Raw genomic sequence first — 125909 nt, forward strand, 5'->3', positions numbered from 1 at the left:
AAAGGAAGTGTGTCAGTTCATCTAAAGTCTGATCACAGGAAATCTCAAAGTGCTCTGAAACTATTTTTAGTCATAGAAAATATCAAGTTGAACAGTTGACAAAGTTACTGCTGACTTGTAAAGTTCTGAACACAGTATTCAGCTCATGCACTGCAGTTGAAAAATCTGTTGTAAGATAAAGAAGGTTTCAAATATATGAATAAGGTTTCAAAAATCAATTATCTTGACTGCATTTAATCTATAATACACTACAACAATAAAACTGTGAAAAATTATCATTTTAAATTTATTTTTGAATATTTCATATATATTTTAAATAATATTTTAAAATCAAATTAATTTCTGTGGTGGCAAAGCTGAATGTTCAGCAGCCATTACTAATATGCTGATTTGGTGATCGAGAAAAAATGTGTGAAAAGTTCAAAAGAACAGCAATTATTTGAAATGTGAATCTTTTGTAACATTATAAATATATTTCCTGTCAATTATGGTCAGTTTATAATAAGTATTGGATAACTGTTAATTCCTTTAAAAAAAAAAAAATTATCCCAAACAATTGAAAGGTATTTTTGTTATAGTAATAGTTTTTGTTCATACAACGACTTTCAAAGAATACAGAAGAAACAAGATTATACTACTTTCCTCCTTCTACATTTGATCTTGTGTGTCGTTGCAGAACACCTCCATGAGAAGCTGGACGAGTATGTGAAGTCACTGAAGATCGTGAAGGTAGTGCGTCAGCCGGAGAGGAAGGGCCTCATCACCGCAAGGCTTCTTGGAGCCAGCAAAGCACAGGGAGAAATCCTAACCTTCCTAGATGCCCACTGTACGTATGTCAGCACATGAATAGCCCTGCACACTTCCATTAACTCACACAGCATACCAGTTTCTGTTAGCATGTCATTAACGTCCATCAGTCTCATTATTTGTGACTGGATGGAAAGTAGTTTTTCAGAAACCTGCTCTTCAGGTCCATAGGCATGCTCTTTAAGTGGTTACTCCCATGGCTATATTTTATTTTTTTCTGGCACTTATGTCATTTGCAAAGTTATGCAGCATGACAAAGGTCTAGTATGTGATGCTTATCTTGTTCGCTTTGGGCCATTGTAGGCGGGATTGAACCCTAGCAACTGACACCTGTGTATTGTTATCCTATATTTTACCTTGTATACGATGAAAGTTTTGAAAAACGTGACGTGCCATTTTAGCATATATGCTTGAGTAGCATATATACAAACCCTCTTTTCTCTTTTGTCATGTTTTTGTTGTTACAGGTGAGTGTTTCCATGGCTGGCTCGAGCCTCTCCTTGCTCGCATTGTTGAGGAGCCCACTGCTGTGGTGAGCCCTGAAATTTCAACCATTGATTTAGACACTTTCCAGTTCTACAAGCCAGTGGCTTCGAACCGTGCCCAGAACAGAGGCAACTTTGACTGGAGTCTCACATTTGGCTGGGAGGCCATTCCAGATTACGAGAATGCTAAACGCAAAGATGACACGTACCCAGTAAAGTAAGTCACACGTTTTATTTAAGCCTTGCTCTTAATAAGCTTCGATGTGTTTCGCAGAATAAAAACAAATTTACGAATTAATTTTGTTGTGATTGATGCATTACCTTAACCAAGACGGGTGTATTTGCTTTTTCATCAATTAAAGAGATTGTTTACCCAAAAAAAGAAATTTGTGACTTGTGCTGGCAAAACGAGTCGGAATACGCGCAGGATAAATTTTGAGCTACAGGCAAAAAAAATATATTTTTGCTAAGGTTTTGACAAAAGCTAGTTCATTAAGCCCTCGTCTAGCGATCCCAATGCTCCAATAATAATTTTAGATGTTTAATTACCTTTATTTGTACATTTTCTGAAAGGATTTCCTATTTCCACTTGTTTCTCGTGCTGACTGTCATCCGAAATGCACACATAAACACACTTCCAACAGTACAATTCCAATAAATATACACACATACACAGAATTACAGTAGTAGCCTATTAACATAATCTGTTATGTCTTTGGTTAACATTTAGGAGACTGTCGGGGCAAACATCTGATTTGTAACATTAGATCCGTTCATCACAGTCGGATTTACAGTTTTTTTGAATTTCTAAAACACATTTCTTGAAACAACACTTAAACACAAATCCAAATACTCAAACTAAATTCACGAAACCTCTGACTTTACCATCAAAATCAAACAATCACTGCAAAACCATTTCTCCTGCACTTAAAATCAAACAGTGCTCTCAGATCACACACATACACACACATGGATATAATACAAAAATACAGCAGTCCAACTGCAAAGGCCAAAAAGGTCAAATAAAACTCATGAATAGCATGTTACAGTACACTCAAATACTGCAAGTTGTGCAAATGTAAAATCAGGTTCAATGAGCGATTAATTCTGTCTCGGCATCATGTCTTTATGCTTGAGTCTGGCTCGAGGACTTTGTCCACATCACAAGTAATGTTGTCTTTTTTGCTAGACCAAGAAAACCCCCTGTGGTCTGATAGATTCAGCCTTGATAACACTCTAAACCTTACTCTTTCTCTCCTCATCCTCTTCCTCCTCATCCTTCATTTGTTACATGTAGCTATTTTTCCTCCTCTCCTTCTCAGATGGTTTCTGTCTATTATTCGTATCATCATTCAGTCATCTGTTAAGGCTGTGCAATTAATTGAAAAAACGGTTCGATTTCGATTTTGGCCTCCAACGATCATGAAAATACAATAATCGAGATAAGACGATTATTGCGCCCCATTCCGCACCCTTTTTGCAGCGCTGCGCTTTCGTTCCTCCATAAAAGCCCAATTTTCCGTGCAAATCAGTAAAATCATGTTACATGACATTTGAATAATGGGACATGCTTTATTTATTTATTAAGTATATTTTTTCATGTTTTTAAAAGCGTGGAAGAGAACTTTCACTGGTCCTCAGGAAGAGATATGGGCTTAGAGACGGGACATGTAAAGTCATCTTTTAGCTCAAGGTGCATGCCTAAACGCTCAAATACATGCAAAAATGCACTTAGTGCTTATTCATGTATACTTTCGTTGGTCATGTAATAAATTAACGTAAAGAGTTGAGAATGAAAATACGTGTGTATCAGTACATTAATTTGGATTCATGTGGCTCTTCAAAGTATCAGCGGGCTATTTTCCTGCTGCGACTCTGTGCTTATTAATCAAACAACAAAAGACAAATCTATAATCACACACTGCTCTTGACTGAAAGACTTTTATAGCTTTAAGAAACAAAAAAAGTTTAAATCTTACAGTGAAGACTGCTGTTTTACTTTACATTTCATTATTTCTGTAGTACTGTAGGCTGTAAAGTGCTTGAGACTTGCATAAAATAAACATTAAAGTACAGTTTGTTTCATTTGTATCTTTTTACTCTTTTACACAATTATTTTTAATAATTGTCAATAATGTTTTTGACTTTTTGTTTGTTTGTTTGTTTAAAATTCCGCTAGTCTCTACGATGTAGATGTCATAGCAACCTTATTTACAGAAAATACACATTCGATATGTATCACTTTCTTTAAATATATCACTCATATAAAGTTTTGGCCATATGACCCCCTCATTATCGTGTTAAATAATCGTGATTGACTGAAATAATCGTTATTATGATTTTTGTCATAATCGAGCAGCCCTATCATCTGTGCACTATGAACTGGCTCATATTTTGTACAGTTGGCTTGAAAACATCATTAGAAACAACTGTGAACAATTTTGAATTTTGCAGTACAAATGCATCACAGTGTGATACTGTAAGTGTTAAAGTAAAAGAGAAGTGCCTGAGATTCGCAAATAGAGCCTAACTTCCTGAACCCGTTTAAGGTTTAGCAGAAAGAGTGCTTTATTCAACAAATTGGTTTAAGCTAGTGATAATTTGGTTCAGAGATTGGGGTTTAGTGTTTTATCAATTCAGAAAAACTGTAATATGGGCCGCCTCAATTAATTTTTATCTATCAATAAAAGAAAAGAGGGAATCACTTGCTGCTATTGATTGACCTGCCTTTATAGTTTTAATAATCAATTTATTGTTATTGACAGACTAAATGCATTTTTACATTTGGTTGTTTTGTTTTCTTTTTAGATGTAAAATGAAAAAGGTTATACATTATTTGTTTCTTATATTTATTTTACTGTGTTTAATAGGATCTGACCCCAGCTCTCTGGCTGGAAATCCTACTAGTTGTATTTGTTCTTATCTTTCTTTCAGAACCCCAACATTTGCTGGTGGTTTGTTCTCTATATCTAAGGCCTATTTTGAGAAAATTGGGACCTACGATGACAAAATGGAAATATGGGGTGGAGAAAATGTTGAGATGTCTTTCAGGGTCAGTTCTTGCTCTTCAGAAATCCCCTACAGCTATGAAAATGAGATGTTAAAACTTGTGTATGTGTTTTGTGCTGTCAGGTGTGGCAGTGTGGCGGACAGCTGGAGATAATCCCCTGCTCCGTCGTGGGTCATGTGTTCCGCACCAAGAGTCCTCACACCTTTCCCAAAGGTACAGAGGTCATTACACGTAACCAGGTGCGCTTGGCTGAGGTGTGGATGGACGACTACAAGCAGATTTACTATCGACGCAGCCAAAGTGCAGCTAAAATGGCCCAAGATGTAAGAGCTGCTTTTGCTTTCAGAGGATTAAAATATTAACCTTGTGTTTGTGGTTATACAATATACCTACTGTAAGTGTAAGCAAGAGCATATGACTAACTGCATGACTTTGGTTTCCTGTATGGTTGTGTAGAAGGCCTACGGTGACATATCTGACCGTTTGAAACTCAGAGAAACCTTACAGTGCAAGAACTTTTCTTGGTACCTAACCAATGTCTACCCAGAAGCCTTTATCCCTGATCTTACCCCTGTCAAGTTTGGAGCTGTAAGTCATTTTTAAAACACGACATTCATGACGATTAGCCATTTTAACCCAGTCTGGGACCAAATGTTTATTTATTATTTTGTGTGTGTGTGTGTGTGTGTGTGTAGCTCAAGAATAGGGGATCACAGCAATGTCTGGATGTTGGAGAAAGTAACGAAGGGGGAAAGCCTGTGATTATGTATGTATGTCACAACATGGGCGGCAATCAGGTATAGTACCATTGCTGTGTCATTCACATTGACATTATGATTAGAGGTGCTCTTAAAACATGTTGTGTCATGTTGAAATAAGTATAAAATGACATTTTGACCATGGTTTTCTTCTTGATCCAACGAGAACAGCTGTTCATCATCATGTGTTTGTTTTCAGTACTTTGAATATTCGTCACATAATGAGCTTAGACATAACATAGGGAAACAGCTCTGCCTGCATGCATCTCCTTACCCAGAGCCAGTGAAGATTGAGCTCTGTACGCTGAAGGGCAAAGGCAGCAGTTTGTCTCCTGAACAAGAATGGGTGTTCACAGAAGTAAGTGTCATCTCTAAACGGAAATGAATTGCTCAAATGGTCTTGCTTCACTTTCACTCTCTATTTATCAGATCCTACTACCTTCCCCTTTTACTTAATGTCTGTTGCAGTACTTTTTAGCAGGTGAACAACTTGATCAAACACTACTGATGTCACCAAAAAAATAAGCTATACTTGATGTTGTACACTGCCGTTCAAAAGTGAATTATCCGGATGATTTTATTTAAATTAGACTTTTTTTTCCCCCTCACAGTAAGGATGCATTAAATTGATCAAAAAGACATTTATAATGTAGCCAAATATTTCTGTTTTGAATAAATGCTGTTCTTTTGAACTTTTCTGTTCATTAAAGAATCATGAACAGTATGAAATATGTTTTTTTTTTTTTTAAAAAAGCTGTACAGCTGTACAGGACGTTTCTTGTGCACCAAATCTCCATATTAGAATGATTTCTGGAGGATTATTTGACACTGACACTGACTGAGTAATGGCTACTGAAAATATATATTTTTAAATTATTAGAATATTAAGTTACATTTTCATGTCCAAGTTTTCACCCTAAGATATCATAATTAAAATTGCTGTGATTTGATTCAGTTTCAAGGCATGTTTATAAATGTTCTTGATGTTATGCTAATTTTAGGAGCAACTACTGAAGAATCCGTCCTCTGGAAAGTGTCTCCATAAGAAAGGAGACAAGATATTAATGAGCCCCTGCAATCCAGAAGACCATCACCAGCATTGGTCTTTGAGTTGACCTCACACTCCAGTCGAGGAGCAAGGACAATTCACTCCCATGAGACCCACGAGGGAGGGCCAGCTGACACACTCACTGTAGGCCTGAGCGGATGCACTAGGACAGGGTAACCGACCCTGCTCCTGATGATCGACTGTCCTGCAAAGTTTAACTCCAACCCTAATCAAACACAGGATTGGAGCTGAACTTTGCTGGACAGTCGATCGCCAGGAGCATAGTGTGTTACCCCTGCACTAGTTCATATCCATAAGCTCCCAAAGACATTGATCATAGATCAGACTGGGGTCAGGTACTCAGGGAAGACAGAGTGGAGCTCATCAGCCTACTGGAGCATCACAGAGTGAACAATCCAGCAGCAAGATTGTTTACTTGATGCATTTTATTGCCTTATTGATGATGTTTACTGCTGCTTTTAAAAGGGTATAGGTTTTATTTATTTTTTAAGAAATGGAAAATTTCATATTTTTGGAACATTGTTAGTGTTAAGGCCAATGAATGGCCGGCCTTGCCAACGTTACGTGTAATGTTTGTATGATCCCAATCATTTGCACATGCTGCAAGGGATGAGGGTTTTCTTCAGCTCTAGTAAACAGTCACAAGGCAGCATTGGTTTTAGATCCTTCTCTTGTATTTTTGAAGCCATCAGGATGTATAAAACAGCATGTGACTTGAATTGCTTGATTGTTTCAGTGTGCTGAGGACTTTTGGGGGAAATCATGCTCTAATAACGTATACATGTAATTATCGGTTCTGTCCTCTTCACCTCTACATTATTATGGTTTATACATTTGGACTACACAGATTTATTCCTCAATGATAGATTTCAAATATTTGATTATTTGAAAATATTTGATGTATAAAAAATACACACTCCCAGATCATTTGCTGGTGTTGTTTTTCAAAACGCATTTATCGTTATTTATATGCAGACATATCTATCTATATTTCTCTCTCTCTCTCTCTCTCTCTCTCTCTCTCTATATATATATATATATATAGGGATAGATATAGTTTTCATCAAAACTACTCTGCTGTCCTGCAGTATTTAGCTCCAACACTGTTCCCACAAAACTCATACAGCAGCAGAATTAAACAATTAGTAGCCTCCTGCTGTTTATTATCACAGTGCAATTGTGATAACTTGATATTGATCACTATTGTGATCAGCGAGAGAAATAAAGCAACGAAAGTCTTGTGGCGTTCCTGTATTCTTTTTCTTAGTGATTTTACAATGGTAGTGTATCAAGCTGTTATGGTATTTTTAGTGAAATTATGGAAGTTGAGATATTTTTTTGGCCTGTTTGCGTATATATTAAAGGGGCCATTTTGAATAAAATAATTTATAAGGCGGTGTCATGGTAGCTTTATGGCCAACGGTTGTAAGGACAAATCTGTAATTTCTCTCGTTCACCGATAGGTGGCAGCCGACGTCATAATTCTGTCTTGGAGGATTGTGAAAATGACCATGGTGTTGGTGTGTTTGATTGGCCAGCAAACTCTCCAGACCTGAACCCCATAGAGAATCTTTTGTTTTGTTAAGAGGATAATGAGAGACCAAACAATGCAGATGAGCTGAAGGCCACTGTCAAAGAAACCTGGGCTTCCATACCACCTCAGCAGTGCCACAAACTGATCTCCTCCATGCCACACCGAACTGAGGCAGTAATTAAAGCAAAAGGAGTATTGAGTACATGTACAGTAAATTTACATACTTTCCAGAAGGCCAACAATTCACTAGAAATGATCTAAAATGTGAGCCAAAATCGTCCCAATTAAAAGAACCAAAGACTTAAATTCAGTCTGTGTGCATTGAATTTATTTAATACACAAGTTCCAAAACTTGAGTTGAATTACTGAAATGAACTTTTTCATGACATTCTAATCTGAGATGCACCTGTATATAGTCTTTGGTTTGTATGATATATCCAGAATTATCATTGCATGAACGATTCTTTTGTGACCAACCATCGTCAGTAATGTGATAACGTGCATGGTTCAGCTAAACTGCTGGAGTTTAAAATATTATGCAAAAAAGCTATTATTTTGAAAAAAAAAAAAAAAAAAAAAACTTTGTTCCAACTAAATGTTAAAATAAATTAAAGATACTTTCATAAAAGAAATACACAAATTAAAAATGTTTTAAAAAATATAAAATTATTGTTAGATTTTTTTCATTAAACTTTAGAAAAAGTGTGCTGTTTTTTGAGTAATTTATAGTGATGTCATGTTTGTGGTGCTCATTTATCTATGTGTGTGTTTCTATGTGAAAGATGAAAATTGTCAGGATATTTAACACAGGCTGTTACACAAGTAGGTTTTTGGAATCCCTTCTTAAGGGAAAAATATGATATGAGAAATGCAAGCTGTAGTTTTGCTGCTGTGATCAGTTGTAAAAAAAAAAAAAAAAAAAAAAAAAAGGATCCGGTCTGTGCAGATGTTTTGGTCTCCTGGCTCTGTGGTTGTGTGAGAGAAGTTTATGGAAGATTATGGAAGATTCTGAAGTGTGGCGCAGCTGTGAATGCATGTGAAGCTGATGTTTCTGTGGACACATTTAAGTCTTATCTGGTTGTACCAGTCCTGCCAGAAAAAGCCACAAATGTTAAAAAGATGTGGAATGTACTTCAGTCCCGAGCTACTGCTTAAAATGTAATCAGTAATACTGGAGCACAGATACAATTTCGACATAGATCAAAGCTAGATTTTCATCCTACTTCTCCACCAGGATGAGGGGGAGAAGACACCCTCTATCCCTTATACTTAAGATGGGTTATTATCAATTAACCAGGATTACTGGGCTTGAATCTCATCACAAGTTTATTATGAAAGCTTGTAGTAGTTGATCAGTGTATAATCTGCTGTTGACAGACAGTGATGTTACAGTCAATCTTCCTTCCCCATAAACCTCTCTTTCTTTGATTGGCCACCAGAAGCAGGCGGTTTGGTGTGAAGAGGGGGATTGTGTAACTTGCAAACTAGCTATCTATTAGATTGTTAAAATCTTAGATAAGATGAAATGTAATTCATTAATAAAAAAAAACACTTTATTTAAAAGGAACTACATTACAGAGGATCTTAAATGCAGTTTTTTTTTTGTCTTTAAGTGTGGGTGCTTTCTGATTCACATTATACTCAACCGTTATGTTCATTTTACATAATCATGTGAAATTTTCAAAACTGGTACAACTGTTTAACAATAGTCTCTCTTTCTCTCTCTCTCTCTCTATATATATATTATCAGAAATAATTTGGTTCATAAAATACATATTTTTTATTTAAATCACAAATTGATAAAACTGATGTATTTAAATATTTTGTTTTAATTTAGTGTGTGTAGTACATTTGATAAATAAATACGACTTTTCAAGCATATCAAGGTGAGACCACTTTTGTATACATTCATGATACTTTATTTGGAAAAACACAAATCTATGAATTCATGATTTTGACATCCTGTCTATGCACATTCCAGTTGACTGGAATGAGTCCACTCCCTTAAAAACTATTTGTGACGACCCTCCCATGTACAAGCCCTAGACAGACAAACCAGCGCCCACATTAATGTGCAAAACCTCAATTAAATAAACGTGACCCACCAGTTAACATTATCTGTCAGATTGCACTAAAATGTTGCATATTTTTTTGCGCTGCAAAAAAGCTATACAATCAGTGAAATGAACAATATTATGATAGATCTAAAACCGATCCATCACCCGCATATGTTATATCTCGATTCTCAATATTTCCACGAAAATATAGGATGGGCTGGCTTAAATTTCTTGCTAACAAATGTGAAATGAGCTCAAATGACATCTCTGCTCCACTGTATGTCTTACAACCCATCAAACATTTCATTTGCATAATATTTGATCTGCTTTATAATGAAGTCCTCATGAAGAATGCAATAAAGAGGTCATCTGTTTGGTTGATCATATCTGTTTTGTTAGCTAGGTTTCATGGTTTTGTTGAATCCTCGATGCCCCTGGCAAAGAGACGCACCAGCTGGCCATGAACTCTGTAGAAAGACAAAGTCATATCAGGAAACATTCAAATGAGAAGATGCAAAGTTTTTGGCTTCAAACTCGTCATATATAAAATTTCATATGATTTGCTTACTTCAATAAAATAAATAGGTAAACTGATGCTCAAACATCTGGGGTTGAAATATGTTTTACTGTTTTTTTTAAAGAGTTTCTCATACTAATAAAAGCCTGCATTTATTTGATATAATAAAAACAATAATATTATGAAATATTACTAAAACTTACAGTTACCCTTTTCTTTTTAAATAGATTTGATATGATGGCAAAGCTATTATTTCAATCTTCGGTGTCACATGATCCTTCAGAGATCATTCTAATGTTCTGATTTGTCTCTAAACAAACATTTCCTATTATCAATGTTGAAAATCGTTTCAGTCCGTCGTGTTGCTGAATATTTTTGTTATAACCAGGATTTTTTTTCAGGATTCTATGAAGAATATACATTTCAAAAGAACAGCATTTATTGTCTTTATTGTCACTTCGATCAATTTGATGCATCCTTGCCGAATAAAATGTATTTCTTAAAAAAAAAGTCCAATTAAAGAGCTCCGACTTGCTCAGCAGACTGATCTCAGTACCTGCATGAGATCTCGGTGTGAGGTAGAATTTCTCCATCGCAGTTCCACACTGATACCGAGCGAGGTTTAGTGCAGTAAGGCCCACACACGAAGCCTTGTCTCTTTACTCTACTCATTGACACATTTTCTCTCTCCATTCTCTCTGTGAGATGCTGCTGCGAGTGACCTGCAATGTTACTACAGCACAGTTTCTCAGGATCTTCCAGCATACTCTCAGTGGAGGCCTGAATGTCTCGAGCTGCCGCCTCATACTCCTCCTCTTCTTCTTCTTCTTCTTCTTCTTCTTCTCCAGGGGGTAGAGAAAACCGAACAGCCTTGACACGATGAACTTCAACAAAGGGCAGGTCAAACTGAAATGATAGAAGTTTTGTTTTACTGACTGATTCAACTTTTAGTTTATGTACTTGAATGTCATGTGGTTTTACCTGATCCTGTGTGTTTGTGTGCCTGTGAAGGTATGTGAGGAAACCCAGAGGGTTCGTTTCTCGCACCAGGATGAGGTCAGCTGTCCCATCGGCCAGGTGGGCGGACGGTGAAAGACCTTTTGGGCTCCGGGGACATGAGCTTGACATACAGGTGAGAGAGATGCACTTGAACCTGCCTTCAACAGTCACCCATTCACCTGAGATGAGAACAATTGTAAAAGGTTCAAGATCCTAATATCATTTAATCATCTTACCAATTTTGTTTTTCTTAATAGTCTACATCACAAGTGCTTTGTACTGTAGGTCCACCGAAGCACACTTTGGTAGTTAGATGAAAACGGTCAAATACAGATGTACAACATATGAACCACATAGAGAGACAAAGCACAGTGTGATCCCAGTAACAGGTCTCTAAAGAGATGACGCAGACGGTCTTTATACAAACATGCAGCAGATGGTCTTACCCTCTAACTCACTGCTGCACTGGCTCACATGAGTGCTGTAGAGGGAACTGGAGCTGTCAAAGTGGGGGAACAGCCTCTCTTTACTCTCTGAACACACTCGGCACCTACAAATACACACAAAACATGCTTTTAAAACAATGAGCTGTACAAGCCAAGACTAGCTGGTCAGAGTTATCCGTGAGGACTGGCATTCTCAAAAGCTGTTATTTGGCTGATGAAAGCCCCCCCCCTGCTACTTTTGCTAATGAGCATGAAATTCCACAAACATGTTTAAAAACAAATAGAAAAAAAAATAAAATAAGTTAATTAGTATAATATAAAAATTATATTATATTTAATTTATAAATATAAATTAATAAAAAAAAATCTAAATAACAAACATAATATTTTTCATAATTTTATTTAAATTTTTTTAAATGTATTATTTAATAACTATTTGTAAATTAATATTTATTTCTATTAATATTGCTACTAATATTCATTTAATAAACATAAAACATAATTTCATAATTATTTATATCCAATTTTACTGACATTAGGTTTTTGTGAGTGTTAAAAAACACTAATAAAATCAGTCTATAAAAGTATTTGATTGATCAAAATATAAATATTTTTTTATAATTATATATATATATATATATATATATATATATATATATATATAGTATAATTAATTTATACAATTCATATTATATATATATGTTTTTCATAAATTCTTAATTTATTAAAATCCATTCATAAATTTTTTATTGTTATCTTTATTAATAATAATAATAATAATTATTATTATTACTCAGTAAAGCCAGTTTAACTCCCATTAGGGGCTTTGCTAGTGTTGATTTTGAATGTTATGTCAGTGGTAATTTAAAGAATAACTCATAATGCATAACATTAGGTTGAATATTCAGCAGTCTTTTCTTTTCCTTTGAAACTAGCATTTCACCAGCTATTCTTCTTCTATTAGAGATCAAATTGCTTGAGCGTTCATGGTTACTTAAGAAAAACACTGAGGAATTCCAGCCACTTGAGTTATGTTGATGTGGTAACTGCCAAGAACACTTCACGCTAAGCACCCAACCAAATCCATTCAACATATCCATTCCATACATATGAATTCTACCACTAGTCTACCCATAACGGTCATGGGGGATTTTTTAATGTTCATACACAGTTCTGAGTTTGTCGTATCATTCCAGTTCCTGGGATTTTGCACTGTTGCCTGGGTTTTGGCAAGCTGTTCCCAAGGTCAAAAACAGAGCAAGAAATACTGACCATACAACCTACTTAAAATGCTCTTTATTAAAGTCTGTGTGTATACAGAGATGGGCACAAATATATCAAAAAGTATTTTGTTACAAATTACAAATACTTAATCATCAAATACTTACTCATCAAATTAATTTAATAAAAAAAAGTGATCTGTCCTGTAGTAAACCAATAAAACTTTAATGTAAACCTACACTCTAAAATTTATTTTCAAATTTGTATGTTTTACAAGAAAATAGTTTTCAAGTCTTTCTACTTTCAGTCTTTAAGTCAATATATTAATTGCAGTTTCTCTGAAATTTACTAGCAATTTCTGAGTGAAAGTTATTTCTACACCATTTTTTTGGTCAGTGTATATATTTATATGCAAGTAAAATATTTAAGGACGAATGCAGCTCTTTACCCTGAGAGGCAGCGAGTGTTGTCCCGTGGGCTGGATATATGGGAATCAGCGGGGAGGTACTGCACTAGTCCTGGATAGTTCCTGTTACACAAGTACACCATACAACCTACAAGCAGAGCAAACAGACATGGAAATATGAGCCGAGATGGAACTGAGGACTCTTTCTCCTCTCACAATTATGATTATAAGTATTAAGGTAAGCAATAAGTCTTGACCTATCAGTATTCAGTCTAAACTATCATTTCAAGTGATTTATTGATTCCTTCTGTTGATACCTGAATAATCATATCTGAGAGGGCCCATCCAGCGGTGCCTCTCGCTCTCTGCCAAAACATCTCCATAGAAACCGTAGCCCACCATAGAGACAAAATAACGCACCAGTGTTGACTGATAATGGACAGAACACACGTCCAGAGGCTGAGAGTCTCCTGGTGAGTGAAAAAGGTCCAAGATCCCATTATGTAGTCTATTCATCATTACTCATATTTATATTTAATAAAATGTGTGGGTCATTCGGCATGGTTTAATTGCACTTACAACAGCACTGGAAATGTTATGAACTTTGATCAACTTTCATAAGGTTTATTTTTTTTCTTGAAAAAATGGAAATGTTGCAGAGACCCATTGAAGATGATGTGCAGATTACCAATGATGATGTGCAGGGTCGATGTCACAGGGTCATTAATGCCCATGGTGGTGAAACACACACAATCTGTAGAGCCTGTGGAGAAGAGTAAACACAGGGAGGTTAACTAACACTCCTCTCACTATCTAAACCATGCATCTGACTGACAACACACTGCAATGGCCACCCTCTTTCACACGTCAGTCACGGAGCTATGCAAACATTGACCTGCTGGAATAATGCCAATGTGGAGGTCACACGGCTGCAGCATTACGGTTGGGTCATGTTCGGAAACTCCCGCCTCCTGCTGGGTTCGTCCAATCACACCCTGCAGCAGCTCGCTGAACATGCCGTCTCCACCCACGCATATGACTCTGAAGGGAAAAAAGGTTTGAATGAATATCCTTCTTAAAACCTAAATATAGAGTATTATCAGCAGACTTGATCAAAATACATTTCTATGATTGCCCTTTTGGTATTTAGGCAACACTTCACAAAATATGATGGATGGGCTCATGTGACATGAATTATTACAATGATACCATTCTTAGAAAACTTCCTTGAATCTTTTTTCAAGAGGAATGACCACAGAAAGATAACTTACCCATCAAAACCTGTTAAGTCCTTCTTCAGAATGTAGTCTCTGGCTTGATTTGCTCGTTCAGTCACTAGAAACAAGAAACATCCCCCTGTTTTAATTCAAAGGGGTCATATAATGTGAAACCTAGTTGTCCTCGATCTTTTAAAATTAGAGTTTGCTCCATGTATGAATATTCAGTACACAAAATCAGTCCAAAAATGTAATTAATTTAACTTACATCAAATGACCCCTACGGTTATTGAATTATTGACAAATTAACAAAAGCAGGTTTACTCATTTCATAATTAAACTAACAATCATACTTACTTTTTATTATGATTAATAATTAAACATGGTGGGAAAAATATTACAAACATACAGTACATATTTATATATAATGTTTATATCACAAACACTACACCATTCAAAATACAGAAAAATATGATTTTTAAACATTCTTTTATTATTTCAAAAGCTTATGTTCACCAAGGCTGCATTTATCTGATCAAAAATACAGTAAAAACTGAACACCAAATAGAAATATTTCATAGGAAATCTTTATTTAATAATAGAAAATAAATTGAAATCTTTTGCAACTTTTTAAAAGTCTTTAATTTTTTACTTTTTTACCAATTTAATATGTCCTTGGTGAAAGATTTAAGTGTTTTAAATTAAAATAATTAAAAAAATAATCTTACTGACCTCAGATATTTGAATGACAGTGTGCATGTACTGTATGTAATGTAGTATATATATTATACTTTTTTTTAAGATCTATGATATGACCCCTTTAAAATGCATATTTAGTTATAAAATAAAAATAGACTATAAAAATAAATAATGTAAACTAATAATAGGGACATGCAATTTTCTCTCACAATTTAATACATTTGATAACTTTGCTACTTAATTGAGCCCTCTTACCAAGTCTCGATAAAGATCTACGGATGTTACTTGAGAATCGTACAACCTGACGTGCACGGGGTATCACAGACCAAGCAGGGGGACACTTGATAACTGCTCAGTTATTGAACGGTACAGATAGAGTCTCAGTATCTCACCCACAACATGAGAGCTGATGCCAGCCAGCTCAAACAGAGGGGCCACTAGAGAGTGAAAGATCTGTTTCCCCCTCTTCTTTCCACCAAAAGGATTAATGAACACCAACAACCTGTGAGGACGCGAGGGGCCTGAGAAGGGAGTAGATGATGAAGGGAGAGATGTTAATGAGTCATTAGAAAATAATGAGTCTGGATGAATGATTAAGGGTGTTATTTTCAGCTTTGCATACCGTGGGTTTTGAGTGCGGTTTGGAGTTGAGTGATCCATTGATCCCGGACACCCCGACTAGGACAGCAGAACTGGGTCCTGCCCAGACTCCACTGTGCTCTAACGCTGTTTCCTTTGCTGTTGCGCTTCACATAAAATACTTATGTGATTAGAAATAGATAAAAACAAGTTTAGTCTAACATTACTGTGTTTGATCCCTATGCAAGAATTCACTTTCAGAAACGTACATGTAAAATCAAGATCAGTGTCCTCTACTCTCTTCTGGGGTTGGATCTCCACTCGACCCTCCTTCACCCCAATCACCTCTGACACCGGCACTGAAACTAAGAACAACAGACAGACACTTTACGCTCTTGCATAAGTGATATACCAGTTTTTCATATTCTCAAGAAGACATTCCACCATTCCTACTCTGGCCTTTTTTTATGCAGACGTCTTTTATGTTCAAGGTGTACCGTGTTTTTTTTTAAGCCTGGATGGTGCTGTTCAACTCGTTTTGAGGTCATAAGAATGCAGTCAAAGACAAACTGCCCGGAGGGACTTTCAAACATTATTTTCATTCATCAGCTGAGCGTTGAGCAATACACTCATATGTTTTTGGATTATTCTATTGAATCCAGTCCAACTCCGTCTCTGGATCCTGTTCCAGCATTTATATTGTATTGCAAATAAAAGAAACTCAAACAAAACTATGGGTATAGCGAAAAAAGTATGACTAATCATTTTCTGTATTTCTTGTCAATAATTAAATAAATAATGGTGCACTCAACATCAAATCATATGGCGGTTAGGCATCTACATGTTTTATGGCTCTTCTTCATCGAAATTAACCAATTATTATCAAGTAATTAATCAGTTATTATTTTTTATGTTTTTTTTTTTTTTTTTTACTTATTAACAATAAATGCTGTTGACCTGGTCTCACATATTATTGTTTTCTTAATATCAGTATCTTGGTGCATTACATACAAAGGTGGTATTTTTCTTTAAAAGACAGCAATTATCATCTCATATGAGTAAATAATTTTTACATTTCTCTAAATTGCTATTTATTTCTTTGCACAAAATGTTTATACTAAGTAGAAAATGACTGTCATTCATAAAACATAATGATACATTATGCATTTAAGTTATTATATTATATTATTTATCTTCCAAAATAAGAGTGACTTTAAGCGAATGATGTGTTAAAGGTAAACTCATTACGTTTTTGTTTCTATTGCTCTTTATTCAATACCAATAATTATTGGCTTATTATTTTAATTTTAAGAGTTTTTGTTGTTGTTGTTCTGGTTACTTAATAAAAATAGATGCTGTTGACTTGGCCTTTTATTATTTAATATTATTTTTAATAATATTAGTAACTCAGTACAGTACATTAGGCGCACAGCTGGTCATGTGATGTCAACATGGCAGCCCCGATGAGGGGGCGACCTGCTGCCTGTAGATATATATATATATATATATATATATATATATATATATATATATATATATATATATATATATATATATATATATATATATATATATATATATATATAAACATAATCTCTCAGAAGTGCTATTCATTAGCCTACTTTTATAATTAGGCTTTAAAAAATGACAGAGGGCACCTTTAATCGATTTGAATGCCTTTAAAGAATTTTGCGACTACTCCTCTACAAATAATAGTGATTCAAACAAATAACATTAACTGAAAACAATTACTACCTCAGTATAGGACCTTTATATCTCATGTAATTTTGTCATACACCCTGAGCTAACCCACAATATGATCTTTGAGTAGCCTATTAGCTTTTAAACCGTCTGATTTAAATAGCAAACAGCTGGCTTAAAACTTGGTCTGTCAGTCTACAGCACCTAGACCGCATTATCAGGCCTCAGGTGAGTTTTAAAAGATAATGAATATCGTAGGCCTACTTGTTTTCTTCTCCCGGTTCCTCTCGTCGATCTCAGTCCAGCTGAAGTACCATCCGCTCAGGAAAGCCCTGTAGCGTTTATCACCGATCCACAGACTCGACTCTCACCGAATCTATCTCCATCGCCTATACAGTAGGCTTCTTTCATTTATCTTAGTATTTTATCCATGCAAGAATTTTTGAAGTTGTTCAAGACGTTTAACATTTGAATCGAACAAATATACGTTTTAGTCTGTTTAGACTTTGGTTAAAAAGAGCCTCCGCGTGACACAAGTTTATGTAAGGTAAGTTCCGATTCATTAACCCGGCTGCGTTCTCTGCTGCTGTCATAAGCATAGTTGACTGTTCATGCACCTGTCCTGGAAATTTGCATACGCAACTCTCATTGGATAAACATCATATGAATATGCAGATTGTGACCGTCATTCATTATTGTAACAGATCAGGCAAACGGGTTACTTTCAAAAGCTTTATTTTATGAAGTTAATTTCAACTTAACGAAATAAAACTGTTAATTCACGGTGTCTCGTGTTATTAATAAGTTAGGTTTTATAGATTTTAATGTTGAAATAAGTTCTGAGCTAGTGAAATACAGACTACATATAAATATTCTCAAATTATGTATGGATAAATAAAATCACCGTAAAACCTGCTGGGAATAGCAATAAAAGATAGGATATTAATGTAAGATTGTCCCTTTTCTGTGACCTTTGTTTTTGCTGTCAATATACAGTTGGTGACTGACTGGTACGACCAGATGACATGACAGTTGAAATGTTATAAAGTGTCATTCTTTTCTTCTTCTTTTTCTTGGTGCAGGATGCAATAACTGAGATTAGTCTGAACACATACAATATGGACATCAGATGTCACAAACACAACTGACAGTCTTGCTCGACTGCATCTTTGGTCTGTTTTTGTGTTTCTTCTCTTCCCTCATAAACCAGGAAAGTTGACTTTCCTGAAAAGCTGCTTAACTCGCCTGACTGCTAAAGATTATATCCACTCAGAAATTGAAGTAATCAAATCGTAAAAGTTTATTATTATTATTGTCTTCACATGCTAAAATATTAGGATAAAAACGTTGCATGCATTCTTTGTCGCTAATAATTCTTTTATTTTCATATAGTATAACATGCCATCATTTATATTGATTTATAGACCTTAATTAAAGTGGGAATGACACAAAAAGACGTATGCCCTCCCAAAAGAAATCATTTTCAGTCTTTTCCAGTTTAGTTTGTAATGTACTGTAGGCATGTACCCTGATTTCAGATCAGTTACTCGTAACTTCCAGCAGGTGGAGACAACAGTTCAGATATTCATATACACTGCTCGTAATGAAATACAACTGTCATTGTTTTTTCATAAATTTAATGAGATACCTGTCATAATCAATAAGATTATTCTATATAAACATTTTTCATCTACATTTTCAGTTTTTAGATTATTTTCCGATATTCATGTGTTCCTTTCAGGCGTAATTTTCCCTCTCAAGCTATCATTTTGGCAATTTGGATGTGAGGGTTCAAAGAAACTTAATCCAAAATCAATGTAGCGTGAGTTATTTAATTACAGTCAACTACCGTACATCCTCAAATGTAACAATCTGACATAATCCATTTAGTGTCACAAGCAAGGTGCATCTGCATTTCCACAGATACAGTGATGCATCTTGGCTGCTTTCACAATAATCATTCTCTACAGTTTTGTTTTGGAGTTGCAAGAGGAAATCCAGCTGGGCAGATGAAGTCTAAATTGAAAACAGCTGCTCTACAAACTCATGGCAAGACAGAGGCATATTTTGTCGCTGTTATGGATATGACTGGGCATGTAAACAGATCCTGTGCAGATGTCCTTGTGATATTGTTTGGAGAACATTCTGATGGCTGAGCTGAAAGCGATGACAGAAGTGATGAGGGGAGTGTTGATTTTCTGTGGGAAACTGATTTTTTTGATTGAGTTAGTGGATTAACTGGAACCATTGACATATGTTTTTTAGTTTTATATGTGGTCATAAAACTACAGGTGCTGGTCATATAATTAGAATATCATCAAAAAGTTGATTCATTTCACTAATTCCATTATTATATTCATTCATTACACACAGACTAATATATTTCAAATGTTTAAATTTAATTTTGATGATTATAACTGACAACTAAGGAAAATCCCAAATTCAGTATCTCAGAAAATTTGAATATAACTTAAGACCAATACAAAAGAAAGGATTTTTAGAAATCTTGGCCAACTAAAAAAGTATTAAAATGAAAAGTATGAGTGTTAGGAGAGCCCAGGTTGCTCTGATAGTGGCCTCAGCTCTTCTGCATTGTTGGGTCTCACATGTCGCATCTTACTCTTCACAACACCCCATAGATTTTCTATGGAGTTAAGATCAGCCGAGTTTGTTGGCCAATTAAGAACAGGGATACCATGGTCCTTAAACCAGGTAGGCCTACTGGTAGCTTTGGCACTGTTTGCAGGTGCCAAGTCCTGTTGGAAAATGAAATCTGCATTTCCATAAAGTTGGTCAGCAGCAGGAAACATGAATTGCTCAAAAACGTTCTGGTATATGACCTTGAACCTCAGAAAACACAGTGGACCAACACCAGCAGATGACATGGCACCCCAAACCATCCCTGACGGTGGAAACTTTACACTGGACCTCAAGCAACGTGGATTGTGTGTCTCTCCTCTCTTCCTCCAGACTCTGGGACCCTGATTTCCAAAGCAAATGCAAAATTTACTTTCATCAGAGAACATAACTTTGGACCAGTCAGCAACAGTCCAGTCCTTTTTAGAAGTGAGACCATCACTGGTGGCTTCAAAGTTTTATATATGTATAATTTACACTTTATTTCAGGGTAGGGAGGCCAATATCATTTTATGATGTAAAGAGAAATGTGAATAATATGTGAAGAAATATCCAGCTGTAATCAACATTGACATCTTCAGCAGAGAGTTTTAAGAGCGTCACAAGTTTTGCGTCATTAGGTGGTGCTACTGCCACAGTGATTTAAACCAGAGCACATTTCTTTGGAGACTGCAGTGCTTAACAGCAACCAATAAACTTTAAGTTCAGGAACAGGCATCGTAATCAAAAGTGATATAACTTTGGAATAATTTTGAATTTACAAAACAACCATACTTTCAGAAAACTTATAATAAAATTAATAACTAAAATATTGTAAAAGTCACAAAAAATTAATACAAATTTAATTGTAATAATTTTATATAAACTTTATAATAATTATTATTATTTGCATCTTCTCAAAATCAAGCTGAAGTGACATTTTACTTATCAAATACTCATGATTTATAGGCCTAGATGTAGAGCTGCATATTCAGGTTTTGCTTTAATATTTAAAAGTCAGATGATTTCTGAATATTTGTCATTGGTGCTGTTTTAATATATGATGTCAAATAACACCATACAATTTTAAATAGCTAAGAAGTTATTATTATTATTATTGTTATTATTATAAAAAGATATACAACTGGCATTGGCATATTGAACACATTTGTAAATTAGCTTATTTATTTTTTTAAACACCTGTTAAAGTTACAGTAAGCTTATTAGCATTTTCAAACACCTTGCAAAGATACAGTGCAAAGCATGTGTAAAGATTTTCTTCTTAGCAGAGTCATAGTCCAGCTGTAAGATCCCGCTCCCGGAATTCCATTCCGCCTTTTTTCCGCCAGGCGCTGGAAGGCTGTCTCAAATCCTAGTGAGCTCCCTATCTAGACAACATATTTGGACGTCGTTCTTCTGGGCATCTTATACGTTTCGAGTGGCTTTCAGCGTCTCAGACCCATACATGCTGTCTACCTATGCAACTCCCTAGGATTTGAGCGGCAGCCGTCGTTTCAGCAGTTCAACATCATCGCACTGACGTGATCTGCTAAGGCAGTGCATGCTGAACTTTCTGCTGCCCAAGAGAACAAAACGGATATTGATAAGTCAACCATCAGTTTCACTTCGTGTAACTCACAAGGACTCAACAGCAGACGGATTTCTTTCCTTTTTGGTAAATGAAGTCCCACCAAGTGTGGAACGGAGAAGCGACGTCGGCCTTGCTGTAAAAGAAACGCTTCAAACTTTTGAGAATAAATCTAATTCTCAGTGGCTTCAAGTGTCGGACTTTGATTTCCCCAGCAGCGTGTTTGGAGTCGTGCTGGTTTGGCAGAAATGGGGACGCGGATACGTTCCCATAAACTCACTCTTTTTATCATCCCTTTGATATTTACATCGCATTTGTTTAATGTAAGTGATGCAACCTGCATTTTATACACTTTTAATTTACACCGCCCTGCCCCTTTTGTAACAGGTAACTATGTAAACCATTGATTTGCATTCAGTTCTTTTTGCAGCATTTAGTAAATCGCGAACTACATCATGTGAACTTTAAATTGCACCGATCTCTGAGCAGATATGAAAGTTAATGTGAAGAACAAATACCTATTGCTCATCTTTCTTGGTACCTGGTAGATACATTTGAACTTTGTTGCTTATGTAGGTGAAGAGTTAGTGACTGGAACTGATCTGTTGCAATACCATGTGAAATTACTTTTACACCACATAGTGGAAAGGAAAACCCTTTTTTTAAATACTTCACTATTTTGCATAAAGTTGAAGTTGCTTATAGTAAACTGAACATAAAGTGACTATTGCTGATCTGTTCCATGTAAAGCATATAAAATTCAGCTTTTTTTGTGGGGAGAGTTTCTTAGAAGGCTGTACATTCAGTTACTCCTCCTGTACCTTTTGCAGTTAGTTTAACTAGTTAGCTCAAATTAGTGATGCCTTGGAAAGCCTTTGATGTTGAATCCTCTAAAAATCCTCTGGGTCACATGCTAACAGAAAGTCTTGTCATGTATGACTTGGGATTCTTTAAATCGGCTTGTGTTCATCCTGCATGCATACCATGTGTAATCCCTCCCTTATCATTCAAACACTAGTGAACATGAGCCTCTCTGAGTTTACTGATGTGTGACAGGGACCCATCACCTTTGGTAATTTTAAGATCTTTGCTGCTTTGTCTTAAGAACTACTATGTCAGTTGCAATATAATTGAATTAAATGGATGCAGTGAAATGTTTTTTTTTTTCCCATTACAAGCCTGCCTACGTTTTTACAAAGAGTTCATTTCATTCAGTTTAACAATTAGGGCTTTAGTTGCCACCGGCATTCCTGGTTTCCTTCTGGAATTCCAGGGTGGTATCAATCAGCACTGACGAAACCCCAATAAAAGCACTTTATTACCTTTTAGTTTACTGACACAATCAAGTGCTCCCTCCCTGCTGTTAACTATCAATGGCTTGGTAATTGAGAGACGGTTCTTTTCTATTTTCTATTTTTTGACGCATGTAATTTTTAGGTTAAACTGGCTACTTGTGAGGTCGTTGAAGTTTTGTGTGATGATAAAGAAGGGTTGCAATGGGTTCATGCCCAGTGTTTCTCCTTTTGCTTTTAGCTGGTTTGACAATTTTTTGAGATGCAGAAAAATGTAGGAAGCTCCTTTAAGAACCGAAGACCTGCAGTTACTGAAAGTTTCAGTTCACCTAAGCAAATCCAGTTTATGTTGGTTGACAGCGGATGTGTTTTAAGTTCTACTTAATAACAAAGCCATTATTTAAAGGGTTGGTTCATGTTCATAATTTACGTAATATAAATGTCTGTCCTAACATGCATGATGTTTTTCTTCTGAGGAACAAAAATGAAGATTTTTTTTGAAAAATGTTTCAGTGTTTTGTGTCTATTCAATGGGGTGTAGTGTAGTCATTTTCTTTTTCATCTTTTTCTTTTTAAGTTTTTTAAAATCAAATGATGACAGATTTTTCATTTTTCTCAGAACCCTCCCTTTAAAAGTAGGTAGTTATATAATTAGCTCTGTTTTTAACTCTGCAAAGCCTTTTAAGTGTTGGACGTTTGTCCCATGATGTCCAGCGTTACTCCATCTTATTTTATTTTGAGATGTCTCTCTGGTTCTAGAGTCACAAGTATACCCTGACTTCATCAGGGGAGGATTTTAAGGACTTTTAAGGACTTTTAAGACTAGTTACAAACAGATTTCTGTTGTGTCTTTTACCGTCTTGGCCTCCCTAGTATGCCCACATTTACTGTATCTTATGCAATATCTAGATATACTCCAGCCAACCTGGTCAGTTTAACACCCACATGGTCTTCCAAGTAAGCACAGAGGAATCTAGCGCACAGTGTTGGGATAACTGGGCCCATGTTCAATGGGATTTTAAGGGCAGGAGATTATTAATTGTCTCAGTGTGCACTTCTTTATATCTTGTTTGTGAGCTTCATGTTAACCTAATATGGTATTACATTCAGCAAGTGCTAGGTACTTTGATTTATTGCAGTAGAATCAGACATTTTGAAATGGCATTTATAGCAGTTTAGAAAAAAATTATGCTACACTGCAAAATAAAGTTTCTAAAAGTGAGTTTTCAGAGCAGTGCCAGAGAAGAACCATTTAGTTCATTAAGTTATTTAGTTCAGTTGTTACTGCAGTTGTGGCCTAATGTTTAGAGAGTCGGACTTGTAACCCAAAGGTAGTGGGATTGAATCTCAGTACAGACAGGGATTGTATGTGGGGGGAGTGAATGACCAGAGCTCTCTTCCACACTCTCAATAACCACGACTTAGGTGAGACCCTTGAGCAATGCACAAAACCCCCAACTGCTTCCTGGGTGTCAGCAAAATTGACTGGCCATTTTTGCATACCACTGCTAATGGGTGTGTGTTCACGGTGTGTACAGTATGTGTGTTTTTTTATTCACTACTGACTGCTGTGTGTGCACTTGGATGGGTGAAATGCAATGCAGAAATTTAGAGTATGGGACACCATATTTGGCCACACTTCACTTCATCACTTCGGGTTTTGTGAATGTTAAAAGATCTTCATAGAACCATTGATGCCAATAAATAAACATTTTTTTTAAGAATGTAGTTTTATCTGACACCTCGCATATTTAAATTTGAGCATTTGGCAAAGTCATTTGACTTACATTCGATTTATGTATTTTAACAGTGCATGTGTTTGGGGAATCGTACCCATAACAATGTGGTCACTCATTCCAATTATTTACTTTTTGAGATTTAAAGTCAGCATGCAAATTCTGTGCTGACATCTCAAAATTAATTCAACTACTGATGGACAAAACAAAGTCTGCGCACTTTTTTTTTTTTGCTTCTTCTGTGGTCTGTTACTCTCCGATGTACACTGGCACAATATGAAAAAATCTTTCTGCACCTTAATATCATTTCAAGTTAATTTTCAGCATTTTAGTTTGGTTTAGGTCTGATTTTAGCATTAGTTATAAATAGCGTGGCTTATTTATTGATGTGGCTGCATGTAAACCTATCAGCAGAACAGCAAGTGCTGCTCTTATTTGTTATTTCTGTGACTGTGGTTTGGATTGAGGTCACTGTGATTAAGATTATTATTATTATAATTTTATTATAAATACATGCTTCTTTTTAAAAAGTACACACAAAATGTTGGCCTTTTGAAAACAATTTGCAGAGGGTTGTTCCCACCAATATTTGTGATTGTACACTCATCACTTCGTCCCTCCGTTCCGCTTCACCTGCAGGTTACCTGCGGTACATCACTGTGGGAATTTTCATCTTTTATTTGCCAGCTGTCTGTGATAGAGCGGCAGGCAGACTCCAAACACAGCTGCAGCTCAGCTGGTATTGTAACCCCTGCAAGTGCATGAGTGCTCATACTTATACCCAACATGAGTGCTCATACTTATTATGTGGCTAGATGCGCCCTTTTATTCTGAGCACCCAGATCCATAAATACAAAAGTAAGGTTTTAGCTTGATCAATTATGTCAAACATCGCTTTTGGAGAACAGTTCAGACAGTTGCATCAAAGGAACAGCTTGATGTATTGCTGCCATTTCAGTGCATGGATGCCTTGTAGATGACTTGGTGGTTGGTAAGCTGTCAGCATCAAAAACGTTTCTGTAGCTCAAGTGGTAGAGCATAGCACCAAAATAAGGGTCTATTCCCAGAGAATATGCATATTGATCAATTGTAAAGCATAAGTGTTCTGCAAATGAATATATGTAAACATTAAAGCCAAATGCACATTACATAATATCTTGTGTAAGGAAGTTTTTGTTTCTATGATGAAGTGCTAAATAGTGTCTCCGACCCATGAAGTTTTTTTAGTATTGAATGGGATCAACCGGTCTCTTTTATTACCTAGAGCATGATTCATGTATCGTCATGCATAATTTGCTGTACTTAAATATCTGTATGTTTTGGCTAAAACTAGAAAAAGATGTTCTGCACAACATAACAATTTATGGAGTTTTGTTTATTTGGGGTTTGTTTAGGCTGTGCAATATATTGGCATCCTATGTGTTAACATATGTGCTACATTATTTTTTAAGGTTTGCTATCTAGCTCATTTTTTACAACTCAAATCATTCAAAACTAAAATTGTTTTGTTTAATTTGATTGTAATTTTTGGCAGATCTTTCTCCTTTTTTCCCAGCTGTTAGCCATTACATTAATGATCAACTTACTGCATCTAGAATTGTAATATTGGTATAGCCTCAGTTTTTCCTTTTTCATTATTTATTTATATACAGTATGGAGTAAGTACTATCAATAATCCCTTTTAATGTCACACTGTTTTTCATCAGAATCATTAGAATAGCATCTCCATGCATGATATCAACATTTCCATATAACTCAATACATGTCATCGTAGGTGTTTTTTAAATTTTTTATATTTATGGCAAGGTGAGATTGTGTCTCACTCGATCTTGTAAAAACCGCGTGTGAATGGAGTTCTCAGCAGATACCTTGCATTAATCTATGACAAGCCTCGGCTTGCCCCAGAAAGAAAGGCGCTACTTTTTCCAAGCCTCCTGCAAACCGCCATAGGATGCAAGGGCTGTTATTACACCCCTGAGATCATGCAGAGAAAGAAAAAAGAATTTCAGTGCCCCCAGGTCAAAGTATATGTCAAAGCGAAAGGAATAAAAAATGAGAAGATAGACATGTAACAATGTTCGTTGTGTAGGAAGGAAGACGGCAGGGTCTGCTTTTGCTACTGACTGCTTTATTTAATTCAAAAACAAAAAGTATGCAAAACAGGCACACAATATAAAAAAATCAACATAAACTCAGGATGAGTGGTTGCCAGGGTCTGTCACAGTTTGCTGTGTTGCGGTCAGCCCATTTGAGCATTCGGGCCACTACCACCTTCTCTACCCGACTCCGCCTGCTGGGTTCAACCGAAGATGCCACAGATAAAACTAGGTGAGCCACCCAGGAGGCTGATGTACATTAGCATGTCAACAGCTCCTCGACAGGGGCCAGGCACTTCTGGCTCTTGGCCATCATAAGCAGTGCTTCTCTTTGTCATTCAGATGAGAGAGTCGAGATGTGAGGTTATTCTTGTGTTGGCTTATGGGTGAGGGTGTGGCTAAAGAAAGATTAGATCTCACTTGACCAAACTCTTGGTTGTGTTTGTTTTTCTTTTGGCAGATTGGCAGTTAACATCTGTGAAGGACTTTACAGTCGCTGGTTCCTTTCAATGAGTGCTTTATGATAAGAGAGGAAACCTGCACTCTTCAAGTAGAGGATATCTGCACAGCCAAAAGTGACAGTACATTGATTTTAGGGTCAATCTCTATTAACAGGTTGCTGATTCATTATCCTGCCCAGGATATTAAATTCAGAATTATCTATGAGAGGCAAAAGCCCCTTCCCAATAACAAAGTTTACTCAGGCTTTCCTGTCAGTCTTTCCTGTACCATAGATAAACATAGAAACATTAATTTCCCCCTCATATTCCGCTTTATGTTTACCTACCTACCTACCTTAATTTATATTTTACAAATTAACACTTGTTAAAATTATAACTATAAGTAAGTGAAACTTAAAATAAGTAAGAAATATTTGGTTTCTGTAGTGCTCTACTGTGGGATCTGTACTACTCTGTGACTATGTAATATATATTTTTGCTTTAATTGAAGCACAGAAATATTTTTGGATCATTCTTGAATCATAATGGATATCTTCCTTTTCTAACTCTTTGTTTTTCATTTTGAATTGAGAAATGTTCATTAAAATCTTTTTAAAATACATATTTTCAGGCAAATATTTCCAGTAAAACTAATGGTTTCACTAGTGACCCAACTGTATGTTTGTGTTTCTTTGGATTTTCGCTTTTTTTTATGTTTTCTCCCAATTAGTTTAGTTATTCCCCATCAACATCATATATACTGCTTTTATAAAGCGTTTCAATCCAAAAGAAGGTAGATGAAGATGTATCCATATAATGTCAGTTGCAAATGCAAGTGTGAGGCAGTTGGGTCAAGCGGTCCTTACATTTGTAGCCACACACTCAGATCAGTACCAAGTATACGTGGTGCCAATCTATAAGAGCAAACATGTTCAAACTGGAAATGAGGAAACTACTAGGGTTCCACCTGCTCTTGATGGTGCCAAAACCACATCCCACACTGCACATTTATATTTTCATAACCATACGTTTTAGTGCTTTGCTGCTGGGTTTTCCATATAGGAACTTTGCCACTGATGGTTCCAGGCCACATATTTCATGCCAAAGTCCTTTAATGGAAAAAGTACAATCTCACTCTGAAACCTGTTATTGCAGACCACTGTGTTTTGTAAGGCACATTATGATTGGTGCAGATACAACAGGCTTTCAATTGTGTGCTTTTAACCAGTGGCAAGGGAGTAGCTGATAGCGTGCTTTTGCTCTCTGTATTCAAACCTCAAAGTGTTCTGATATATCTATGCTGCCTTATATCCATTACAACCTCTTTGGGCTCCTGTATGATCTAGGTTTACAGTGTTTTTGACTTACGCATGTGTGATGAATGCTTGCATGAACAGTGGGAAAGAAACCTGAGCTATTGTCTGATATGAGCAATGTGAATCATGTGTGTTTAAGTGCTGTGCCAGATTTAAATCACCACAACGTATCAGTTTGACATCTGTCATCATGACCATTAAATGCTTACTAGATCTTATTTTAGAAGTACACTCAAACCTATTCCACTATTTTCTTTGGGGGGGGACCTGCAGTGTGGAGACTTAACAGAAGAGTAACGTTAGGTTCTTATGTAATGGGGTACGGTCTTAATAACTAGCCATTGTTATGTTTTTTTTATTTATTTTTTATACGCGATGATACCGAATGAGATTTGCTATATTTACTCATTATTTAATTTGGAGAGGGAAAGAACAGAAAGTGCCCAGAAATGTGACTTTAGTCAATACAAAATCCAAGATTAAATGATTCATAGGTGAACATTAATCCAAATAAGCCTTTATAATCTTTATGACTAGAAAACATGCCTCTGCGTTGGAATCATTGAAGATTCATTAAAGTGTATTGTGATCAGATTATGAATCTTCATGATACTGATTGATCATGCCACTAAGAACTGTTCAGTGGCATTTTTACATTGCTAGATCAATCCCCTGAAAGTAAAAACTTTGTGGGATTTCACGTAGGGCTAAGTTATCTGTAACCGGGCCTCAATGAGTGTTTTCATAAAATCTGTTGGTAGCCTTTTCTCATGATTTGGAAGCAAATTAAATGCTTCTCATCTGTTTGCAGTGAATGGCCAGGTAAGGCCCCTGGCTTTCCTTGATATTGAGATAACTCCCCTGGCACACAGATGTTCAGCTGGAGGTTTGGCTTTTTCTTTGAAAGTACTTCTTTAAATTGAAGGTCAGAAGTCTTTCAGTAGCTTCTGGTTTGCATGTTCGACCTTTTTCCTTTTACCTAGAGATTCCTGGCTCAATGTACAATAAATATGCTGCTATTAACCTTGTAAGTCTCCTCCTAGCTGTCTGTATGTTTTACTCAAAGGACTGGTTTTGTGCTTTTGTTATTGTTTCTAGCTTCATTATTAAGTGATTGTTTATTCTGGACTGTTTCGGGAAGGAAGGCTGAAGGAGTCGTTTAATTTTAGTGTGCAAGTTTTATCAGGCTTTTTCATTGCATCAGATCAAACAGGTGTGGTGCAGTCTGGGGGAATTCCTTCTGCTAACAGCCATCCTTGACAATGGAGTTGTTACCCAGTGTAGACATGGTGGTGTCAGTGCATTTACCACCTAAACACTTAAATGAGGCTCTGGCCATTTAAAATCAACGTAAAAACACCCCATATTTCAGTTAGTTCAATTTAGACGAATTGTGAAACTGGGTTTATCTCCACCCTTGCAGCTTTTTACAGATTTTCTTTTAAGATCAAAATACTTTCCAACACATATCCATTGTCTTCACTTTATACTGCTTAGGATCTGTCTGCGGTATCTGAGAATGGATGTATTCGTTGATGTGACATGCTTTTTATGTGTCCATGGCTCATACAAGAAAGAGTAAATGGTCTTAAAGTACGTTTATTCTGTCAGTCATAATAAATTGAATATGAAGTACATGCATAACAAAGCTGTACCTGCTATTAAATGGGAAACATATGGTGTGATGCAATCTAGTCGGGTTTAAAGAGACAATTGTTTGGACGCTTTTGTGGTAAAGCGGCCTTAACTCAACCTTGAACAATAAATGACTCCCTGAAGGAGCAAAAAGTCAGTAGGTAGGTTTTGTCTTGTAGCTTATGCAAATCTTTTTGAAGTTTTATTGTTTTTTATTGGTTGTCAAAGGTTCATCAGAGGCTGGAGTTTTGCTACTCTATAGTTTGGTTTGTCCCAATTAACTTTCATTCATTTAAGCTGATATATATATATATATATATATATATATATATATATATATATATATATATATATATATATATATATATATATATATATATATATATATATATATATATAAATATATATACATATATATATATATGTGTAAAATTGTTTATGTTTTTATCAATAAATCTGTATGTGTATTAAATTTTTGACCAACTATTTTATCATACTTTAAAATCCTCTACTCTTTTACAGTAAATCAGAATTTAAAGCTATTAAAGCCGACAGCTTTTAAAGCTCAGTGAAACAAGACATCTGTCTTTTTGCCACAATTGAAATGGAATCCTTCTCTTACTGTTGTTGTTGATTCTTGTGATGTCTTATTTTGCATGATTCTCAGATAATAAAAGTTCTGACAGTTTGTATCAGGCTTTGAGTTGCATTCTCATTGTGGTCTCGGACCCCTTTGAAAGCATACAGTAGATTCAGTAGATTCTCCATTAGTTTCTTCTCACTTTCAGTGGAAATGTTTCTAGGGCCTCAAGATCCTCCAGAGTTCTGACCCAGCCAGTGTAAAGATAATCCTGCAGATTCTGACCAGCTGACTCCTTGTTCCTTCGTCCTTAGTGGGTGACAAGGGGAGGCTAAACCCAAGGATTTAAAATGGAGAATAGAGCTAGAATAAGCCAATCAGAGGCCAAGCATTTCAAGCAGACAAAGTGGGGACCTTATCCCATCTCACAAACACAAGCGAAATAGTTGGCTGCAGTAATGTTCATATACAGGAGCCTTCAAAAGTTTGGGTCAGTATATCTTTTTTTTTTTTTTTTTTTCTAAATAATTTTCTTTTGAACTTTCTTTCGACTTTCTTCAGAAGAAAGAAACTCATTCAGGTTTAAGACAACTTGAGAGTGAGCAAATGATGAGAGAATTTTCATTTTTGGGTGAACCATTAATGTTAATAAAGCAACAAAACGTTATTTTTTTTAATAACGATAATTAAATTATGACAAAGATTTTTATCGTCACACTTTGGCCTAATACTTGTACTTGCCATTCTTTTTTTTATTTTTTATATTTTGTTAGCTTTTAAGGCTTTGTTTTCTAAACTATGGAAACTAGTTTGGCTGTACTGCTCAGGCATCTTGCAAAAAACATAAAAAAAAGATTAAAATAGTGAATCGTTATTTTCCTGATGAAAATCGGGATATGATATTTTTGCCATATTGCCTGCCACTAATCAACATGATCCAGAAGTTATAAAAAAGTAAATAAATGGACTTGGAACTTGTACATTGAATTGATGTTCTATCAAACTTTGAAAGGAAACAAACAGGTTATGAAGCTATATGTTATATGAAATATGTAAGGATGGTTTCAATGGGGCTCTTAAAACAGTGACTCACATTGACCTGAATCTCGCCCTTAGAGTTTATGTTGATGCGGTGGTCTGAACCACCGAGCAATGACGCTGTTCCCAGAACACCTTCACCACAGAAATGTTAGTAAAGCCACTCTTTTCGAACTTGTTTACTGATGTGTGGCCAGAAATAACCCCAACTGCAGTGCAGTGCTGTGAGCTAAATGTACAGTATTGAGCCGGGATGTCAGGAATCCTTCAATCATGATTCTGAGGCTTTAGGCATGAGGTCTAACAAAAGAGGCTTTCAGTACATATGCAGTCATGGCTTCCACTTGAACCACAAGCGTCCGCTCTCAAAAATAAAATATCCATCATTGTATGTGAAACACATAAAGTACAGTGAGAAATGATCATGCCTTTGCTGGGTGTAAATTGAAGCATGTAGACCAAATACGCTCGCTCTCTCTCTCTCTCTCTCTCTCTCTCTCACTCTCACTCTCTCTCACTCTCGCTCTCGCTCTCTGTCTGATTTCTTGACTGATGATTTGATTCTTCAAGTGGATTGTTCATAGCAAACCAAAAACATGCAGTGGAACCAAAGTAGTGTGATTCGTGAATGACTGATTCTGAGTCCATCTGTTTAGTAAATAAAAACTCGAACTGTGAGAATAAATCACTATAGTTACTGGTTGTGTAAATGAAAACATGTATTTGAAGATGCGCAATATGAGTTTTGTCAGTAGTATTTTATAAAAAAAAATTAATAATTACAGATTTAAATTTGGCCATATTTTGTTTTAGTGTTGTCGATTTTTATGTAGTTGAAACCAATTATTGTCAAAACCACTGACTGCAAGACCTTAATAGAGACGTATTTTTCCGACTGCTTATATTTGCATAAGATTGAATGCACAAATTTACTAAATTTAAAATAATTTCCTTTGTCATCGTGCTTTCTAACCACAAGCATTTTCTTTAAATCTGCTGGAAAATTGAGGGTCAGTCATTTCTATATTGACTGCTGAACCTAATCAATGGTTAACTGATAATGGATGACTTTCTGTTTAAAACCACAGGTGTTGTGCATTAAACACAAGTGTAGTAGCTTCATAGTTGGCTTGTCCCAATACTCCTTAATCCTGCTCACAGCTGTCTTGACAAGGTGTTTGATAGTAGGATGAAATATCACCTGCAGCTACTTGGCTTGAGTGGTATTTTGACCTCTGTCCGCCCACACACACCCTTCAGTCCGGGTGTGAAAGGGGTCAGTGGAGTTGTAGCATCATCTGGTCCCTGTGTGTTACCTCCTGCCAGACAAATTTCATTCATACTCAATCAGGCTACTTCACTGGGGCTTTATATTCCAAGTTGGTCCAAAGCACAGGTCTTTGAAGCCTGCAGCAGCTTGCTGTGACACCACCAGTGTCCCCTTTGATCAGATGAACTTCCTCTCTGATTCTCTTGAATGTGTTATTAAGACCATTCCTATCATGCACAAATTCCATTTAGGGAACTTTTGATCAGACTTGTAATTATAACTCATTTCTCTCCAAACTCAAAAACAAAATTTCAAAAGCACACACCCTCTGATTTTTAAGAGATATTAACTAGCCAGACTCTGTCAAGGCAGCTGATCTTTGTCATCTCACATTATTATGATTCTTAGAGGGCTAATTCATCCAAAATGTATTATACAATTACAATTATTTAAAAGGTAAGTTATGTATTATTTACTTTTAAAGCATCACAATACTTTTTATAATATAAATATAAATGTGAATAATATTATTAATCTTTTTGGGGAGCTTTACAGCCTGTCAAGCTGTGACGTATCAATGTTTTTAATGTAGCCTAATATATTTTTATTTGGTGTTCTATATTTTATATTTTATAGTGTATTTTTTATATATGCATTTTAAAGTTATCTTTTATTTAGTTTAATTTTAAATAATTTTCTAGCAAAATAGTTTGAAACAACACGTTAGTGAATAATGACGTTTTTATTTTGGGTTGATTTATTCATTTAATAACAGAGGCTTGGAGTGTTCATTATTTAAGACAACATCTGTTGTTTGTTTCGAGGGATACTAGATTTCTGCTGCCATTTTATTTGTCATACTCATGTAATTATGAGTGAAGGAAAACAGCTGGTTGATATTTTTCAGTAGCCAGGCTGATCTGGAACAAACAAATGTTCAGTGACCCCTCAATGTGTGTTGAGGATCATCTAGATTTCCTTAACAAATATCCTTTCAAAAAGACAACTACACTTAAAGAGCCAAAAGTTACTCACTGTTTATTAATTTCTCCAAAAAAGGCCTTCTTATAATGACACTATTAGGAAACTGAGTCACCATATAAGGTTTCTAAACGGCATTTTCCATAGTCCATGTGATCAAATGCCTGAACTGTTGTCCTTGCTGACCATTCCAAAGCCTTCACAAAGTCTTGCGGCCAAATCCGAGTTAATTATGACATAGCTGTATTGAATAGAACCGGGACTTATGAACTTGAGAACATAATGCAAAAGGTTATCCAGCTTTAAACCTCTCTTGGCTGGCTGGCATGATATCCAAAGCAATCACTGAAGAATGTTGTTTTGTTTCGGCCAGATTTTCACAATAATTTTCATTATTGTGTTCCGAATATACCGTATCAGACATGGTTATCTCACAATTGGAGATATTTGGAAGGTGCCAGCATTGTTCTGAACTCTACTAACTTCAGTTGTGTGGACAAAAACAGCTGAAACATTCTTCAGAATCTCTTCTTTCTGTGTTCCACAGAAGAAAGTCATGCAAAAAAGGTTTGGGATGATATGAGAGTGAGTAAATAATGGCATAATGTTCCTTTTTGGGTGAAGTATCCCTTGAAAAACCACAACGAATGACTATATGTTATAATGTTATATATGTTAGAATGACTTCTATATTTTGTGATATATGTCAGCGTACGGTATTTAATAAGGCAGCACTTATTAAATTAGCACTTATTAAATTGTCTTTGAAAACAAGTTGGGGTCCAAAGCCAAGACAACAGGTGGTGCCAGATCAGATCTGACAGCCATGAGAATAAGGAGCGGAAGTTTGATGCTTTGTGGGAAACCAGAGCTCCATGAGAGTCGTCAATAATTTGTCACTTGCTTCAGATTATTTGCCCTATAATGCGAGCAAGGCTTGGATTTTCATATTCTACATATGAATTCAATTGTTCTGCTGTTTCTTGAACACATTTGAGAGCACTTATTTAGAAATTGAAACTTTTTTTTATTGTAAAATGATTTAAATACTCTTTTATCATGGTTTAGATTGAAAATTCACCCCATATTTCATTTATTTCATCATTTACTCATGTTATTCCAAAACTGTGTGACTTTATATTTTCTGAAAAGGACAGAAGAATATTGGATCTCCCAATATCGAGAGTTGGTGTAGAGCTTTCTGTTTGTCCGGGCAATAGCTGACAGGGAGAGTTTTCAGGAAATAGTGCAACTTGTCATGCACTCTACCGCTTTAAACTTTATCTGTCCAAAGCGTTGTGCAACATTCTCCAGAACTGGCTTACTGCCATTTTCTTGCTGTCAAACGTCATAAATCTTTGCGCTCTCATCTTGACATATCCTTGACAGGTCGACTGCTATGATAAACATTATTCTGTTTGATTGTCAATCCCAGAGAACTGATACATAGAATAGGATATAGGATTCTTCAACGTATGTTCAGTGACTTTTCCAAGGTTTCTTTAGAAAGAGGACAGCATCACCAAAACAAGAAAGCAAGTCCTTCTTAAATGACAGCTAGCTGCAATACAGAAGCCCTTCCTGTTATACATAAACAGCTTTTCCCCTGCACACTGCCACTGGCCTCAACACCTCCACACTCAGCTGTCATCTGGGTGAACTAGAGCTGCACTTGGTCTTCAAAGGGCAGGTCACCATAAAGATCTTCTTACCGGAAACACTGCTGTATTTTTAGACTCTTAAATTGCTCTGCCATTTTTATGTTTATTTGTTGTCAACAAAAAATAGGCCATGAAGGTTAGATTCCTACTGTATTACTACTGCTTATGTTGACCAAGTTTAAGGAATTAAGTTGGCTGCATTTTACCTTATTTATTCTGTATGTATGGGATCAATTTTCCGACAAAAGTATTGCAGTCATGGATAAAAAAGAAAAAAAAAGTGTGAAACCAAAATATTAAAATGCAAGTAAAAATATATTGCACAATTTAAAAATGAGTTTTCATCATGGCAAACAATGATCATGGATCGAAAAATAATAAGTATAAATAAAAATGTGATAATGCATAAAAAATTATAAGCATGGCTCGAAGCTTTAAACACATTTACAATTATATTGCACAAAACCGAAATTTTAATGCAAAATTATTCAACTTGCGCACAAATTCATGTTTTCCTTGGTTTTATTTACCTGTCTTTTTGTGATCTCAAATGTTTTCTGTTCATATATATAAATAATGCTTTTTTCACTTTGCTTTTGTTTCTATGTTCTGCACTTGCTTTTCCAAAGGTTGAGGTTAGATTTTGATGTAAATCAGGGTGTTGTCATAGGTCCATTAAAACAGTGGAGGGATCTCCTCTGGGTTGTTTTGAGGGTGTAAATTGGAGTGTGGTGACAGTGTGGTTTGAGGCAATATTGAAAACTGTCATACATAGATGGTCTAGAAGTGCAGGAGCTCTATTGGTTCCCCTGCTGGGGTGATAATTGAGGGCAGAGTTCTCCTATAGATCTCTTCTGGGCCCCCACAAGTAGGGAAAGCTGCTTGCTCTGGAATACGCTCACACATTCGGCACACCCACAAACATCATTAGGACAACTGAGATGGTATCAGTTCACTTGATTAAAACTGAGTTAGTGGATGCAATCAGACTGCCTTGAGCACAATGTCAAGGCAGACTGCACCCACTCCCTTAATTTTCGGTCTGAGACATGCAGTCAAGCCCAGACACCTCCTATGATGTTGCCATTATTAGTGTTGGATATGGTCTGCCTTCTGGCTTCAGATCTAGTTTGAAGCTTGGAGTGAATATCATTTTTATTTTTAAATGGGGGTTATTGGTTATTGTAGAAATGAATACTTCTATTTAGCAAGGATGCTTTAAATTGACAAAGACATTTATAATGTTACAAAATATTTATATTTCAGATAAATGCTGATCTTCTGAACTTCCTGTTCATCAAAGGAACCATGAAAAAAATTATATTCAGCTGTTTTCAACATAATACTACTACTACTAATAATAATAAATGAATACATTTTGGAGCAGCAAATCTGTATATTAGAATGATTTCTGAAGGATCATGTGACTGGAGTAATGATGCTAAAAATTCAGTCCTTAAATCACAGGAATAAATTATATTTTAAAATATATTCAAATAAATAAAAAAAATGTTCTTTTAATTAGTATTTAAATTTGACTGTTTTTGCTGTACATTGGATCAAATACATGCGGGTTTGATGAGCAGAAGTTACTTCTTTAAAAACAATGTTACTGTGCAAAAATGTTTGACTGGTAGTGTATATAAAACATCTAATCACTTACCTTTATTTTGTTTCTTATCCATATTTACTTACGAAAGGAGATGTTAGGCAGAATGATCTGTCATTCAGTTAATTTTAATATAGTAATTAAATGGTATATAAGAAGGTTTCTCTGTCGTCTCATTCTGTGTGTCAAATATATTTATTTGTATAAATTAATTGTATAATAATTGTAATTGCATAATATTGTAAGTAATATTGTAAATAATAAGTAATTAGACTCTTTTATTTATTTGTTTTGTATAACAGTATTTGAACTAATTGCAAGAGCTGAATAATCAATCAAATTCTATTGATTAATCAGTGAAATAGACGATTAGTCGATTAATCGTTCTAAATAATAGTTAGATTAATCGATTATCAAAATAATCGTTTATTGCAGCCCTAGTCCGAACCGCACCATTTCTGCACTTAAAATGCATTATAGTTGATGTCAAAGAAATGGACACAAAAGGAACATATGGTCTCTTAGGACTAGGAGGTTTTCCTTCATTGCATAGAAACATACTTTCCATAACTGTGAATCAGATGTTGTTTAACCAAACTCATCTTGCATTGCACTTTCCAGTGAGGTTTGCTTAAGGAATGAGGTATGTGTAACTTGAAAATGTACACACAAACCCTCCTTTGGAATGACTTTTTCAAACATTGGGTATTGGCCTTTTAGACTGGTATTGTTAACTTGGTGAGTCAGATAGTTATTGTTAATGGAAGTTCTGAATAAACTTGACTTTTATCCCTCACCACAAAACCCTGATCCTTCAGTCCTGGGGTTCCAGTAGTGAGAGTAAGACTTCCAGATGGCGGATGAAGTTACCTCAGTGTGCACTATTCAATACCACACTACTTTCCTACTGTACACAATCAGATGAAGCTGCCTGTCACCCACTTGCAAATTGGATGTGAAATCTGTCATAAATTCATAAAGCCAAAATAACACATCTTTAGAACGTTAGACCCCTTAGAGTTGGATAATATTGAGTGATTTATTCATGTCAGTGTTTATGTATGGTTAAAGGTCTAGTTAACCCAAAAATGTAAATTCTTTCATTATTTACTCACCTTCATGCTGTTAGAAAACCTGTAACATGTAAATGAAATCAAAATACTTTCATACATCAAAAAGTACAAAGAGAGCTTGTACACCTAAGTTTAAAAAGTAGTTTAAATATCCTACCTTATATGTCAATAAAAACCTAAATTAAATGTGTCCGCCACATTAACGTGATTGTTTCTTCAGAAGACTTGTATTGAATCACTTGATTAAAATGGATTTCTTTTACAGTGCCTTTATGGAGTTTTTGAATTGTGAAAGTGTTAGGGAGGGGGTGTCAAGAAAAGCTACTTGAAAAAGTTAACATTGCAACTTCCTCAAATGAAAATCTCCAAGACCCTGTTTCGACACCTATACTAATGTCCATTTCACTTGATCTGATTACAAGTGGACATTTGTAGTAAAGTGTCTCAAGCATTTTGCGATCACTCAAGCCACACATGGCAGTAGTTAAAAACCCATGTGACCATATTGCATTTGTAGTACAAGTGCTAATCGCCCTTACTGAATCCTGGACAGGATCGCTTACTTGCCTGTCAACCATTCATTGCACCTTTTACAAAATGCTGATTTTCCAATGCAAGCCCACACAGGTCAGTTGCTTATTCAGAAAGCCTGGTTCTGACTAACAAGCCTGCAGTTTGTGAAGATTGGTGTGATGCTGAGCTGGATGACTGCCCAGATGTGCTCATAGTGATGGGCCCACAGTGAAGCAGGAAAGAAACTAACTGAGAAGGGATGTGGAGAGGGTGAAAAAGATGAATGGCAAAGAAATCTGATTGTTCAAATTGTAGCAGAGAGAAGTTCCCAGCTCCCAGCCTCGATTTCAGCATGAGAAACAGCTGCACTGAGAACATTAGGAAGCATGTATGTCAAATCTTGCCCAGTACTCAATGGAATGCCTGTGGGAGTCCCAGCTCGATCCCAGATGCATGCTTTGGGTCTACGTGGGAACATGTGCATGGCCAGAAGGAAGAGTTCCTGAGTGCCATAAGTATGCTGTCAGCCTTTGTCCATCCTTTCCCATCCATGTGGAAGACCGTAACAACTTGTTTAAGAATGTGCCTCATCCACCGAGTATGCTATGGTTAACGTGAATGAGGCATGTTTTTGCTGAGAAAGTCTAGTGTCGAATCTTGTCTAGCGTGCTTTGTGTAGTTGAAGGGTCTCTCTCATCATGGTCTTTATCCTTAAGGTGCTCAAGCTGAGGTTTAGTGTCAAATTTGGCAGCTTATCATCACCTTGCACGTTCTTGGCCCCGAGAGGTTAAACTCGCAGGGGAATCTCTGTTCCTACCTGAATGCCTTTTGATATCTCAATGTCTTGCACATACATCTTTCCTGTTGTCTTATCTCTGTTGTCATCCCTTGCCTGTCAGATGGATGTTTATTTTTTTTTATAGCCCCTTTGGGTAACAGGTGTGGAAAAAAAGTGAATTTCACTGCTTCGTCATACATCAGCTCCCTCATCATTCACCCTAGCAATCTTCCAAAACATAGTGAGTTTCCTGCTTGGGTATCCATTGCTGACCATGCATGGAAGCTCATAAGTGACTGATTTTAAACATTCTACATAGGCAGAATCTCCATCTCCCACATGAATAAGTGTGTGTGTTAGGTGTAGGGCCATATGGCCATAGGTTTTGGAACAGAGCACCAGTCAACTATTCCCTGATACCTTTCGGTTATTCTCAAGAAAGGGACAAGGCTTAAAGCAGTGCATTATCAAGAGAGGAAGTGCATTATATGATAGGAGAAGGGTAATGGAAATTCTCTAGCACTTCTCGCCCTGCAGTAGACAGCGAGTTGCATTCTGGAGGTCAGGAAGTTTGCCCTCTGATCTGCCTGTATCAGGCTGTGCTTTGGTGTTCTGGCTCAGATGAAGGTATAAAGTGCACATCTCAAGCTCTCACCTACTTAACGCTCTACAGTTTCCATTCTATTTGTGTGTTTATAAGAACTGTCATCCACTTCACATCCATGAAATCCTTATTTAATAAAGTTTGGTGAGTCCAGGTATCATGTACTGGAATTTATTGCCACTCTGAAGCATTTTATTCCATTTTGCTACCATTGCATTTTAGATAATGACTACTCAAATCAGTAGTCAAGAGTTTTATTATTTTCATCGTCCATACTTTTTTCTTTAACATGAACATTTTTATAAGGCGTTTTGTTTTTTGTATCAACTTCAATGTGACATGGCAGTAATGTTTATTTGTTGAAAGCATTTCGAAAGAGGAGCATGTTCCAAATATTGACTGCAAAGTAATTGCAGATTTTTGAGTCATTACTGCCACAGCTGCACTCACATTGAATAAAACCAAAATACTAAAATCCTTTTCTCACGCTGTACTCCTAAGGTCTTGAAAATTAGACACGGGTCTTTTTGGTGGTTGGAAATGCCAGAGAGGGGTGTGTGTGGGAGCGGATTAGCCTCAAGTACACTTCAGCAGTGCACATCTGTCCTTTCTAGCCATCATTATTGCTCTTTGGAGGCTGAGTGTGAGTCAGTCATTAGAAGTGTGGAAGTCCAAGCATGTGTGGAAGTGTGGAAGTCTCATTCCCTTTGAATTGCATTTGTGTAGCCCTGTTCTCTCTGCTTATCAATTGTCCACTGGCATAGATACAGTGAATATGGCTTCTTGCCTTGTAAACAGCAGCTGAGTAAACCCAAGTGTAATCGTTAGTCTTTCCACCAGGTTCAAACTTCTTTTGCAAAACGATGGGATGTAATGTTGCTCTTTGTCTGTTTATTTGCCGTTCCTGCAGAACAAGCTTTTGGCAGTGTGAATGGCATAATTGAAAAGTAAACAGTGGGGTTCCTTTGACAGTGGAAAGCATTATGTGTGTGTTTGTCTTTGCTATTATTTCCTTGGCTATAGGTGAACTCAAGCTTTCTAAGGCTGGAGAATGACCTGAGAATTTCAGAAAGTTTAGATGTTTTCTTGATTTTACTGTATATGAATCAACCCAAAAGTGAAACACCTTCATTGAAACCTGATTGTGTTTTCATACAGTGTAAGTGAATGTGAGTATGTGACCATTACTGTCTAGTAATTTATGAATGAAAAATGACTTGCATGTCATTCTATTCATCACATAAATCTATCATTTGCTTTTTTTCTTTTTGGAGTCTATGCACTTTCATGTATGGGCAATAGCAGTGTGCACATTTTTCAAAACATCTCCTGTTTTGTTTGGCAAAAGAAATGCAGTTGTGTGTATGGAACATAAAACAAAATAAATGGACAAAACTAAAATTTTTGGGTGAGCTATACTTTTAACCTCTATACCCTGTAGTAATAGTTAATAGCTGAAGTTATTTTTTTTCCCTTGCTAAGTTGTGTGTCATATCTGGAGATAATGAATTTGATACATACACTTTTTCTAAGTCTTCTCACCAAAAAAATATGCTGAATTACAACTATGGAATGTCTCGTTTCGGGAGGATTCTTCATCCCAAGGCAGCGGGAAGCAGGCGATGATCACACCAAAGGTTCGCTGAGCAGATTCAGTTAAAGGAATTTTGCCAGTCAGCGATTTCCTTTTTCAAAAGCACCAGGATTGTTGTTTTAGAGTGTTCAGTCAGGAGAGAAAGGATTTGGGGGGGAGATCAAGTTATTTATTTGCGGCAGCCATTTAAATGGGAACTGCAGCCATGATGGAGATGCAGGGAAATGGGAACTGGCGGGCTATGAAGACCGAAAATGCCAAATGTGGCATCTTGCCAAATACATATACAAATGTGAAGATGAGAACCAGGTTGCAGAGGAGACATAACTGTATAAAATCATCAAAGCTTTTGTTGCTGACCAAAAAAATAATAAGCAGAAGGCTCTGCTGGTTGTGTAGAAGTCCAAGTTTCTGCTAACTATTCAAAATGCTTCTGAAGGGTCCATGTATAAAGTTGCTTTAATGTGTTTTTGCGTGTGTGTATGATTTTTCATGTGATACCGAAGGCGTTGTTAATATGTTATTTTATTCATACCTTATTTTTGATTAAATTAATATTAAACTACTATTCAAATGTTTGGGGCCGGTAAGATTTTTATTTTTTTTTTAATCCCTGATGCGGACCTGGGCTTTATCTGATCAAAAATACTGAAAAACAAATACAACTTGAAAGAACTGTTTTTGTATAAATACATGCAATTTATTAATTTTGTTGACAAAGCTGAATTTTTTGCAATCATTACTCCATTCTTAAGTGTCACATTATCCTTCAGATATCATTTGAATATGCTGATGTTGTGCTATAGAAACACTTCTTATTATCATGTTTTATTGTTAATATATATATATATATATATATATATATATATATATATATATATATATATATTTTTTTTTTTTTTTTTGCAGAAACTGTGATAATAAAACTGTTTTAGCAACTAGTTTTATTTATTTGCCATTTAACACTTGGTTTGATATTTTAATTCTGTGATATCCAGACATTTTAAAGTGAGACCGTAGTGTCCAAATACTTTTTAAGGACAGCTTTTATACTTTCATTTCATGTCTTTTATGATGTGTGTGATATGCATTTTTGGGCATGCATATCACAAAGGCAAGATGTTTATCTCTTCTTCCTTCAGCAGAGCTAGAAGGCATTGCCTGTTGTTTTTGTCTCTCTCTTCTGTTAGTCTCTCATAACTCAAGATGAGTTTGGAAATGCTGATTTCAATCCCATAAATTGTGGTTTCATTTGTTTTGACTACAGGTGGTTCAGAGCTCTAAAGTGTGGGATGAGGTGCCTTTCCCAGATGGTTTAGAGGAAGAAAACATGCGGCCGGGAGGTTATGTGGATGATGAAGAGTACTATGATCCTTCAGGAGGTGGGACTATCTGAATGCTGCACTGCTGAGACAATCCTGTTTTTTTTAAAAATCATAGTTTCTACAAAAAATGTTAAGCAATACAAATTTTTCAACATTGATAATAATATGAAATGTTTCTTGAGCAACAAATCAGCATATTAGAATCATTTCTGAACCGTCATATGACACTGAAGACTAAATTAAAGCCTGCTGAAAATTCAACTTTGTGATCATAGGAATAAATACTATTTTCAGATATTAAAATATAAAGTATAGCAAACCATTCTTTTAAAATGTAAAAAATCCTTCACAATATTTCATAAATTCTTTAATCAAATAAATGCAGACTTGCTGAGCATTTCAAAATTCTCAAATTTTTTTTTTTACTAAAAATAAAAAACGAATATATATTCTTTTCCTTCAGATGTTAGTGGAGAAGAGGATGGAAGCACCCCTGAGCCGAGCACAGTTGATCCAGACACACCTATAACAAGTGAGAAGGCTTTTTTTTTTTTTTTTTTATAGAAAGGAATTATTACAGCTTTGCATAAGTCACACATTTCATATCAGTGTAATAAAAGAGATGCATCAACAGATTCTGCAAACATCTTGCAGTAAAACATGAAACTGTTTTAATCATCTGCTGAGGGCATTATATCGAGTTGTTGCGTCTGCTGAATTAGTGTCTCAGTCACATCCTGTCACCCGCCTTTGCTCACAGTGATGAGACAGCAGCTTCATCATAACAAGGGCCTCAGATTTTTGTCAGAGATCCAAACAATACTCAGTTCTCCTTTCATCAGCTGAGATGCAGAGGTGTAAACATTGCAGCACACATGAAAGTCAGTGTAACAAATAGCAGCTGGAACAGACGATACAAACACTGTCCTCTGTTGATTCACTCACATTCACACACAAGTCTTAATTCTCGCCTTTCATGATCTGGGGAGGTCTGTAACACATGTATCTTCTCTTTGAGTTCTATTTAAGGAAATCTTGTGTACTTTTATCACATTTTCACAGATGTTTTGTGTAGTTATTTCACATGCGCTCCACAAATGTAAACCTGAACCATTTCAAAATTGTTTAGAATTCTTTAAAATAAAAAATTAAGAAATTACACAAAGTCTGGGGCCAATTTACCACAAAAATATGAAAGAAATTATCTGTTTACAGCATTGATAATAAGAAATATTTCTTGAATAAATTAAATTGTAAAATATAATAGAAAATTGCATTAATATTTTAATTTTATACTGTTTGCTGTGTATTTGATCAAATAATTTAATATAATATAATAGAGTCTAATAATAACAGACTCTTGTTCAAAAACATAACCCATCATAACCCATAAAATGAATAAATATTTAGGATACGGCACTATTTTAGGTAAATAAAAACAAAACAAAAAACAGAAAAAACGAAGAGGGATTAGCACTAATAAATTATGAGATTCTTGTGCATTTATATTTAATAGCACTTTCAACTCAAATTGTTATGCTAATCAGATACTTCTGATAAATCTGTTATTTATTATTGTAAAAATGCACTGCGAATAGTCACAAATCTTAAAAAAAATATATATATATATATATTCTTTTTGTTAAATGGCAACCAGCCTCATTTTGGAAACGGACCTTGCGTTATTTAGATAACAAACATCGAAAGTGTCTCAGTTGCAGTGTCAGACTTCTGCATTTTGCCTTCTAAACTTTTCTATCATTGGAACTACTCTTTGTAATGACTTTTGCTTCCCTGTCTGTCCTTTTGGAGTCTGTCTGGGTCATTGTTTTCCATTGTATTATTTTGGTAAACGCTCTGCAGTCTGACACCTGAGCTTTATTCCCAAAATAGCACAGCATGGACGACACCACACAAACATGCTGGCTCTTAAATTAGAAAGGGATATTTCTGCTGTAGCTATAGTATATTCAGAAGTGGAGTGGCAGAGAGGTGACCATGTCAACTAAGAGGTGCCAGATCTTAAACATCACCTCTGTGAGACTCCGTGTTATGAAGTGACCACCTACAGACTCTAAATTCTCAAAGCAAACCATTAATTTGCTAAATGTAGACCCAAAGTTAGCAGAAGAAACTTGAATCTTCCGTCTGATTTTGAACTGGACCATAAAACTGATCTGATGAGCCACTGATGATCTTTGAAAGTGAAAGTCGTGACATTTGCCAAGTATTGAAGCCCATACTTGGAATTGGTGCTCTGCATTTAACACCCCGTGCAGTGGCCAGCTATAGATCCAGAGCCCAGGGAGCAACTGGGGGTTCAGTACCTTGCTCAAGGGCACTTCAGTCATGGGTATTGAGGGTGGGAGAGAGCGCTGTTCATTAACTCGCTCCCAACTCCTGCCAGCACCAATACTCGAACCAGCGACCTTCTGATAACTAGTCCGGCTCTCTAACCATTAGGCCACAGCTGCCCCCAGCTCCAGTGGTTTAAAGACACCACATGATTTGGTAGAATCTTGAATAACAAATCAACATCTTTTCAATCAATGTTTTCAGGCTGGATAGGTTGAGACTATGAGTCACCTAGTGCTAATACCTCTTCTAAAGAGGGAAGTCTATTCTCTAAAGCCATTTATATATCCGTGCCTGACAGCACTTGAGAAAGAACATCCTTCCTGGAGTAGAGTGTTTGTGGATGTCTAACCAATGTGCTCTTTTTCCAGAGGTCTGTGTGACCACTTTACCTTTCCTGTCACTGATAAGAGTTCATATCCAACTACTGTAGCAAATATTACACAGCATCCTGTTTTTCTGATGCATGTTTTTATGGGGCTTCTGTTGAAATAGCTACAAGCATAAGCCTAAAGTGGTCTTTAAAGTGGGGTTAAAAATCCTCCTCCAAAATAATGGCTTCAAAATCTAATGTACTACCATTTAACATTGGAGTTTTTTGTATTTCTTTCTTTTTTGAAATAAAATATTTGTATTTAATTAGGATGCATTACATTGTTCAAATGCAGTAGTTATCATCATGAGTAATACATTTAAAATGTAAGTGTGCTAGGGCCTGAATAGACCCTGAAATAGTTACTTTTATTGAAGAATCATCTCCGTCTGAAAGATGTTACTTGGGAATACTGACAATAGAAACATAATTTGATAGTTGTCACTACTCCAGATGAGCTTGGATTTGGTATATTATATAGTTTCATTATTTTATATTATTTGATATTTTCGTAATGATTCATAATGATGATTGAAATCATGATCTTTGTCGTCATATCAAATTTCCATTTATGATGTTGTTTAGATCTTTTATTGAAACTCTGGAACGTTAGATTACTACTGAGGTCTTTTTCCTCATGAGAATCATCTGAGAAAAGCAGGAGTCTCTGTTTTTCCCTTTCGTTTCAATCTCATTGCTCTGTATGAGATATCAGACATCTGTGCTGGTAACTCAAAGGTTATTATTTTAAACCACAAAAGGGGGTGATTTATGAACTGAAGAGCATTGGGGTCTGTCAACAGTCTGCCCCTGAGCAAGACACCTAACCCCAGGTTACTCCTGAGGTAGAAAGGCATTTCCTTAATGACAAAAATGTGATTATTTCAAAACACCTGATTATGTTAGGCACCATATAAGCAGTCCATAGAGGTGATATCCAGCTTCTTTTCTTTATCAGTCCTAAATCCCCTAGGTATACAAGAAGGCTCTTTTATCTGATTCTAAGCTGCTGCATATCCCTGGCTGGTTTGTTTGTTGTTCGCTTGATAAAGCCTGATAAAGACGTGAGAGATCTCCTCACCCTCCTTTAGCTCTACAGAACTTCAGAAGCTTCACAGGTCCTCGTTTAGACCCTGAACACTGGGTCATACAGCCACATCAACCTGAAGAGAAAGGTTAGCATAGCATACATATGTGCTTTCAGTTAGGGAGACTAGCTGGGAGATCATTTTGAAGTCCATGAGAATCTCTTTATTATGTTGCTGACTAAACAGGAAGCTCAAAGGACCAACTAGTTCATTTGTTAATCTACCCATAAGCATTTTTGGAGGTGTTCAGCAAAAATGAAATCATAATTGTAAAAGGCAATCTTATTAATCTCTGTTTTTGGATTCATGTATATGTTTTCTTTGAAAGATCTGGCTTACTCTGCTGTGGTGACAAGTATATAATAATATATTAATCTAAACATTATTTAATTCTTTTAATAAATATTTTTTTCCATTAAAAAAAATATTTTTTTATTGGTTTAATATATAAAATAAATGCTTCCATTTTTTTCCCACTTGTGCATGATTCTAGCTATGTAAAGGTGAACAGATGCATGTAAAACCTTCCTTTAAAAAGACCACCCAGCTATCCATTCCTTGGCTGTGCTGGTGGTGCAGTTGATGTAATATTTTGTGTCAGGGTTGCAACGATGATAGTATACAGCAGGATTGGGAGACGTGGTGGGGTATTATGGTTATTTTGGTTTCCATGTTGTTGTGGTCCAGCCTTCTCAGAGGAGGCCATATACATTTTGTCAGAAAGAGAAAAGACAAAAGAATTGAGAAAATGAAGACAATGTGTGGACTAGTAATTCTTCACTTATCCTTAAAAACAGGCACAACTTTGTTCTGACATGGTTGTGAACAGCAATAAAAACACATTTATATAAATGAATGAGAAAATATAAACAAGTTAGAAATATATATATATATATATATATACACACACACACACAAATTGTTGTCCACATGATTATAAAGAAACAGCAACATATTTAATTAATCATGAAATTTTGTACCAAAACTAAAATAATAATTAATTGTAAAATGTATCCTAATTATAATATTTTTTTAACAGTGCAAGGAAGATATTTTGAGGATATTTTGACAGCATCCATTCTTATTTTAATGGTGGATTTATTAACCTACCACTTATTGTTTAATGCAAAATCTTGCAAAATTCTGAGGAAAATATGTCAAGAACCACTAGTTTACTGAATAGAACTTCCTAAATAGCTTTTTCCTCTTCCTCCAGCTTTCAGTCTCAGATACTGGCACTTATTGTTACATATATGAACCTGCCTTGGAAAATCTTATCCCCCTCCATAGGAAACATTGCTTAATTTCTCTAACTGGACATTTGCAGTATCAAATGTCCTTACAATATGACACTCACAGAGATCCACATAGTGTTTGAAAGTCATTGTTTCCTAATCCGTCACATCGGTAATACATGTAGATAGTTCTAGTTCAGAAGTTATGATGATTGCAATAGTGGAAACTATAGCTAATGGAAACATGCTTGGGTTTCACCACTGTCAAGCATTTTTATTGTGTTTCAGGGAGGAAGGAATGGGAGTGGCCATAAGGAAAGTAATAATCCATTTTATAGGATTATAAAACAATTCACAGCTTTGGTTCCAGTGGCTAAACTAAATAAATAATATTCATTGTTCAAGTGATCAAAAGAACTTAGTGGACGATACAGTAGCTAGAGAGGGAGACAGACTAAAAGGAATAAAGGGTGGTCTCTCTGTGATAGCACACTGAAGTCTTTGTAGTGTGAAATTGTCAGTAGCAGTTCAGTACATAAAAGGACAGTTCTAATAGTGTCGCTTCTTTCAATTCGGCACTTTGATTTTGATGCAGAACAGCTTTGAATTTGTGGATACCTCATTAACACCACTTAGCGTGGGATGGAACGAACAGCAAAACATAATCATAGCAATTACGAAAATGATTTCTCCTCCACGTTACCGCTCTGTACTGACTATGTGAATGCAATTTCTCGGATGTTCTTTCATGTTATCTTTCATAGAAAGTTTGTGCAAATTTGCTGGTATTCACACAAGCACTTGTTTAGAGATCAATAAGAATTCCAGCTTGTTTCGAAATACTTTTTAAATTATTGATTGCATTGTTTCTTTGTAGGTCTTCTAGTCATAGCAAGAGATTTATATTGCGGGAAAAGCAATTAATGTGAATAAAGATAAAAGATCTTGACACTATATTGTTTCAAGGGACAGTTTACCAAATATGATAAATTTTTATTATAAATAGCGTACTCTGTTCTTGGTTCAAAGCTTTTGTCCTTTTTTTGGGCCGTAAAATGAAAGTCAGTGTGGTCCAGTGTGGTGGGATTTTTGTAAACGAAAACAATTAAAAATCATTTTCATTATATGTATTCAATATTCTTGAAATACAGCTTAAATAAAATATAAATTACAGCTTGTTTTAATTCTGTTAGTTGTCAAGGCAGTATTTCTATGTAAGTTTTAAAAGCTAAATAGAAACATAATAAAAACTAATAAAAATGACAAATGTATATAACAGAATTACTAAAATATACAGGGTGCTGAATTTATAAAACATATAAAAAAGCTTAAAATTAAAATGAATACGGCAAAAAGCTAATTCAATATATAAACCAATATTATAGATGTAAGTAAATAATACTAAGCTAAATAAAACACTGGGACTACAGTTTTCTTTTGGACCCCATTGATTTGATTTTCATTCTACAGACAAAAACAGTTGAAACATTCGTAATGATGTAAAATGTTATGTCAGTTTGAAACACAAATAATAACAAAATACTCTACGGTGGGAACCAGAAATGGTTAGAGTATTCTGACATCAAGACCATTATCTTTGCCATGTCTTCAAGTACATGGGAGCAAACAGGATGTGGCCCTCCCATTGGTTGCCCAGAAAATAGCTCTCCTCTCTCACAGATACACCTGTTGAAGGGTTAAAAGCAGATAGTGGGGGGAGGATATCCTGCAAACTACAATGACTTAAGGAGATCCCACCATGAAAACTGTAGCTGCCATTTAAAACCGGCTGAGAGAATTCTCACAGCGATCGGTGCCTTCATAGACAGATGTTGATCATATGCAGCGCTACATCCCTGTGCCAAAGAGATGTGACTCTTAAACATGCACAAATCAAAATCTGCCATTCAAAATAGAAAACGTGCGTCAATAAAACTGTGATTCTTACAGCTGGGGTGTTTTTACTGAATCTCATATATCATAAATGTTCAGCATATCATAGCTTTTTATATGCAATAACTTCTAATTTGCACCTGTCACTATGTAAAATCTATTCCTTTAATTGTTTCCCCACTATCCTTAAAGTAAAATCTCCTCCACAAACCTAATAAAATAAAATAAAATAAACATTTTTTTCCTTGAATAAATTCAATAATGAATATTATTCAGGTTGACTTAATTATTTTTGCTAAAATTTAAAAAAATATAATTTTAAAAATCTAATATCAAGATTTATGCTTAACAGTTATTGAAGGGAGAAAAAAATTAATTTCACATCTTTTGATTTTGTTAAAAAAAAAAACAAGCAGTTTTTGAAACTTCTGGAATCACAGAATGAATTGTTTAATTAATTTACTATATTAATACATCCAAATTCGGTTAACAATAAAAAAAAAAAAAAAAACAGTGTAATTGTCATTAATTCTAAAATACCTGAACATTTAGAATATTGTCACAAAGGTCGAAAAACCACTACTCACATAATTACCTGTTTTTTTTCTTTTTCTTTTTCTGCATGTTGGCTGTCAAAAATTCATTTTCACTTCTACTCTCTAATTTATGTATTCACACATTTGCTTGTATGATCTCAGAGAAGTAAACACAAGCTAAATGGGTTACGCACTGCCATGCTTGAGGTGTGAAATTCTGTTTAGTACCAGAACGACAACAAGATGCCCTGCCAGCTGGCTTTGTGGCATTATGATGGATAGAGGTTTTCCTCCCGCAAATGCTCATTTGACGTTTGGATGATCTGTGTCTGAGAATAGACAAATCTGCGAATCTCCATCCAAGTGCATTCCACAGACCTTCAAAATAAGACAAGACTACTATTTTGAGTGTTTGATTCAGTATGAAGGGTTCTTGGAGGGAGGAGGTGGAGGAGAGAGGGGAATGAAGGTCAAGTTGAAAGACTCATGCTTTAAAGGCCAGACAGGCCGCATTTGCTGAATCAGCTCTTTGTCTTCTGCACTGGCCTCCGTGTGTCCCATCAAGGGCTCGGGCCACAAAGCTGCCAAGTTATGCTGTTGTTTAGTGAGTAGTAGTAGAGTTCATGACATGAGCATTTGGAACACTTTCAATGCCTTTTCCCTTGTCCAAATGCAGTTTCAGTATCCTCACTGCCGTTCGAAGGGGATTTCCTAAACCGAAAGTCTGAATGGGTCTGAGTGAGAATATGGTTTTCTGAGTTGCAGCCTTATAAGCGTGAACTACCGAGACGAGGACCTAGTAACATTGCCGGGTTCAGTCCCGAGACAAGCGCTGTGTGAACAAAATAAGCCAGAACTAATGCCGTATAGGGTGTGTCATAGTGATGTCACACGTTATCGCGCGACTCTTTAATCTGGTGTTTTCAAGGCAGATCAACGTTTGTGATGAAAAACATATGTGTAAACTGTAATGAATCAGAGATCAGTTCACTTTCCGTGCTGTCACAGTGATCATTTGCCAGCATAAGTGAAAGTTAAAGTGCTGGCAGTGCGAAAGGGGCAAAATCTAGCTACCCAGGAACAATTGCCAGGACACATTACCAGTGTGTTCTCAGGAATCGCAGTGTGAAATGGGCTTAACTTTGTTTACATCACTCTCTGTCCCTTAAAGCAATAGTTCACCCAAAAATGAAAATTTGATGTTTATCTGCTAAGGGCATCCAAGATGTAGGTGATTTTGTTTCTTCAGTAGAACACAACTGAAGATTTTTAACTCAAACAGTTGCAGTCTGTCAGTCATATAATGGAAGTGAATGGGAATCACAGCTTTGAGAGTCAAATTAAACATACACAAAATCAAATTAATAATAAACACTTAACCTCGTGATGATACATTGATGTGTAAAGACATGAAACATTCAAGATTCACTGCAGTGTCACCTGTCGCAATTCACCTTTCTCTCAAATGGACCAATGACTCTCTGGGCCCTTTTTTAACGATCTAAATGCAAAGTGTAAAGTGCACTACGCAGGTGCACTCAGGGTGTATCCAAATCCACTTTTGCTATTTTAACGATGGAAAAACGGTTCGTGCGCCAGGGCGCATTTTTGGAATGGGTTGTTCCTATTCTCTTAAAGGGGGGGTGAAATGCTCGTTTTCACTCAATATCCTGTTAATCTTGAGTACCTATAGAGTAGTACTGCAGCCTTCATAACTCCAAAAAGTCTTTATTTTTATTGTATTTATAAGAAAAAAATAGTCTGTACCGATTTTTCCCGGAAAAACACGAGCGCCTAGAGGCGTGACGTGTGGGCGGAGCTAAAGAATCACGAGCGCCAGTAGGCTTTTGAGTTGAGAGCATGTGGAAGCTGTGACACAGATCCAGAGGCTGAAATGTACTGTATGTACTGAAACCTTATATATTTGCTTAGCGGTTTTGGAAAATGACTAAGTTCCACTTTATGTCGTCTTTTTTTTTTTTTTTTTTTTTTTTTAAGCTGTACATGTGGAAAGTGCAGTTTGATGACAACATCGCATGTTGTTTACTTGATGTGCTTACGCGCTGATAGCTAAGTTAACAACACTGAGATATTTGAAGCAGTTTTACTCTCCGCATGCGGTTCCAACACACGATCGTGACCCTTTTTCGTTGGGACTGCATTATCCTTAATAAATAAACGATGTGCAATCCGAAATGCAGGGAACAAACAAAAACACTTGCACAACTCCTTTGATGCTCTGTAAAAATAAACTCCATCCACTGGTCCCTTAATGCTGTTTCTCTTTTGGTAATCTGTGCAGGGTTGTCTTGCCCTGGCAACCAAAAACACACTTCTTTTGTGACTTTTCGCGACGCTCTCGCTCTGATCAGGCTGTGCTATACGGGAGCGTGTGCTCTTCCGGCAGAAGTTCCTTAGGACCCATATAAGGAAATTCCGCTCCATCTAACGTCACACAGAGCCATACTCGAAAAAAACTTTCCGAAACTTGTGACAAACCGGAAGAGGTTTTTTTGGAACAAAAATACTCCTTCAAACGTACAACTTAATTTTTGAAACTTAGTCCATGTTTAGCATGGGAATCCAACTCTTTAACAGTGTAAAAAAACTCAGTATGCATGAAATAGCATTTCACCCCCCCTTTAATGAGTAATGGGTGTAATGTTCAATACACCAATCAGAGTGTCATCTCCCATTCCCTTTAAGAGCGAGATGCCCTCGTGCCATGGCGGATCACTATTTACATGGCGGAATTTGTTGGTGAAACAACTGAACACTTCTCAAGTGAAGAAATCAGGAATCAACCGAAACTCCACGTAATGAGTCAGTTAATATTTCGATTGTTCATCAATTAATTCGCCAATTTCATTCATCATTATAAGTAGTAATAGGCTGAATTGCAAATAGGTAGCCTACTTATAATACATGCAATGACTATCCATCATTACATTTTTATATTTATGTAACCTACACAATAATATTCTTTTAGACTGTAATCCTTTTGTTTTTAATATTTGGCATGTTTGTGTGATGCGCATCCCTGTGTGTAATAAGCAAAGTCAATGCACTGTGAACCCGCCCAGAGGTGCATTTTCTACCAATGCGCTCTTTAAATAATAAAAAAATATTGAGCCATTGATTTTAGACTTTAGACCAAGTTTGAGTTGGTTTATGGCGCACTATATTTTCTGTTCCTTAAAATAGCAATGCACCAGCAATGCACCTGAACACAACTTTATTTTTTTAGACAAGCATGCCCATTGGTGGACAAATGGGTGCAAATGCATTTGCTAATTAAACGATGTGGTGCTGGATGGGAGAATGCGATTGAATTAGCAAATAGACTGTGTATCTGACGATACACTTCCATGCATTTTCAATGTTTTTGACTCTCAAAGCCATGATTCTCATTCACTTCCATTATATGACGCTTGTGTTCTACTGAAGAAACAGTGTCACCTACATCATAAAATTTTCATTTATGGGTGAACTACCCCTTTAAGGACAAAAGTTAACTTTCTTTGCAGTAATGAGAGCAGGAGTGGAGGTTGCCATTAAGGAAGCAAGCCTTCGTATATCAATGTTTTGTGCAATGAGAAAAGCTTTAGCTCTGGGCCACTTCCTTTCCCAAGTCCTGTCAGCAGTAAGTACTAATTTCCAGTAAACTATTTGTGCATGACAAATGCATTTGACTGGACTGTGACAGCTGGTGTCCAGATGTTGTGAAAAGCAAGTTCATTGATCTCTGTGATATTTTATCAATTGGAATAAATCTGTAAAGGCATTAAGAAGAGGTCAGAAGAGTCTGTTAGGGATACAGTATATGTGAATATGAAAAACTGCATGTCCATTTGGCAGTCACAGGAAACATGACTCTGCTGGAGAACTGTGGCGTGTGGCAGCTAACTGCAAGAAAGAGCACAAATATTGACTTCCTTTCTCAATTCAGTTTGACAAACTGAAATCGGGGTAACCCACTCAGGCTAGCTGCAGGGAGGGCAGTAAAAGTGCTGGAGTCTGGAGCTTTTTAAAGGTTGACTTACTGTGAGGCTGTAGGCATAAGCTAATATGTAACATGTGTTTGTTTTTGTTATTGAACAGCAGCTTTTGCAGAAGAATTGTCACTGTCAATGCCGAAACCTTTTCTAAATAGATTTTGTTGTGCTGTAGTTTTCAATTATTATTTGTCCTTTTAATTACCAAATTCATCTGTGCTGTACATGTGCCTATATTTCATGTTTTAGGTCTTCATTTGTTTAGGCTGATCTTTTTCATCCCCCATTTAGTCAGCCAGCTGGACTCCCAGACTTAGTTAATTTAATATGACTTATTTTAGTGTTTAGTGTTTTATTTTGGTTTTATTTAGGCAAAAACTGTGCAGAATTTTTATATTGGACATTTATAGTTCTGTATATTTAATTATCAGCTATAACACAAAACATAATTATCAACTTTCTAATTGTAATACCATCGCTTAGAACGAACTTTTGTATAACAAAAGTTTAAAGGATACATTTATATTACTAATTAATTTATATATAATGTTAAATCTATAAAATAATAAATTATTCCAGTATTCCAATATAATAAATTTACAATTTATAAAATATACAATTGTGAGGTAAAATTATTGTAGTACATTAGCAGTAATATTAAAGTGATAGTTCATCGAAAAAGGAAAATTCCCCTTCAAGCCATCCTAGGTGTAATGATTGTTCTCTGGTGCTGTTATTGTCGCCTTGTTTCTAGTTTACTATCGGGCACTGGTGAACTTCACAAACTCATTCCAATATGGGCCTGAACTTGATGACATCTCCTCTCCTGCTTTCATGGAGATATCATCTGCTGTCGTCGATACGGTATGTGCATCTTTTCAATGACTGTAAGCTTAAGAAATACGTGAAAAGAGAGTTTTCACAGTCATAATTAAAGGTGTGCTCCACTTGTGGATTGGGGTTAGTTTTTTGATCTCATGGCTTTCCTCTGTTCTTTTTGTTTATTCTGTGTTGATGGTATTTAGCTGTAAAATTAGAATATCATACACCGAGACTGAAGTCCTTTGATCGGCAAGGCCAGTATGTGGTGATTAATGATGTTTATCTTCTCCACAGCTTGAGTCTGACTACAACAGGATACCAGGACAGCAGACCGTCAATGTGGTTCTCATTAAGTAAACACCATTTTCAATTTCAAACACTAATGTAACAGTGCACCTTCTAATGTATAAGCATAGTCAGTTACCATTAGAATCATTTCAAATAATTAAATTGAAATAATCAAATACTCACGTTCTGTTTTTGCATTATGGGATCACTCTTCTCAAAAACATCTTAAACCAGCTGGTCTTCTAGTCTGGCCAAGCTGGTGTCCAAACCAATCCAATCCAAAGTGACCAGCCTGGCCAGACTGGGATGCCAGCAAACCATCTTAAGTTGGTTTTTGTGGTTGTTTTGTTTGGACTGTTGTTTTGATGAACTGTGCTCTGTGTACATTTGCAGGAAAATTGGCAAAGATGTGTTTGTGGAGCTGGACGTCGGCTCGGATAATAACTTTAATGAAACACAGATCAGAGATGTCCTGTTCTCCGTGGTTAAAGAGGGCACCATTGCATCTTACGATACCTCAGTAAAAGGCTTCCAGTTCAGACGGCTTGGAGAAGGTATGTTCAGTTTTTTTAAGTTTGATCTGATAATATTTATATTTATTTATTTATATATATTTTATATATATTTTATATATTTATTATATATATATATATATATATATATTTATATATATTTATTTATAATATTTTATAAACAAACACAGTATAACAGACACTATATTTGCAATCTCGTAAACTCAAAATCATCAGATATTGACAAAGACATTCTCTGCAGGTTTGTAAATGTAAAAAAAATATATGAACACACACAATCATTATTATTATTATTATTAATATCAAAAATTTCCTTGACCAGCAATAAACTCATATTAATAACAGGTGGCAGAGGAAATGGGATAAATGCCACAGAAATAAGTTATATGAAGTAACTCCTAGAATAAGTAATTCCAAATCTCCAAATCGTATTTTTCTGACTATAAGTCGCATCTGAGTATAAGTCGCATCAGTCCAAAAATACATCATGAAGAGGAAAAAAACATATATAAGTTGCACCGGACTATAAGTCGCATTTATTTAGACCCAAGAACCAAGAGAAAACTTTACCGTCTACAGCCACGAGAGGGCGCTCTATGTTTTCAGTGTAGACTACAGGAACACTGAGCAGCATAGAGTGCCCTCTCGCGGCTGTAGACGGTAATGTTTTCTGTTAGTTAATTTCTCTTGGTTCATGTCAAATCAATTTTGATAAGTCCCACCTGACTATAAGTCGCAGGAACAGCCAAACTACGACTTGTACGACTTATAGTCCGGAAAATACGGTACTTGTAGAAAAACTTTAAACACAATTGTAAATAAGTATAAAGAATGGCATCGGTTTCATTCTTAGTGATAAAGTTTTTTTTTTTAATTTGCATATTTTTGTGTTATGCTTTGGTACCGAAATTGGTACAGAGAACCGTGGATTTTCACTGGTGTCGGTACCGAATACTGAATGTTTGGTACCGTGACAACACTACTAGGTCATTTAGGCTATTACAAATTCACACCCTATTTATAGAAAGGTGAAGAAGCACCATCATGCCTACATAACACTGTTAAACATCTTTTACTGGACTGCAGTTTTAAATGTAAATAGACAAAATTTTTATTCAGAGATATGTATTTAACTGATATTTACAGAAAAGAGAGTATTTTAAAAGTCTTGCATTAATCTTAAATATCTTGTATAGCTTTTTGTTAATTGTATGACTCCTGTAATTCACTTTGTTCTCATCATGAAGATAGTTTTGCTGCCGACATAAAAAAGAATAATAATAATGACAATAATTATCATTCTGATTATGTGTTAAAATTATTGTCAAATCCAAACTTGCATTTTTACCCTTGTATTTTACACTTTATGGTTTATAAAACTATTCATTCTTGCACTTCTGTTAAGAACTAGTCATCATTCAACAATGTAGTAGAGATAATGTTGTCTGGTTGTGGTCTGGTTCATAGCTGACACTCCTCCTCCTGTGGAGCCCATCACTGTGCCAGGTTTGTCCTCATTCAGGTCTGCTGCATGGAGACAAGAATGCATTAGAACACAGTCCAGTCTTGTTTACTTAGGACAGTTGAAGGAATTTGCAGCATAAGTTGGGGCTGTGTAAAGAATGAAACGTATATGCATGTGTGCACTGTGATGAAGACCTGAGTATGACAAGAAGAACAAAAGGCTTTGCATGGCTTGTCTTTGATTTCAAGTGAAGCTGATGTCATCTTGGAGTATTAATTTTCAGACAATGTAACCTGTTTGTGTTTGCAGTGTCTAGTTTTGTTTTTCTTGTGTGTTGGGATTGAATATTTTCCAGTCTAAGCTTTCCATATTTTTTACTTTCGGTTTAAGGCACCAGATATGACAATTCAGGACTAGATAGAATAGAAAAGGCAGAATGGACATTATACAGATTTGCACTTTGGCTTTGTTCACATTTTCACATAAATTTGATTTGATTTGTTTTTTAATTTAATTTCTTTTTCTTTTTCTTTTCTGTTCAGACTATAAAAGCTAAACAGATTTTGTGTTGGAAGCGGATTTCATTGCCTGTGTGAACAAAGCGTTTTTGTATCCTCTTGAAATGGCAGGTGATAGGCTTGCAGTGAATCATTGAAACCTCTTTCAACAAAGCATCATGTACAGTTTTTCTTGGATCACTGCATTGCGTACAGTGCGTCACAGCACTGAATATGTGTCTCTACCACCTCAGTGATTCCCAGTGCCAGAGAATGTTTGTCAGATGAGTTCAGATGTCAGGATGGGCTTGCGTGTATCCCTGTGGTGTATGTGTGTGACAAACGGCCTGACTGCAGTGACTTCAGTGATGAAACGAACTGTGGTGAGTGAGATTGCTTTTCTCACTTATCTTATAAATGAGTGCCATTACTTTGTTAACTAACACCATCTAAATGCACTTTGATATGATGCATGAGATTTATATAATTCTTGTTATATATATATATAAAAAAAAATATATATATATATATATATATATATATATGGCGTTCCAGTGGATGACAAATGACCTAGGCGTAGCGTAAGCTATAGTAAGAATATACTAGTCTCGTAAGAATCAAGTTTTGTTTACAGCAAACGAAAACCAGTCTCCTCTTGACTTAGATTGAAATCCTCTGATGTTTTCCTTTACAAGTCCTCATCTTATTCATATTGCTCTCTCCTCTGTTCTTATGCATTTGTCTCTTCTCACCACATCTTACATTACACCTACATCATTCGTCATCCGTTGGAACACCGCTCTCTCTCTACGACAGTTAGCGGAAGCTAGAGTTTATAGTTTATACATTAAATATAGATTTTTTTTCACAAATGCATCGCTTCACTTCAGAAGGTAATTTTAACCCCTAGGAGCCATGTGGAGCACTTTTTATGATGGATAGACAGACTTTTTTGGCCTTCAAAATCTCGACCATTATAAATGTTGGAAAGTTTTTTTTATATATGACTCTGATTGTATTTTTCTGAAAGAATAAAAGTCATATACACCTAGGATAGCTTGAGGGTGAGTAAATCATGGGGTAATTCATTTTTGGGTGAACTATCATTTTAAATTGTTAGCATATATTGAATTAGTTTTGTTTTTTTAATAATTGACACCTCTAATTTTATCATTTATTTTCAAAGTTGTTCCTGTACGTCCTACTCCACCTACGCCTCCTAAAACCAGACCCCCACCTGGCCCAGGACCCTGCCGTGCAGACCAGGCCACCTGTCAAAACGGACAGTGCATCTCACGGGACTACGTGTGTGATGGGGAAACAGACTGCGCTGACGGCAGCGACGAGTTCAATTGTGGTAGGACAAACTGCAGTTTCCTGTAACCATTACATTTGCCACAAAATGAAAACCACTTATGCTGTTATGCTGGTGACAATATTTTTGTCTGGACTCTGCATTTACTATACAACTATATTTGTAATTGCAAAGGAACTCCGACTCCCTGTGAACCCAATGAGTTTAAGTGTCAGAACGGCCGCTGTGCTCTGAAACTGTGGCGTTGTGATGGGGATAATGACTGTCAGGACAACTCAGATGAGATGAACTGCCGTAAGTCAGACATCAGCTTCCATCCACAGATAGGGGAAGTTGTATGGAAAAAACTCACTTTGCTAATAATTGATTCTTTTTTCTTGTTCCTTCAGCCACTAAAGGTCCAGGGGACACATGTGCCCCAGAGCAGTTTGTGTGTTTGTCTGACCGCACATGCATTCCTGCCAGCTACCAGTGTGACGAAGAGCCGGACTGTCCTGACCGCTCTGATGAATATGGCTGTGGTAAAGCATTACTCTCCAATTAATCTTTAACAAGAAAACATTGATTGTCATGCCATTCCAAACACTATAACTCTTTTGTCTACACTTATTTTTCACTGTCATACTCACTTTGACATCCAAATCCTGAAAATTGTGTATGGTCTGCAAAGAAAGATTCATGTCCACCAGCTTGTTTTGTCTCACTCTTACAGCTTTTCAGTAACATGTAGAGCTCATATTCCATATATATTGTGCTTATAGCTTATTTAACAGGTATTGTTTCTGTCAGCAGTGCCTCAGGGCTCTGGTTGGATGATCTCACTGAATAAATCTGCCAAATAAAACGTGTGCTGTCCCAGGCTGCCAATTTAGAAACAAAGACATGCTGTGTGTGTGGTTTCTTGTCTCCATATGTCTGTTTTACTATGTTAGCATTCATGTAACACAGTAAAATCTACAGATTGAAATTGATTGTACTTTAAAATGAATAACTATAAATTCTCTTTCATTGTACCCAAGCACCTCCCGTTGTGACCGTCCCACCAGAAGAGTCCATCGTAGTATCGCGGGGGGAAACTGCAACCTTTACTTGTTCTGCCACTGGTGTGCCTGTTCCCATCATCACATGGCGTCTTAATTGGGGACACATACCAACCAGTAGCAGGTAGGTCAGGATGTAAAAAGCATTATGGATTAAAAAATCTGAAATGATCTAGTATCTATAGTCCACAATCTATGTTGAAGTCATACAGTCCATATACTCTTAAAGACTGTATAAAGTGAAGAATGCTTGTGGTCTCATCCATTCCTATTGTACTCCCACAGCTCTCTTTGCTGAACTCTGTAAATAAAGTAAATGAATAACTTCAGCACTAGTATAAGTGAGAACAGAGGGCAATACTTCATGTACTCAATGAGAAACAGACTGTTGTTATTTTGGCAAAAATGTTGTGAACTGTCTCTTTTCCCATTATTGAATCTCAGATCGTTTCAGCTTCTTTGCCATTACTATTTATCATAATAATTATTGGACATTATGAATACATAACCAGAGAATGATATTTAATTAGCTCCTCAGCATGTGCTCTTCTGTGTAATCATTTCTTGGCTATTGTAGGTTTTTTCAGTCAGATGTGATTTTATTTTATTTATTTATTTATTTATTTTTTTGGATTTTTCTACATGGACTAATAATTATCCAGATAGCAGACCCATTTGTGATAAGTTACATTTCCAAGGTTATTACTTCAATTAACAAAACTCCAAACAATTACATAGAATAAAACTGAAAATAAAATACACAGCAAAAAAAAACAAAAACAAATGTGTAATTAAATAATTCATTATAAATAATAAATGAAAATAAGTGGAGTAGGCTCCTTAGTCATGAGCTTGAATATGTATGTTTTTAAACTAGGACAATTAGTAGAATGTAGGGATGCACCGAAATTTCGCCCACCGAAAATTTTCGGCCGAAAATGGCCTTTTCGGTTTTCGGCCGATAGACTTTTATCACCGAAACAACACGGCCGAAATGTTGTGATGACGCAAACAGAAAACGCGACCTGCACGTGCATCTGCATAGCGCAGACCACGAGCTCCACGCGACATTCACTTAACACCAGTGAGAACATTCTCTCTCTTCATATTCCTTTATTCGCAGCACTAAAGCGTCTCCTAACAAAGAGATTAAGACGGACCACGAAGTGAAAACTAAGAAAAGTACAGTCTTATAGAGTCTGTTAGCACACGTCTCACTGAGATCTTGTCGGATCCTCTGCACTTCATCGCGAATGTGCTTGATCCGCGTTATAAAGACCATTACTTGGATGCGGAAATAAGGCAGCGCGCACGAGAAATGATCCAGGCCGCGCTGGATGCGGAGAACCCGCGTGGAGACGGAGAAGCGCCAAGCGCAGGAGACAGATCAGAGCGCAGAAAAAAAGACTGGTCTCTGCACCAGATGAGTGGCATGCACCATCGTTGTCTGATATGTTCAGTGGAATTCTGCAAGAAAGTGCCTCAAATAATAATAATACGTTGGCTATTTTGTTCTTTAGGCTACTATATATATATATATACACACACATACATAATATCAGATTGTAGCCATATTTATGCTAGATAGGACACATTATTTAATAAAAAAAAAAAAAAACAGCTGCAAAGAGGAAGAGGAATAAAACTGAATTCTGGGCTATGGAAACTGCCCTAATTTAAACCGGATTCTATTGACAGAATCACAACGAGCAGTGAGAATGGGCGAGGGACGCTCACCATCCGTGACGTGAAGGAAGGTGACCAGGGCGCGTACAGCTGTGAGGCCATCAACGCTAAAGGCCTAGTGTTTGCCATTCCTGATGGGGTCCTCAGCCTGTCTGAGAGACCAAAACCAGATACTGCACCAGCTCCATATGGTGCGAACATCTTTAGATTACTCTGTATCTATGTATATGTATATCTATGTATATGTTTGTTCTCATCTGATGAATTATTCTCCAAAGAAAGATGTCATCTTTTCTTTGTTAGACACGGGTTATACTGCTGTTTTTTGACCGAATGTTGTGACATTGTGGTCTCATCCAGCTCAAACCTGATGGTGGTTGTCTTACCATCCTTTGTCTTCCATGTCGTTCTTGTCCAGTTGTGTCATCCTCTCTGTACGTGTTAGCAGGTAAATGCCATGATGGGCACTTTAGCGTGGGCCATCACTGCATGCCATGCTTCTGTTTTGGCATCACAAAGAACTGTCAGAGCACCGGTCGCTACCGCAGCCAAATCACACTGCGCTTCACAGAGGAGGATGACTTCAAAGGTACTCAACTGATTCAAAATTAGGATTCTTCCATTTATGTTTATGGATTGCCAATTGGAGAATGTAGATGCTGTGGAAAATTTTGGTGTCAATTTATCACTAACCCTGTAAAGCATATGAAATATTAGTCAGATCCGGACCAGTTATTAAATGTTTAGACATAATATCTAAAAATGATGCATGTGTTTTTTTGTTGAGTGTCATTTAAGCTCAAGGTGGATAACAAGCCATTTTGTTCAAAGGTATAAATTGAACCAAAAATATGCAATTTGGTGCAGTTGCTGATATTTATATGGCCAAAAAGATGAATTTCAGTTAGCTTGTAATGTAAATCAATGGTTCTTGTTATAACTATTTAGCAGACTGCTTAGATAAAATGCATTTAAGTATCAGTTGTTAATCAAAATCTCAGTATTATGTCTTTGTAGATTTGTATTGAAATGCTTTATGATCAAAGCTCTATAGTTTTAATTGTGGGCGGCAAAACATAATGCATTCAGTTTAAACAAACATAATGCAATGCAAAACAATGATTATTGATAGATGTATAAATAAATGTTCATCTAAAACCTGATATTTGTTCGATATCTGATAAATTTTGTAAATTACACAATTTAGCACAGTTAAAAAGAAATTGGTGTATGGAAAATCAAGTAAACCTAAACCTTAGAGGCCTTAGAGATTTGCATATCAAATGATACAGTAGGTTTATATTGGGGTTAAAGTAACACATAATACACTGGGATGGAAGATATGGTACAATACTTTTCTCTTGTGTGTCTGTTTTTATGTTTTAATCCACAGGAGTCAATGTGTCACTTCCTAATCATCTAAGCACTCCACCCCATCTCTTCAACACTCAGATGTTGATCAATCCAGAGAGTGAGGAGTTCCAGCTAGTGGATCTTTCTCGCCATTTCCTCGAACAAGAATCTTATTGGAGTCTGCCTCGCCAGTTCCTGGGCAACAAGGTTTCACTCCCCTCCACAATACTCTACTGAACAAATATAGATAGGAGCTCAATAACACATTGACTAATCCGTATCTTCCTGTTTTTGCTCAATCCCATTTCCATCTTCTCCCTTTCATGTGCTGTCTCTCCTCTCACTGTCACTGTGATGTGGTAGCTAGATTGTCTTGGGAAGCTTGGGACGCATGTGTGAAATATGCATTGAAGCTCTTGGACGTCTTGGTATTCTGGTCACTGTGTCTGTGTTGTACAGGTCGACTCGTATGGAGGTCATCTGAAGTTTAAGGTGAGATACTCACTGCAGCAATATGGACCTCATCCAAAGGAGAAACCTGATGTTGTGCTGAGCAGCAACGGGCAGAAACTTATTTACCGTAGAGGCGACCCCACTTCACCTGACACAATCAACCATAGAGAGATCAAGTTTACAGAGGTGAGCTACATATGTGAAATAATTAAGTATATAAAATACATGCACACTATTATTTAAAGATGTGACAGTTTTTTGTTTTTGAATGAAGGCTCTTCTGCTCACCAAGGCTACATTTATTTGAAAAAACAATTTAAAATAACTGTTTTCTAATTTAAAATAGTTTATAATGTAATGGATTCCTGTGATATTACAGTGTCACATGATCCAAAAGTAATCATTCTAATATGGCGATTTACTGCCCAAGAATTATTTCCTATTATTACTACAGTTGAAAATGGCTTAATTTTTGTGGAAACCATGACACATTTTTTTTCCAGGATTCATTGAGTAGAATGGTTAAAAGAACAGCATTGGTATGAAATAGAAAACTTCAGTAATATTAGAAATTTTGATCATTAATAAAAAATAAAACGTACCTACCCCAGACTTATGCTTTTAAGTGCAGAGTAAAAAACTTGGCATACACTTGCTGTTGACAAGAGATGTTGACATAACTCATGGTTAATTTGATCTAAAAATCAAAAATCTAATCAAATGTATCTAATCAAATATTTTTATGGATTTGCAGTATTGCTAGTTCTACACACATTTGTTAATTAAATTAAAAGATATTTTTGTTTTCAGTGGTTTTGCAGCGGTATTGCTTGTTAGTGCTATTCACCTCTCTCTCTGTGTGTCTCAGGAAAACTGGCAGCACTCTTCAGGAAGAGCAGTAACTCGTGATGACCTCATGATGACCTTGGCCAGCTTGGAGCGCATCCACATTCGCACCATTTATGATAACCACATGTCCAGTGTCAGTCTGAGTGACATCAGCATGGATACCACCACCAAAGAGTTCACCCCGCAGGGGACCCCGGGACACGTGGAGGAGTGCAGGTTAGTGTGCCTTTAAATCAGCAGATAGGATTACAGCCCTGACAGAAAATATCAAAGATTTTATTTCTATTTGAATTTTTGTATGTTCTTTGGAAACTAAGAGCAACTAAGAGTAAGCCAAATGTCTTTATTTTTTTGCCACTTTTAAATCCAGATGCTGATTTTTTGAGAATTCTGTGTGAAAGTGTTAATCTGTGTAAATTTGTTTATCTCAAACAGATGTCCTGCTGGGTATTCAGGCCTGTCTTGTGAGTCCTGCTCCCCTGGTTTCGAGCGGATACCTGGACCCCACCTGGGCATCTGTGCTGGCTGCAACTGCAATGGTCATGCCAGTGCCTGTGACCCCATTAGTGGACACTGTCTGGTAAGGATAAGTGTTTCTATGCATTATAAATATGTAGCTCACTAATACACTGCTACTGTATGCCACACACTGAAGTATAAATGTCATGTGACAGAGTTGTCAGCATAACACAGAAGGACCTCTGTGTGACAAATGCAAGCCAGGCTTCTTCGGTGACCCAAGTCGAGGACGATATGATGACTGCAAACCCTGTCCTTGTCCATACACAGAGACGTCTCGACGGTAAAGATATCAAACCTGTGTATATAATATAAGCAATGATCTGAAATAATAGAATACAAAATTATATATAATAATAGAATAAAAGGTTGTTCTGAAAATAATATATTTTTTTAAACATTCTGTATTTAACATTATATAATATAAATTATTTTTAATAATTATAATAACAATTTAATTCTGAAAATAATAATATACATACTTTTCTATACTTATGATGATATATTATTAGTATTATTAATAGTAATAGTAATTTACATTATTTGAATGGAACTTTGACCAAACATCTTTGTGAAATGTCGATTTTGTGAAAACTGGTCTGTTGATTTGTTCAAAGGTTTTCAGATACTTGCTTCCTGGACCATGACAAGCAGCCAACATGTGACGCCTGCAGACCCGGTTACACAGGGCGACGTTGTGAGAGGTAATGGAGCAGCTCTTTTGCATGTTGTTGTTGTGCATGTAAGAAATGTGTTATCATCTGTATTTTTGTTTTGCCACAGATGTGCTCCAGGATATGTTGGCGACCCTATTCAGCCCAACGGCAAATGTGTCTTTTCTACTAGCCGTGAGCATTTTTCCTTAATTTTTGTTTAAATTTGTGGTAGTAAGTGATTTATTAAATTGAATTAAATAAAAATTAAATTTATGTATTTAGCAGACGCTTTTATCCAAAGCGACTTAGTGCATTCAGGCTAACATTTTATTACCTATTAGTTTAATATTAAAGGCAAGATTTATTTATTTTCTTGGAATTTCTGCCTCGTTTTATCCTTGAGGGTCAAGTAAAGCTTTAGATAATGATTAATACTCAGTGCACTGTATGCAAGCTGTTTGTGTCCAGGATTTTCAAAGCATTTAAATTGTAATTGTCAACCATATGGTGTTCTTGTCTATGTTCAGCAAAGTGTGATAACAGAGGAACCATCAATCCCATCAGCCAACCATGCTACTGCAAGGTATTAAATTCCACTACAGTTACTTTTTAAATACACAACCATTAAGAAGTTTGGAATCAGAAAGATTTGTATGTTTTTTCAGAAGTTGCTTATGCTCATAACTAGGCTGCATTTATTTGATAAGATATTTTTTGGAAAGTGTGATGCATTTTTTGTGTGTGTGTGTTCTTTGATGAGTAGAAAGTTTGAAGGACAATATTTATTTGAAATGGTTATCTTAGAAATTATAATTGTCTTTAATTTCAATTTAATGCATCAAGGCTAAATAAAAGTATCAATTCTTTCAAAAAAAAAAAAAAACTAAACTAAACAAAAAAACTGTCTTGAATGGTAGTGTATAACAGTTTCAGTAGAATATAAACGTTCAAACAGTGTTGGTTCTTCTGTTGTGCAGGCCAATGTGGTTGGTGCTCTTTGTGATGAGTGTAAGAATGGCGCTTTTAATTTGGCGGCTGAAAATCCTGAAGGTTGCTTGCAGTGTTTCTGTATGGGAGTTACAAAACAGTGTGCCAGTTCAACCTGGAGCAGAAACCAGGTAACCACATCCTCTAATCTTGCCATAGTTGTACCTGTAAGTAATGTTAAAAACAACCATTCAATGTTTTTTGGTTGATCTGAAGGTTCGAGGTGGTGTCAATGGCCAGCTCTTCACCCTTTCCAATGCAGCAAACACTAGGACCATCTCTGAGGGCATCACCCAGAGAGCAAGTACAGAGGTTGTCTACCGATCCTTCACCAGTATCCCTAATGACATCTACTACTGGGTCCTGCCTCAGAATTTTAGAGGGGACAAGGTGAAAACATCCTATGCAATGCCATATGTATGATCTGACCTTTGTCAGGATATATAGCACATGTTAGTGTGCTGTTTTTCTGTCCTGTGTAAAGGTCACAGCATATGGTGGAGAACTGCAGTACAGGATGCATTATGAGACACAGGCTCGTTCACTAGTGATTGATAGACAACCTGATGTGGTTCTCCAAGGCAACGGCATCTCCCTGGAGCACTATTCACAGACCAAACCACTTCCTAGAGTACCAGCCACCATCACTGTGAATTTTAGAGAGGTGTGTTGCAAAATACTGTATACATATACAGTATTGTTCAAAATAATAGCAGTACAATGTGACTAACCAGAATAATCAAGGTTTTTCGTATATTTTTTTATTGCTACGTGGCAAACAAGTTACCAGTAGGTTCAGTAGATTCTCAGAAAACAAATGAGACCCAGCATTCATGATATGCACGCTCTTAAGGCTGTGCAATTGGGCAATTAGTTGAATTAGTTGAAAGGGGTGTGTTCAAAAAAATAGCAGTGTGGCATTCAATCACTGAGGTCATCAATTTTGTGAAGAAACAGGTGTGAATCAGGTGGCCCCTATTTAAGGATGAAGCCAACACTTGTTGAACATGCATTTGAAAGCTGAGGAAAATGGGTCGTTCAAGACATTGTTCAGAAGAACAGCGTACTTTGATTAAAAAGTTGATTAGAGAGGGGAAAACCTATAAAGAGGTGCAAAAAATGATAGGCTGTTCAGCTAAAATGATCTCCAATGCCTTAAAATGGAGAGCAAAACCAGAGGGACGTGGAAGAAAACGGAAGACAACCATCAAAATGGATAGAAGAATAACCAGAATGGCAAAGGCTCAGCCAATGATCACCTCCAGGATGATCAAAGACAGTCTGGAGTTACCTGTAAGTACTGTGACAGTTAGAAGACGTCTGTGTGAAGCTAATCTATTTTCAAGAATCCCCCGCAAAGTCCCTCTGTTAAAAAAAAGGCATGTGCAGAAGAGGTTACAATTTGCCAAAGAACACATCAACTGGCCTAAAGAGAAATGGAGGAACATTTTGTGGACTGATGAGAGTAAAATTGTTTTTTTTGGGTCCAAGGGCCACAGGCAGTTTGTGAGACGACCCCCAAACTCTGAATTCAAGCCACAGTACACAGTGAAGACAGTGAAGCATGGAGGTGCAAGCATCATGATATGGGCATGTTTCTCCTACTATGGTGTTGGGCCTATTTATCGCATACCAGGGATCATGGATCAGTTTGCATATGTTAAAATACTTGAAGAGGTCATGTTGCCCTATGCTGAAGAGGACATGCCCTTGAAATGGTTGTTTCAACAAGACAATGACCCAAAACACACTAGTAAACGGGCAAAGTCTTGGTTCCAAACCAACAAAATTAATGTTATGGAGTGGCCAGCCCAATCTCCAGACCTTAATCCAATTGAGAACTTGTGGGGTGATATCAAAAATGCTGTTTCTGAAGCAAAACCAAGAAATGTGAATGAATTGTGGAATGTTGTTAAAGAATCATGGAGTGGAATAACAGCTGAAAGGTGCCACAAGTTGGTTGACTCCATGCCACACAGATGTCAAGCAGTTTTAAAAAACTGTGGTCATACAACTAAATATTAGTTTAGTGATTCACAGGATTGCTAAATCCCAAAAAAAAAAATGTTTGTACAAAATAGTTTTGAGTTTGTACAGTCAAAGGTAGACACTGCTATTTTTTTGAACACACCCCTTTCAACTAATTGCCCAATTGCACAGCCTTAAGAGCGTGCATATCATGAATGCTGGGTCTTGTTTGTTTTCTGACAATCTACTGAACCTACTGGTAACTTGTTTGCCACGTAGCAATAAAAAATATACTAAAAACCTTGATTATTCTGGTTAGTCACATTGTACTGCTATTATTTTGAACAATACTGTATGTTTCTACTTCTTTTTATTGGGTGTTTTCTACAAAGTGTCATTTTTGAATTTAAATGACATGTTTTGGAGCTCTATATTTTTTTTTAAGGCCATAAAGTGAAACTTGGTCTTGCTTGATTTGCTTTATGAATTCCCATTGCCTGTAATCCCCACAGTCTGCATGGAGACGGTCAGATGGACAGCCATGTACTAGAGAGCACCTGCTGATGGCTTTGGCAGATATCAGCTTATTTATGATCAGAGCGACTTATGCAGACAATATGGCTGAGAGCCGGTAACTTTGCACTTTCAATTTTGCTCTTGGTCCCCAATTATACATTGACTCTTAATGTCCTTTATATTTACATCCTCTGAATTTACATGTCACTTAACTGATTATGTGAGTAGGATATTAGTGTTTAATCTCAGTCTCCCTGTTTAGTATCTCCAATATACAAATGGACATTGCAGTGCCCCAGCCTACAGGAAACGAGAGGGCTCTGGAGGTGGAGGAGTGTTCCTGTCCTCAAGGATACACAGGACCTTCTTGCCAGGTATATTTTAAGACTAAGAGGTTCTGCCTGTGAAGTTAATAACAGTCTTTTATTCATTTTTCTTGATCTCCAAATGGAGGTTCTTAGCAACTCATTGAACACTTTAGCTCTAAAGCTCTGTCATGAAGAGAATGGATGCAGAGTTCATAGCTTTGGCACAGACACTTGTGAGCCCAGCCACCTCTGACTCACCCATTGTTTGCAGGACTGTGATGTCGGCTACACCCGTACACCGGGACTTTATCTTGGCACCTGTGAGAAGTGTGACTGCCACGGGCATGCCAGTGACTGTGATTTAGACACTGGAGGATGCCTGGTGAGTTAACCAGTGGTGTCAAAAGTATTCACATTCATTACTCAAGTAGAAGTATAGATACTAGGGTTTAAAAAGACTTTTGTAGAAGCTGAAGTATCAACTCAAGCTTTTTACTCAAGTAAAAGTTTAAAAGTTCTGGTTTAAAAAACTACTTAAAGTATAAAAGTAAAAGTAATGTAAGAAAAAAAAATGCCATTGAGAACAAAAGCTTAGGCCGCGCCACAGGGGCCTATTGTGCACCCCTCCTAAAAAATTTTTTTTCTTCTAAAGGCCATAGGCCATAATGAATATAATGTTATATTAAAATGTTCATGTTGAAAAATTTGGGATGCACTAGGCTACTTGTTTCAGCCGCTTATATGCCCATTGAAAATGAACGCACTTTAGTACAATGCAGATACATTAAAGAACTAGATAAGATGACCAGTTGCCTATAAGTATTGTAATGGTGCAAAATCAATAGGCATCTCATCAATAACCTTTAATGGAATGTAAATGTACATCCAAGCTTAGCTGCAGGAATTTGCGAGGGCAGTGGACAAGAACATTGGTGCAGGCTTAGTAACTATAACACTTGTATGGTTGTCTATATACAATAAACATTATAGTGCTGTCAAAATGAATGATTAATCCGAGTGGTTAATCAAAAATGAAAAATGAAAAATAACTCATAATCCTGATACCTTCTTGATTGATAGCTTCCTGTATTCGGTACATATGTCTGCTATGTCCAGTGTTTCGGGGGGGAACGAGTTACAAAGTTGGTATAGCCTACTTATCACAACATTGTCAATCGCATCGTCAATCGCAAACGATAATTTATTCAAATGTCTCGTTACTGAACTACCTACAGTAGCTTAATTTGTGGAGGAATAAGAGAAATCACCCATTTGGGAAATGAGCCAGTAGTGAGAAATAATAACTTTTAAGTAGGGTCCAGTGCCTTTTCGATACTTTTAAAACAGTACCGGTGCCTGTTATAAAATATAAAATACCCAGCCACAGTAATTAATTAGTCGGATGACTGGTCGTTTATTGTGAATAAAATCAAAAACCAAAAATCTATACAGAATGATTTTTTTTCTTTCTTTCTTGATCACTGATTATATTTTAACTACAAATGAAAGAGCACCTATCATGGAATTTTGAAATTTACCTTTCATGTAGTGTGTAACATAGATCTAAGTGAACAAAAACATCCTGCAAAGTTTGAAATATGACAGTGCACCGTGTATATAAAGTTATTGTCTTTCAAAAGTAAGAGGCGACTCATCTTTAGATGAGTCATTTTTATGAATCGTTAGAAGACCGACGCTTTTTCTCTGACTAGATGACGTCAACTTGTCAAGTTATTTGAATGCAACACGCCCACTTATTGCGCTCCAAGACGCCAGTGAAAACTAGAAAACATCATGGCGACGAGACGCTGTGTTCTGAAGTGCGACTCAAAAGCAAACTTTTTTCATCTGCCCAAGGATGAGCATTTGAAGACTAAGTGGTTATATACAACTGTACCACAGAAGTATAGTCCGAGCCTTGTGCTTTGTTCACGCCATTTTGAAGACGATTGCTTTACCAACTTAAATGCAATCAAACTTGGATTCGCGAGCCGGCTGATATTGAAGGAAGGTTCAGTTCAAAGTGTATTTGCATCAGCTTCCTCCTCTGTATCACAACCTGTAAGTGTTATTAATAATTGTTGCTTTTATGTTTAATGTAGCATGCTTAAGAATTGTTTGGTTTGCTGTGTAAGCACCGTTTAGCTTCTAGGTTATGGAGCCAGAAGAGTCTCAATAAAGATAAATGCACACACTACATTCACATATGCACACACAGGATTCATAGATGCACACACATGATTCATAAATACACACACAAGATGCACAAATGCACACAAAATTCACAAATGCACACACAAAATTTAAAAAGCACAGAAGATTCACAAATGCATACAAAATTCAGAAATGCACACAAAAATCAGAAATACACACACAATTCAGAAATGCAAACAACATTTACAAATGCACTCAAGATTCACAAATGCACAGGACAAGATTCACAAATGCACAGGACAAGATTCAGAAATGTATTTCTGATGCACACACACATATATCTTGATTCACAAACTGCTTGCGGTCTGTGAACTTCACTGCATTTGTGTGTGAATTTTGAGACTCCCCTGACTTGGCTCGACACACAAATGCTTTTTTTTAAACAGGGAATGATCAGCAACCAATCAGATATCTCCCTTGTTTGAGCCAATCACAAGAATGCACCCCATGTGGGGGGATTGTTTACTTATAAGCCAATCACATGAACGTGTTCACACAGCAATTGTATTAAATTGTATGAAAATACAGATGTTTAGATTACAATTCAGGTTTATTTTTTATTATTTTTTACTAAATATAAATTTAAAAATGTCTCAATACATATAGCCCAGTGACTGCAGAAAAAAAGTTAACCATGGATTCATAAATTTGCAATAGGCAATTATTTCATTTTATTGAAATATTTTAATGAAAGTTAAAAAAAAAAAAAAAATTAAACCTTTTTGAATATTTAAATATATCTAAATATTCTTTTGGATGCAATATAGAAGTCACTTTAATTACAATATTCAGTCCCTACATGAAGAGAGAGTCAGTGGTCCGCTGCGAGGGGAAAGTGGCTCTCTGGCTGCGAAAAGTGGGTCTCCGGCTGTCGTTCGCTTAGGAAAATGAGTTGATCGCTGCGTGAGGAAAGTGAATCGTTCGCTCAACTTCGCTGCTTGAGGAAAGTTAATCGTTCGCTGAGGGAAGTGAGTCGTTCGCTGCGTGACTCGTGAGGAAAGTGAATCGTTGGCTGAGGAAAGTGAGTCGCTCGCTGGGTGAGGAAAGTGAGTCGTTCACTGCGTGACTCGTGAGGAAAGTGAATCGTTCGCTGCGTGACTCGTGAGGAAAGTGAGTCGCTCGCTGGGTGAGGAAAGTGAGTCGTTCGCTGCGCAAAGTGGGTCGCTGGCTGCGCAAAGTGAGTCGCCGGCTGTGTGAGGTAAGTGAGTCGTTCGCTGCGTGAGGAAAGTGAGTCGTTCGATGATTGGCTTATAAGTAAACAATCCCCCACGTTGGGGTGCATTCTTGTGATTGGCTAAAACAAGGGAGATATCTGATTGGTTGCAGATCATTCCCTGTTTAAAAAAAGGCATTTGTGTGTCGAGCCGAGTCAAGGGAGTCTCAAAATTCACACACAAATGCAGTGAAGTTCACAGACCGCAAGCAGTTTGTAAATCAAGATATATGTGTGTGTGCATCAGAAATACATTTCTGAATCTTGTCCTGTGCATTTGTGAATCTTGAGTGCATTTGTAAATGTTGTTTGCATTTATAAATTGTGTGTGTATTTCTGAATTTTGTGTGCATTTCTGAATTTTGTATGCATTTGTGAATCTTCTGTGCTTTTTAAATTTTGTGTGTGCATTTGTGAATTTTGTGTGCATTTGTGTATCCTGTGTGTGTATTTATGAATTATGTGTGTGCATGTATGAATCCTATGTGTGCATATGTGACTGTAGTGTGTGCATTTATCTTTATTGAGACTCTTCTGGCTCCATACTAGGTCTTCAATGACAATTGTATTGAGATGTGTGAATTGTTTGTCATTGTTTTTGGAGTTTTCTTTAAGAATAGAGTCATACCTCGTAGTAACGTAACATTACTTCTTTTTTTTTTTTGGTAAAAACATTGTTTATGCATCGAGTTAACGCAAACAAAGACTGATTGTGCTTTTACAATATGAACTCTGGGCTATACTCGCTAACGTCACGTAAAGGAGGGGTTTTGAAAAGTGAATCACTAAACGAATCATTTGAGAATCTTTGTCATTCGAGAATCTTTGTCATTGCATGCATGCAAAACTGTTGTTGGGGACTTCTAAAACAATATTTGGAATATTTTAAATGGCATATTAGGTGCTCTTTAATACTGATATTATTTTTGCTATGATTTTACTGCAACTAGATGATCTATAATCTAATAACCGACTAGTTTAAATCTAAGCTAGAAGTATAGAATAAAAAAAACTTAATAAACGAGTAAACCAAGTCAGTTATAGGATTACTGGTCGACTATCATGACTAAAATCAAAAGAAATCAAAGCTAGTTCATCAAACTAGTCATCCTGAAAAATTAAATTGTCAGTTATTGGATGAATATTTGACTATCATCAATAAAATCAAAGACCAAAAAATGAAGACCAAAAACCAAAAATGTCTGTATTACAGAAGTGTATGAGAAAAAATACAGTCTAGTCATCTTCTGTAGTCGACTCATTCCTTATCTGGAGTGACAGACCTCGTTTTCCCTTCTGTTGTAGAATTGCCTACATAACACTGTTGGGAGGCGTTGTGAAAACTGCCTCCCTGGTTTCTATGGAAATCCAAGGACTGGTGATCCACAGGCATGTAGACCCTGTCCTTGTCTAGGACACTCTAGTAGCCAGTGAGTTTGCCTTTCTCTATTAACTTTATCAAAAAAAAAAAAATTCAGATAAAGGGGTTATAGGTGCCTGTATTCCCTTCAGGCATATTATAACCTATAATTCATATTCATCCAATCTAATACTTTTCTTCTTCCTAAGGCCTTTATCTTGTTACTTGGACTCAGATGAAGAGCCCACGTGTGAATGTCCTGTTGGTTATACTGGAAGACGCTGTGAAAGGTAAGCGTCTATGGTCCAATGAGAGGGTAAACCTCCCATTCATTATGCTAGTAAAGCTGGGCTTGGCCAAACTGGTGACGGAGGTGATCGGCATCCCTTTATCTACTGCCAGAAAGCATGTGTCTGTTGCATTCCAGCATCTCTTCAACCATTTGTGATTGAATGGCATTTGTCCATTGGTATGGGAGAAGCAAGCCTTGAATCAGTGCCACCCATACCAAAGTGTCAATGTCTGAAGGCATTTTTGGAGGAGTTTATATGTATAAGCAGTGGTGCTTAAAATATTTGTGTACAGTACGTCTGAAATAGTCACCTTTTTCAAGCATAAATGTTTAAATTATCTACTGTGAGAAAAAAGTTCCTTCTTACTGTCAGCAAGGCTGAGATCTCTTTTTGAAGGTGTTGAATGAATTCATTGCATAATGTCACTTGTAACAGGAGTTGCATCCTTTTTAATGCTTCAGTGCATCTTTGTAAAGCCTTTGCTGCATTTTGAGCAACTTTTTCTTATCTCAAACTCTTCTTCTAGACATTTGTGGGTCTCTAGGGTTGTTTATGCTTTCCATACTGAAGCATAAACAAGTTGATGACATGGGTTTTGGATCCTTGTCACTCGCTCAGAGTGCAAAAGCTTTTGGTGTCTGGGATAAAAAAAAACAAACAAAAAAAAACATATGGCTTATGTATATATTTTTTAATTTGGTTCCGACGTGCCCCATCTCATCGTGGCTCTCAGCATTTCCAACTGTGGGGACTTCTACCTAGAAGGTTCAAAAGATTTCCTTCCCACTACATGTGATGAAGCTTTCTACATCAGTCCTGGGAAGAGACAAGCTCTGGATACAACTGACCAAAACATTGGTGAATACATTGATAGAACAGAAGATAGTACCTTTTCAGTACCTGAAACAACTACAAGATCTTTGCTGTCAACAACTATACGTAGTTTAAACCACCGTTGGACTCGTGGGCCTCTGCGTTACACTCCAAGTCCTGAGGCATGGCAGCAGAATTTCCAGATGCTCTTGAAGATGCAGACGAATCGCTTCAACCAGCGCCTCAGTGTGCTTGAGAGCAACACGCTGGACATAAAAGACAGCCTCGAGAACATGAGGAAGCACCAGAGTCACTTCAGCTCTCAGCTGAAGACACTAGCCAGTATTTTGTCTCCAAAACACAAGAAAGACAGAATCAATGAATTGACCAACAAATACACCAACATTAAAACAAGACTAAGTAAACTAGACCACAAACTTGAGATACTGATTGATGGCTTCACTGCGCTAGCAAAAGAGTTAGACAAAGTCAAACATGCACGCCATATGGCACGTCCAGCACTGGATCAAAGAGATATCGCTGTCATTACTACCACCCGGATTCCACCCTTGACTACCGCTTGGATTACTCGCATGTCTAACAGCAGATTTCAAATGAGAGCTGTTATTCCCAAAACCCTGCCAACTCCACAAATTAGCTCCACAACTCACTTTGCAAAAGATGGACTTTCCCAGATGAATGGAAGTTCAATTAAGAGGAAAGGAAAGTTCGTAACTAAAAGGATCCAACCAATATCAACAAGACTAGACACTGAAATCAACTTCACATCAAAGTCAGATAACAAACATCACAGTAAATCTTCTAGGAGATCAACAGTTCCCAAAGGTATTGGCAGCCATCCTCTTACTGCATCCTCTAAAAGGCTTTCAACTTTGGTTACCTCTAATGAAACGCAACAGAATCAACCAAAAAGAAAGGCACTCACTACAGTTTCTCTTAAATCCCAGGGAAGGATTAACAGAATTTCTCAAAAACACCACAAAAGTGATCCAAAAGTAAATGGTAAGTCTGCGGAGTCTCAAAAAACTACACGGAAACATGATCAACTATCCCATTCGCGTACAAAACTCCAAGTTAAAGAAGAATCTGCAACTAAATTTCAGATTCCTCCTCCATCGCATACAAAAATCCCTCAAATTGAAGAATCAGCGAAATCTTCCAAGTCATCAAGCAAACCACAAAAAGGGGCACGTATTGCTTCAAAAAAATCATCCAAATCTATGAAAACTCAAAGAAATTATTTGGTAGTAAGTCAGTCCAAAAAAGCCACAAACATCAGCAAATCTTCTCACAATGTCCACACAAAGAGAAGACGTTCTAAGACTGAATCTTCCAAGCAAAAGCAACAGAATCAACCAAAAAGAAAGGCACTCACTACAGTTTCTCTTAAATCCCAGACAAGGATTAACAGAATTTCTCAAAAACACCACAATAGTGGTCCAAAAGTAAATGGGAAGTGTGCAGAGTCTCAAAAAACTACAAGGAAACATGATCAGCTATCCCATTCACGTACAAAACTCCAAGTTAAAGAAGAATCTGCAACTAAATTTCAGATTCCTCCTCCATCGCATACAAAAATCCCTCAAATTGAAGAATCAGCGAAATCTTCCAAGTCATCAAGCAAACCACAAAAAGGGGCACGTATTGCTTCAAAAAAATCATCCAAATCTATGAAAACTCAAAGAAATTATTTGGTAGTAAGTCAGTCCAAAAAAGCCACAAACATCAGCAAATCTTCTCACAATGTCCACACAAAGAGAAGACGTTCTAAGACTGAATCTTCCAAGCAAAATCAGTTAGTTCCTTCTAATGAATCGAGAGGTGCATCAGACTTAAGGTCCAACCAACCTGAGGAGTTTACCTACACATATGCTTCTAGTAAATCAGCTGACAAGAAAAGATTACACTCCCCTAAACCCAAAGTAAAAACGCCTGTTTCAAGAAAATCAACTCCGAGCAAACCATCTAACTCCATTAATGTTTTAGACTTCATGAAGAATAACAGGGGCCAAAAAGCATTAAAAAGATCCATGCTGAAACAAGACGAGAACCTTTATATTGTTTTAGGAAGGCTGGCAATTCCTGTTGAAATCATTCCTGATTACTAAATATTATTGTGATTATTATACCAGTTTATTTAACCTTGGACCTTTTTTCTCTCTTTTAACCCACATAGGAACTATGCAGAATGTATTTTGAATGTTCAGGCTTAAGGTTTAAATACAAACTATGATGCAAAAGTGTTATTACATATCATCATGCTTATAAACCAAGAATGTTATAAACTTAGCATGTTGTGCCTTGCTTTTTTATTTAATGATGCTCCTAATGTTTAGAAGAAGACCTTTCCTCATTTTTAGCAGAATTGTGGATATAATGTTTTATTAATATTATGTGATGTCTTGGTTGTAATGTTAATATTATTTTGTCTACTTAGTATTCAGACATTGTATTTTGTATTTTCAGCAGTATATATTTAAAAGGATTGTTCAAGTAGTGGTGTATTGTATTGAATTTTATTGTAGTGTATTAGTGTATAATGTATTTGTCTGGACTACCTTGGAACCTTGCATTGTCAGGTAAGACTTTTTGTCAAGTTCCTCAGCTTCCACAAGTTTGGGGATGAGGTGGTTTTACTTAATTAGACAATTTGATTGGGTCCTTCTGGTTGTTTTTGGCTTTATTTTAGCCCATCAGATCAGCAAAGTAGTTTTTCAAAGAGAGGAGGAGCGAGAGAGGAGAGAGAAGAGTGCTACTGGCTGTAATTTATCCATCTCCTGAACTTTTAAGCATGGCATTATGCTATGTTATATGTGATCTAATATTTGTGTGGTGGCCGTTAAAAGATGCTAATGTCAGGGGTTTGCTCTTTAACTTTTCTTGTGGTATGCCAAATGTGAATCTGACAATCAGTAACTGCTTGTAAATGTACAAACAATTCATGTCAAGTGTTAAGCATCTGCGTTGGTTATTTCCCAAATAACTTATGTTACCTCCACAGTCCCAAGCTCCGGTAACACTTCACTGACTAAACATTAGATGTTCATTTAAGCTCCTATCATTAGAATGTTACACATACACATGTCATGTTTTTTATAGGATATCCCTTGTTGGGATTTACTTTTCCCCAACCATTTCTTCCCCTTCGTGAACCAGTTATCTTCACACAAATCAAAGTTCCTTTATGTTAGCATTATTAGCTTGTCTGAAAATGTTCAAGAAGTATTTGAAGAAGCTCTATGCATTAATCATATTCTCAGAGAGGTGTGATACCATTCATAGCAGTCATACAGTATTGTTCAAAATAATAGCAGTACAATGTGACTAACCAGAATAATCAAGGTTTTTAGTATATTTTTTTATTGCTACGTGGCAAACAAGTTACCAGTAGGTTCAGTAGATTCTCAGAAAACAAATGAGACCCAGCATTCATGATATGCACGCTCTTAAGGCTGTGCAATTGGGCAATTAGTTGAATTAGTTGAAAGGGGTGTGTTCAAAAAAATAGCAGTGTGGCATTCAATCACTGAGGTCATCAATTTTGTGAAGAAACAGGTGTGAATCAGGTGGCCCCTATTTAAGGATGAAGCCAACACTTGTTGAACATGCATTTGAAAGCTGAGGAAAATGGGTCGTTCAACACATTGTTCAGAAGAACAGCGTACTTTGATTAAAAAGTTGATTAGAGAGGGGAAAACCTATAAAGAGGTGCAAAAAATGATAGGCTGTTCAGCTAAAATGATCTCCAATGCCTTAAAATGGAGAGCAAAACCAGAGAGACGTGGAAGAAAACGGAAGACAACCATCAAAATGGATAGAAGAATAACCAGAATGGCAAAGGCTCAGCCAATGATCACCTCCAGGATGATCAAAGACAGTCTGGAGTTACCTGTAAGTACTGTGACAGTTAGAAGACGTCTGTGTGAAGCTAATCTATTTTCAAGAATCCCCCGCAAAGTCCCTCTGTTAAAAAAAAGGCATGTGCAGAAGAGGTTACAATTTGCCAAAGAACACATCAACTGGCCTAAAGAGAAATGGAGGAACATTTTGTGGACTGATGAGAGTAAAATTGTTCTTTTTGGGTCCAAGGGCCACAGGCAGTTTGTGAGACGACCCCCAAACTCTGAATTCAAGCCACAGTACACAGTGAAGACAGTGAAGCATGGAGGTGCAAGCATCATGATATGGGCATGTTTCTCCTACTATTGTGGGGAGCTTATTTATCGCATACCAGGGATCATGGATCAGTTTGCATATGTTAAAATACTTGAAGAGGTCATGTTGCCCTATGCTGAAGAGGACATGCCCTTGAAATGGTTGTTTCAACAAGACAATGACCCAAAACACACTAGTAAACGGGCAAAGTCTTGGTTCCAAACCAACAAAATTAATGTTATGGAGTGGCCAGCCCAATCTCCAGACCTTAATCCAATTGAGAACTTGTGGGGTGATATCAAAAATGCTGTTTCTGAAGCAAAACCAAGAAATGTGAATGAATTGTGGAATGTTGTTAAAGAATCATGGAGTGGAATAACAGCTGAGAGGTGCCACAAGTTGGTTGACTCCATGCCACACAGATTTCAAGCAGTTTTAAAAAACTGTGGTCATACAACTAGATATTAGTTTAGTGATTCACAGGATTGCTAAATCCCAGAAATTTTTTTTTTTTGTACAAAATAGTTTTGAGTTTGTACAGTCAAAGGTAGACACTGCTATTTTTTTGAACACACCCCTTTCAACTAATTGCCCAATTGCACAGCCTTAAGAGCGTGCATATCATGAATGCTGGGTCTTGTTTGTTTTCTGACAATCTACTGAACCTACTGGTAACTTGTTTGCCACGTAGCAATAAAAAATATACTAAAAACCTTGATTATTCTGGTTAGTCACATTGTACTGCTATTATTTTGAACAATACTGTAAATCACTCTTAATGTTTATGGGATGTCCGGTCACGTCTCTGTTCATTCCTAATGTGGTTTAATTTTAACTGCATGACATTTTGAAAATGTTTTTCCAAGGTGTTGTCTATTTTTCCTCAGATGTGCCCCAGGATATACTGGCAATCCCCAACTTGGACAAAGATGCACTCCAGGCGACGATAATGGTGGTAATACTGGCAAAGATAATGTTCTGTAGCAATTTTTCCTAAAATAAGTACAAGAAATCTCAAATAATTCTAAAATTGAATGAAAATTTCTGCTACATTCAAATAGGTTAGCAATATTTTACAAAATTAAATGTGTATTTGAGACAAAATATGTTTATAGATTGTTACCGCTGTGACCAAAGTGGTAGCGAGGGATGTAGCGGCACTGGAATCTGTCGCTGCAAGGTAAGAAAATGAATGATTATTTTTTTGTATGTGTGTTATTTGCATCACATCTATGAAAACTCAGATTTAATACGTAATTGTTTGTACTCAGATGAACGTTGAGGGTTCAACATGTTCCACTTGCAAGCAAGGGACCTTTTACCTCAGTCCTGCTAACAAAGATGGCTGTCTGTCCTGCTTCTGCATGGGCGTCACCCAGCAGTGCTCCAGCTCCAGACACTATAGAGATGTGGTAAGGCCTGATGAGTTACACTAGTGTTTTTCATCAGTCTGTGTAGGCATATGTTCATTTACTTCCGTTTTTCTCCAGGTTTCCACCATTTTTGTCCCTGGCAACTACCAAGGTTTTGCTCTTGTAAACCGCCAGCGCACCAACCGAGTTGATCGCGGCTTCTCCGTAGAGCTGTCCACAGATGGAACACAACTCTCCTACACTAACTTTGACTATCTTGGACAGGAGCCACACTATTGGCAGTTACCCAGCATTTATCGGGGAGACAAGGTAGAGTCTGGCAGCGTTATGGATTTTAGAATCCTTTTCAGTCTTTGTGTGTGTTTGCCTATGTTCGATCTTGAAGTATCTTCCCCTGCTTTGAGTTCTCTTCTAATGGATTTCTTACTGCAAATGCATGCTGCCAAGACCTTTTCTTTCAAAATGTACTTAGTCATGTCAGCTCTTCTACTGCTTAGAAACGTTTTCATAGTGGTTGGAGTCTACACAAAGGCTATAGTACTAAAGGTACCAGTGTCATCAAGTTGTGTTTGCTTAGGCTTAATTTGATAGATGTGTCTTTATAGTTTTTTTTGGATGTGATACACTGATTTAAGTGTTTCTGAATCTATTTGCTTTTCTTAGAATTCTTACTCTGCTCGAACTAGACGAGCACACAAGGTAATCCTTGCAGGTTCAATGAGCGATCGGATCGTTTTTGTTGAAAGTATGTCTGATGTTGGCCTGATGCATGAATGGGTCGGCTAAGCATCGATCTTTTCAGAATGTTTTGCATACTAACTCATGTTACTGTTTTATTTTGGTTTGATTGTGATTTTAAGTGCATGGGATTTCATCATAGACACATTCTGACTGCATTTTCAATCATACTAAGGCCCTGTTGACACCTAGTTACACCCAGTGTTGGGAAAGTTCGCTTTCTACGTGAACTAGTTCAAAGTTCAGTTCACAAATTTTAAAATGAACTAGTTCAGTTCATTGTTCAAACTACAAAATTTTGAACTAAGTTCACTATAAGTTCACAGTTCCAAAAATGAACTAGTTCATAGTTCTTTTTTTCCATATGTTTCTGCAAGCTATTATTCAAAATTATTGCCACAGCCCATATAAAATCACAGACAGCAATTATTTTATCAATTTTAACAATGAAGCTATGCGTCAGATTTCATATCCAATTTTGAAACCTTATCCAACCAGGGTTTACATTAGCATTGAGGGGACAGCATTTCCCCATTGTTGCTTTAATGCTTTGTCTCCCATTCTCACCGACCTTGTCATAAACATCATACAATTATTTTAAATGATCATACGCCTTCTTGCTACATGCTGCTGTTTTTTTTCTCTGTGCTTTTTTTTTTTTTTTATGAGGCGTCACGCATGCGGCGGACGGTGGTGCGACACTGGTGGCTGGTGTTGCCAGATTGGGTGTTTTTCCGCTACATATTAAGACCCGTTTACGGTGTGTTTTAGCCGGGTTTTCGCCTGGAAGGCTGTATAGAAATCTGGCACCCTATTGAATGAAGTTAACCTGAGAGAGCGTGCCGTTCACAGACACCAGAATGAACGAGTTGACAGTAACGTTCATCAGGCAGTAATACAGCACGTTCAGTTCATGTTCGCCCAAAATATGCACAAGTTCATGAACTATCGTTCAATGAACGCGTTCAGGCACAACACTGGTTACACCATGGGGTCACACCTTTTTTGTGATTTTATAATTTTTTTAATTATTAAGAAATGAGGGTTTGGCATCATACATTCGTAAATTTACTGTCTGAAAAATGGCATTGATGGCAGGCAAAATGAAATTTTGGTACATGGTAAAAATGGTACATAAAGAAAAGTAACTAGTTATTTGTAGTTCATTAGTTTATTAATAATAAGGTTACATAAATTGTTTTATTTAAAAAAAAATAGAGAGACTCCCCATTGATAAAGGACAAACTGAGAAGGGATGGCACTGTATGACCGCTCATGAACAATATGGGTAAAAACCTCTTAAGGTCCAAAAGAGCCACTGAGGTACAGTATTAGTTAACTTTTACTGTTAGTTCTCACCACTGACCAGAAAACTAGAGGCACTTCAACAATGTGACACCTTCCTGTTTCACATAACTGATGGATATTTCTTTAGCAACAGAATGTACTAAATTTAATCTGAAAGTTGGAACTCCCTCTAATCCTTCCATGCTTTTAATACACTGACCGCTGGAGAGTTTGCACTGAAAGTTAATTGCTGTAAAACTGACAGATATGTTGAACTTCCAGTAGAAGGTCACAAATGCATTAACTTAACCTGTAGATGTCTGAATTAAAAGCGATAAAACAAAATTTAAGAGAAAAAAACTGCATCAAACAAATTGAGGTTGGAAGATATTTAGCTGGTTGTGAGTGGCACAACCTTAAACAGAATGAACACTTGAGGTGAGAGCATACATCTTGATTCTTACACTGAGCACTTCCCTTTCTCTTGATTCTCTTCCCATTCTCTTCCCACTTCCCATTCTTCACTTGAGGACCAGAGTTCTCAATCTCGGTCGAGTGTGCGTGCCCCTTCTATCCATTCTGGCATAACTTCCTCTTTAAGGGCCTCTGAGTCCCATTCCTCTCACCCTGAGTCATCTCAGGTACTGTATGCTCTCACGCAGGTTCATGTAAAGATTTCACTAGGGCTAGTCATTCAAAGTCAGACAAACTGGCTAGTAACTAGTTAGATTTGACAATTGCATTGCCCTGTCATGTTTATGAGCATCTCACATTGTTTTAAAGGCATATTTAACTCTAAAAATGGAAATTTATCAATGAAGTTCACTGGAAAAAAAATAATAATTCGATCCCATTGACTTTTATTTTAATGACAAAAAACATATATTCTTTTGTGTTCCAAAAAAAAAAGTCATATAAGTTTGGGATGACAAGAGGGTGACACAACTATTTTTTTTATTTTTTTTTGATGAAACTTTTAAAGGCAACAAAACACACTTCAACACAAAAAAAAAAAATTGTCATCTTGTCATTCATTATGTTAGTAGCTTAGCACTTCCCTACTGTATGCTAGTAAACATTTTCTTGTATAAACAAAGTTATGCTTTTTGATTTTTGGTTTGGATGTTGGTCTTATCAGCAGGTGGGACAGGGAAAAAACACTGTCGGTCTTCCTTGGGGTTCACCCTTTTCTGGGAAAACCAAACTGAAATCTAAGAAGGTCACAGTCTAGGTTAAGTTGAATTTACATTACCATTAAAAGATTATTAATTTTTTTTTTTTTTTTTTTTTTTTTAGAAATTTATATTTTCATTCAGCAGGAACACATTTAATTGGTACAAAGTGATATTAAAAAAGATGAAAAGTGAAGTAATGGCTGCTGAAAATTCAGCTTTATATCATAGGAATACATTAATGTTTTTTTTAATGAATTAATTTTAATGTAGAAAACATTTTGAATAAGATTTCACAGTATTAGTACTTGTTTTTAATGTATTTGTTCATCAAATAAATGCAGCCTTAGTGAAAGTAAGAGATTCATTTTAAAAGCAAAGACAAACTGTACCAACCTCAAACTTTCAAACAGTGTATCATAGAGGTTAATGTTCAACAAAGTATGACTGTGGAGGATTAGATCATCTACTTATCTAGGAAAGTATGCAAAAGATAGTTAATGGTGGTTTTTTTCTGTTGGTATAGCTTAAATAGACACCTTTTTTTGTGTCTGCATAAGATGGTAAACCAAACTCAGTTTCCAACTCTTCTTATTTCTAACTACCATGTTTTATGCTAAGAATTTTTATGAAGTTGTTGAAGTTGAGTCAGTGACTGACAAGAATAGATGTCTCTTCTCTCATCCTTTCCTCTGCTTTGCTTATCTGCTACTTTTCTCTTCATACACACCTTTCTGTATTTTCTTCTGCCTGCGCTCCAGTATGTTTTGGTCTACAATGGTTTCAGCTTGCTCCCAGATGACGTGCTCTTCTGGCAGCTCCCGGAGCAGTTCAGAGGGGATAAGGTAAACACATGGATGGGTTCAGGCCCGCCTACCGCTGATCCACCATGTTGTCTGATCCACTTTAGACATTACTGAATCACTACATCAGCCAAAGGTGGGATCGATGGGCAAGCCAAAACATCACTTATTCGTCTAATCCAACCACCCTGGTGTATCTAATAACGTCATGTCTAGAGCATTTATTACTCTGGTGCTGACAGAAAAAAAGTGCTGCTGTGGAATCAAGGGTAGAGGTTCATGTCTGAGGCGTTTATATGTTTTATTGATGTTTTGCTAACCTTTAAGTAACTTTTTTTTCTGTTGTAAAAAAGAAAAGAAAAAGAAAATATGAATATTGGTAATAGTTTTGAATGTGTTATGATATGACAAGTTTATAACGGCAAGTATGTGAACTGCTATGTGAAATGACATTCTCAGCCTTTCAGAATATGTCTAATGTAATGTTAAACCAATGAGATTTTATTTGACTCCTGTCACTTGTTGCATTTATGTCTGGTTAGTTAGGGCATACTTTCTTTTATTTTGTTTCTTTTTTTTTTGACATTTATATATAAACAGTTATTGACCAACTACATAAAAGCCCTAAATGAAACAAAGTAAAAAAAATTATAAAACCCTTAAGAAAATGATTACTTTTATCTTTGAAAATAATAATAAAATAAAACACACACACACACACAAAAACCCAGCAGCTGTTGTTTTATTTAATTGCCATCTTTTGGCTGGTTTTGCATTTGGAATTATGATTCATATAAAAATGTCAAACATCCCCATGCTATACTTTATTAGCTAACAATAATTGTGTTTTTGATTATTATGTAGGTTGGTGCGTATGGTGGAAAGCTGAAATACACTATCTCCTTTGTGCCAGGACCCCGAGGTTCTCCAATAGAAGATGCCGATGTTCAGATTATTGTGAGTATGATAGCAGATGTTACGTGCATGTTATAGGCTTTCTTTTAAGGTTTGACCACTGCTGGTCATCGCTATTTCTACAGGGTAATGACATCACGCTGGTGGCACGGCAACCATGGAGAAGGGGGCGTGGAGCCAGAGAGTCACAGGACTTTGAGATTGTTTTCAGAGAGGTGAGAACCCATTCATCCATACTGTCCTTCATATTGAAGCAAGATATGCGGTTTAGCATGACATGGATCATTTCTTGTCTGTAGGAACACTGGCAGCGTCCCGATGGCATGCCGGCAACCCGGGAACACCTGATGATGGTCCTCGCAGACCTCGATGACATCTTGATCCGTGCCTCGTATCACACAGAGATGCGCTCCTCCAGTATTTCAGGGGTCCTCATGGATACCGCTGTGCCGGAGTACACTGGCCTGGCCCAGGCTTTGGAGGTGGAGCAGTGCCAGTGTCCTCCCGGTTACCATGGTCTGTCCTGCCAGGTAGGAACAATGCAGCTTTGCTCTGTGACCAACTCGATGAATTGTAAAGGCTTTTTTCCACGCAGTGATGATGATGACAGTATTGCTTACTTCCAGACTTCTTCTTGTTGTCTCTGTGTTCTGTAGGACTGCGCTCCTGGATACACTCGCACAGGAGGAGGCTTGTACCTTGGCCACTGTGAGCCGTGTGAATGCAATGGCCACACAGACTCCTGTCACCCAGAGACTGGCATCTGCACGGTATGAAGCTTCACCAGCGGTTCTTCAACACAAGTGTGTTCCAGAATGTTTCAAAGGGATATTTCACTCAAAAAGGAAAATTAATTAATTACTCGCCCTCATATCGTTCAAAACCTGTAAGACCTTCGTTAATCTGCTGAACATAAATATTCTTGATGAAATCCGAGAGCTTTCTGACCCTGCATAGACAGCGATGGAACTGTTCAAGGCCCAGAAGTGTAGTAAGGACATCATTAAAATAGTCCATGTGAGATCAGTGATTCAACTGTCATTTTATGAAGCTACGAGAATACATCTGTGTGCAAAGAAAAAAAACTATCCCTTTAAAGGATGTATGCAGTTCCATTCATAAGTGTGTTGCTCTCCCTTTAACAGCGCGTCAACTTGTCAAATATATGCCTTTATATAATACCATAATACAAAATATAATGCAGTAAAACAATAAATATTTAAATTATCTAAAATTGAATGAATTAATTAATTATATTTAATCAAAATAGTTCAATTGCTTCCCTTTTTTGGATTTATTGAACTATTTGTATTAAATATAATTTCATTAATTTGTAAAATTTTACAATTGTATCTAAAAAGTGTTATATAGTATAAATATTTAAAACAATATGAATCGCATCATAACTTGGTTTTAGAACAAATGAACATTCCTTTTACTCACCCTCGTAAGTTGAGTAAACGTAAACAAAATAATATAATTACATTGCATGTTAAGAAACTACATCATTTAGTCAAATGTATTTCTTTATAATATAAAATGCAATAAAACATAAGTTACACAAGAAATGCAATAAATTAATATAAAATGATTAATTATTATGTGCTTAGATATATTTAAACAAACTGAATTTTATTCAAAAGTAATATCTTAAAATTATATATATTCTATAAATGTTAAATAAATATTGCTTTTACTCACCCTCATAAATTAAATATTTAAACAGTTATTTAATTTACATCCTAAATAAATAATACTTTTATTTTATTAATGAATTCTTAAATATTAAATGAAAAAAAAAAAAACTATATTTACATATTATTTAAACAAAATAATACAGTTACATCTAGAATGATCAATAAATGTATATTATAGATTGGATAAATATTATAAACTAACTGAAATCAATCGACATACTGTATATATTGCCTTTACTCACCCTCATAAAAGTAGTCTATACCACATCTTTTTGATCCGTAGAACTGCCAACACAACACCAAGGGTGAGCTCTGTGAACAGTGTGCCGACGGCTTCTTTGGAGATCCAACTGCTGGAACCCCTGAAGACTGCCAAGCGTGTGCCTGCCCCGGCACTGACCCTGACAACCAGTTAGTCTTAACATATACACCTGCAAACCTTACCTGACCCTGCCAGCTCCTGTTTTCACAATATCTGCCTCACTTGCAGGAAGGATTTTAACAGTCATTTTATGTGTAGGTTCTCTCGTACCTGTGAAAGTCTGGGTAACGGAGGCTACCGGTGCACTGCCTGTCAGCCCGGCTACACTGGCCAGTATTGTGAACGGTAAGATCACGCTTCCTATACTGTTACAATAGAATTTGAATTGTTTAGATGCTATTACTGTCATCACAGTTTTTAATGTGACACTCTTCTTTCTTCATAGCTGTGCGTATGGTTATGTTGGAAATCCACAAGAGAGAATCCCCTGCCGTAGTGGTATCTGTTCATTTACTATTACTTGTAATGACCCCATGAAATCAAAACTGGAGGTTTGTGTTTTTCAGTCCAAGTCCAGCATCTATAATACTAGTGAAATTATGAAAGTTGACTAAATTAGGAGTATGAACACAATCGCAAAACCACTTTGGAAACCAGTAGAAAATGGACTAATTGGCAGTTTAAAATAAGGGGATGAGCCTTTTCTGCCCTAACTTCCTGTTTCAAATTGGTTTTACATCATCACAGAAAAAAAAAAAATATTTAATTGATATCATAGGGCACATTTATGAGCCTCTGCAATCTTCCACTGGACAGATTCTAAGGCAATGTGTTTATATGTCATCAGCTGCTGCGACTCTGGAGGTGAAGGTGATTCCAGAAAGGGTTCAGGTGGCGCAGGGAATCCCGGTCACTCTCAGGTGCCAGGTGTCTGGATATCCACCATACTATTTCCACTGGTCTCGTGAGGATGGACGCCCAATCTCCAGCACAGCAGAGAGACGCAGACAAGGTACTCCCCACATTCCTGTAAACATGTTCAGGTGACTAGTACAGGATCTCTCAATGTCACAAATGAATCCCCTAGAGAAACCAAGCATTAAAAATAGAATCATATTGAGTTTCATATTGCATATATTCTTTGTGGATAAGCATGATTAACCTTTTCGTTCCATGTCGCAGGAGCGGAGTTGCATTTCCCCAGTGTGCTGCACAGTGATGCTGGCATTTACGTCTGCACCTGCCAAGACCAGCGCAGCTCCAATCGAAGCAAAGCAGAGATTGTTGTTACAAGTATGTTTTTTTAAATATATTTTTCATCACCATAAAAACACAATATGCATGCTATTCTAGTATTTTAGTTTGCACTGATTTAATGCATGTCCCACAACAGCCTTACCATCCAAACCGATTGAAGTCTTTATTGCGGAGCCCAAATCACAGCGTGTGAATGTGGGATTTACAGTGAGCTTCGTCTGCACAGCCAAAAGCAAAGTATGAATGTCATCCATGCACACATCTATCAAAGACATAATCTTAGCCTCCCTGACTGACAAAACAGATGGGATAGAGAAAGAGAGATAAAGCAGTATTTTGCTGTGTGTATGAATGACTGTAAATGAAAATATTTGAGGACATGTGCTTCTCTCGTAGCTGCCAGCGTACACAATTGTTTGGACGCGCCAGGGCATCGACAAGCTGTCTAACCGGGCCATGGATTTCAATGGAATCCTGACCATTCAGAATGTGCAGCCTGAGGATGCAGGCATCTATATTTGCACGGGCTCCAATATGATTGGAATGGATGAGGGCACAGCCAAACTCAATGTCCCAGGTTTGTGATTGGCACCACATCTTCTAAACCTCCCTGCCTTTTAGTTTTTCAGTCTTTTTCAAGTTGCATGCCTCTTGCTTTCCTTTTTTGCCCCCTTTTTGTGCATTGTGTTGTTTGTGCAAAATTCTGCTTTGTCCTATGGACAGCAGCATGGCTAACTCTGTGTTTAAATTATTGCATTAATCAAGACATTTTTATTTAATTGTTTTCACTTACACAAACTTGAATGGCTTCTTATGTTGCCAGTGTAAAATCTTTACGCCAGACAAATTGATACAGCTTGTGAATGAATAGCAGAACTCAGACATTTTGTACTCGATAACTAAATCTCAGAAAATGCTTTTTCAATCAAGTCTAATCCAGCACCTGAAACGATTTATTCTTATTACAAATTCATGATAATTTTTTTTCTCATACTCATAAATGGTGTTGCGAGCTAAAATCTTAAGCAAAAAGTTGATTTTGAAGCATTTTTATTTAATGACTTGTTATAAATTCCCATGATGCTCATTTTGTTATGTGACAATATCAACGCAGGTAAACCAAACAGACTCCCATAAAGACTGAGCAATTTAGCTGTATTAAACATTTGATATAAACATTTTCTCAATGGAAGTTTTTGGTTCAGAATATTATGCAATAGCATAAGGAAATGTGAGCACAACCAATTTTGTGCAAACTGTTAATAAAATAAATGATGTAAGTCATTGTATTCAGTTCAGTGATGCATCAAAAAGATTTGAGGAATGATTAACACAGAAATTATAATTTGTATACTGACATTTTTCATGAAACATGAGCAAAAAATGATGTGCTAGACATGTCAAATTGCATAAAAAAATAAATACATAAAAATGGATTTCTGTATTATTTGTAAAGACACTTGTTCTAATTGTGTTTAATGGATAAGGTCTAGTCATTTTACTAACCCAACATGCATTACATTCATGCATATTGTTCTTAGTAGCAGTCAGTGAAATCAGCTGTGGGTGTTATTGGGTGTTGTGATGGTGGTGGTTCTGTTTCAGTCTTCATACTAGTTGGGGATTTCTGTCTTTAATTTCTGGGCATGTTTACTGTCATTTCCCTCCTGTGGTGGTCTTTTGGGGGACATGTGGTTTATAAGGTAGGGAGGAGTCATAAATACTGGGACCCATCAGCCAGAGGTACTGCAGGCACAATCCCGTTCCTGACTCCAAGATGTGATTCCACCTCTGTTTTGTCATGGAAATGTTCTTCAGTTTTGTATTTCAAAATGGTGCTGTTAATAGTGCAGTTGTTGTAATGTTGACATTGTAATGAGTTTTTGTAATGAGGGTCATATTTTCCATTTCAAAATGTTTCTTTTTCTTCTCTCTTTTTGGTCATCTAAATAGATTATAAACTGCCAGTGGTTTGGGCGGTTTGAGATTTTTGTTTTTTTAAATGATATCTATATATATATTGTTCCAGCATTTCAAATGCAAACATTTCTTAACAGGTTTTGTAAGCTCAGTTATATTTAATAGTATTTAGAGCCATTTCATTGATTATACTTTCTAAATGTTGCCAACAATTTGTGCTGTAGTTATTGCTTAGAACTTAATTTCATATTTATTTTGACTGGTTTGACAAACTACTGTAAAAACAACAATTTTGGTTAACATTTACAAACACAGCGAAAAATGTAATGAAAAGTATGTTTAAGTTGACTTTAAGGTTTTATGTGTATGTTATAACAGATTTCAAACATTTCTCATGCATTTGTGTTTTTGTTATTCATTATGTATGTTTTGCACTTGAATGGTTCTTTATCTTTTTCCTTTTTTGATTTTCTTTTTAATCAAGCATGTAGGCATATTCAGTTGTTTCAGTAATTAAAACAATATTTAATTTTGTACATTTTGAAATGGTGCTGCATCTTGAGAAAAAAAAAAGTTTTGTCTCTGCATTATGCTTTCATTGTATTTGATTTGTCTAAACTGTGAAATGTATGTACACATTACTCTTTAAATGGTGAACTTATTAAAAGAAAATCAGGTAAAACACTGTTGCTCCGTGGATTGAAAGTGAAACTGAAATCCTAAGAAAGACATTTATCAATCACAAGCTGTATTCAAGGAAAATAAATTACGAATGTTTATACCAAGGTAAAGCTTTTACATATGCTGTGTTCTGATACTAACTTGCATGCTTTGATTTCATCTGAGTGCTGTTTCCTCCACTCTTTTTTAATTACACTGACAGTATGCTTACCTAACACTCATTTTTAAATGTCTTCTAAATATGCATTGATTTTTTTTTTTTCACTAGAACACTCAGTGCCCTCTTTGAGTCTCAGTGGGGCAAACTAATGCTTGACATTTTACAACATCTATTCATGAACTTTTACATTATCTACTGTAGTCTCACATATCAGGCACTGTAAATAAATGATACTGGAGCATAATGATGTAGTTGGGAAGAACTTAATTTACCTTACTAAAAATCCAATGAGAAGCTTCCTTGTACAAATATATAAAAGGTAAAAAAGTAGAAAAGAAATCATTTCTGGATCATATTTGATTTTTTTTTTTTTTTTTTTTTTTTTTGAAATGTGATTTTAAAATCTGACACGTACTAATGTATTTATTATATGAACGATATCAACCTCAAACATTTGAGAGATATTTGTAAAGCCATCGGTTAAAACATGATTTACTTTCATGGAATAGATTATAAATGCAAGTTGTTGCACGCAAGTTCTGGAGCTCAAAAGTTTTGAAGTCTCTTGAGTTGAGTGGCATATGCTTTAAATCACATTGAAGTGCTTGGAGGCACCAATGCGCCACTCTCACTGAACCCTCTGGAGACTCACTTGACAGAATCTGCCTGTCCATCATTCACAGAGGCTTCTCAGTCACAGATGTTTTACACAGCCTATGAGATGTTTGAAGGACATAGAAAGCGTAAGTCCACATGGTTCTTTCCCTCCATGCCTGAAAGGACCGGTTTCTTTCACGCATACAACCTTCACACCCCGCAAGCTTTACCATCTCAAGTAGTGCCAAGGTACAACCAAACTACAACCACAGTGCTAATTTAACACACACATTTTTTTTTTAACTACCACAGTTTTAAAGATATTTATTTGTGTTAATCCTGTTTACACATACTGTACATGTGTTGGGTTGCACACAGGAGCATTACTTGATCTGGCTAAGCTTTCATGGCTCATATGGGTCCATTGAAACAGTGAAGCTGCATGCTTGCACACATGGGGACTTCTCTCTGTTGCTGAAGTATGTCTTGCAATGACACTTATTTTATTTCTAATTGGTCTGTAACACAGAGATTTCTTGGTACTCAAGACTAGTTCACTGTCAGATTGGTACGGTAAATTTTTTTAACCTGATTTTTGTTGATATACGTGACCAAACCACCAAACATCACACTTGTTACCTAACAGAGAGGGGTCCCCTGCACATTTCATCAGACCAGTATCATGCTTGTAATATGCAAGACTATGTTGAGTATCAAATAACATACATTGTTTTTCAAAGATCATACCAAGTCTCATTTATAAATGTCATCACTCAAGCGTACATGTCCAGTCAACTTTTTTAGGAACTATTTAAAAGATGGTTTCACTTTAGTATGAATTTACATGGTTTATGGTGATTGATGGATAGGTAGATAAATAGTTGGTTAGATAGATAGGGGTAGAGTAGATGGAGAGTGAGATATATTGGTTGAGAAATGGTAGATAGGGAAGTGAGTAAATAGATAAGGTACAAGTGGGTGGATATATGGATTGAGAAGATGAATGGGGTGGGTAGATAAACACATGGATTTATATATAGACAAAATTTGTAAGGGTAGAAAGATAAGTTGATGTATAGGTAACTAAATGTGTGGATAGTTAAGGTGGTGCATATATGTATAGATAGATGGGTGGGAAGGTAGATGGATTGAGTAGATTGATACAGTAGGTTTGGGCAGATTAATTGAAAAATAGGTGGATTTATAGATGGGTGTGTAGATGAGTAGATGGTTGGGTGGGTAGATTAGAAGGGATAAATTAGTAAACTGAGTAGAAGGAGTAGAGAGTAAATTGAGTAGAAAGTCGAAAAATAGATGGTTGGGCAGACAGATGTTTAGACGGAGATGCATGGGTAGACAGATGGTTGGGTGGACTGACAGATAAGGAGACTTAGATGGGTTATTTATTACAGTATATAGATGAAAGTGTGTAGGTAGATGGATGACGTGAAAGCATAGTATATAGACAGCTAGATGGTTAGGTGGATATATGTGAAGATGTATAGACAGAAGGGTGGGTAGATATACATAATGGAAAAGATAGGGTAAATAAATAGATGGTTTGATAAGATTATTAAGATGGAGTAGGTAGATAAATGGATAGCTGATTAGGAAGATAGATGGTTTATACAGAGATTGGTTGTCATCAGTAGACGTGTAGGACTGGGTATAGATAGATGAGTTGAAAAATGGGTGAGTAGGCAGTTTTGTGGTTGGATTGCTAGATGTGAAGACAGATAGATTTTGGGGTGAATGGATAGCTATGTAGACAGGTAGATGGAAGAGTTGAAAAAAGCTAGGTGGCTAGAAAGCTAGATGGTTGAGTGGATAGATGTGAAGATGTATAGACAGAAGGGTAGGTAGACAGACGTGAGAAGATAAAATTGGGTGAACAGATGGTTCGGTCGATGGATAAGTTTAAAAAATATATGTGTGGGTAGACATGGATAGTTGAGTTGGTAGATGGTGTAGACAATAATGGGTGGGTTGATGAGTGGATGAATAAAGGGTAGGTAAACTGCTATATGGTTGGGCGTATAGATAGATCTCAAAATGCATGGAAAAAAGTACTTTTCTGAGTTATGGACCAAAATAAGAACTCTATTTTTGAAACACCAAGGCAGCTAAATGAGCATTGTTTAGTCACTGAGAAGCAGACCGGAGCTTAACACAGGGTTTACAGTACCCAGACCAGTAGTCCGCTTTCTTTTGCTATGTAATCACTATAGATCTAGGGCTCGGCATCCAGCCGAGTTGGCACAGACAGCAGTGAGGGCCTTGCCCTGCCAAGCCCCATCGGCAACTTCTCATCTCCTCAAGCTGGCTGCCAAGAGACGTGATTTGACCATCAGCTCTGGCAACCAGACACACGCTGCATACGCTGTCACACCACTATCACTTCATAAACACTCTCACGAACAGGCTTTTGCCAAATGTAGAACTGTTTTTACTGTTTTTAGTGCTTGTAACAGAGACAACGTAGCAAGATAAATGTGAAAAAAAAAAAAACATAATCAATTAATTAGCATGACATTTCATAGCATTTAAACCATGAATGAGAAAAATCCACTTCACTGAGAAGGTTCTTGACCTCTTGCGTCATCAAGAGAGGGTAAGGTCTGTTCTGAATAGGCATTATCTAATGACTGGTACTCCAGTTTGAAGTGTCCTACTCCTGTCTGTGATGAACTTGTTTCTACCTCACTGTAGCTACTGAAGGCGCCCAGCCGGTGGCCGCAGTGAATCCCCCTGTGCTGACAGTCCAACAGGGCCAGCGGGCAGAGTTCCGCTGCACAGTGACCGGCAACCCCACCCCTGCTGTGGAATGGATAGGTGAGCCAATCTACATTTGAGAATATAAGTTCATATATTAATTTGTGGTCACCATGATTATGCCAAATAGGACACGGTTATAGGATGTGTGATTTTATATTGGCCCTAGAACGGCATTACTGCAAAAGAAAATCTTAGTGAAAAAGTAGTACACATCAGCCTACTTATTATGGAAAAAATATACTTTAATATTTCAGTGTGTATTGAATGCAATGTTTTCAGACACCTGGTTAGAGTTAAATGAAAAAGTAATTATATTGTTCAACACTATGGATTAAGTGTACTTCTTTAAAGCAAAACAATATATACTTGAAACCTGATGATGTAAGCCTACTGATACTTGTTGCTGAAGAATGCTGTTGCTGGACCAACAAGGGTGTTGATCGAGGAACGTCCTACTATGAAATCATTGAAAGCATTGATTGTTTATGAAGATATATTGAGTTTTCAATCTGGTCATGTGGTTAGGTATTCCATAACATCGACTATTGCTTATAACATTTGTTCGTCAGGTGGTCCTGGAAAACGAATTGGGTCAAACGCTGTCATTCGTAATGGGCTGCTGACCATCCCATCGGTGGATCACGTGGATGAGGGCGAGTACATTTGCAAGGCTCTGACCACACATGGCGAGCACACAGCCCGAGGAGTTCTTCATGTTCAAAGTACATGACCGACATCAGAATGCTTGAAGATTTACAGTGTAACAAGCTCCCAAAACTGATAAGCGAGTTCTCCTTTACTTTTTAACTGACGTGTCAGGTACAGGCCAATCTCACGGTCTACCCCACGTACAAGTGAGCCCTCCACGGGTGGAAATTCATGAGGGTGAAACTTTACGGGTGTACTGCAGGGCCGTTGGCAGTCCAACCCCTGCCCTGACATGGAAGAAGAGAGGTGGTTCACTGCCGCCACAGGTGAGAAACCAATCTCTCCTTCTGTCATTCATCCTGTTACTAAATCAGGGTTGTGCCATTGGTCAAATTTTGCCTTGTTTTGCCTCCTTTGAGTTTTTCTTTGTGTTTCATCCCGTGTTTTGGTGTTTATTCAGGCAATTCCTTCTCACGGTTTCCATCAATTTAAAAGCAACAGTCTCGATGTGTTACAGAGACGTATTGAGGAGCTACAGGTCTGTCCATTTGTCTGTCTCGCGCGTCCCATCCCACCTGTCTCGCTTCACTTAACCTCACCAAAATCTATGTGAACTAAATGCATGATTCATTTAATCATTCAAATGACATCCATTAGATTATTAGCCAAATAAGCATTGCAGATGACTTATGTGAGTACAACCATTATTTATTTTGCTCAGTTTGCACTGGGAAACAGGTGTGCTGGTTTATTAGTCTTCAAAGAGTTAGTTAAAGTTTTGTAAAGTGTCTACATTGTTCATCCAAAAATTTTTATCTGAAAATGTACTCAACCTTGGGCCAAACTAGAGTTAATTTCTTCATCAGAATAGATTTGGAGAAATTTAACATTACATCACGTCCTCACTAATGGATCCTTCACAGTGAATGGGTGCCGTCAGAATGAGAGTCCAAAAAGTTAATAGAAATGTTACAATAATGTACAATAATGCAAGTAATACACAGGTTGCATGTTTGTAATAAATAAATACATCATTACGACATTTTGACTTGAAACTGTTGCTTCAGCCTAAAATATGAGTCCTCTATCCATAATATTGTTTTTTTCCAGGGAAAAGTCATCTTGTCTGAATCAGGAGAGAAATATGCACAGAACAAGAACTGATTACAAGGAAAAAACATCCACAAAAATGTAATATGTTGCAAAATATGTTGATGGATATTGATGTGAGAGGAAAGCAGGGGGTTGACTTTTGTAACTGTTTGAAATGTTATTATGGATTATGTATTTTGGTTAGAACTGGTGGTTTAAAGTTAACACTTTAATGATGGATTTGTTTCTTACAAATGCACAGCTTTTCATTTCACAAGACATTAATAGATGCACTACTAGAGTCATCTGGATTACTTTTTTTAAGCAGTTTGGACTCTGACCCTTACGGCACCCATTCACTGCAGAGGAATCATTAGTGAGCAAGTGATGTATAACCTACATTTCTCCAGTTTTGTTTTAATGAAAAATCAAACTCAGGGTGAATCAATTTTCAGTAAATGTTCAGTTTTGGGTGGTGAACTATTCCTTTAAAGCAAAGGATGTACAAACCAAATACTCAAATTAATTTACATTTTACAATTGAACTTTGCACTCAAATTGTTATACTCATATATATGTATTTAAATTAGAAAAATAGCTAAATATAAAGCCAAACAGAAGCAGTTTTTCCAAGTGGACCCCAATGTACATGTTTTTGCACTGTTAGATTTGGGTTATTTGAGATATGAGACATGGACGACCCATCCCATGCCGCTGGAGGGGTTTGGTGTATTTGCATACCTTGTGTCTTTGTGGACTGGTTTGTTCTGCCTGAGAACATCACTGCATTGTGTCAGCCTTTCCCAGGGTGTGCTCTTGTCCACCGTGCGCCCATGCAGAAATTCTGTGTGCTCTAGCAAACGGGCCACTTTGAAAATTTGTGAATGGTTTCAGACACTCATTCAACCAAGCCTGCCCCATCCCGGCTCTACTGCCGCCAGGCTTCACTAGATCAGAGCTAAGCAGATAAAAAATATCACCCCCTCCCTTCAGAATACAGTCATGTTTTCCTTTGCAGAGAGTACACTACAGATGTTAATTACAGTTTTAGAGTTTCTTTGTTTAAGTGCATAATTGTGCTAATTGCATTCACAAATCATTTATCATTTATAAATCCTTGTAAAACTGAGAAAGTCTAAATATGTTTGCATTTGAAGGTTGATTTACAGGCCTGGATGTCTCTAGATGTAGGATTTTGATGTATATTGTGTATCCACTAGCTGCTTTAACTGTCCACTGTCACTATGTGTCTCGTTGTGTGAAATAATCACCGTCACCAATGCCATTAACCAACTACAGGTAATTGCAGGTTAATCATCTGCTAATATAGACCTGTAGCACCATAATTGTATCACCAATGATTAATAACAATCTGTTAAAAATAACAGTGTCTTAACTTGTCCAGCAGTGTACCTGTATGTCATAAGCCACTGCACACAGTGCCTTCGCATTTTGTAAACCATTTAGATTGTGTTTGCCTTGTCGCACCGGGTAGTACGTCCACAATGGAAACTTTTTGAATAAAAGTTGTGCTCCTCATATATATATGTTAATCATCAAACATAAAGGAGGAGAGAGTTGCACTGCATTCCAAACTGGTTCAGTCCACCTCTGAAGGACGCTTTGAAGGTAGATCCATACTGAAGGATTGTTCCAAACCAAAGTTCACTAACTCACACTTCAGAGAGCCCTTTGAAATAAAGCATTACAAAGAGTCCAACTGATGGAAGTTTGATCTTTGTGCAGGCTAAATTGACTAGGACAATAAAAGTGCAGAAAAATGGTAAAACCATTTGCATTACAAACCAGTGTGTTGATAATTACAACAATAGTTTAAAATAATATGATAACAGTTTGATTAATTGTGCATTTCCATAAAATGGGGAAAACGTTTATGCTTAATTACTACTAAAGTCATGAAAATATGACATATTTGTTTTGCGCTCTTCAGCTACAGTGCATCGCGGGAGCTAGAAATTGTTCTGAGTTGCTGTGTTCATGCCCTATTTTGTTGCATCACTCCACATTTTTGCTTTCATTACAATTACATTTATTCATTCAGCTGACGCTTTTATCCAAGGCGACTTACAATTGCTATACATGTCAGAGGTTGCACGCTTCTGGAGCAACTAGGGGTTAAGTGTCTTGCTCAGGGACACATTGGTGTCTCACAGTGGATTCGAACCCGGGTCTCTCAGACCAAAGGCATGTGTCTTATCCACTGCGCCAACACCACCCCCACCCCTTTCATTTTGTCACTAGTCTTGGTTAGGACACAGTGACAGCCTCATAACAAACATCACTTCATAAATGACTAAAATGCTTAACATTAATTGCTTAATAAGTTTATTTGCAGGTACTACTTTATATTCATGCATTTAAACTGTTTTATTTAATGTAAGTCTTGTCAAGGCAAGGTAAGTAATGAGTATTGTCTTCGGCTTTTAATGCTGTTATGTTTATTCTGCTCCTACTGACCAAACTCACTTGATGTTCACAAAAAATCGGGCAAATTTATTTATTAATCACTTTTTTACAATTCACGTTATTTGAAAGAAAATTTACAGAAAATTATTACAGCAATAATATCTTAGATTCCATATAAAATAACAAAAAATGTACCTCAAAAACCCTTATATCCATATCCTCCTCAGGCCCGCGTGGAGCGCACTGACCTCAGCACTCTCTTCATACCCAATATCAGGTCATCTGATGCAGGCACATATCTCTGTGTTGGAACCAACACTGTTGGTTCTTCAGAAGCACATATTGATGTCTTTGTCAGCAGAGGTGAGGCAAGTCCTGAAATTTTAGACTAGTATCTATAGGATATAATTGTAATATTGTTCTGTCTCTGCGATCAGGAGAAATCATCCCCTCTGGAGTCACCATCCAGCCCTCTATTGCTTCAGTAATGGAGGGAGAGACTCTAGATCTCAATTGCATTGTCCCAGGAACCTCTGCAGCATCGGTCAGATGGAGCAGGGCAGGCGGCCTGCTGTCATCCAATCATCAGGTTTTTATCTCAATCTATTATAAAGCATATTTGATTTATGTAAAGTTTTTATGACAGATTTCTGAGCCGAGTGTCAAATATATAAATCATATGTGTGCTTGCATCTGCATTTAACTCAAGGTTTTGGGAACTCAGTTGCGGATCCTGCAGGCCTCTGCAGATGACACTGGAGAATATATCTGTCAGGTGGAGGGTGGCCCATTCCCCCATCAGGCTTCTGTATCGGTGTCTGTGACGCCCCGTAAGTCCCCTAGATTGATGAGAAACAGGGAACTATTCATGTTATGCAGATCATTAACCAAACATGCCATTTATGTAGGCAGAGGCTGTTTCATAATGTTGTCTAATGTCAATCTTCACATTTAAGTAAACAGACTAATTTTCAAATCCCCTTAATCTCTGTCTCAAGAATTTATTTTATGATATTTGCATCTTGGAATTAGTTGTTAGGGACTTTTTTCTCTTACTGTTTGTCAAAAAAACAGTAGGTAATTTGGTAGAGTATTTTCATGTATGTGGTGGAAAAAAACACATTATGGATTCAGAGTACAATAAGATCACAGACTAGCTTCTGGAAATGGTACAATTTCCTTACATGATCATGAGGAAAAACAGAATATGGCTAAAAAAGACAGCAAACAGAGAATTAATACAAGAAGAGTTCAATATTTTATATAGACAAGCACTAAACCCATATTAGATCAAACATCACCCCCTCCCCATATTTTAATGTCTGGCATATTTTTGCCCATTTCAGTGCCATTTTTACCCCAAGTCTTTAATTTTAATATCTTTAGGTCTAATGCTCTACACACACCCACCGTATTTTGTGTTCTAATTTTGTAGTAGGTCTCCAGAACCCCATTATCTCCATTGAGCCTCACAGCGCATCAGTGAAGCAGGGCGAGTCAGTGATCTTCAGATGCAGGGTTCACAGCGGAGCCCAGCCGGTGCATTTGGAATGGAAACCCACCAACAACCTGCCCCAGCCAGGTACACTGCTGCAGTTCACTCTCATTTCAGCCTAATTAGTATGATGCCCGAATAGAAATGATTTAGCTTCTTTTCTCTTGTTCTGTAGATAATGTAAATATTGGACCTGGCAATTCAGTCATGACTATAACCAATGCTCAAGCCAAAAACCAGGGCACCTATCGCTGCGTGGCCAGCAACCTGTTTGGAATGACTGACAGCATTGCATCACTCATTGTGAGAGGTATAACAACAATTGATCTAAACTAGGAAATTCAAAGATGGTGGAGGGAGGGGGGGGGGGTATTGGGAGCATTGGGATTTTTTGGAAAACCAGTTCAGAAATAATCAATATTGCTATTTCAGTTAGTGCACTCCATTTTTCTGATGTTCAGAAACTTTTTTTGTCCCATTTTAGGAACCTATTCTTATATTGTTGTCTGATTTCATTTTTAGAAACTCCTAGGGCTGTAGTGACCCCTGCAGGACCGGTGCGAATCAGGATGGGCGATCCCATTAATCTTGAATGCCAGGCTGCTGGAGAGCCAAGACCCTCTGTCAGATGGCACAGACTGGACAACAACCGCAAGACGATACTGAGCAGCCCCGTGCCGGCCGATTCCAGTGCTTTCATGCAGGTTATGGGCCGTTTGTAGTGAAGCCTTTGTTGATTTCCCTCTATATGTTAATCAGAGTGTGTTTCATTCTGTTTTCAGATCTTAGTTGCACGGCCTGAAGACAGTGGCACTTATGTGTGCACTGCACAGAACAACCAAGGCACAACTGAAACTCGAGTGGAGGTGTTTGTTGAAGGAGGGCCTCAGGTGCCGACTGTTCCCCATGCCAGCGTACGTGAGCCTATGATAGTTGTGGTAGAGGGATCAACTGCAACACTTCATTGTGATGCCCATGGTAGGTGCAACCATAAGCAGCGGTTGAAAGTGACTGTTAAAACATAATAGGTGAAAATGCAAGCAGACGATATGTCTTAAAGCTTTTGTATCTTATCTGAAGGATTCCCAAAGCCCACCATCACATGGTCTAAAGAACGGTCTTCTTTGCCTTGGAGACACAAAGTTGTTGACAACAGTCTGATCTTAACTAATGTGGGCCGTCAGGACTCTGGTCAATATCTCTGCAACGCCACTAACCACATGGGCACCAGTGAAGTCACCATCGTGCTGGAAGTAGACAGTGAGCTTAACTTATAGATGATCATTTTTAGTCCTTGTTAATCTGACGCATGTTCATTTTACGTCAATAATCATTTTCGTAATAATATTTTTAAAAATGTCCACCAAACCAAATAATTGATCTTGAAGCAAAATTGTTCACAATATAATGATTTTTGAGAAAATATTTTTAAGAAAATACATTTGTCTTCCTTTAAAATCAAACATGACATGCAGATATTTATTACAAAATTATTATGCAGGTGTACATTGTGAAAAATAATTTTCATATTTAGTATTTTTTGTATATTTATTTTTATTTAAAAAACATTTATTCGGTATTTTAGTTTTAGTTCTCAATATACTTAAAACATTTTTCATGTTCAAAAATGCCATAATGTATTGATAATATTTCATAAGATAATAATACATTGTAGATCATTTATGTTGAATTAATTTATCTTTTAATTTATTTTCTAAAAATGTTCATGCCCGTTGCCAATTTTTTTTTTCTTATTCTGAATTTTTTTCTTTTTTGCCAGGAAATAAATCTGGTAATTTTAGCATTTCATCTAAAGATCAGTGTTTCTTTAAAAAAAATATAAACATCTATAATATATCTACAAATGTATCTATATTTTATAAGATATTAATACATTTGAGGTAATGCCTCTTTAGTTAATTTATATCTTTAATTTATTTTCCTACACCCTTGGTAAACTTTTCTTGTTTTTTGCATAAACCTCTCAAAATTAGGTAAGATTTATGTTAAAGGTCCCATGACATGGATTATTTCCTTTTCTTTAAATGCTTTTTAATGTGTCCTTAGGTGTATTTATATTGTTAGTATGATTTTTACATTTAAAATTTAGAAATAAAAAGCATTTTTATATTCTGACATTAGCCCTCTGGCTTGAATGCTTTGTTTGAAGGGGCGTGTCTGCTGTGAGACTCCGAGTAAACCACAACTGTTGTGATTGGCTGACATCTTTGCATTCAAAATGCATATTACATGTGAAACCCCTCTCAAATATATATATATATATATATATATATATTACTATTACAGCTGTCGAGATTAACGAATCGTGGAAGTGTTGATTATATAATTATTTTTTCGATCTTTTCCCCATCACATGAAAGGCTGCAGTGATGAGCATCGAGTAGACAGAGTCTGTTTATCGCGTGGATGCAGTGATCTCGTCATTATTGCAACACGTTATCTCACAAAATGCTTTCACCACAGCTAACAGCAAACACATGAATACAGTAAGAGCTCCGTTGTGCAGCATAACAGCTTCATTCATTGTAACGGCAGTTTGGGCAAGTGTGCAGATATACTCGCGATGTGTAACAGTTCCGGAAAAAAGCGAGTGTTCTTTGATCGCTCTCTGTAGTTAAATCACAATTTAATTTACAGATTTGTTTCATGCTACTAAGAGAAACAACGTGAAGTTGATCGTTTAGTCACTAGCTTGATTCACTGATGCATAAACAGTATTAAACGATTTAGAAAGAAAGTCTGTGTGAACTTGAATGATTAGCTACACATCAGAAATCACTGATCACAGATCAGGCATTAATGAACACGGTTACTCACTGTTTGTGCCGGTGCCGTCGAATCCATATCATAAAAGTCTGTTTGTAACGCCTGTGCTGACATTGCGACTGAATTATATGTAAATATTTGGGCGGGCAAAGCAGAGAAAGGGGAGGTAACAATTCTCGTTACAACGTCACAACAAGGAGATTCAAGATCAGCCTGATTGAGCTTCCATTTTCTCAAAGGCAGAGAAAGATAGAAACATCTCAATTTACACCGATTCAAATTTCTAGAAACTTGGGGACCATATACAGGCTAGGGGAACTCATATTAATGTTAAAAAACCTCAGAAAGTGTAATTTTCATGTCATAGGACCTTTAGGAACATGATGGCAACAGAGTAAGAAAAATACACTCAATAAAATATATCCTCTAATTAATTATATTTATTTTGTGTTAGTCCAAAAAACTATTTTTTTTTTTTTACATTTAAAGATTGTAACTTGTCTGAATTCCTCCGAGAAGTGTGAAACACATTTTCCTGTTGTAAAGCTCTCTAACATGAGCCAGTGGTGATTATCCAACATCCTCTAAATGACATTTCTTTGGTTGGAGCAGCCCCACCCTATGCCACTTCCTTGCCCGATGACGTGTCCGTGCGAGTGGGTGAAGTAATCCGACTGCAGTGCCTGGCCCATGGCACTCCGCCCCTGCGATATGAGTGGACCAAGGTCAATGGCAGCTTGCCTCCTACTTCTCAGCAGCAACGAGGAGACCTCCAGATCAATCTGGCCAAAGAGAGCGATGCTGGGACATACAAGTGTGTGGCCAGCAATAAGGTTGGCAAGAGTGAAGCGCTGGCCAGAGTCTCTGTCCGATGTGAGTACTGACAGTTCAGTGAGACAAACTCTCACAGTGATCATCAGATGAATTGTAACTAACATTCAGCTTGACCTCTGACCTCTGTGTCCTGCAGCACCTCTGTCAGTGAAAGTGTCCCCACAGGTGGAGGTGAAGGCTGTGGGCAGCGCTGTGGAGTTCACCTGTGCTGCTAAAGGAGGGTCTCACATTGAGATTGAGTGGCTGAAGGAGGGAGGATTTCTTCCACCAAATCATCACATTAAAGACGGAGTGCTCAGGTGAGTCTCATTATCTCATAATCTACACTGACTATCACACAGTAAATCTATTAATAAACTTATGTATGCTATCATTCAAAAATATTTTTTTGAAAGAAGTTTCTTATGCTCACAAAGACTGCATTTATTCAATTAAAAACATGTATATTTTACTACAATTATTTATTTATAAATTGTATTTCAGTTAAACTTTTATTATGTTATGCTGTGTGTCCTTACTTTATATCCTTTGTTATTATTTGTGCAGGATCGAGAACCTTGAGCAAAGCAATGAGGGAATCTATACCTGCAGAGCCACAAGTCTGTTTGGACAGGCTCAGGACAGTGGCAAACTCACCATTCAAGGTCCCTTATGATATCCAGATTGCAATTATGATTCCAAATCTTGTGTTCCTAAACTTTAAAACTAATGACTGTGCTCTTTGGCTTCGCAGCTCTACCCAAAGTGATGATCAATGTGCGCACATCAGTACAGACGGTGATGGTGGGCAGCTCAGTGGAGTTCGAGTGTCATGCGATCGGTGATCCTGAGCCCACGGTGCGCTGGAGTAAAGTGGGAGGCTCTCTTCCTGACCATGTGGAGATAAGGGGGAACATCCTGAGGATAGTTCGTGTGGTCGAGTCAGATTCAGGACAGTACCGCTGCACCGCCACTAATAATGTTGGCTCGGAGTATAGCCAGGTGCTCCTCAATGTCCAGTGTGAGTACATACTGTGGTTAAATCTTTTGCCATTGCTTTGTATTTGTATTATGTGACACCTGAAAAAGACGCCAAGCTCTCATAATTATAACTGGCATCTAATTTCCTATAAATGATGTACTTTGTAGCCTTGCCTCAGATTTCTGAACATCCTGAGTCAGTGGAAGTAGCAGTTGACTCTGATGCCGTCTTGTCTTGTATTGCATCTGGATACCCAGTCCCAACCATCACATGGTCAAAGGTAACCTTAATGTTTCATGGCTAAATTTGCCCTAATTCAGGACGTCAGCATTCTGTTGATACTATTTGTTCACACAGCAGCATGTTACAGTTTTCAGTCCTGTTTAGCGTACTAAATATTCACTTCAGAAAATCAATGTTAAGCTGGTTTGTGCTCTTCTTTCAGGTGGAGAATGAGTTACCCCCTAAGTGCAGACACGATGGACATGTCCTGACAGTCCCTAGTGTCACACACTCAGATGCAGGAAAGTATGTGTGTACAGCTGCTAATAAGCAGGGCAAAGTTGAGGCCTTCACTAAACTCTTGGTTCATGGTATGTATTCAAGTCAAGTTACATATTTTCCATTGTAGGTCTTCACTGCACTGATTTCATCTGGATTGTTTGACAAGTATAGTTCTGCTTAAAAATCTACACAGGATCTAGTTAAATGTCAACATATATTTATTTAGAGCGACTTCCGAAATGCTGCTTTTTAGATGTCTTACAGCTTGGAGATTTGGAAACATGCTTTTTTTCATGAGCTGTTTATTCTTCTGAAGTGTTTCTGAGATGTTGTACTTGTCTCTCTAACATTCATTCATGTCCACGTGGTCTTTTAGAGAGAGTGATGCCCTATTTTACCCAGGAACCACTCTCGTACCTCACACTCTCCACTATCAAAAACCCCTACAAAGCATTCAGCATCAGTATAACCTTCAAGCCAGACAATGCTGATGGTAAGGACCCTCGAAACTTCCAGATATGTCACTGCACCCAAGAAGTTCTGAATATGCAGTTTTGACTTTGTTTATAAGTTTATGTATTTGTGTAATTATGTAGCATTTTGAAGTGGACAGTTGAAAATGAAAATTGTTGTCATTTACTCAGTCTAATTTTGTTTGAAACCTGTAGGACTTTCTTTCTTCTGTGCGACAGAAATTTTTCATATTGATTGTTGCACATTGAATGGAAATCAGCTGTTTGAAGATTCTTCAAAATGTCTAATTGTTTGTTCCTCAGAGGAAAGAAAACCATATGGGTGTGAAACGTCATCAGTTGCAGTTAATGATGGCATTTTTATTCTAAGCTGAACTGTTCCTTTAGAATAAATTGACAGTATTACGTGTACTATGTGGAGAGCACACTGTGTCTAAAACTGTTTCTTTTATATGTTTATGTCCTTTATGTAAACTCAATTATTCTTTTTGTTTTTTGCCCTCCTTCACATATCTTTGGTATGAAGGGCTCATTTTGTATGCCGGTGAGTCTGCTTGCTTGCCTGAGAGTGATGTTTTAATGGCATGGAGCAGTGCAGCTCAGCATCTCTCATTGGCCCCTTAGAAGGGCCCTTATGAAAATATGCAGACATGAAAATAGATTATAATGTTCATCAAGGCAACTGAGTTGGCTGCAGCATGATACTGGAAATGTTATCATGGACCAACTGAAGCTTTTACATCCCGCAGTGACAGTTTTACACTGTTTATTGTTATTATTATTATTATTATTATTATTATTATTTATAAATAATAATAATAAACAATAATTTTAAAGAGAAGCTTTAAGAGTTCTCTGCAGTTTTCTGTCAAAATAAAAGTTTAATGGTTAAACGTTACAGCCATAAAAATCAGTATTGCACTTTTACAGTTAAATGTATAATAAATACTACATTTTTATAATAGTAATCTTTTAGTTTTTTTTCATATTTAGTAGTGTTAGTAATTATATTAAGAATAATTATTTATTGTTGTTATTTATTGCCATGTTATAGCATCTTAAAATTTTGACTAAATTGTGCAGCCGTACAAACAAGCACAGCAAACCAGGATTTCTATTTTAAATTGAAATCACGGTTTTATCCGAAAAATTACATTGAACATTTTCCCCCAAAATGTACAGCCCTACCAATATATTTAAAATTTCTGTCCATAACCCATATATTGTGCATCCATACATACAAGGTTCGACAAGCTTGGTTAAAGTGACTAATCTAGAGGCATTGTTCTATACCAGTGGTTCTCAAAAAGTTTTGCTTCAGGATCTTATATTGGACATCACGCAGTGATCCAACAAGTAGCAGTCATGGCATGTGCCCATGCATGTGGCTTGTGAAATTCTGAACATGGCAGCAGATTTTCCCTCTGCATGCTGCTTTATCTTCAGCTTAAATAGAGAGAAAATGGCTTTGTGCACTGGCGAGCTTATTGTTGGCATTGGATTTACTTTTCCCTTCATGTCCAGGTATGATTCTTTATAATGGACAAATGAAGACCACTGGCGCTGATTTCATGTCTTTTGGGTTGGTGGGTGGCCGTCCTGAATTCAGGTACATTAAATGTCAATATAAAAGCAGTCTGAATCTGGATTTAACTTTGGGTTTTTAATGTGATTTTCTGAACGTGCATATTTTTTCTTCCACAGGTTTGATGTGGGCTCTGGTATGGCAAATATACGTTACCCTTTTTCCATTAAACTGGGGGAGTTTCACACTGTGAAGCTGTATAGAAATCAGACTCGAGGCTCTCTTTTTGTGGATGGAGAAGATCCTATAAATGGAACCTCACAGGTGCATATTCCTCTATCCATAAAATGCTGATTTATTAATAAACTCTGTAAATTGCTAGTATTGTGGCTGTTAAACAATTGTAGTACACTATAACATGCTCTGTGTTGGAGCAGGGAAAATTCAATGGCCTGGACCTGAATGAGGAGCTTTTTGTGGGCGGTTATCCAAACTACAGCATGCTTGCTAAAACTGCAGGCCTCAAGACAGGGTTTGTTGGTGAGAAAACCTTGTTATTCTGTTTCATGTTAATTTTGTTGGAGAGTATCAGTTGTAGCATTATTATCAAATGTCTTTTTTTACTGTGTTTTGGTCGTTCTTCAAGGCTGTATCAAGCAGCTGATTATCCAAGGTGATGAGGTTATTTTCAAGGACCTTAATAAAAATTCCATCGGAGTTTCAAATTGTCCCACTTGCAAGGACTTCCCATGTAAGGTAATCCCCTAAAAACATAATCAAAATTGACTCTTTCAATTAGTATGAGGTGACCCCAAAAAGTATTTGGACCCTTTTGTAAGTCATATATGTGAATTTAATTCCTGAAAGAAGTGGACAAATAGACTTTGTCTGAAATACTTTTTGTCTTTAACCAGTATGCATTTTGTGTGGTTGGTCTGTGAAAATCAACCAGCTCAAAAGTCATGTGTGTGTTTCAGAATGGTGGAATATGTGAGAACTCTACAGCCAGTCTTTACAAATGCAGTTGCCAGATAGGATACACCGGAAGCAACTGTGAGCATCAGTCTTCCTCGCACTGTCACACAGGTCAGCATTTGTAAATTCAGGATTCAGGATTAGGATTTGTAAACAACAAGACTTCTGAAAGTGACTTTGTTCTTTGTTCATAATTTATTTTGCCCATAACTGCAACAGAGGCCTGTGGACAAGATGCCACCTGTATTAACCAACCCAGTGGTTCGGGCTACGTCTGCCGCTGTCACTTGGGCAAATCTGGAAACAAGTGCATGGATGGTAAACTTGAGTATATTTTCTAAGCACTTTTAGGTCGAATTTTGATCTTACTATTCCTCTTCGTGACAATTTCAGGTACCCTGGTAAGAACGCCATTGTTTGATGGAGACAACTCTTATATTGCATATCCTCCTCTTACTAATATTCACGACGACCTCCGGATTGAGATGGAGTTCAAGCCCATGGGTTCAGATGGGCTGATGTTCTTCGGCGGTGGCAAAAAGATGAAAGTGGAGGACTTTGTGACGTTATCCATGGTGGACGGACACATTGAGTTCCGATATGAACTTGGTACAGGTGAGAGTCTATCTATCTATCTATCTATCTATCTATCTATCTATCTATCTATCTATCTATCTATCTATCTATCTATCTATCTATCTATCTATCTATCTATCTATCTATCTATCTATCTATCTATCTATCTATCTATCTATCTATCTATCTATCTATCTATCTATCTATCTATCTATCTATCTATCTATCTATCTATCTACTGTGTGTGTGTATGTATATAATGCGAGACTCTTATCGGGCGATAAAAAAAATATCGCTGTTAATCTATTACCAAAGTTGGGTTGGGAGCTGGGTCTATACTAAGCAAGCTATGATGACTTTCACCTTGATATTTTATATAACCTACTGGCTGAGGCCAGCCTAAAAAGATGCTCAGGACAGTTGACGGGCCACTGTTGCCCATCGTCACGCAAGATTATCTTTTTCACGTGTTTTTAAGCCTTATTGCTTGTCGATTTAAACATTAAAGCATCCAAACACAAGACGCGCAAAAACTGAAAAGTGTAGCTGGTTACTCGCGTGGTGTGTTCGGTGCACACGAGAGAGAGAGAGAGCCGCGTATCACAGACAGCGACACTGAACCGAGCTCTCTTCTGCGAAGCTCTCCTCGAAGTCCCTCCTGCACCTGAACGAACAAATACAAATCGCAGTTTGAACAAACAAAAAGATGTGAAAATGCCCAATTCAATACTCGCGTTGTTCTGGTGTACAGGCTCACGCAGAGAAAGGCGTCTCGAGACGCTAAAAATAAGCATGTTCAAGTGTTTTGATCAAACATCGAAGCATCTTATTTTTGCTCTTGTGCTGACAAATACATACAAAATATGTCAAAATCTCCACCATGGAAATTATGCTCGAAAAAAATATCAGTTATTTCTGAAGTGAAAGTAAACAGTTGAGTAACAAAAATAGGATGTGTTTTATATTCATCGTCTTTTAAAGTGGCCGGGCCTAATTTAGCTACTGGCTGCTGTTATGTTAATCCAAGAAAATGAAAATCACTCACTGCTCTTGACTGAATTACTTAGTTTTAAAAGTCAAACCAAAAAGTATTCAGACACCAGAAATAATTTTTGATATATATATATATATATATATAGCAAAACTGTAATAATGTGAGAAATGTTGAAGGTGTCTGAATAAATGTAGGTTTGATTGTATATTTCATTTTTACATTGAAGACTGTCCAGTGCTATTTTACATTTAACTATTTGGTTTCTGTACCTTGACACCTACAAACTTGAAAAAAACTTAAACATTGTGAAATAGGACAAATAAATAAAAATAAACGAACATACAAATTAAACAATTTCAAACAGGGCCCACTGGTTAACCCCAGCTACGGCCCTGCTCACACCTGTTCCACACATACTCCGTCTGCAGTGCGTATGCAGTCCTTGTGTGTTACGTATGTGGTGCAGCACGGACTCGATGTGCTTTCACACAGGACACGTTTGCAGTCCACTACTCGGTGCGTAAACGATTGCTGCACTGCTGCAGACGCAACGCTCCTGGAACGCAACTGGAATCCGTTAACATGGGTGCGTAAAAAAATAATGCAATGCATACGCACTGCAGACAGAGTATGTGTGAAACAGGCGTAAGGTTATTTGCACCTTGTGCAATGTGGAATTAGTTTTTCAAGCACTTTGTGATGCATTTTGGAAACAGGAGATGAGCCCCTTTTCTTATGCACCACCTAGCTTGATAAACCTTATCTCAAAGACTTACTGTTTGTCAGTTTTATCTGGGTAACACACGTTCTCATCGGCAGAATTCCAATGAGCCACTTTAATCTAGATTAATTTCAAGATCACAGTGAGATTAATCTAGATTAATTTTTTTTTTATCTATGCGCACCTCTAATATATATATATATATATATATATATATATATATATATATATATATATATATATATATATATATATATATATATATATATATATATATATATATATATATATATATATAAATTACTTAAAATGTGGGACTGGCCATAGGTTAATTTTAAGTTAAATTTTAAGTACTTTTTAAGAAAAGTACCTCCTCACCTGAGTGCAATGTAACCTTTCAAATAGGAAAACCCAGAAGCTTAAAATAGTGCCCTGATTTCTACCTGTCAGAGCTAAATATGATACTTTTCCATGCTCTCAGGTCAAGCAGTTCTACGCAGTCAGGAGCCCGTGTCTCTGGGTCAGTGGCATCGCGTGGTGGCCGAACGGCTCAAAAAAGAAGGTTCCTTGAAGGTGGACCATGCACAAGAGATCACAAGGTCCTCTCCAGGCAATGCCCAGGGCCTTAATATCCATACACCCATGTATCTGGGAGGAGTGCCCAGCATGGACATCCTGCCCAAACCCGCAAATGTTAGCATGCTCTTTGATGGATGCATAGGAGAGGTGAGAATCGCCTTCACACTACGCCCACACTCATGTTTCAATATTAAATTGCTTGGTGCTGGCTTTGTTTTTCTTTACAGGTCTTCATCAATGGAAAGAAGCTGGATCTATCATACAGCTTCATAGAGAGCAGAGCCATCAGCCAGTGTAAAGATGGCAACCCATGTGACCGCAGGCCTTGTCTGCACGGAGGCACCTGTATTGCCACTGCAGAGTACGAGTACAAGTGCAACTGCGCTGGAGGATACGACGGTAAGCCGCTTAACCAACTGTCAAGTAGACATCTTGAAATATTGATATTTGATATACTGATCATTTTTTTAACTAGTTTTCTTATTTTCTTTCTTGCTTGTTCTTCAGGTGACCGTTGTGAAATAGTGAGGGAGAGCTGTCGAGACTCCTCTCAGTGCAAGAACGGCGGCAGTTGTGTGGATAACCACTGTGTGTGTCCCGCTGGCTACACAGGTCGGCACTGTGAGAAAGGTTAGTTCACAACTGCTAGATGTGTAACACATTTTGTATATGATTTTTGCCCTCTGATTAGGGAATGCATTGTTGTACATTATATTGTACATATTTTGCCATGTGTTTCTGTTATATTGTACATCACTGTCAGTTCTTTCTATCCAAAGTCCACTTTACCATTAAGGAAATATTAAAAGGCAAGAATGATGGTAGTTATAATATTTAGTATTGTGCCTTTAGTCTTGGGACTTTTTCACTGTTATTGCCCACGATTAAATACATTTCATCAAACTGACACAGTTAACTTATGATCTAGATAGCTATACGAGTATAAATATGATGTTGTTTAAATGTTAGTTTGGAGAATTAAAAAAAAATATTCTAATTTAAGACCATTTTAAGCGAGCCCAATCTCTAGTGTTCTATTTTAGTGTTATTTTTTTAATAATTTATTTGCTATTACAGAATTTCTGAATATTTTCATTTAGTTTTTTTCCCATTTATTATTAATAATATAATAAAAATTATTATTATTCTGTTTATTTTAATTTAGTAATGTTATGTGTTTTTGTCATTTTATTAGTTAAAAAAACATATTAAGCTTTATTTCTATTGTAGTTTGTGGTTTTAGTGTTTTTACTTTAACCTCAACTTACTTCATTTGACTTACAGTAGATGTCAAGGCAACAATTGTAATTTCCATTAAAGTTTTTTTAAGTTTAATTTTCGTTTTGGATTTCATCTAATATTTAGATTTTAATATTTTTTCAATTAACAAAAAATATTTGTAATAGTCCTATACATCTATTTTACATTACATGATTAAATAATGTCATTTAATATGTACGGTGATAAACATACATAATTAAAGCCAATATGTGAGCAATGTAACCTTTAATTGCTTTATTCTTCTTACCTATAATGTATTGGTCTCTTTAGAAACCGTTTGCTTCATTTGTCAGTTTAGAAATTCATTCTCTATGGGAGTAAAGGTATTTCTCTATGGTTTCATAGCATTAAACAGAAGCACAGCTATAAGTGATTCATCATAAAGCACTATAGGGAAATAATTGAAGGTTCTCCATAACGAAGCATGGTGACATCAGTCAGGCTGCCTAACGTCATCCAGCAGTAGCGTGTTGGCCGCTGAAAGAGGCCATGTGTGTATGAATCTGACCCCTGCACTCTCATGGCTATCCCACACACACAGGGCAGGAGTCCAGCTTCACCGAGGCACCGTGGAATTTGGAGGGTAATTGGGGAAATGGTACAGTATGAATACAGTCGGCCTGATACGCTCGTCACTAACCAGGGGAGAGCGTCCTCCTCAGGGCCCATCAGCCCATCTAACACCACAAATAAAACAACGACAACAAACGGCCTCAGTGGGGGACAAGAAACCAGAAAATGAAGCATTTTAGGGGTCTGTTTACAGAGCTCTTTTTACCAACATCACAGGCAAAATCAAGCACATTTCTGATCATTTTGATAAATGCTTACATTTTTTTTATTATTAAAATAATTTATTTTTAAAGTTTTTAGTATAAATCTAAATAAAGTGAGGTTCATTCTTTAAACAGTTTGTCAGTAAGGTATATATTTGCTTATTATCTACATCTTATCATATGCAGTTATGCAAATTAGCTGTTTTAAGGATGTTATTATATTTGATTTAAAAATCTATAAAATATTAAGACAATTCTTTTTGTAGTATTTTTAAACTACCATTCAAAAGTTAGAGATCAGTAAAAAAAAAAATGTATGAAAAAAAATTGTTTAAAAAAAATTCTGTTCTTTTGAAAGTCCTCTTCATCAGTTTCTGCAAAAAATATTAAGCAGCACAGCTGTTTTCGACAGTGAAAATAGTAAGAAGTTTCTTGAACACTAAATAATTAAAATTATTTCTGAAGGATCATGTAACACTGAAGACCGAAGGAATGACTGCAAAAAAATTCAGCTTTGAAAAATGTATCAAAAAAAGAAATAATTATTTCAACTTTTAATATTTTAACCCATTGTTGTTGTTTTTTAAAATACAGTATCTTTAGTGAAATAAAAAAAAAAAAAAAAAATCTTACCCATCCCTAACATTTGCCCAATAGTGTATGTGTAATGATCCAATGATGTCATCTTATAGGTGCTTGATGTCCCTGAAAGCTTTCATAAACAAAATCAAAACAATGTAAAACAGTTTATTGAGACTGAGGTTTTGTAAACAGATCCCTGCTCTCTGCACTCAGTTGGTTACTTCACTGTGTCCACTGTGAAGTTTTAAATGTAATGTTGAGGGGGAATTTTATGTCTTCACTGTTAAAACGCCGAAAGTTTATGCTAGTTTTTGGTACAGTTGTTGTGGGTAATATTAAAATTGTGAGTTTTGCAACACTGTGACATTTTCCTAAGGCGAACATACATAGAATTCCCCTTTAGCATCTCCTGAGGCGTCTTGTCCGGTCAACTTCTCGTTGCAGTTTCAGTTCGTCATGTCTTTCTCATTAAATCCTTGTTTCTCTTTGTTACGAAACCAACAACCAACCTATTTTCCACACTTTCAGCTACGGTGACGTCTGTCAACATGATGTCCTCACACTGTGAACAAACATGTTTTTAGTCACTAACCTCTGAATGTCCGTAAGGTCAGAAACACTGAGCATGAAGCACTTCTTGGTAAGCACTCATTTGCCTGAGGGTTCTCCGGTTATTACATGGTTTTCGAGAATGCTTTGTGAGGAATGCATATTGTTGCTTTGTTGGTGGCTCTTGATGATTGTATGTTCCCAATGAATCCTGCTATTGGGAATCTAGCATTTATAACTTATAAATAGTAATTCATCAGATCAGATGTGATTCAATGTGGTCGGGCTCGGTTCTGTTCATTGACTGCTTGTTCTGTTATTTGGTGGAGCTCCACAGGGTGGTGGTATAACCCAGAGTTGTCACCTGGGGTTTATTTTTTATTTTTATTTTTGGTTTCTTTGTTCCAGACTCTCCTATTGAATATTCTGCATATTTCCATGACAATGGATATCTGGCTCTTCCAAAGCCTATGTTCCCACGAAGGTGAGGGCCCTTAATACGTGAAACTGTTGATGAACTGTGTTCGGTGACTTAATTATCCATTTAAATGAGTGCGGTCAAATTCAGCAGTTTTTACCACAGAAGATAATTTTGCTTGTAAAAACAAATTATATATATAAAATGTATGCATTTAGCAGAAGCTTTTATCCAAAGCAACTTAAAGTGCATTCAGGTTATCAATTTTTACCTATCATGTGTTCCCAGGGAATCGAACCCCTAACCTTGATATTCATTGCTCTACCAATTGAGCTACAGGAACACTTTATATATATAAAGTTTTTTGAGTGTTGTCAAGCAGTATTGATGGTTTGTTTTGTTTTAGTGCTCCTGACTTTCCAGAGACCATTGAGTTAGAGATCAACACTGCCTCTGAAGACGGCCTCGTCCTGTGGCAGGGAGTGGTATGTTTGTACACATGAGCCCTCTACTGGATCTCAAGGCACATACATATATTTATTTTTATTTACTCATAAAAATACAACTTTTTTTTAATTGAAAACATTTAAAAGTTACAATTTTAGGTAAAAGTATTTGTCCAGTCCAGTCTTTGTCAAAAGTCCAGCTTTTCTTTGTTAATTTTGGACCCTGCATACACTCACATTCTAATACATTATGCACAGTGTCGTTTACATTTAAATTCAGCCTCATTTCACTAAACTGAGTTAAATGAGTTTGCTTGGAGCTGTTTTGGAATATGCTTTTGTCCTTCACTTCTAAATCACATTTTAATGGCTGCATTGCATGTCTGCCTGACTAACTCACCTTCATCCTCCTCAGGAGCCTGCAGGCGCTCTTAGCCTCCGTAAGAAGCATGCTAGTATAAAGGTATTCACTCTTCAAAAGCAGTCAGACATACGACTATGTCTGCATTAGCATGAACGTATGTCCTTAGAATATATATGCAAAATGTCTTTGAACATTACAGCACTTGCACAGATACATTTAAACATGTTGAAAACAGCTCTTATATTTACTTTTGATTAGGCAAATGCCTTTTCTTTCTCACTTACAGTGCACTAACTGGCCGAACAGACGCTCAAGAGTAGAATTATATTAGAAAAGCATTTGATAAATAACTAGTTTATTCAGTGGCTGTAAGTGAACAGGCTCAGGAATTTTCAATGGGTAAAAAAAAATTACATTTTCACCTCATTTATTGTTTGCATGTGTTAGTGTCATTTCAAAGTTGCTCTTTATTTATGACAGTAGTTCCCAACCCTACTCCTGGAGCAAATTCTATTGTTCCCATTCAAAGTCCAGGCTCCAGGAACAGGGTTGAGAACCACTGATTTACTGTATGACATAATTAGCTTTATGTTTGCATCACCACCACCAGTTCAGTCAACGCACCTGTGTTACTGCAAGTTAATCATGTTTGCATTTTTCACAAATCTGAAAGTGTGCTTTTTTTGTGGAAATGATTGACTGTTAACCTCAAACCAAACATAGGACACAGATATGTTTATCAAAAACATATTTTGTTAGTTAATAACTTCTCCTGTTGTGGATTGAAATTTAGTAGATTGTAATACATCTGATGTGTTTAAAACCAACTTGTATGGTACATGTCTCACATATCTTAGTCTTCACAACAAATATGGAATTTGTGCTTGTGTAAATTAAAAGTGCCATTAAATTTAATCATTAATCCAGCCTACTTTATACACCATGCTATGGAAATGAAGACTTTTTTTTCTTTTGACTGTTTTACACTGTGCTGTTTGATATTGTAGTAACTAATATTAAACACAAGAGAAACATTATTCCTAGAGACGACATCATCAATATACACTGCTGTATAAATGTTTGGCTCCAGAAGCCTGTGGCTTTAGCTTGAGGTTTACATCCATATTCCCTCCCAATGACTAAGAGACTGACTTTAATATTCCACTGAAAATACTTTCCAGGAACTGGGAAGTCAAGGAAAGGGGAAGGACTTCATAAGTATTGGTTTACAGAATGGACATATTGTGTTTAGGTGAGTAATTGAGCACATTCTAATATTAACAATTCACATGTATGGCGAAAATGTGTAATATGATATAATGACAGTATAATAACCTATTTTTTTAAATATCCCAAAGATCTCATGACTTTTGTTACTAGGGTTCTCTGCTGCTGCCACTATGTTTCAGTTTCTTTCTGGTCTAGATCAGTCATAATGTCATAATGTGCTCTGTTCCTCTGATAGTTACCAGCTGGGCAGTGGAGAGGCTCAGATTCAATCCAGTAAGCCTGTCAATGATGGACGGTGGCACATAATCACTGCAGTCCGGTAATGCTCCTAACCTCTCCAAACCGTCATACAATGAATAATAAAAAAATAATAGTGAGTTCTTTCTGTGTGTTGATCAGAACGGGTAAGCAGGGCTACCTTCAGATCGATGGAGGATCTGTCCAACATGGGCAATCTCAAGGCAAAAGCATCATGGTGAACACCAAGGGCAATATATACCTGGGTAAGTAATATTACACTGGTATTTGTTCCTTATACTGATCAGATTGTTGTGTCTCGAAGAAATGACTTTTTCCTCGTAAAAAGAAAGTGATAAACACATGAATCTGAAGTAAGATTGTTTTTATCTGAACTGTAGGTGGAGCTCCAGACATGAAAGCATTGACCGGTGGAAAGTACTCATCAGGTATCACAGGCTGTTTGAAGAACCTCTCACTGATGAACGCTCGTCCGGGAGAACATCCAGCGCGACCTATCGACCTGCAGGTCCACACAGAGGAGGGCATCAACGTGGAGCGCTGCTTAACATAGACGCAGTACTAAAAACACTAGCAGAGACTATAGAAAAATACACACACTGAGGAACATGCATCTCTCAGACGCTTACAGGACAAACTACAGTCACACTTACACAGAGATATAGACTAATATGTGTTTCTTGGTGCTTCACCGCAACCAGAAAAACACACAGGAAAGGATTCTTTGCTCTGTGCTGCGTTAAACCAAAAAGAAAAAGAGAAAGACAAATTAATGATATTAACAAGTCTTCAGTATTTCAGTGTTTTATGCTCAATCAAGGAACTACAGTATTAACACAGAAGCTCTGTTTACGTACTCCGAACAGTAGCTTTTTACCCATGAGAAAAAGATGACAAAAATGGTTTAAAAAATAAACACGATGAGCCTTCTATGGTGGGTCAGATCCTATGGAATCGGAGATTTTTTACAGCACTGAATTTTTATTTATAAGCTTATTAATCTATAAATATTATATATGTGGGGGAAATACAAGCTAACAATAACCTGCTCGTTTGTGTTGCTAGCAGTGATTCTAGGCTCTAACAAAGCGTGTCTGAGGTTTAGTGCCCAAGCTGTGTTTATACTTGAAGACTCTGCTGCCTTCTTTTACTCTGTTTGAGGGCCGGTGGGGGCGAGCATGCTAAGGAAAGGGTCTCTGTGAGGTCACAGCACAGAAGACATCCAGACACATCTCAGGTGAAGATTGTTGCAAGAAAATACAAGTTGGGAGAACATATATACAGTGTTGACTGCATACATTAGAAATGACATACCTTCCATGCTTGGAAACATTGTTGTGTCTGCTAAATGTGTCTGGTAATATAAAAAAAAATATGGTGCTAAATTCAGACATGATAAAGGCAACAAAACAAGCACATATTCATAGTTTCAGTTTCTTATAATATTCACCTCTCCGAATGGGTCTTATTTTTAGTAAGTAATAAAAGCTGTAGCTTTACAGTAAAATGAAAAACTGTTTACTAATTACAATATTTTGTTTATATTTTTTTTTATTAAAGAATTAAAATTATTACAATTCTCATAGTAGATGACAAATGTTGCATAATAGACTACAGCAGTTTTAAATGTTTAGAAAGTCTTTATTTTTTCAGTCTTATCCGTTTTCCACAGTTTTGCTGTTTACAACCACACTAACATATTATTTTATGATAGATTTGTATGAATGGTTAAGTGAGGTGTCTTTTTTTTCATTACGTTCATAGTCTTACACAGTGTATATTGAAAAAAAAGAGGAAATGTACGTTAGCTTCAAGAGCCTCCAGAGGGTTAATGGAGAAATCAGTCTCAATCTCAGTCAGAGTGTACAGGAAGTTGTTTTTTCTGGCTGCTCTAATTGCATAGAAAAATGAATGTGAGTACAGAGGAAATTGAGTAGAAGGTCTACAGAGAAAATACTGCCTAGTTAAACCCCTCTTTTATCAGTGCTGTGACTTGGAGCTCTAATGAACATGCTCGCCCACATGGGCCAGACAGGGGTCAAAGGTCACTTTGGCCTCTTGTATCTTTTTCACCATTTTATGACTAAGGCTTGTCTGTTAATATTCTTTTTAAAAAGGAGCATTACTACTTAAATAAAGTTGCTTTACTTTTATTATTATTTGGTTCTGTCTTTTGTCATCACTGATTTCCAAGCCTGAAATGGCTTTAAAACATGGTCACACAAGCTGGTGGTTTTTCTTTTGCTAATTTGTAATGTGTAGTTCTGTAACAAGGAGTCAGAGGCGTTCAAATTCATGTGCAGAATTATATTAAGAGAATGGTCATACAGGAAGATATCAGGAATGGCGTCAGGTGTGTTAGGGATATCCAGAATCATTAACGGTAACAAGCAGAGATCGGGGCAGGCAGCAGAGAATCAGAGTCGGTTTAAACAATCCAAGATAATCCACAGTAAGAACAAACACAAGGGAATACGCTCGGAAATGCTACACTTCGCAGTGAGTGAGAGTGAGTTTGCTGCTTTTATGTGTGTGTAAATGAGGTGCAGGTGTGGCAAGGTGATTGTGATGCAGTGACTCATGGGGAATGTAGTTCGGGTGTGGTGCAACAGTATGAGAGGTGCCAGTGTCCAAGAGACATCTGGGGCATGTTCAAGTTCAAAACGGTGCGCAACATTTTGCTACGGTTTCCGGGTTGAATGTCATGTTTCCTGGAAATGGCGTGCACCGGTGTGCAACGCGGTTTGAGATGCGTTTTCTCTTGTTTGGTGGGTGTGTCAGAACTGCAGTCCAATCAGCAGCAACATGTATATAAAGCACGCGGTATTAAAGTGAACTCGCACAATGGCTTCAAGGAAAATAATGTACAAATGTGTTCGTTGCAGCCGGGGATATTAGAATGGATATTATGTTTGTCGTAAGTTTTATTGTAAAAATATAGGATATCAACATAATGATGTTTATATTTTTAGCTTCATTGCAAGTGTATGACATTTGGTATAGAAATAAACAATGGTAATTAAGTGCTTTTCCTAAAAATGAGAAAGAAAATACAGGGTATTAAAACCGTCTGAACTACAAATAAAGTCAGTATGTGAGGCTAAATAGATGGCTCTGAAAATTCTTCACAAAGAACAGAAAGAATGGCCTTCTCAGCTGCCATAGTTGCAACTCTTGCATCATCAGAAGTGTGTTCAACGCATCACCATTTCTGTTTAAAAAACGTTTGAATGAATGTGAGTACAGAGGAAATTGAGTAGAAGGTCTACAGAGAAAATACTGCCTAGTTAAACCCCTCTTTTATCAGTGCTGTGACTTGGAGCTCTAATGAACATGCTCGCCCACATGGGCCAGACAGGGGTCAAAGGTCACTTTGGCCTCTTGTATCTTTTTCACCATTTTATGACTAAGGCTTGTCTGTTAATATTCTTTTTAAAAAGGAGCATTACTACTTAAATAAAGTTGCTTTACTTTTATTATTATTTGGTTCTGTCTTTTGTCATCACTGATTTCCAAGCCTGAAATGGCTTTAAAACATGGTCACACAAGCTGGTGGTTTTTCTTTTGCTAATTTGTAATGTGTAGTTCTGTAACAAGGAGTCAGAGGCGTTCAAATTCATGTGCAGAATTATATTAAGAGAATGGTCATACAGGAAGATATCAGGAATGGCGTCAGGTGTGTTAGGGATATCCAGAATCATTAACGGTAACAAGCAGAGATCGGGGCAGGCAGCAGAGAATCAGAGTCGGTTTAAACAATCCAAGATAATCCACAGTAAGAACAAACACAAGGGAATACGCTCGGAAATGCTACACTTCGCAGTGAGTGAGAGTGAGTTTGCTGCTTTTATGTGTGTGTAAATGAGGTGCAGGTGTGGCAAGGTGATTGTGATGCAGTGACTCATGGGGAATGTAGTTCGGGTGTGGTGCAACAGTATGAGAGGTGCCAGTGTCCAAGAGACATCTGGGGCATGTTCAAGTTCAAAACGGTGCGCAACATTTTGCTACGGTTTCCGGGTTGAATGTCATGTTTCCTGGAAATGGCGTGCACCGGTGTGCAACGCGGTTTGAGATGCGTTTTCTCTTGTTTGGTGGGTGTGTCAGAACTGCAGTCCAATCAGCAGCAACATGTATATAAAGCACGCGGTATTAAAGTGAACTCGCACAATGGCTTCAAGGAAAATAATGTACAAATGTGTTCGTTGCAGCCGGGGATATTAGAATGGATATTATGTTTGTCGTAAGTTTTATTGTAAAAATATAGGATATCAACATAATGATGTTTATATTTTTAGCTTCATTGCAAGTGTATGACATTTGGTATAGAAATAAACAATGGTAATTAAGTGCTTTTCCTAAAAATGAGAAAGAAAATACAGGGTATTAAAACCGTCTGAACTACAAATAAAGTCAGTATGTGAGGCTAAATAGATGGCTCTGAAAATTCTTCACAAAGAACAGAAAGAATGGCCTTCTCAGCTGCCATAGTTGCAACTCTTGCATCATCAGAAGTGTGTTCAACGCATCACCATTTCTGTTTAAAAAACGTTGTGCAACGTTTTGTCGGGGCTGAACGCAGCCCTGGTGGTTGATGGGTGGAATGGTCCTGAGTGGAGTGCCCTCTACTGAAGTTCATGAACACTTTAATGATCGTGACAAGTCATACTGCACCATTCAATCTGTGCGTTTATGTTTACATTTTGATATTGAGGTCAAAGATTACAGAGGAATCCAGTTCTGTTCTGATAGCTTACAATAATCTCAATGACTCAATCAACATACATGATATGTGTTCAGTTTTTGGCAGGCTGGAACCAAAAGCCTCTTAAAGGGGTCATATCACTTTGCTAAAAGAACACATTATTTTCCACTTAATGTACATTAACGTTGCTCCTCTATGCCTCGCCTTTCTGAAACGGGCAAATTTTACAAATTTAAGCTAATTGTTCTGACAAGTGTGGTGATTGAAGATATGCTGATTAGCCAGATATCCAGTGCATTGTGATTGGCCGAATTCCTCAAGCGTGTGAAGGAAATATTACACCACTTAACATACTGTGTTGCTGAGTACCCGGCACGACAAGACAAAACCAATGAAACCCAATACAAATGAGGCATTTGTAGCATCCAGTGGGCACATAATTACTGATTAAAATTACTTATACATTCTTTTTTTACATATTGCGTTGCAAATTTGGAATTGCCCCACTTTATAGAAGCAGACGCCAGCAATTGTAGGCCACTCCTCCAGGAAACAGTCCTCGTCCTCTGTAAAATGCTCTGCACACATTTAGGTTGAAGTGTTTTGGAACAGTGTTGTAAATACAACTTAACCACTGATTTCTAGTTGTGTCTCTTTTGGAAGGTCAAACAAAGTAGTTTCACTTTAACGACAAAACACACAGCGTCTCCAGAACATGGCAGCGGCGGCAACAGCGAGAATAAAAGATCTGCCTTCTTTCTTTGCGTGAACATTCGGATGGTGTTATCCAAGTCTTCCCACACCCTGACGTATACATGTGGGGACGTGTTAGAATGAGCCATTTTAGAAGGGCATGGTTTTCTCCTAACTTTTATAAAGAATATCTCTTTGGATTTGGTACTTTAGTCTTTGCAACTTTACAAATCTTATTCATGCACCAAGAGCTCGTAACACTACAAAGAGAAAGGAAAAATTGAAATCACATCATATGACCCCTTTAAAAAGTGGCTTTTCATGTCAATTCAACCCAGATGGCTGTAGGAGTATTCTTGAAAGATGAGTAAAAAGATTCTAATTTAAACATCTCTCTGATGTTATTTATTGATGCTCATTGTTTTCATGTAGTTGCATCAAGTCGTTAAGAGTTCATGTTAAATTTCGATTTAGGATTAAACTATAAAAAATGATTTTCCATCCTTGTAAATAAAACAGATACTCGTTAATTGTTAAAAAAGTAGGTTTTACAAGAAAATGTTACTTATACGTATTTTAAGTAAATAATTTTTTTTCTGCTTCAAAACATAACAGTTCAGTGTATTACTAATACTTATTTCTTTGCACTTAAAGAAATAGTTTACCCAAAAATGAAAATGTGCTGAAAATTTAATAAGATGTAGATGAGTTTGTGTCTTCATCTGAACAGATTTGGAGAAATTTACCATTACCTCACTTGCTGACCAACAGATCCTCTGCAGTGAATGGGTGCCGTCAGAATAAGAGACCAAACAGCTGATAAAAGCTTCATCGTAATCCACACAACTCCTGTCCCTCAATTAATGTCTTCTGAAGCAAAAAGAGGAATACTGTAAGTCAATCATTAAGATGTTTTTAACTTCAAACCATTGCTTTAAGCTATGAGTCCTTTGTCTGTAATATTATAATATCAGAGCGATATGTGCACAAATCAAGAACTGTTTATAAGCAAAAACACTTCTTAACAAATATGTTGATGGATTTTGATGTGATGATGAACATTTTAATCTGAGGAAATGCTATTATGGATAATGGACTTGAATTTTGTCCAGAAGGGACAGTTAAAATGTTCCCTAAAGATGGATTTGTGTATAGCATTCACATCTTTTCACAAGTCATTAGTACGCGCATAACAGCCACATAGCTCGCTAGCCTTTCAGGAAGCTAGAATGACAAATGGGACAGACACCCAAATGTCTCGTAGACTTAGTGGAAATGCACAAGCCATGGCCACTGAAAGTTCACAAAACGGCAAGTAGACATGAAATGTGATATTTGGGACATTGTCTACCTCAGTTATCCAGTGCCATTTTTACGATCATCAGCTGGAGTGCCCATGAACTCTTATAGGGCACTCAGGACCATTCCACCCATCAACCACCAGATGTCACCATATCATCAATTGGACACTAGCACCTCTCATCCTGTTGCACCACAACCAAACTAAATCTCCCATGAGTCACTCCATCACTATCACTTTGCCACACCTGCACCTTATTCATCAGCTAATCTCCTTAACACACCTGCACCTCATTTGCACACACATAAGCAGCACTCATACAGAAACACTTGCCAAGTCTTGTTTAGCCTGTCTAGCATTTCAGAGCATTTTCCCTTGTATTTGTTCTTCCTAAGTCTGATCTTGGGTTGTGTATTTCGACTCTGATTCTCTGCTGCCTGCTCTGATCTCTGCTTGATTCTGTTTTCGATTCTGGTTACCCCTAACATACCTGACGCCATTCCTGATATCTGCCTGTCCGACCATTCTCTGAATAAAGTTCTGCACATGGATCCAAATGCCTCTGACTCCTCGTCACAGCCATGACTACAAAGAGTCACGTGATCCCACATCTGACTTGAATCCACAGGAACTGAATCTCAAAGAGAAAAGCATTTGCAAACAAAAGGTAAAGCATAAGAAAACATGCATCAACATAATACCGAAACTCCAAGATGACAAGATATGAATTTGCAATTATGAAAAAAAAAATCTGAATTGTGAAATAGAAGTCATTTTTTATCCTGTGGCAGAAACAAGCTTTCATAACCACAGGAATAGCTGTGTGCCCTTTTGCCCTCAGGTTCATTCATGCAGAATAGCAGAGCCGAAGCACAACTCAAGTTCATCCACAAGTAACCAGTAGTTTTTCTCAAACCGCTGTATTGGAAGTGTAGAGTGTAAATTTTCAGTAAAAAATATCACACACTCTTCTTACACAAACTTATTTGTAGCAAGAACCATCCGTGTTGCAAATACCTTGGAAATAACAGTT

The 125909-nt window shown here is 36.8% G+C and overlaps 2 protein-coding genes and 1 pseudogene across 14 annotated transcripts in view; 2 read left to right on the plus strand and 1 right to left on the minus strand.

The window, feature by feature from the left end:
- LOC113065499 (polypeptide N-acetylgalactosaminyltransferase 6-like) overlaps positions 1–7056 on the plus strand; it is a 10306-nt gene extending 3250 nt beyond the window's left edge. The window contains exons 4-11 of the mRNA XM_026236773.1: positions 677–826; positions 1275–1509; positions 4227–4344; positions 4425–4625; positions 4759–4890; positions 4998–5099; positions 5260–5418; positions 6062–7056. Of these exons, the coding sequence (XP_026092558.1) occupies positions 677–826; positions 1275–1509; positions 4227–4344; positions 4425–4625; positions 4759–4890; positions 4998–5099; positions 5260–5418; positions 6062–6175 (1211 nt within the window). The 3' untranslated portion in view covers positions 6176–7056. The remainder of the gene's footprint in view (positions 1–676; positions 827–1274; positions 1510–4226; positions 4345–4424; positions 4626–4758; positions 4891–4997; positions 5100–5259; positions 5419–6061) is intronic.
- A 2446-nt stretch (positions 7057–9502) lies between these two features.
- On the minus strand, positions 9503–18532 carry LOC113065281 (ceramide kinase-like; annotated as a pseudogene).
- Positions 18533–21476: 2944 nt separating this feature from the next.
- On the plus strand, positions 21477–121663 carry LOC113065500 (basement membrane-specific heparan sulfate proteoglycan core protein-like). 13 transcript variants are annotated; one of them, XR_003279037.1, is made up of 85 exons: positions 21477–22032; positions 43193–43307; positions 43714–43782; positions 55480–55589; positions 55842–55900; positions 56229–56389; positions 57836–57874; positions 58585–58713; positions 59517–59687; positions 59820–59939; positions 60035–60166; positions 60665–60809; positions 62384–62562; positions 62790–62960; positions 63765–63931; positions 64184–64363; positions 65046–65242; positions 65462–65606; positions 65701–65828; positions 66163–66249; positions 66329–66393; positions 66729–66784; positions 67179–67319; positions 67405–67578; positions 67673–67852; positions 69669–69787; positions 69935–70046; positions 70252–70362; positions 74713–74837; positions 74977–75057; positions 80937–81004; positions 81165–81229; positions 81321–81461; positions 81540–81731; positions 85381–85464; positions 86287–86379; positions 86463–86552; positions 86637–86867; positions 86994–87107; positions 88318–88445; positions 88555–88641; positions 88742–88794; positions 89144–89308; positions 89479–89589; positions 89690–89790; positions 89950–90130; positions 95621–95743; positions 96256–96408; positions 96506–96660; positions 96795–96872; positions 100081–100216; positions 100291–100442; positions 100563–100683; positions 101289–101435; positions 101524–101658; positions 101871–102052; positions 102131–102326; positions 102429–102608; positions 104748–105008; positions 105106–105268; positions 105516–105613; positions 105703–105969; positions 106098–106210; positions 106376–106523; positions 106811–106927; positions 107434–107451; positions 108432–108516; positions 108612–108756; positions 108870–108972; positions 109079–109188; positions 109410–109518; positions 109627–109725; positions 109801–110022; positions 112180–112424; positions 112505–112676; positions 112785–112907; positions 114100–114156; positions 115874–115949; positions 116290–116368; positions 116745–116792; positions 117875–117945; positions 118159–118242; positions 118323–118426; positions 118562–120121; positions 121445–121663. XR_003279037.1 is itself a non-coding variant. In XM_026236774.1 (84 exons), the coding sequence occupies exons 1-84, from the start codon at positions 21958–21960 to the stop codon at positions 118732–118734; spliced, it is 10695 nt and encodes a 3564-aa protein (XP_026092559.1). In that variant the 5' UTR covers positions 21477–21957; the 3' UTR covers positions 118735–120340. The 13 variants fall into 13 exon arrangements, 12 of the variants coding, with proteins under 12 accessions (XP_026092559.1, XP_026092560.1, XP_026092562.1 ...); XM_026236774.1 differs by lacking the exon at positions 121445–121663 and having other exon boundaries at positions 118562–120340; XM_026236775.1 differs by lacking the exon at positions 121445–121663 and having other exon boundaries at positions 80937–81001; positions 118562–120340.
- Positions 121664–125909: the final 4246 nt, after the last annotated feature.

This window comes from Carassius auratus, chromosome 48, assembly GCF_003368295.1.
Source record: "Carassius auratus strain Wakin chromosome 48, ASM336829v1, whole genome shotgun sequence".
In the NCBI taxonomy this organism is placed as follows: Eukaryota; Metazoa; Chordata; class Actinopteri; order Cypriniformes; family Cyprinidae; genus Carassius; species Carassius auratus.

Bases quoted from the DNA above. Each gene is read 5' to 3' on its own strand.
- LOC113065500 (XM_026236774.1), top strand. From the start codon at position 21,958: ATGGGGACGCGGATACGTTCCCATAAACTCACTCTTTTTATCATCCCT. The intron at 75,058-80,936 runs GTAAGCGTCTAT...ATTTTTCCTCAG, and splicing joins ACTGGAAGACGCTGTGAAAG to ATGTGCCCCAGGATATACTG. The intron at 105,009-105,105 runs GTGAGTACTGAC...TGTGTCCTGCAG, and splicing joins GGCCAGAGTCTCTGTCCGAT to CACCTCTGTCAGTGAAAGTG.